The 144,179-nt window shown below is 43.1% G+C and overlaps 1 protein-coding gene across 1 annotated transcript; it reads left to right on the top strand.

Annotated features, from left to right (window-relative positions):
• The first annotated feature begins 29,307 nt into the window (after window positions 1-29,307).
• Window positions 29,308-128,892, top strand: pcp4b (Purkinje cell protein 4b). Its single transcript, XM_048540196.2, has 3 exons — window positions 29,308-29,456; window positions 120,966-121,017; window positions 128,555-128,892. The coding sequence occupies exons 1-3, from the start codon at window positions 29,448-29,450 to the stop codon at window positions 128,686-128,688; spliced, it is 195 nt and encodes a 64-aa protein (XP_048396153.1). The 5' UTR covers window positions 29,308-29,447; the 3' UTR covers window positions 128,689-128,892.
• The last annotated feature ends 15,287 nt before the right edge of the window (window positions 128,893-144,179 follow it).

Genomic DNA, 144,179 nt, shown 5'->3' with positions numbered 1-144,179 from the left:
CTTGTGTAAAGAACTTACCTCCGACATCTCCCCTTTACTTTCCTCCAATCACTTTAAAATTATGGCCCCTCGTAATAGTCATTTCCACCCTGGGAAAATGTCTCTAGCTATCCACTCTATCTATTGCCTCTCACCGTCTCATACACCTCTATCAAGTCACTTCTCATCCTTCTTCGCTCCAAAGAGAAAAACCCTCACTCCCTCAAATTTTCCTCATCCCAAATTTCCTGCACTCCAGTCCAGGCAGCATCCTGGTAAATCTCCTCTGCAGCCTCTCTTAAAGCTTCCACATCGTTCCAATAATGAGGCGACCAGAACTGAGCAGAACTGAATTTTAAATGTAGCCTCGATAATATTCAGCTTACCGTCTTACCAAACCTATCAAAGAAGCTCAATGTCAAGAAAACAGGGCAAAGAAATGACAACCTGCATGTTGGACACTGGGCACCAACATTTCCATGGGCACTGATTTCCCCAAGCTCATTTCCATAGACAATGGCATGCAACTTGCACCAACCTTTAACAACCTCATGGCACCTCCCTAGTCCACATGATGGACACTACAGCACTGTATCTCAGCCTGTGCTGGCAGCTATCATTGTAAATGTGCAGCAAAGAGTCTGTGCACTCAGGGACATGTACCCAGCTCATAGACTGGATAAGACTGCATCTGCAGGTTCTTTGCTTGCTGTCAAAGCACTTACTTACTTAGACTTACTTACTTAGTGCCTTGGCCACTCTACAAAAGATACCAACTGTCTTACATGAACATCTTTTCTGAGAAACTTGTCAGAGCTTTCAGTGGACCTCAGGCAAGGGAGAGAACCTTCTCTTGGGTGGTCTCCAGCCAGTATATGAAGGATAGCCACTGGTACCAGATCAGGGGCTTAGAAATAGTCCGTCAGCCACTTGGGGGGGCCCTTTGCATATTAGGGGTGAGGGGCAGAATGCTTGGCTGCACACCACCCATCCTAACTCTTTCTGCCCGGTAATGGGCTGTTTCCCTCCTGGGGAATGATAGAGATACCACGGATGGACGGGGATGTAAGTCAGTGGCACAGCTATTGGTGCAGGTGTGGAAATACCACAAGTGAGTGAGTAGGCTGCACAGAAGGCATACAGGGTTAGTGGTGGTGTCTGGCTTGAGGTTAGTGACAGTGTTTGAGGGAAGCTGTTACAGGCAATAGCGAGAGTGATAGAGCATAAACCTTGGTGAGAAGGGAATGCAATAGCAGAGATATAGTGTTTGTGAGGCAGGTAGATGATTGTGGCCAAGTCACTGAGTGCCTTCAGAACAGAGAAAGATAGATTCTTGATTGGTAAGGAGATAAAGGGTTATGGGGTGAAAGCAGGAGAATAGGGCTGAGAAACATATTGGCCATGGTTAAATGGTGGAACAAACTTGATGGGCCAAATGGCCTAATTCTGTTCCTATATCTTATGGTCTTATAAGATATTATAAGACAATTAAGCCCAATGCCCACTTTTGCCTTTCCTTTGCCCTTTATATATCTAAAGAAACTCTTGCAATCTTTCATATTACCAGCTATCTTAACCTCATATTTAATCTTCTCCCTCCTTATTTTGTTTTTCATTATCCTCTGACGATCTTTGTAGGCTTCCCAAACCCCTGGCTTTACATGGCCTTTCGCTGCATTAAATGCTTTCTCTTTTGCTTTTATGATATTCCTGGACTTTCTTTGTAAGCCATGGTTGTCTCATCCCCCCTTTAGTATGCTTCTTTCCCCTAGGGATGAATTTTTGTTGTTTCTCCTGAATAACTCTCAGAAACTCCTGCCATTGCTGTTCCACTGTCTTTCTTGCTAGGTTCCACTCCCAGTCAATTCTAGCCAGCTCCTCACTCATACTTCTATAGTTGTCTTTATTCAACTGTGACACTGTTACATCTGATTCCAGCTTCTCCCTCTCAAGTTGTGGTTTTATTTCCTTTGCGGTTCCTCAATTCTACCCACACAGATTCTACATTGTCTGATGCCACATCATTTCTTGCTATTGATTTAATTTCATTTCTTATGAATAAGGCAACTCACTGTCCCAGCCCACTTGCCTATTGTTTCAATAGTATCAGAGATAATGGGAACTGCAGATGCTGGAGATTCCAAGATAATAAAATGTGAGGCTGGATGAACACAGCAGGCCAAGCAGCATCTCAGGAGCACAAAAGCTGACGTTTCGGGCCTAGACCCTTCATCAGAGAGGGGGATGGGGGGAGGGAACTGGAATAAATAGGGAGAGAGGGGGAGGCGGACCGAAGATGGAGAGTAAAGAAGATAGGTGGAGAGAGTGTAGGTGGGGAGGTAGGGAGGGGATAGGTCGGTCCAGGGAAGACGGACAGGTCAAGGAGGTGGGATGAGGTTAGTAGGTAGCTGGGGGTGCGGCTTGGTGTGGGAGGAAGGGATGGGTGAGAGGAAGAACCGGTTAGGGAGGCAGAGACAGGTTGGACTGGTTTTGGGATGCAGTGGGTGGGGGTGAAGAGCTGGGCTGGTTGTGTGGTGCAGTGGGGGGAGGGGATGAACTGGGCTGGTTTAGGGATGCAGTAGGGGAAGGGGAGATTTTGAAACTGGTGAAGTCCACATTGATACCATATGGCTGCAGGGTTCCCAGGCGGAATATGAGTTGCTGTTCCTGCAACCTTCGGGTGGCATCATTGTGGCAGTGCAGGAGGCCCATGATGGACATGTCATCAAGAGAATGGGAGGGGGAGTGGAAATGGTTTGCGACTGGGAGGTGCAGTTGTTTGTTGCGAACTGAGCGGAGGTGTTCTGCAAAGCGGTCCCCAAGCCTCCGCTTCCTCCGGTACATTGATGACTGTATCGGCGCCGCCTCTTGCTCCCCTTAGGAGCTCGAACAGTTCATCCACTTCACCAACACCTTCCACCCCAACCTTCAGTTCACCTGGGCCATCTCCAGCACATCCCTCACCTTCCTGGACCTCTCAGTCTCCATCTCAGGCAACCAGCTTGTAACTGATGTCCATTTCAAGCCCACCGACTCCCACAGCTACCTAGAATACACCTCCTCCCATCCACCCTCCTGCAAAAATTCCATCCCCTATTCCCAATTCCTCCGCCTCCGCCGCATCTGCTCCCACGATAAGACATTCCACTCCCGCACATCCCAGATGTCCAAGTTCTTTAAGGACCGCAACTTTCCCCCCACGGTGATCGAGAACGCCCTTGACTGCGTCTCCCGCATTTCCCGCGACACATCCCTCACACCCCGCCCCCGCCACAACCGCCCCAAGAGGATCCCCCTCGTTCTCACACACCACCCTATCAACCTCCGGATACAATGCATTATCCTCCGACACTTCCGCCATTTACAATCCGACCCCACCAGCCAAGACATTTTTCCATCCCCTCCCCTGTCTGCTTTCCGGAGAGACCACTCCCTCCGTGACTCCCTTGTTCGCTCCACACTGCCCTCCAACCCCACCACACCCGGCACCTTCCCCTGCAACCGCAGGAAATGCTACACTTGCCCCCACACCTCCTCCCTCACCCCCATCCCAGGCCCCAAGATGACATTCCACATTAAGCAGAGGTTCACCTGCACATCTGCCAATGTGGTATACTGCATCCACTGTACCCGGTGCGGCTTCCTCTACATTGGGGAAACCAAGCGGAGGCTTGGGGACCGCTTTGCAGAACACCTCCGCTCAGTTCGCAACAAACAACTGCACCTCCCAGTCGCAAACCATTTCCACTCCCCCTCCCATTCTCTTGATGACATGTCCATCATGGGCCTCCTGCACTGCCACAATAATGCCACCCGAAGGTTGCAGGAACAGCAACTCATATTCCGCCTGGGAACCCTGCAGCCATATGGTATCAATGTGGACTTCACCAGTTTCAAAATCTCCCCTTCCCCTACTGCATCCCTAAACCAGCCCAGTTCATCCCCTCCCCCCACTGCACCACACAACCAGCCCAGCTCTTCCCCCCCACCCACTGCATCCCAAAACCAGTCCAACCTGTCTCTGCCTCCCTAACCGGTTCTTCCTCTCACCCATCCCTTCCTCCCACCCCAAGCCGCACCCCCAGCTACCTACTAACCTCATCCCACCTCCTTGACCTGTCCGTCTTCCCTGGACTGACCTATCCCCTCCCTACCTCCCCACCTACACTCTCTCCACCTATCTTCTTTACTCTCCATCTTCGGTCCGCCTCCCCCTCTCTCCCTATTTATTCCAGTTCCCTACCCCCATCCCCCTCTCTGATGAAGGGTCTAGGCCCGAAACGTCAGCTTTTGTGCTCCTGAAATGCTGCTTGGCCTGCTGTGTTCATCCAGCCTCACATTTTATTATATTGTTTCAATAGGATGTGTATATACCTTTGGGTATTTAACTCCCAGTCCTAATCCCATTGCAGCCACGTCACCGTCATGCCCACCATCACTTCACAACGTCACAAACTCATTTACCTTATGGTCTCATGGTTGAACGCTTTTAAGAAAGAGACAGGGAAGGTGTTCCATAACACTATCTACAGATGACATTAGCACTAGATGATAATTCTCAGCCATTGCATCAGCAATCTTGTTGAACCACTTCAGCCTCAATTAGTTCAGTAAATTAATTGAGATTGTTCTGCTCACATTCTGCTTAACATACCTGCGTGGCCTAATTAAACGGAAATTATCGAGTCTGAGTGAATCAAAACCTTGAAATAAACGAAAGATGTAAGTCTAATAAAGTTTTATGTTTACAAGAAAGTAGTCCCTTTCCAATAGTCAGCTATCTCCACCTTCTAACTTGCATTGTTTTGCCATAAGGTTTGTTTCAGGTTTTTCTCATTGGTCTCGTGGAAAAAGGATTAAATTAATTTCTAACTTGATTTAACAGTTCTTTTCTGATTGTATGATTTCAGAGATGAAAGTTCCACCCATACTTTAGCTCTACAGTACAACACATGGCAGTCTTTAATTACAAAGCCAATCAATATTATACTGCTGGGCTGTGCTGGGGTAAATATTTAAAAACAGAGAAATGCAAGGGGAATTCTAGCTCAGTTGAACTTATATAGCGCACTATTTAGACTTCAGCTGCAGAAGTGGTTTACAAGAATGGTTCCAGACATCGGGTTCCATTATGAGGATGGACTGGAGAAGTTGGGACTGTTCTTCTGAGAGAGGAAAAGGCTGACAGGAGATTTGCTTAAAGTTTTCAAAAGACGGTAACACGGTGGCTCAGTGGTTAGCATGGCTACCTCACAGCGCCAAGGACCCTGGTTCGATTCTAGCCCTGGGTGACTGTGTGTGAAGTTTGCATAGTCTCCCTGTGTCAGTATGGGTTTCCTCTGGGTGCTCCAGTTTCCTCCCATCATCCAAAGATGTGCAGGTTAGGTAGATTGGCAATGCTAAAGTGCCCATAGTGAGCAGGGATGTGCGGATGGGTGGATGAGCCATGGGAAAAGCACAGTTACCAAAAGGAGGTTGACCTGAATGGAATGCTGTAGGGGCACCTTGGCGGCTCAGCGGTGGTTAGCACTGCAGCCTCACAGTGCCAGGGACCTGGGTTCAATTCCATGCTCGGGCGACAGTCTGTGCATACTTTGCACACTCCCTGTGTCTCTGTGGGTTTCCTCACAAAGATGTGCAGGCTCAGTGGATTGGCCATGCTAAATTGCCCATAGTGTTCAAGGGTATGTGTTTTATAGGGGGATGGGTCTGGATGGGATGCTCCAAGGGTCAGTGTGGACTTGTTGGGCCGAAGGGCCTGTTTTCACACTGTAGGGATTCTATGATTCTATTGAGTCGTCTGGATAGACAGGGTATTAGGAAACTTGCAGCAGAAGTAAATGCACAGTGGGACCTCATTGTGTGTAAATTAGCTGCTGTATTTCACATTAGATGACCACACTTCAATAATATGAAGTGCTGAGGATGTTACTGAAATAATGAAAGGTGAATCTTTCAGGTCTGTCTTTTGAGAGGTAAATTTAAGGAGAGCTGCTGACGCTCAGACACATTGGAAGTCTGTTATCTTGTGAAATTTCTGCACCCCATCAGCTGATCCTAATCCCCGATATGCTGATGTTGTTATACCTTTTCTCCAAAGGACTCCTCCAATAGAAGTTGAGTTAAACTGTGTTCCCGTTCTCTCAGCAGTGTCCTGGTACAAGTCCCAGCCAGAAGACTATACCTGATGTCTGGTCAAGCCAAACAGGTGCCTTAGGGAAAGAGAAAAGATTACAAAACAAAAACAGGGATATTGCTGGAGAAACAGAGCAAGTTTGGCAACATGCGTGTAGTCATCACAGAGTTACCATTTTGAGACAGTGACCTTTCATCAGAAAAGGCAGCTACTTTTTCTCAGGAGCCCATGGAGAAAACCTACCCTGAGCTATCATCACAGAACATTAACTCCAATTCTCTCTCTAATACAAATCCATCATTGATTCAAGGCAATGAACTCAGGTTTGGGTGTCTCCTTCCCTTTATATAAGTAACTGTTATACAGACTGCAGCACAGATTAGGGCTACAGAGCACTGAAACAGGTTGTTCTGCCCAATTAGTCTGTGCCGTTCATGCTCTGCACAGGCCTCCTCCAATCCAATCTAATCCTATCAATGTGTCTTCAATTCCTTGATCTCTCATGTGACTATTTAGTTTTCCTTGAGTGCACCGAAGCTATTCACTTCACAACAGCTCCATGTGCCGGCAAATTCCACAATTACATTTTTCCTGTGACAGTAAATGGTGGTGACTGGGATATCCTGAGGTTTTGATAGATAATATATGGACACAAAACATTTTCTTTATTATTTAATTTTGAGAGTGATACTATTTGTAAACAATGAACCATGTGTCCCGACAATAAATGCACAACACTGTTTAAATTACCACATTGGAATATTAGAAGCACGAAGGTATCATGAAATTTGAGTTTGCATGAAAGTTCTTTGACTACCAATTTAATCAAAGCACCAACCTGTTAAAATTGTAACAGCTTTTTGCCTCAATGAAATGGTGCAGACAGAAATTTCTTCCAATTTGTGATGGGCTTACATCAGCTTATGACTGACAGAAATGTGCAGAGTAGATATGAATATATTTTGAAATATTCTCATGAAGGGAGATGAGGATAAGGTTTATGGCACTGGTAATGATGCTAAAGGAAGTAGGTTGATAAATGGAATTACATGTTATCGGTGACAGGACAATTGTAATAAGATTTAGGGATGGAATTAGGCTATTCAGCCTCTCAAGCCTGCACTGCTATTCAATTAGATCATGGCTAATCTGTACTTCAAATCCATTTATCTGCCCCAGCTTCATATCTCCTTGAAATCAAAACCAGACAGAAATCTATCAATCTCATGCTTTCAAAGTTCCAAATGACTCCAACATCCATAGTCTTTGTAGGGAATATTTGACAAAGTTTGCTAATTTTGGTTTTGAATGAGCAATGGGAGCATGAGAATTGTACACTGTGCAGGGGGAAGAGTAAGAAGGTGGAACAAAGTGAAACCAGGTTGATGCAAGTGGTTCAATTAGTCTCGGTTGTAATTTTCTCTGATGTAAATTTACTTGCAGAAAAGCATTTGGATTTTCCAGCATATAATACTTGTATGAACCAGAAATGTGCAGCAGTCATCTAACAAAGACCAGATTTCCAGCCATGTGTATCTTTGCTGTCAAAAGACATGCTCCATTTCTGTACTGTAACGTTCAGTCAGCTTCACCTCCAGCTACAAAGATCTCAGTGAAAGTTTCATGAATGTATTGTCGTACTAGCTGCTTTCTGTGCAGTCTGAGTGTGTTAGCAAATGGACTGGTGCACAAAGGCACAGCCTAAACAGCTTGAATGGATAGTGAGGTGCTGATGCAATGTTGGGACCAAAATTGGTTAACATATGCATAGGCAGCATGTCTACTGATCACTTATCCTGAAGCAAGGATCATTTATGAAGCAAAATGTTCCTTGCCCTGGGACTATTTAAGGGGTCCCTCAATGTGTTGCATCTGAGGTGCTAATAATCTTCTCAGGTAAAGTGAATTGTGAGTTGTTGGAAGTATTTGGAAGTTTTTTTGAGCGCATGAAAGCAGAGAATAACATTGACTCATTGTGGGGTGGGCAGAGGTTACAATGGTATTGAGCAACACATGGAGAGGCAGTGGGTAGTAACTCTACAAAGAGGGAGGGGAAGTGAGCTCACTTTTAAAAGCCCTATTCACAAAGGGGCTTCCAGGGCCACCACTTGGATCCTTCAAAGCTGGAGTCAGCAACCTGTTGTAATTCATCCTTCACCGAAGCATGTAGGGAAGTCATGAATGTGATCTACAGAAACACAGGGAATTTTTAAGTCTTTTCTATTTTTCCTTAATTCATTCAAGGGATGTGGGCATTACCAGCTAAACCAGAGATAGTAAGAACTGCCAGTGCTGGAGTCAGAGATAACACAGTGTGGAGCTGGAGGAGCACAGCAGGCCCCGCAGCACCAGAGGACAAAGCTGATCTTTTGGGTAGGGACCCTTCTTCCCCATTTCTGACGAAGGGTCCGACCTGAAACGTCAGCTTTCCGGCTCCTCTGCTGCTGCCTGGCCTGCTGTGTTCCTCCAGCTCTACACTGTATTGGCTAAACTAGCATTCATTGTCAATCCCTAATTAACAGAGAGCAGGTAAGAGCCAACCACTTTGCTGTGAGTCTGGAGTCACATGTAGGCCAGATCATGTAAGGATGGCAGTTTCCTTTCCTAACATACATTAGTGAACCAGATGGGTTCTTTTCCCCTTGATACTTAACAATGATTTCATGGTCATCATTAGACCTTTAATTTCAGACATTTATTATATACAAATTCCATCCTCTGTCGTGGTGGGATTTGAACCCAGGACCCCAGAATATTACCTGAGTCTGTAGCTTGCTAGTTCACCAACAACAACACTGCATTATCTTTGGCCATATGTTTTAGTTACTGGGGTCAACATCCTACTAGAGGTGCAACTGTCTAAAATTATAACATACTTGTGATGTATATATTTTTAGCATTATTTCAGCTAAATAAATGTCTACTAACTGCTTTCCAGAAAGACATGAATTCTGTGGGTGTTTTGGCATTTGAATGAGTTTTCTCTGGAGTATGAAATGTTATGATAACAGAGGTAATATTCAGGCTTTGCCAAATCTTGTCAGAGCCAATGACTTCTGATCTAATAAATGATAAAGTTCGGGATTTTTTGAGGACAATGGTTGTTTGATTTTTGCTAAGTTGCAAAAAGGCAGATGTCAGTGAAAGCAAAGTATGCAGATAAAACATTTTTCATGCCTTGGCTGTCAGACAGAATGAAACTTTGTGGAATCCGGGTCAGTGTCTTCCATTGGCAAATCAGCCAGGCACGAAGCACCCTTTTCCAGGATTAATCCAATTATGCCATGTCAGGGCATTGATTGGTCTTGTAAGCCTGGATGAAGTGCAAAACATGAATCAATCACGGAATAAACAAAATGCAGGAGATACTTGGCTGGCCAAGCAGCTGAGGAGGGAAAAATATTGGTTCATATTTTAGCTGCTGATTTTTCCTCACAAACTGGACCCAAAACTGTAGAAGTAGGAATTCTAGAGGGCAGAGATACATAGCAATGTACAAAAAAAAATTGTTTTGTCTAGCTGCGGCAGGTTATTTGCATCAATCACCTCCCATATAATTCTATCACTATATCCCAACAATGCATCTCTCCCCACTGAGCTGAATGCACTCCATGCTCATTTTGAACAGAAGGTCAGTGAAATGATCTCACCTATCCCAACAGCCTTGGGTATACCTGTACTCATGGTCACCACCAAAGATGTCAGGTTGGCCTTCTTGATGGGGGAATTCATGGAAAGCGACTGACCTGGATGGAGTCACCAGCTTGCTCTCAGACCCTACATGGACCAGCTGACAGCTGTATTTGCAGACATCTTCAACCTCTCCTCACTACAGTTTAGGTTCCCTCTCTGATGAAGGGCCTAGGCCCGAAACGTCAGCTTTTGTGCTCCTGAGATGCTGCTTGGCCTGCTGTGTTCATCCAGCTCCACAGTTTGTTATCTTAGTTTAGGTTCCCACCTACTTCAAGACGATGAATGTCTTCCTGATGCTAAAGAAAAATCAGGCAACCTGCCTTTATTGACTACCGCCCAATGGCTCCACATCCAGGATTCGGAATTGGCACTATGACTCAGTGGTTAGCACTGCTGCGTCATAGCACCAGGAACCTGGGTTTGGCTCCAGCCTCAGGCAATTGTGTGGAGTTTGCACGTTCTCCTTGTGTCTGCGTGGGTTTCCTCTGGGCACTCTGGTTTTCAAACAAGGTCCAAAGATGTGCAGGTTCAGTGGATTGGCCATGGGAAGTTGCCCCATAATGTGCAGGGATGTGCAGGGTAAGCAGATTAGCCATGGGAGATGTTGGGTTAGAGTGTATGGGTGGGCTGCTCTTTGAATGGTCAGTGTGATTCGATGGGCTGAATGGCCTTCTTCTGCACGGTAGGGATTCTATGATTCCAAGTGTTTCTAGAGGTTAGTAGTGGCACACATCAACTCCAGGCTTCCTTGATCTACTATAATTCGCTCACTCAACTATAGAATTCAATCATAGATTCCCAACAGTGTGGAAACAGGCCCTTCGGCCCAACAAGTCCGCAACAACCCTCAGAAATCCCAACCAGACCCATCCCCCGAAAACCCATGTAATCTATTCATCCCTGAATACTATGGGCAATTTAATATTGTTCCAATATTACCCTGATCTACTTAACATCGTAAAACAATATTTTTCATTGTATCTTCGTGCGTGCGACAACATTAAATCAAATTAAATCAAACATCCTTCTCCCTAACATATCTTTCTCACTTCCCCTCAATTCAACAGTTACTCTGTCAAGAACTCCCAAACTCCCATTCCAACCATTCATTGAATCACAGAGTTTTTACAGTGTGATAAAAAACCTATATCATGCCTACAGCGCTGATCCATCATCAATGTATCTAAACCCATTTCCAGCACTGAGCTCATAGTATTGGCTACTTTCAAATGTTTATTTAAGTTCTATTTCATTAAAGTATCGTATCATCTGGAAGGGTCTAGCGGGGATGTCTGAGACCAAATGCAACTAAGAACGGAGATTATTAAAATTTAATTAAGGGCTAATTAGGTGAGCACTAAAGGCTTTTTTGGCTCAGTGTCCATATCTCTGGGCCAGAAGATGTCAGTTCATGCCCCACCTGGCGCAGAGGTGTGTCATGTGCATCCGAATAGGTTGATGAAAAATATCTATAGACACTGAATAGGCAATCAGTATTGGAGAAAATTACTGCAGATGCTGGAATCTGTACTGAAAACAACAAATGCTGGAGATGACAGCAGGGCAAACAGCATCCATGGAGAGACAGCAAGTTAACGTATCAAGTCTAGATTGCTCTTTATCAGAGATGAAATGAAGTGAGAAAAAAGAGGGGGCAGCATTTATGCTATAGCTGGTGAGGTATAGGGGTGGTGGGTTGTAGAGTGCTGGTGGAAAAGGATGTTAATAGTTCAGATTAACTGATCGGAATGTGAGAATGGCAGTACAATGATGTGTCTAACTGCAAGGCTTGAAAGAGCAGCCAATCAATAATGTTGGAGTTTGTGGACAGTGAGTAGAAATAAAACGATGATTCAGAAAACTGTGTCCCAACCAGAATTTAACGCTTGGTATTTAACAAAGAATTCACTGTTGGATTTAGTAATGACTTATTGATTCTCAAAACATCTATGAGTCTTCTCCATGTTTGAAACATCTCTAGTGTGGGTGACTGCTTTGCAGAACATCTATGTGCTGCTTGCAAAAAAGACCCTGAACTACCTGTTGTATCAGTGATAACGGGAACTGCAGATGCTGGAGAATCCAAGATAACAAAGTGTGGAGCTGGATGAACACTGCAGGCCAAGCAGCATCTTAGGAGCACAAAAGCTGACGTTTCAGGCCTAGACCCTTCGTCAGAAAGGGGGATGGGGTGAGGGAACTGGAATAAATAGGGAGAGAGGGGGAGGTGGACTGAAGATGGAGAGAAAAGAAGATAGGTAGAGAGGAGAGTATGGGTGAGGAGGTAAGGAGGGGATAGGTCAGCCCAGGGAAGACGGACAGGTTAAGGAGGCGGGATGAGGTGGTAGGTAGGAAATGGAGGTGTGGCTTGAGATGGGAGGAAGGGATGGGTGAGAGAAAAAACAGGTTAGGGAAGGGGATACAAGCTGGGCTGCTCCTCCAACACTTCCGCCATCTACAATCCGACCCCACTGGCCAAGCTATTTTCCCATCCCCACCCTTGTCTGCCTTTTGGAGAGACCACTCTCTCCGTGACTCCCTTGTCTGCTCCACACTCCCCTCTAACCCCACCACACCCAGCACCTTCCCCTGCAACCGCAGGGAGTGCTACACTTGCCCCCACACCTCCTCCCTCACCCCTATCCCAGGCCCCAAGATGACCTTCCATATCAAGCAGATGTTCACCTGCACATCTGCCAATGTGGTATACTGCATCCATTGTACCCGGTGTGGCTACCTCTACATTGGTGAAACCAAGCGGAGGCTTGGGGACCGCTTTGCAGAACACCTCCACTCAGTTTGCACAAACAACTGCACCCCCCAGTCGCGAATCATTTTAACTCCCCCTCCCATTCCTCAGACAACATGTCCATCATGGGCCTCCTGCAGTGCCACAATGATGCCACCCGAAGGTTGCAGGAACAGCAACTCATATTCCGCTTGGGAACTCTGCAACCCAATGGTATCAATGTGAAGTTCACAAGCTTCAAAATCTACCCTTTCCCCACTGCATCCCAAAACCAGCCCAGTTCTTCCCCTCCCCTCACTGCATCCCAAAACCAGCCCAGCCTGTCTCCGCTTCCCTAACCTGTTCTTCCTCTCACCCATCCCTTCCTCCCAACTCAAGCCGCACCTCCATTTCCTACCTACCACCTCAACCTGCCTCCTTGACCTGTCCGTCTTCCCTGGACTGGCCTATCCCCTCCCTACCTCCCCACATATACTCTCTCCACCTATCTTCTTTTCTCTCCATCTTCGGTCCGCCTCCCCCTCTCTCCCTATTTATTCCAGTTCCCTCTCCCCATCCCCCTCTCTGGTGAAGGGTCTAGGCCCGAAATGTCAGCTTTTGAGCTCCTGAGATGCTGCTTGGCCTGCTGTGTTCATCCAGCTCCACACTTTATTATCCTGAACTACCTGTTGTCTGCCACTTTATCGCACCATCATGTTCCCTTGCCAATATCTCTGTCTCTGGCTTGCTGCAATGTTCCAGCAAAGCTCAGTGCAAGCTGGAAGAACAATACCTCACTTTCTGCTTGGGGGCCCTGCAGCCCTCCGGACTCAATACTGAGTTCAATAATTTGAGGACCTAAGCTCTCCCATGTCCCAGCCCCTTACCTCACACGCCAGGCCTTGTTATCATTTAGTCTACCATTACACACTACCTGTTGTTCATCACTAATAGTCCCCATTAACAACTAGCCTGTTCGTTATCAAGCCTTTGTCTGTCCAAAGGTTTTCTGATGAATGGTCTAGGCCAGAAATGTCAGCATCTGTGCTCCTAAGATGCTGCTGTGTTCATCCAGCCCCACACTGTTATCTTAGATTCTCCAGCATCTGCAGTTCCCATTATCTCTGATCACAATTTTAACCTCACTGCGAAGCCTCTTCCAGGGATGCCTAACCTGAAGAAGTTACCCTCCACCGTCTGGACCAACCTCAGGGAATCTCTCTTCCACTGCTCCTCTATCCATCTTCGGTCCGCCTCCCCCTCACTCCCTATTTATTTGAGAACCGGCTCTCCATCCCCCTCTCTGATGAAGGGTCTAGGCCAGAAAAGTCAGCTTTTGTGCTCCTAAAATGCTCCTTGGCTTGCTGTCTTCATCCAGCTCCACACGTTGTTATCTATTACGCAGAATATAGTGTTACAGCTACAGAGAAGATGCAGAAAAAAATCAACTTTAATATATGAGAGGTCCTTTCTAAAGTCTAATAACGGTGGGGAAGAATCTGCCTTGAGTCTGTCGGTATGTGTTTTCAAAATTTTGCATATCCTGTCTGATGGAAGAGAATATAACCGGGTTGGGAGGAGTCTTTGACAATGTTGGCTGCTTTCCGAAGGCAGCACGAAGTGTCGATGGAGGTAATGGATGGAAGGCTGGTTGTCATGATGGACTGGGTTGCATTCACAACTCTCTGTCATTTCTTGTGGTCTTGAGCAGAGAAGTTGCCATAGCCCTCTGTTCTGCATCCAGATAGGATGTTTTCCACTGAGCATATATAAAAATTGGTAAGACTCATTGTGGAAATGCCAAATTTCCTTAGCCATTTGAAGAAGTAGATGCTGGTGTACTTTCTTGAGTGTAGTTTTGTTGCGGATGGGCCAGGGTAGATTATTGGTGATATTTACTCCTAAGAACTTGAAGCTTTTGGCCACTTCCACCTCAGCACCATTGACATCAATGACCAGCTCCTTCATTTACTGACATTGAAGGAGAGATTAGTGTCTTTATATCATGCCACTAAGCTCTCTATCTCTTTCCAATACTCTGTCTCACTGTTGTTTGAGATCTGACCCATACAATGGTGTCATCAGCAAACTTGCAAATGGCATTAGAGCAGAATTTTCCCACACTATTGTAAGTGTGTAAGGACTATATTGTGGGGCTGAGTACACAGCTTGGCGGGGCATCACTGTTGAGGATTATTATGGAGGAGGTGTTGCAGTCTATCCTTACTGATTGTGATCTGTGGATTGGGAAGCCAAGGATCCAGTCGCAAAAGGGAGAACAGAGTCCGAGGTCTTGGAGTTTGTAGATGGGTTTAGCTGGAATTACTGTTGAGGGCAGAACTAGAGTCAATAAATAGGAGTCTGACGTAGGTGTCCTCATTATCCAGATGTTCCAGGGATGAGTGTAAGGCCAAGGAGATGGAGTCAGCTGTGGCCCTGTTGTGAAGCCAAATGTACAGTCATGGATCAAGACAATCTAGGAAGGTGGCACTCTTTTGGTAAGTTGTTTTTGATGCTGCTGTAATGGCTGCAAGGACATAGAGCACTCTTGGAATCAATGCCCACTACTGGCACCTTGTGCTCTGCAATACACACCATGAATAGGATGCGCCTCAGCACCTCACTGTAGTTGCTGTAGCAGAATTGCCTCCTTCACAAGCTGCACTACAGAGACAGATAAGAGTTGCAACTATGGGGAAAAGAATTTCCATTTATTTAGTTGTATCGCCTATGGCTCAATCTGTTGTACTCTTGCCGCTGAGACACAAATTCCTGATTTCAAGTCACACTGCAGTGCTGTGCTACCGGAGCTTTGAGTGAAATGCTACACTGAGAGCCCACGTACACTGGATGTAAAGAATGCCATTGCTCTATTCTAAAGAGAAATAGGGGAGGTATTTCTGGTGTTCTGCCCAGTATTTATCCCTCAATCAATGAAACAGATAGCTTATTATCATATTGCTGTTTCAAGGGGCTTGGTATGTTCCCTACATTACAACAGTACATCGAACCATTGTGACATGTCTATTATTACAGGGGTCTCAGACGAGCAATAAGAAGGTCAAAGCAATTGAGAATGCGCAATGATTGTAGCCTTGCCAGTGCCAAGCACAATCCTGAGAATAGATGTTTAGAAAACATTCTAGGGGTGTCAGCGGCTCCCTGACATTGGATGTTCGATGCTTGTTGATCATCGCTCTAATGATGATACAATCAAATGGCTGGGGGTGATTTTTGTGCTGACTTTTTGATGCATCAACACCTGTTACTTTTCAGCTGTGATTGTTAATCCTGCTGTGCTCTGGATGAGCCTATTCAAGCCTGTCAGTCTTTACCTTTCTATATTGGAGGAACTCGCTCACTTCAGCTTCCAGTGCTTTTGGAGGCTTATCAGTAGGAGCCTGATCTTGGGACGGCAAGGTTAGCGCAAGACAATAATCTCTGACAAAATGATTCACGTGCCAGCCTGAGAAGCAAACTGATCTTATGCTGGGATTTGCAGAAGAACTTAATTTGCCTTGTTATCAAGTTAATCAAATCCTCATCCTTTTTTGCATCAAATCAGGCTGGAGAACTAGTTCAAATATCCCAAAGACCACACACAGTTGCATCTGTTTGAAGCCCTAATGGGATTTTTTTTGGGGACGTGAGTATATTAAAAGGAAACAAGGATGCATTAATTAATGCTTCATTGCTTTAATGAGTGATTTCTCAACAGTTTATATTACTTTCCTCCGATTAGCACTGCAGCAAGTAATTTGTAGAATGACAACAGTGAAGAGATGCACATCAATAGTAATTCAACAATCTGAGTCCAAGCTCACAAAAAAATCATGTTAACACTTTGAATGTAGAACCTTCTTTACACTATAATCAAGGCTTTTCATTCTCTCCTCTTGATTTAAGATGTTAAGCCAAGCCTGATGAAATAAACTGAGCAAATTTGTGCTATTTGATGCAATCAGTCAAGTCGAACTAAAGTTAGCACTTGAAATAAACAGTAAACACTCAAACCTGTCTCTAGAAAGTGCTTGACATGGCATTATTATTTTGGTGCACTTAGCTGAGGAGGGACGCAGTTGCATTGGAAGCTGTTGAGAGAATGTTCAATGGATTGATTCCAGAGATGAAAGAGAGACTGAACAGTTTAGGCCCATACCCTCTGGAGCTTCAAGGTATACAAGAAGCTTAAGGGCATTAGCGATGTAGACGTAGAAAGGATGTTTCCTCATGCAGGGCAAGTTAGAATAAGAGGTCACGGTTTTAGGATGAAGGGGAGTAGATTTAAAACAGAGATGAGGGGCAATTATTTCTCTCAAAGTGTCATGAACCTGTGGAATCCATTACCCCAGACTATAGTGGACGCTGGGATACTGAGTAAATTTAACGAGGCAATAGAGTTTTAATTAGAAATGGGTTGAAGTGTAATGGGGAAGGTATATAAGACAATATTTCCCCGCTGATTCACATTTATAAGTGCTGCACTCGGTGAAGATCAGAATTCGTTTCTAGACTTTTATGCCGGAGCAAGATTGTCGTTTTTCACTAAATTCAAAACCTGATAATGGATGGAATGTAGACTCATCAGTTACAGTCATGTTATGATGATTTCAAGCCCCTACACTGAAAGCCTATAGTTATGCAATGAAATCAATTGCCTGAACTTTACTGATATGCACTGACAGTGGATCAGTTACTTCATCAGAATAGAAACAGAACTGAATAGAAACCTACTGAAGTGAATTCAATCAAAGCTCTCAATAAGTAATGCCTCCCCATGCTGACACCTTGGATCAATAATTACCGGGATTTGTAAACAAGCCTTTTGGTATCTTCTTTTTAAATTTGGGGAATTTCCAAATGGTTTACCGAAAATTAGAAACTTAGGAATTTACACCATTCAGTCATTGACATCTGCCAACTTGAAAATCCCCCGTGTGGGATTAGACATTAGGCCCATCACTCTATTTCATGCCAAATGCAGCACGACTTACGTGAGGAATAAGAGAATGATCAAAGAAAGAGTAGGGCCGATCAGGGATAGCATAGGGAACTTGTGTGTGGAGCCTGAGGAGGTAGGGGAAGCCCTAAATGAGTTTTTTGCTTCTGTCTTTACGAAAGAAACGAACTTTGTAGTGAATGAAACCTTTGAAGAGCAGGTGTGCATGCTGGAATGGATAGAGATAGAGGAAGCTGATGTGCTGAAAATTTTGTCAAACATTAAGATTGACAAGTCGCCAGGCCCCGACCAGATTTGTCCTCGGCTGCTTTGGGAAGCGAGAAATGCAATTGCTTCGCCACTTGCGAAGATCTTTGCATCCTCGCTCTCCACTGGAGTCGTACCTGAGGACTGGAGAGAGGCAAATGTAATTCCTCTCTTCAAGAAAGGAGATAGGGAAATCCCCGGCAATTATAGACCAGTAAGTCTCACGTCTGTCGTCTGCAAGGTGTTAGAAAGGATTCTGAGGGATAAGATTTATGACCATCTGGAAGAGCATGGCTTGATCAAATACAGCCAACACGGCTTTGTGAGGGGTAGGTCATGCCTTACAAACCTTATCGAGTTTTTTGAGGATGTGACTAGAAAAGTTGATGAGGGTCGAGCTGTGGATGTGGTGTATATGGACTTCAGTAAGGCATTTGATAAGGTTCCCCATGGTAGGCTCATTCAGAAGGTCAGGAGGAATGGGATACAGGGGAACTTAGCTGCTTGGATACAGAATTGGCTGGCCAACAGAAGACAGCGAGTGGTAGTAGAAGGAAAATATTCTGCCTGGAAGTCAGTGGTGAGTGGGGTTCCACAGGGCTCTGTCCTTGGGCCTCTACTGTTTGTAATTTTTATTAATGACTTGGACGAGGGGATTGAAGGATGGGTCAGCAAGTTTTCAGACGACACAAAGGTCGGAGGTGTCGTTGACAGTGTAGAGGGCTGTTGTAGGCTGCAGCGGGACATTGACAGGATGCAGAGATGGGCTGAGAGGTGGCAGATGGAGTTCAACCTGGATAAATGCGAGGTGATGCATTTTGGAAGGTCGAATTTGAAAGCTGAGTACAGGATTAAGGATAGGATTCTTGGCAGCGTGGAGGAACAGAGGGATCTTGGTGTGCAGATACATAGATCCCTTAAAATGGCCACCCAAGTGGACAGGGTTGTTAAGAAAGCATATGGTGTTTTGGCTTTCATTAACAGCGGGATTGAGTTTAAGAGTCGTGAGATCTTGTTGCAGCTCTATAAAACTTTGGTTAGACCGCACTTGGAATACTGTGTCCAGTTCTGGGCGCCCTATTATAGGAAAGATGTGGATGCTTTGGAGAGGGTTCAGAGGAGGTTTACCAGGATGCTGCCTAGATTGGAGGGCTTATCTTATGAAGTGAGGTTGACTGAGCTCGGTCTCTTTTCATTGGAGAAAAGGAGGAGGAGAGGGGACCTAATTGAGGTATACAAGATAATGAGAGGCATAGATAGAGTTGATAGCCAGAGACTATTTCCCAGGGCAGAAATGGCTAGCACGAGGGGTCATAGTTTTAAGCTGGTTGGTGGAAAGTATAGAGGGGATGTCAGAGGCAGGTTCTTTACGCAGAGAGTTGTGAGAGCATGGAATGCGTTGCCAGCAGCAGTTGTGGAAGCAAGGTCATTGGGGTCATTTAAGAGACTGCTGGACATGTATATGGTCACAGAAATTTGAGGGTGCATACATGAGGATCAATGGTCGGCACAACATTGTGGGCTGAAGGGCCTGTTCTGTGCTGTACTGTTCTATGACTCTGCAGAGAGCCCCAGAGTGCTCAGTGATAGAACAATATGACCTAGAAAAGTAAATTGGCACGTCCGTACAGAACTATATCATGCATTGCCAGAGGTGTTACCCTTCAGATCAGAAATTAAATAGAGGCCCCAACTGTCCAACACTTATTCTTCAGCCCACATCACATTTGTGCCGTGAAATGGAGTTTCCGTTGGTGGAAAAGGCGAGCCCTGAAGGAGATCCCCACTATTTGTAACAGAGTAGATGGCAGGATTTGTCTAATCTAATTTGATTTGTGTCACAAAGGCTCTTTCTTCCACACAGTAAAGATATGGTCATTACCTTCCCTCTACATCCTGAAGGCATTTGACTAACACAAGCCACTAGCTGGGGATTCCTTTTCATTAAGACTGAACACTCCTGCAGGTTTAAGATAACAAAGTGTGGAGCTGGATGAACACAGCAGGCCAAGCAGCATCTCAGGAGCACAAAAGCTGACGTTTTGGGCCTAGACCCTTCATCAGAGAAGGGGATGGGGAGAGGGTTCTGGAATAAATAGGGAGAGAGGGGGAGGCGCACCGAAGATGGATAGAAAAAAGATAGGTGGAGAGGAGAGTATAGATGGGGAGGTAGGGAGGGGATAGGTCAGTCCAGGGAAGACGGACAGGTCAAGGAGGTGGGATGAGGTTAGTAGGTAGGAAATGGGGTTGCGGCTTGAGATAGGAGGAAGGGATGGGTGAGAGGAAGAACAGGTTAGGGAGGCAGAGACAGGCTGGGCTGGTTGTGTGATGCCGTGGGGGGAACGGGATGAACTGGGCTGGTTGTGGGATGCGGGAGATTTTGAAGCTGGTGTAGTCCACATTGATACCATTGGGCTGCAGGGTTCCCAAGCGGAATATGAGTTGCTGTTCCTGCAACCTTCAGGTGGCATCCTTGTGACACTGCAGGAGGCCTATGATGGACATGTCATCTGAAGAATGGGAGGGGGAGTTAAAATGGTTCGTAACTGGGAGGTGCAGTTGTTTATTGCGAACCGAGTGGAGGTGTTCTGCAAAGCGGTCCCCAAGTCTCCGCTTGGTTTCCCTAATGTAGAGGAAGCAACTCATATTCCGCTTGGGAACCCTGCAGCCCAATGGTATTAATGTGGACTTCGCCAGCTTCAAAATCTCCCCTTCCCCCAGCGCATCCCACAACCAGCCCAGTTCGTCCCCTTCCCCCCATGGCATCACACAACCAGCCCAGCTCATCACCTCCCCCCACTGCATCCCAAAACCAGCCCAGCCTGTCTCTGCCTCCCTAACCTGTTCTTCCTCTCACCCATCCCTTCCTCCCATCTCAAGCCGCACCTCCATCTCCTACCTACTAGCCTTATCCCACCTCCTTGACCTGTCCGTCTTCCCTGGACTGACCTATCCCCTCCCTACCTCCCCACCTATACTCTCCTCTCCACCTATCTTCTTTTCTCTCCATCTTCGGTCCACCTTGCCCTCTCTCCCTATTTATTCCAGAGCCCTCTCCCCATCCCCCTCTCTGATGAAGGGTCTAGGCCCGAAACGTCAGCTTTTGTGCTCCTGAGATGCTGCTTCACCTGCTGTGTTCATCCAGCTCCACACTTTGTTATCTTGGATTCTCCAGCATCTGCAGTTCCCATTACTCCTGCAGGTTTCTCAGCTTTCAGCTCAGCACTATGCATCAGCACTCAGAGACGCTGCATCAATGTAACACACATGAATGACTGTACAGGGCCTAGGTAAGCAGAAGTAGTGCAGTAAATTACATTTTTTAACAGAGGCTGGTAGATTTTGGCCATTGCTGCATATTTTTCAGTGCTGTTCAGAGAGAGTGGCAAGATGTACGGTTGTATTGTAGAAAGGTTCCTGCTTCATCCATTATCGACTACTTTTATGTACAGTGCCATTTATTATTCTGGAATTCCTCTGGGCCATATTTTAAATGGAAAGTTTAATCACCCTGATGAAATTCTTCATTTGTTATTCAGCAAAGTCACTGACCTATTATTGGATGTCAGGTCGGGCAGCAACATTTACAACTGGAGGACCATATACTCCTCACTCTATTTCATGAAACACAGTTGGAAGTTCTAAAGGAGACAATGCAGTGCTCTCTGTCACTTCCAGAATGTTCTGTAAATTTCTGGCAGCTCTGAAGAAGGGTCACTGAAGAAGGGCTGCCCAGTAGCTCAGCAGTGACTACTGCTGCCTCACAACACCAGAAAGCCCAGTTTGATTTTACTTTTGGGTGACTGTCTGTGTGGAGTTTGCACATTCTCCCCATGTCTGCAGAACAGGGCTTCCCTCTGGGTGAAATAGTAGGAACTGCCGATGCTGGAGAATCTGAGATAACAAGGTGGAGAGCTACATGAACACAGCAGGACAAGCAGCATCAGAGGAGAAGGAAAGCTGACGCTTTGGGTTGAGACCCTTCTTCAGAAAAAATCTGAAAATTTTTCTGAAGAAGGGTCTCGACCCAAAACTTCAGCTTTCCTGCCCCTCTGATGCTGCTTGGCCTGCTGTGTTCATCCAGCTCTATGCCTTGTTATCTCTTACCTCTGGGTGCTCCAGTTTCCTCCAACAAACCGAAGATGTGCAGGTTAGATGGATTGGCCATGGGAAATGCAGGGTTACAGGAATAGGGTATTGGGGTAGAATGCCGCATGGTGTGGATTTGATAGGCCAAATGGCCTGCTTCAGGTCTGTAGGGATTCAATAGTATTGACCTGAAAAGTTAACTTTGCTTTTTCTACTCAGATGCTGCCAGACCCACTAGTTTCTCTGAACAAGGGCCCAGGCCCAAAACGTCAGCTTTCCTGCTCCTCTGATTTTGCTTGGCCTGCTGTGTTCATCTAGCTCTACACCTTGTTATCTCAATTTCTCCAGCAATTTCTGTTTTTGTTTCAGATTTCAGGCATCCCCAGCTCTTTGCTTTTTGCGAAGTATTAACTGGAATCAGTTGTTCTCACCTACAAATAACCAGATTGTAGGCTCATGCTCCACTCCAGAGATTGAACTTACAAAGAAAATGTCAGTGCTGACATTTCACTGCAGTACTGCGGGGCTGCTGCTGCTGCTTCATTTTCATTCACACTGTCCTTAATTTGAGGTATTGATCTGAAGCCCACTTCCTGCTTTGTGAACACAAAGTTTCATGATTTTTGCAAGGAAAGCAGGGGTTTTATTTATATTTATCTCTCAATCAGCATCACTATCTTGCCATTATGATGTTGCTGTTCCCAAACGTTTGCTTGGTCGACAAGAGCCTGACTATTGTTGCAAAAAGAACGTGATGTTAAAATTAGCACTCATCAGACAGATTTGAAAATGACACATTTGAAAGGGAACAACAATTTGAACTATACGAGAAAAGATTTGTTGATAAAGAGAATCTGATTGGTCAAGGCTTTGTCATAAACAATGGACTAGAGGACAGGTTTCCCCCTCGCCTTTGTTCGTATTCAATAAAAAGCAACACAGGAAGGAATAGTTGTCCTGCAAAACCATTGTTTAATTTGAAAAGGAGCAATTTCTGGATATGTTCTGGCTGTTTGCAGAGGATTTAGCCTTACATATTGTGTTTGTGTGTGTGTGTGTGTGTGTGTGTGTGTGTGTGTGTGTGTGTGTGTGTGTGTGTGTGTGTGTGTGTGTGTGTGTGTGTGTGTGTGTGTGTGTGTGTGTGTGTGTTTGTGTGTGCACGTGTGTATGTGTGTAGCTTGCAGTAAATGTATGGGAACCATATTAATAGTTGGTGTAATTCTTGGTGAGGTCAAGATTGTTCAGTACGTACTGTCTGATCATGAAATTGTACTCAACGTTGGACACTGTGTTCTAAGTCTCGAAAGCGCAGGTTGGTTGAATAAGGCCAGTAATCTGCCAATGAACAACCAAATCGATGTGATTATCGATATGACCAACCTGTTATGGGCTGCGTTATTAGACTTACTGACACCACTCTAGCATTAAAATTCATAGACTGTCGTATTCGTTTATGTGATGGCACAATTGACACAATGAACACCATTTATGTTGTTGCTGCATAGCAGCACAGTTAGCTTTTCCTGTTCTGCAAATTACCAGGGTAAACTGAGGTAGACTGGGCATGGTTTAGAACCAAAAATGACAGTCTTAGCTCATTATGCACTTGAGCAGTATATAATGAGGAATGACATGATCCGGATAGCAATTATTCTGCAGAATAGTTTTGGTGTGCTCTATTCCAGATCAAGCTTGCATAGTGAGCAAATTGCTTGCACTCTATTTATGACGTTGCCAATAAGGCCAATATTATAGCTCATGGAACTGTAGGAATCCCGCTGTATTTAATGACTGGTAAAGGTAGGCTTGCAGTATCACAAATTGGCTGCTAATGTTTCCACTTACAACAGTGATCAAACTGTGAAAAGTATTTTGGGACATTTTAAAATGTTGCTACATAAATACGTAATTTTCTATTTTATCATGACGAAGCTGAACAAGGCAGGACCCTGAGGAGCATTGTTATATAGAGAGAGCTTGGGGGGCATTCCATAGTTCCCTGAAAAGGGTAACATAAGTGGATAAGGTGGTAAAGAAAGAGTTCTGCATGTTTGCCTTCATCAGTTGGGGCACTGAATATAAAAGTTGGCATGTAATGTTGCAGCTGCAGAAAACTTTAGTAATGTCACATTTGGACTATTGTAAGCAGTTCTGATCCCCACACATTAGGAAGGATGAGGAAGCTTTCGAAAGAGTGCAAAGGATGTTGCTTGGATTGGAGTAAATTAGCTATAATGAGAAGTTGGAGAAACTTGAATTGTTTTCGCTAGAGCATCAGAGGCTGAGGGACAAGGTGATAGAAGTATATAGAATTAGGACAGGCCTGCAGAGGGTGGATAGTTGGAGTCTTTTTCCCAAGGTGGAAGTGTCAAAATTTGGTGGCGTAGGTTTAAAGTGAGTGTAAAGGAGATGTGACAGGCAGGTATTTGACACAGAGGTTGATAGGTACCTGGTCCAAGCTGCCTGGGGAGGTGGTAGACACATATGCAGTAGCAACATTTAAGAGGCATTTAGACAGACACTTGAACTGAAGAGAAATACAAGGAGAGAATCATGCGCAAGCTTGTGGGATTCGTTTAGAATGGCATCATGGTTAGCACAGACGTAGTGGGCAGAAGGGCCTTTTCCTATGCTGTCCTGTCTATATTCTAGGTCATCTCCTTGAATGAAAAGAGCCATGCATGAGATATTTTCCGAGGCAAAATTCTATTTATACATGTTCTAGTTTTATACTCTGTTCTGTTAAAAGTTTAAAGCCAACTTGCCTTTTAGCATAGAGACACTTTGCCTGTCATTTCGATCAATACTTTGGTTTGTTCACAGCCTTTCTGAGTCAGTGTAAAAATTCTCTAGCAATTATGTTGCATTCAGCATGTTGTAGCATACATTCAATTTTGATGACACCGAAGTCTCAATAGAAGAGGAACATATCTTTTAAAAATTAAACTGTGGGAAGTGGGCACCACTAGTGAGACCAAACTGAATGATCACCTTCAGTTCCCTTTGAGAAGGTTGTGGTTAGCCGCTCTTCAACCATTGCAGTTTGGGTGACACTTCCTCCTCTACCTGCCTATCCTGCAAAGTGAGGAGTTTCAGGACTTTAACCCAGAGACAATGAAGGAACAGCAAAATGTCCTGCAGTCTCAGGGATTCTGGAAGTGCTTGTACACCTGCTTCCCTTGCCCTTCAGGCTAGTGAAGGTCATGGCTTTGGAAGATGCTATTGAAGAAGATTATAATTGCTGATGCTAGAGCTGGCTCTTATTATTTCCGAGAACAAGGATGCCAGGGTTCCTTTCTGCCAATTTATTTTTTTCAACATGCTGCTCATTTTTGAACTTAATTGAGGCAGCAAAGGATTGATTTCCTGGGGAGTGCGCCTGATTTCATCTGACAGGTCGCTCTCTCTTTCTCTGTCTCTCTCTCTCTTTCCTGATCAAGTGAGGCACACAGTAAAATCAAAAAGTAGGAATGGTCAAGTTCATCACGCGCTTGTGAAATCCCGGGCCCCTTGATATGAAGTTCAACTCTCCCAGCTGTTCCCTGCTATAAATATGCAAACAAAGAATGAGAGAGAGAGAGAGAGAGAGAGAAGACAGTGAGCTAAGTAAATGACTTACATTGGGAATCAGGGGAGTGTCTGAAAAATGCATAAAAACTAACAAAGGAATTCAACAACAGAGAACAACAGTTGTTACCAAATATAATATAGATTAGTAAGCAATGACAAAGAGCCAGAGTCATTATATTTACCTCTGTTGCATCTAAGCACATTTACAGAGATCAGGAAGCCATATTGAATGCAATAAATACAGCCACTATAACAGTTAACAGGAAGCAAAGTCATTTCTTTTGCTATATGCCCTGAGCACATTCCTTTGCCTTGTTTTGAAGCTTGGCAGACAATGAAAACTCATAATCATCTGATTTTTGTCTTCTGCTGCTGTGGCTCATGAGAATGTGACTCCAGGTTAGGTTATTTGTTAAGTTGGGAGCAAGCTAGTAACAAAGTGGTAATGTTACTGGATTACTAATTTATAAACCCAGTCTGAGGACCAGGGTCCAAATCCCACCATGAGAGATGGTAAAACTTAAATTAAATAACAAGAAAAGCATAACCTGGAATAAAGCTGATCTTAATCTTCTTTACCATTGAGTACTGTCGAGATTGGGTTATTTAGTACATTAAAGGCACATTGTGGAGGAACTTGTGATGTATTAACCTGCTGAGGTTTTGTTTTGAATACATAGCAGAAAGGTTCAATTAGACTGTTGAATAGAACTGTCTAATTTCAGGTTGAATATTAATTTTGCTTTTGTTCATCTCCTGCGCAGCCATAACCTTGTATGTCTCACTCTGTCTAAATAGTCGATAATCTGTATGACTTTGTATGCTATGATCTGCCTGTACTGCTCGCAAAACAAAATTTTTCACTGTACTTAGGTATGTGACAACAATAAATTAAACCAAAGATTAGTGTAATACTGTCAACGTGTTGCACATAACTTCCAGAAGGTGTTTGATATAGTGCCAGATAAAAGACTTGTGAGATAAGTTGTGTATCATGGAATGAAAGGGTCAGTAGCAATGTGGGTAAAAAGTTGGCTGAGTAATAGGAAACAGAAAGTAATGGCTGATGGATGTTCTTTGGGCTGAAGATTGATTTGCAGTGGAATTCCCCAGGGGTTGATCTTGGGACCCTTGCTTTTCCTGATATATATTAATGATCTGGATCTTGGTGTGCAGTGGACAATTTCAAAGTTTGCAGATGGCATAAAACTTGGAAGAATTGTTAACTGTGAAGGGGACAGTGAAGAACTCAAAAGGACACAAACAAGTTGGTGGAGAGAGATAATGGGAACTGTAGATGCTGGAGAATCCAAGATAATAAAGTGTGAAGCTGGATGAACACAGCAAGCCAAGCAGCATCTCAGGAGCACAAAAGCTGACGTTTCGGGCCTAGACCCTTCATCAGAGAGGGGGTTGGGGTGAGGGTTCTGGAATAAATAGGGAGGGGGGGAGGCGGACCGAAGATGGAGAGAAAAGAAGATAGGTGGCGAGGACAGTATGGGTGGGGAGGTAGGGAGGGGATAGGTCAGTCCAGGGAAGACGGACGTTGGTGGGGAGGGTGGATTGGTGGCAGATGAGTTTCTGAACAGAGAAGTGTGAGGCATTTTGGTAGAAAGAACTTTGAAAGACAACACAGAAGAGGAAATAAAATACAGAATATGATTCTAAAAGTGGGTAGTGGACCAGAGGGAGGTGTATGTGCTCAGATCATTGAAAGTGGCAGTATACGTGGAGTGAGCAGCGCATAAAGCGCACAATGTCCTCAGCATAGAGTTTTTGAGCAGGAGGAGTGGTGCTGAACTTGCATAATTCACTTGTTAGATCTCAGCCTGGCTATTGCATATAATTCAGGGCACCACTCTATAAGAAAGATGTGAATGCGTTAGAGAAGGTGCAGAGGCGATTTACAGGAATGGTACCAGTAATGAGACACTTCAGTTACGAGGACAGATTGAAGAAAAGTGAGAGTTATTCCTCAGAAGGAAGATTAAAAAGAGATCTAACAGAGGCTTTCAAAATCATGAGCAGGCTAGATTGAGTAGATAGGGAGAAACTGCTCCCACTTGTAATAGGAACAAGAACAAGATAGCACAGATTTAAAGTGTTTTACAAAAGTAGCATGGGTGATATGAGAAAGATTGCTTTCACTCAGTGAGTTGTCACTTTATGGAATGTAGCCACTGGAAGTGTGTTGGAGGTTGGCTCAATAGGAATAGGTTTAAGAGGGAACTGGATGGTTGCTTTGATTGAAATAGTTTGCAAGATATGGAATAAAGCAGAATATTAGCACCAGGTAATGACATTCTTTTGAAGAGCTGGTGCATGCATGATGGGCTGAATGGGCTCTATCTGCACTGTAAAACCTTTGTGATTCTGCACGATGAATTGATCTTGTTCGTCTGTGTAGTACACCACATTACTGGTCACACATTGTCCAGGTTGGATCAGTTGTGCAGAGAGTATGTCAGCCTTGGAGACAGTCATGGGGAGGGGAAAGACACAGTTAGGTTATGGTAAAAATCTTTTTCTGTTCAGCTCTGATGTAAAAGTGTTGCTGCCAAAGTCATCATTTACTGCCTAATCTGCAAATGCCCTTGAAGGAGGCTGGTGAATCATACTCACTAAACAAGGTAGTGTAGTGTTGGTACGGTTACCATGGTGGTGGTATTAGGGAGGGAGTGGCAGGATTTTAACTCAGTGGCACTGAAGAAACATCTAGTTCACTAATATCCTTTTAGGGAAGGACATCACTCTCCTTACCTGGTCTGCCTGACATGTGACTCCAGACCTACTACAACAACAACGTGATTGACTCTCAACTGCTCTTTTGGATCAGGGGTGCGTAATAAATGCTGACCCAGCCAGCAAAGCCCTCATCAAGTAGCCTTTGCTTGGGGCATATGCAGTGTGATATTAACAAAGGAGCAAGAGAAGGGAACCTACGCTATTTTTACCTCAAGGCGTCAAGAAAGGTTAAGTGATTTTCACTTCATGGAGAAATGGTCCTATTAAACAATGCTTTCCAGTCCTGCGTGACAGTGTTTTTCTCCCCATTTCCTTGGAACACTGTGCCAGATTACAATTGCAAAGATGCCACCAGCCCACTAGCCAATGGTTCATTTGCTGTCTGGGGGAAGGGTACATGAGTGTTGGTGGGCTGTGCATAGGCTGACTAATTTTTACCCTTGCCTGATGCTCTCTAATATGCTTTACTGCCTGGGTCAATAACTAATAATGGAAGGGCAGGCAACTGCTGCCAGTGAGGACACTGCTTTGGCCAAGGAGTAGTACAACAATAACAATTTACATTTGTACTGTGCCTTTAACATGGTACAACATGCCAAGTTGCTTTATGGGATTAAATCAAATGAATAATTGCAGAAGTACCTTTTTGGATGGAATGTCCTGTGGAGGTGATAGTACGCTATATCAATAGTCAATTGTGAAATATTGGATGAATCTTCTTAGTCCGTCACCACCAGGAACACACTAAGTGGAGCACATAAGTGGCTAAACCACCTTAAACTGCTCTCTTCCCTGTTTGATAACAAATATGGTTTGTATATATGGAAACAGTGAGGGCACTGTTCATGCTGACAGTGTACGAAGATCAAAGCTCTCCCCATCCTGAACGTCATTCTGTTTACTGTGCTCAAGAGGTTAGAGAACAGCCTTCAGGGAAAGCAAAACTCTTTTAAAAAAATGTTTCAACTGGGCTAACCTTCTTTTAACACAATGTGTGTGGGAGAGCGAGAAGCTTAAGCTCGTACCTTGAAGTGTTCTATTAATATTTGAAACACTGGGTGGCATGAGAGTGTGTCAGACTCGGGTTGCTGAAGTTTAAAGCGTCGATTTCCATTGGCTCCCCCGAAGGTGTGATGACATTAGGTTCTGTCTGAGTTTAAAAGGATCTGCTTTCAGAGCTTGGCATCACAGAGGGCTGGTTGCTGAGCTCCTGACACTAGCAGAGTGTGAACCTGAACTACCTTGGAGGGAGAGAAAAACCACAAACAAAAACCCCACAGAGAGACGTTTGCAGCCTAACCATGAGCGAGGTGAGGCTTATAAGTAAAAGGAATCGTATTCTGTTGTGCATGTTTAATTATTCTGCCTTCAGACCAGAATGGTTTACAAAGCCTTTTCCTTCAGGTTCCAAGTTCGGCTTGTTTAATTATGTTTAAACTCAGTGGTGTTCCATTCTGATGTATTCTGCACTGAATGCAGTTTCTTTTTCAACAAAATTATGATCATTTAAGTTCTTTTTAAAGGAAAGTAAAGGATTTTATATGTACCCGGTCAGTCATTTACAACTTTAAGAAGAATTTAAGAAGGATACTGTTCCAGATGGACACCTCAATGGTCTGAGATAAAAACAAATCTGATTTAGTCTCTTGTCAGATGATCAATGCTGTTGTGTATTTCTGGCACTTTCTGGTTTGCTTTAATTTTTTAAAAAAATCCATTTTTTTCCAATGTGCTCAATATGCTATGTTATTTTTTATTGTGAATTTCACTTTACTAAGATGTTCCATATTAATAATTGTGTGCACTCATATGTAGCTTTGTTCAGCTATGTTGCATTTTCTTCAAGTGGGAAATTTAAGTGCATATGGCAGAAGTAAATGATGAGATGAATTTAAAAGTAACTAATTTATAACTGTATGGGTACTTGGGTCCGGTAATAAACAGAAGTGAGAGACAAGAGGGATTTGACAGATTAAGAAAGCCTTAGTTGATGAAGCAAATGACTACAGCAGATGGACAGAAGGATAAAAGGAACTCAGAGTGAATGAAAGCCAGAGCGTACAAGAGAGTGCAGTAAAGACAAAGCAGGACGAACCTGCAGCAGAGACGAAAGAGAAAGACGCAGAAAGTGCAAGGAAAATCTCTGATAAAGATGATACAGTGAAGCCAAGGGAAAACAGTGAATATAGACAAATGCAAATTAACAGTTCAAAAGAAGGGAGGAAACAAACATGGGTACAATAAACAACATAAATTTATAGTAGCATCAGTGCAAAAATACTGACAGCAAAGCACAAGCAATAAAAACATAAAACTAATCAAGAGCTGCAAAGCATAACAAATTTTTCTTACTAATTCATGGGATGTAGGCTGTCGTTGGCTGGGCCAACATTTCTTGCCCATCCCGAGTTACCATTGAGAAGGTGATAGTAAGTTGCCTTCTTGAACTGTTGCAGCCCATGTCCACCTAACACCGACAATGATATAAGGGACAGAATTCCAGGATTTTGACCCAGTGATGACTCTATGACACTGAAGGACAGCGATATATTTCCAAGTCACAATCGTGAGTGGCTTGGAGGTGAACCTGCAGGTGCTGGTGTTCCCATTCATCTGCTGTACTTGTCGTTCCAGATGGAAGTAGTTTTGGGTTTGGGAAGTGTTGTCAATTGCATGTATCATTCTTTATGAAAGATCTAGTGAGCCATCAGATGTTGGAAGTTTGCCAGAAGTTTAAGGTCTTACAATTATTTTCCAATTTTAAGCAATATTATCCTAACAATCAAATCTCCCTCTCCCATTCCATTTATGTCTGAAAGAGTCTGCTGAACTCAATGTAAGAGCTCAAGTTTCTGTAAAGTGCTGCAGGTGAAAGAAAGGCTGTTTGCTATTTGACTGTTTTTCTGAAAGAAAGAAGTTACTTCAATTTTGAACATCCGTGGCTGGTGTATAGTTTGTTCTCTCTACCTAATGACAAGTTATGTTTAAGGTGGAACAATACAGTTAATGTTTTACTGGGTTATCTGTAATGAATAATAGATTGTTACAGCCTATGTTGTCAGAAGCTTCCTTTTCTTTTTAATACCATCCATCTGATTCAAGTCTATCTACATGAACGGTAATGTTCACAAGATGTTCATGGTAATCTCACCTTGTTACCAGCTGCTGTCAACTCATGATGTAAGCTAGAGAAAAGGCATTCCTTTTCCATAAAAACTCACACTTAACGCATATCTTTCCTCATTATTGACATGAAGGTTCCCAAATTATCCTGAACTTCTTATTCTGCCTATCTGAGGAGATTGAAACTGGGTAGCTGAGGCAGTGGAGGTTGTAGTGTTGTTGGCGAGGGGGAGGGTGTTATATGGTTGTGTGATACAGATGGGAGAATATGCAGTGTGGATGGGAGCAGATAGATCGTAACAACATGCATTTATATAGCGCTTTTTACACTGTGGAAAAGGTTGCAAAGCATTTCACTGGAGCATTATCAGACAAGACTTTACACACGAGGAGATATTCGGACAGTTGACTAAAGGATCAGGCAAACAGGTAGATTTTAAAGGGCAACAGAGAGGGAGTTGGAGATGGGAGAATGGCATTTCCAGGGATTAGAACCTACTCAGCCTAAGGCTTGGTCATTAATTGTGGGAGCGATGGGAATCATAAGTATGCAACAATTCAGAGTTAATTTGATTTATTATTGTCACATGTACCAAGATACAGTGAAAAGTACTGTTTTGTGTGCTAACCAAAGAAATCATATCTTACATAACTACATCAGGGTAAATGCGGAATACAGTGTTACATCCACAGAAATGAGAGGCCCATTCATAAGTCCAGTACAGCAAGGAAAATGCTGTTCTTAAGAGTGAAGGTTACTAGCATCATGACATGTTGCCCTTCTCGTTTGCTTGTATATCGACAGCTACAGGTTTGGTTTGAAGCTGAAGGCAAGCCTTTGCCTGGTTTCTTCCAGATAACCTCTCCGGAAGAGCCATGTAAATTCCGGAAAACAATTCTCTCAGAAATTTTTGTTCTTCTCCAATTTCTCCACTGGATGTCAGAAAGAGAGATAAAGAAAGCACAATCAGTTAGAGGGTTTGTCCTGCTTCAGTAAATTAATGACCGACAAACAAATAAGTGGAAAGTCCAAACTGCTGTGTTGCCATGATCAAATCCTCAGGCAGCTCACTCTGACAAAATGATTAGCTGTTTGAATGGGAATGAGCATAAGTCAGCAATTTTGATTGCAAGGAAGAAAGGCGAAAGTACAGAACAAAGGTAACGGGAGTAGAGCACAAGGAGAAGTGGGGAAAGGGAATAAGTTAATATGACGGATGAGAGGAGTGAGACAAATGGAATAGAGAGGGAAATGAGGAGAGGAAAGAAGAGAAAGCGAGATGAAAGGATATAAGGGTGTTGCAGTAGCCTTTAGCGTGACAGAAAACAAGTGCGTACACAATGCAGTGAGAGAAACAGCAACCATTCAGAGCCAGTCCAACAGATGGCCATAGAAATTAAACATTTATAGTCTGTAAATATTTCAGTGGTCGTGGAACACCGCAGGACATCAGAGAAATCATTGTTTAATTATTGTTGAGTGGGAAAGAACAGAGAAGAAAGAAAGGCAAAAAAAGATAGATTCAGGGAATAATAGGAGGGAGCTGAAAATCAAGTGAAGGATTCAGAGGGATGACATTAATATCAAAAATGGATCTATACACCCTGAGGCTGACCTCAAACTTTAGCGCTTTAAAGAATAAATTAGTCGAGGGCTTTAATCTTGGGTGTTTTTTCAGTGGCCGAGATAATCAGAAAGTCTTGTGCCCTCCCCCACATGTTCAGCAGACAGGCTGAAATATGCGTGGGATAGAGTCATCTTCACTGATCTCAGGTGGAAACCCATCTCAATTGCCTTGTCCCACTTCTATATGATCATCCCTGGAAAGTACACATGCACGAAAGGCCAGTAATAAGATTGAACTCAGCTGTGATGCCTCCTACAGTTGAACTGACTTCTGGCACTTAATCATAGAATCCCCACAGTGTAGAAGCAGGCCATTTGGTCACACCAACCCTCTGAAGAGCAGCCCACCCCTTACCCTATCCCCATAACCCTGCATTTCCCGTGGCTAATCCACATAGCCTGCACACCATGGGGCAATTTAGCATGACCAATTCACCCAGCCTGCTTGTCTTTGGACTGTGGGAGGAAACCGGAGCACCCAAAGGAAACCCACATGGGCACAGGCAGAACATGCAAACTCCATACAGACAGCTGCCTAAGGTTGGATTCGAACCCAAGTCCCCAGTGCTGTGGGGCAGCATTGCTAACCAATGAGCTGCTGTGCCACCATGGTCGTCCCAAAACCTGCAATACCACCCAGCCACCACAAGGCAGGGTGGGGGGGGGGTGCAAGAGCAGTGCAAGGCTTTTTTATTGTACACTAACCCCACTGGAATTTCTGATACTTGAACCAATATTGGCACATTGGTGTTATCCCAAGGTTCAGAATATGCAGTAGTGAGGAGTTTATACCCAGGAGGAATCCACGTTTGTTTGGTGGTGGTGCTGGGACTTCTGCCACAGTTCAGCCCAAGCCCTTTCCTTTATCCAAAGATGTGTTGGGCATGAGTAGAGCCTGCGCTGCTGGAGCTGATATCCTGCCAATCCCATCTCTGCTCCCGCTGCAAAGGGATGTCTTTGGAGCATGTCCCAAAACGCATTCACAAGGGCCATCGATTCTTCAAGCTCCCATTTTCTGGACTCAGCTATGAAAAGTTAGCACTTGGCGCAGATACTAGACACTGGGCATCCCCCAGGAAGCTGTGGCACTCATTGCTATTCATGGTGTTGGACAGATTAGACCACGGTGGAAGTGAGTACGATATCAGCATAGAGAGGTTACCCACATTGGCCAGGAGCATGCTGTGGTGAAAACTGGAGGAAGTGTAAATCGTTATTATATTATATAACAATATTGCAATACCACTATTGATTGCAAACCTGAGGGGATAAGGTGATGGACACTGCTTTTATTACCAGTTTTTCGCCCAAAGGGGCCAGTCACCGTATAAAATGTGCAGAAAATGTGTGACACGCTTTGATAAGACACCATCAAATAATTCAGGCAATATACAGCTACGTTATTTGTGTTGATTCTACATAGTTTGACTGATTGCAGTTTTGCTCTGGCAGCCCATGCCATTCTGAGCTCTGCCTCAGCGTTTGGTGTATTTGTTCATTCATTTATTGGCAGTTCCTTGCAGGATGAGGATGACTCTATTCCACCCTCAGGCTGAGCCCAAAGGTGGCTGTACAGACCGATAACAGCTACTGCAGGCTCTCTTATGCTTGGGGCAGGAGGTAGCCACGGGAACAGATGGTTGGAGCATTGATGTGCCAACACACTCCTTTCAGTGTTTTCGCATGGCTCCCATTTTTTTCCCAACGGCAAATCTTGAGGTGCTCAACGCCGCTCAACGCCTTCCTGGATGCACCTCCGCCACTTTAGATGGCCTTGGGCTAGTGATTCCCGGGTGTTTGCGAGAATGCCGTACTTCACCAGTGAGGCCTTGACGGTATCGCTGAAGTGTTTCCTCTGTTCACCTGGGGTTCACTTGCCATTTCGGAACTGGAAGTAGAGCACCTGCTTGGGGAGTCTCGCATTGGTCACATGAATGAAGTGCCCAGCCCATTGTAGCTAATCAGGGGGTGGTCAGTGCCTCAATGCTGGGGATATTGGATTGATCGAGGGAGCTAGTGTTGGTGTGCCTTCCCAGCAGATTCGTAGGTGTTTTTATAACATCCAATAATTTTATAACAACACTCCCTCCACAACACACTCAGCATCTTTATAACACCCAATCATTTTTTTACAGCACCACCAGCCCAGTGATTTTTATAACTCCGCCCCTCCCAACACCCAGTGCTTATATAACCCCCAGCCAGGTGCTTAAGTAACCCCCAATAATTTTTGTTGTTTAAGATGTTGTTTAAGGCAGTAGTATATTGCAGGGGTCAAAGCTTAATTAAGACCCCTCTTAAACGGTATTTAGTGACTCTCCTGTGTGGTTTCACCACACCATCTGTGATGCTGTGCATCTGACTATGGAAAGCATCAGACTCTGGATATTCTCTGGGGGAAGGTGAGCTCACTGCAGGTGTGAGGTGAGGTGGCAGACTCAGCCATGGAATTGGTGTTGAAATTGCCTGCATCCTGGAAGGCTGGTATGAAATGTTCCTTGCCCCAGTTCAATCCGGCCCCTTTGAAAGTCTGCTGGAAGGGAATCTGGGTGGGCGTTCAGCCCCCTCATCAGGGGGACGTCTGGATAAGTTCTCTCCATCTCACCCTCATGAATTCTCAGCAGAAGTCAACACAGTGTCAATGTCACTTCCCATGAGGCCCTTCAGATGAGAATTGATTCACTGAACATAGAACTGTACAGCACAGGTAAGGCCCTTTGGTGCACAATGTTGTGCTGAACATGATGCCAAGTTGAATTAATTCCTTCTACCTGCTCATGGTCCATATCCTTCCATTCCTTGCTGATTCATGTGTTTATCTAAAGGCTCTATTGTAGCTGCCTCCACTATTACCCCTGGCAGTGCGTTCCAGCCACCTATAACTCTCTGTGTGAAAAACATGCCCCTCACATCTCCTTTGAGCCTCCCCCCCTCACCTTAATTGAGAGCATGTATTAGACATTTCAACTCTGGGAAAGAGAGTCTGACTGTCAACCCTATCTATGCCTCTCATAATTTTATAAACATGTTCCATTTGAAACGAAGACTGATTTAATAGTAAGGTAGTGAGGGCATTCTGCTCTTCTGGAGAATCTAATTCTCTGATGATGATTATACTACCTACTGTCCCAGGCAGATGGCAGTGATCACAGATTTCGACAAAGAGAAGGGGCATTCTGGCCAATACTTATCACTCAACCAACATCAACTACAATGGATTATATGTTGCTTATTTCTTTTGTGGCATCTTATTGTGCGTGAATGCTCTTATTTTTCCCAGCATGGTAGCATAGACTTCATTTCAGAAGCTGGTTACAGAGCACTTTACAGCATCATTGAAATCATTGAATGCCCACAATGGGAAAAGGGACCATTCGGTCCATTGAGTCCACACTGACCCTCCAAAGAGCAACCCATCCAGACTCACCCCTTATCCTGTAACTTTGCATTACCACATGGCTAATCCACTTAACCTACAATCCCTGGACACGAAGGGCATTTTAGCATGGCCTAACCTGCACACCTTTGGACTGTGGGAGGAAAGCAAAGCACTTAGAAGGGTCCCATGCGCGCATGGGGAGAACGCGCAAACTCCATACAGAGAGTCGCCCTAGGCTGGTATTAAACATGGGGCTTTGACACTGTGGGGCAGCATCGTTAACCACTGAGCCACCCTGCTGCCCCTAAGTAAAGAATGGAATCTTATAGGAGTCTAAGCGGTGTGGATTTTGGTGAGATGCACTCATATTCTGACATACAGTGTGGTGAGGCCCATCTTGGTGTCAAGATCACCTTGTTCCTACTTTATCCTTTTCCCCAAGCAGCATTGTGAGTTTCTGGAGATGCCAATTGACATCAGTTATCGCTCACTGTAGTCAATGCCATAAGCTGCCTCATTAATATTCAGCCTCTCTAACAAAACTCATCGATTAACTAGTTGGCAATAAAACTTGGCAAGGAAACCAGAGAATGTATCTGGTGGATTCAACTCAAAGCTGGCTCCATGAACCCATTCCCAAACTGCAGCCCTGGGCATGATAAATACATAGCCCTCCTCCTCCAAAGACATTGGGGCGCACTGGGAGAAGGACAGGCAGTCGGTGGGCAGATTGGAGCATGGGCCTGCATCTCCAGGAATCTCACATTCTTTTTTGGCGCCCACTCACTTAGCACCTGCCTGCATGGTCATTGTGCCTTGTCCACCTTACCGTGCCAATGAGCCCACAAACAGGCACCTCACCTTGCAGCTATGGAGTCCTTCATCTAGGAGGGGCACACATCTTGTCAACTGGCAGGGCGCTACATCATTCACACACCTGGTCCATGTGAACACCTTAGTAATCTTGTCCCCCTCAGCATCTGGAGGAGACTGACATTTCTCTACAGAGGTCATGGGGAAGCTGACAAAGCTTTAAGAAGAGAGAGAGAGAGAGAGAGAGAGAGAGATGGCGTCGCAGCAAGTGGTGTTGGAATGATTGGTGACAGCAGGGTTACTGAGATCGTTGCTGTGGAATGAAGAGTGATGCTTACTCCTTTGGCCGGGCATTGATGGTTAAGTACCGCAACAGGAACGGTGTCTCCCCTCATAGTGGGTGAGGATACAGATTTCAGGTCTTCACTGCTCTGTTATGGATTGACTTCTCCTGTAATGTAAAGAAGAGTGACAATAAATGAGGTTGGAATGAGTGGCCCAGCTATTAGTGCTGCGTCATGTTGCGGAACAGGTGATAAGATGAACCGAAGGGGTGAGGAGACATTGTTCAGTGTTAGCGGCTGTGGGGAGAATGAGTATGGGAAGATATTGTAGGCTGTGGTGAGAGTGACTGAATATGAGCCCTGGCGTGAGGTGGATTCAGTAGCAGAGATAGCCCCTTGTCCTCACATATCACCCCACTAACCTCCGTACCCAGCGTATCATTCTCCGTCACTTCCGCCACCTGCAATCTGACCCCACAACCAAAGATATACCTCCATCCCCACCCCTCTCTGCCTTCTTTAGGGACCGCGCTCTCTGCGACTCCCTTGTCCGCTGCACACTTCCCACTAGCCCCACCACCCCGGCACCTTTCTCTGCAATCACAGGGCATGTTACACCTGTCCCTACAGCTTCCCCCTCACCTCCATTCAAGCCACCAAAAATACCTTCTGCATCTGACAGATTTTCACCTGCATATCTGTCAATGTGGTTTATTGCAACCGCTGTTCCCAATATGGCCTCCTCTACATCGGTGAGACCGAGCCGAGGCACGGAGGCCACTTTGTAGAGTACTTGCACTCTATTCGCGACAAATGACGACACGTCCCAGTCGTGAACCACTCCCGCTCCTGGACCTCCTCCACTGTCACAATGACACCACCCGGAACTGGAAGAGCAGCACCTCATTTTCCACCTCAGAAGCCTATAGCCCAATGACCTAAATGTGGAATTTATCAGTTTCAAAATCTCCCGACCCCCAGCCTCATCCCATGACCAACCCTCCATCTCATCCCCACATCCTTGATCTGACACAACTTGTCCATCTTCTTCCCCACCTATCAGCTCCTCCCACCTCACTGACCAATCCCCGCCACTGCCTACCTGCACTTACCTATCACCATCCCACATGCCTTCCCCAGCCCCACCCCTCTGTTTATTCCTGAGCTCTCTTCCCCGTCCCCCATTCTGAAGAAGGGTCTCAACCTCAAACGTCAACTCCAAGTGATGACTCAGCATGGGTGCAGCTGAGTTCTGCAGGCATGATGTTCCCTTTGAAGCTATGCAAATGAGCACATCTGGGCAATTTGCCAAGTTTCCTTTTTATATACACTCACACCATCCTATAACCTAGTATTGGCTTTTTCATTAGCGTCCATGGTTTCAATTGCCAAGGCCTTACTCTGGGAATTCCTGCTCAGACCTCTCCCAACTCTCTATTGGTCTCCATTTCTTTAAGCCACTCCTTAAAATTTACCTCTCTTCTTCAGGTGACCTTTATCACTTTGCCTGATAATGCTTTCGTGAAGCATCTTATTGGCATGTTTCCATGAAGCGAATGGTGCTATATAAATGTAGAACAAGTCGTTTCAAATTAGGAATGGACTTGAGCTGTGTTTCCCATGTAGGCTAAAACTTGATCTGAACCAGGCCCATTCCTGGAAGGTGAATGAAGCAATGGCAGCTTTAATTTATATACGTAGCTCCTTTAAAGAATAAGGCCCTAAGGCAATTCACATAATTTATTATCAACGTCGACACAGAACTACATGAGGAAGCTTGGGGACCGCTTTGCAGAACACCTCCGCTCAGTCCGCAACAAACAACTGCACCTCCCAGTCGCAAACCATTTCCACTCCCCCTCCCATTCTCTAGATGACATGTCCATCATGGGCCTCCTGCAGTGCCACAATGATGCCACCCGAAGGTTGCAGGAACAGCAACTCATATTCCGCCTGGGAACCCTGCAGCCATATGGTATCAATGTGGACTTCACCAGTTTCAAAATCTCCCCTTCTCCTACTGCATCCCTAAACCAGCCCAGTTCGTCCCCTCCCCCCACTGCACCACACAACCAGCCCAGCTCTTCCCCCCCACCCACTGCATCCCAAAACCAGTCCAACCTGTCTCTGCCTCCCTAACCGGTTCTTCCTCTCACCCATCCCTCCCTCCCACCCCAAGCCGCACCCCCAGCTACCTACTAACCTCATCCCACCTCCTTGACCTGTCCGTCTTCCCTGGACTGACCTATCCCCTCCCTACCTCCCCACCTACACTCTCTCCACCTATCTTCTTTACTCTCCATCTTCGGTCCGCCTCCCCCTCTCTCCCTATTTATTCCAGTTCCCTCTCCCCATCCCCCTCTCTGATGAAGGGTCTAGGCCCGAAACGTCAGCTTTTGTGCTCCTGAGATGCTGCTTGGCTTGCTGTGTTCATCCAGCCTCACATTTTATTATCTTACATGAGGAATAGTGGGACAGTTGTTGAAGGAGTTGCTTTAATGTGCATCTGAAAGGAGGGGAGACTGAGGTAAAGAGAAGCAAGTCCTTAATTTTGATTTTAGGCAGTGAGATTAGAGAAGATAAAGGTTAACAATTTTCAGCGTTAGAGGAACAAATTGAAGAGTATAAGCCTTGCTGATAAATTTGTGCTGAATTAGGTGGTCTCCCCACATGCAAACAGTGAAGCCAAACAAGATATGAATCTGAACTAGACGGTTAGGATGGACGGAGGACGTGAGTGGGGGTGTGAAGGTAATTAAAGGAAAAGAACCTGTTATTGTGCTGTAATTCTCTGACAGCTAAACCTTACATCATGTGCAGTTGCACACAATTCCAGGATCCTTTATTTAACTGGCAGGTTCATTCAGACCAAATCTTTCAAAGAGAAAAAAAGTTGCTTTCTTAATTTACTGGGCACTGGTATTAAATTGGGGAGTGAAGGGCAAGTCAGGTTTGATTTAAAGCGCCCTAATGGGTCTGACTTTGTGAGTGGTTCATCAGCTTTCTGTTTACCTCTGAAAGTGCTTATTTGTTAAATTGGAGTTAATGGAATGAAAAAGGAAATAATATTGCCTGCCTTATTTTTACACAAATGACCATTGATCTATGTATCTGCCAGAAATGCATTAGCATCAGCTCTGCATACTTTGGCATTTGTGCAGGAAAAAACAGAACACTGTAGGAATCATTTAGTAATAGAAATATAACAATAAGGTGAGTAAAAGCTCAAGAACAACTACTTTTATTTCTTAAGCACCTGTACTGTAGGAATATATTGCACATGCTTCACAGGAGTGTATTTAAGACAACAATGAACACAACACTGAAGAAGGAGAGGAAGAAGTGGCCAAATGCTTAATTACATTTGAAAGAAGGCCATAAAATATGAGAATGTGGCCAAGTGAGAATTAGAAAGAAATTCCATACCATACATTCTAGTTGATTGAAGAGTTGGCTGCAATGATAGGGCAATGATATGCACAAGCCTAGGATTGGAAGAAAGTTACGTTTTCAGAAAAATTTTACCGCTGGGATTTGTTACAGAATAGGGAGGAGTGATGGGTATATAGGAGGATAAGAACATCAACATTGAGATATTGGTGGATCAAGCATCACTTCACATCAATGAACACATGGGGTGTTAGGTGTAAGGGTTTTGACATGGGTTTCATTTTGAGTGGACTCATTTTGATGGAGCTCAGTTTCTTGGAGTGTGAAAGATGAAAGGCCAGTCAAGAGCACATGGAACAGTGGGTTAAGAAGGAAGTGATGGAGGCTGGTGATGTTATTGATGTGCACTTTGTGGTCTCGGTGATAGGGGGGAACATGAGGATTAGAGTTCAGTTCAATGTCAAATGGGACCTCAAAGATGTGCTAACATAGCCTGACACATTGGCTATTCCGATGATGAGTGTTAACATAGAAATATTAACAAAGAAGATAGGAGCAACAGTAGGCCATTTGGCCCCTCAACTTTGTTCTGCCATATATTATGATCAGGGCAGATCATAAGACCATCAGACCATATGATATAGGAGCAGAATTAGGCCATCTGGCCCATCGAGTCTACTCCACCATTTGATCATGGCTGATATTTTCTCTACCCTATTATCCTGCCTTCTCAGAATAACCCTTGATTCATTTACCAATTAAGAACCTATTAATCTCTATCGTAAATCACTCAACAACTTGGTTTTCTCTCCCTTCTCCCGCCTTGAGTTCCATAGATTCAACACCCTCTGGCTGAAGGAATTCATTCTCATCTCAGTTCTAAAGTGTTGTCCCTTCATTCTGAGGCTACTCCTGGAGGTCCTTAGTCATGTTGTTAATACAGAGGGACCTAGGGGTGCAGGTACGTAATTCTTTAAATTTTGCGTCGCATATTGATAGGATGATTAAAAAGGCGTTTGGCATGCTTGCCTTCATTGCTTAGTCCTTTGAATACAGGAGTTGGGCTGTTATGTTGAGGTTGTACGGGACATTGTTGAGATCTCTTCTGGAATGCTGTGTCCAGTTCTGGCTTCCCAGTTATAGTAAGGATATTATCAAGCTGGAGAGGGTTCACACGAGAATTACCAGGATGTTGCCACGTTTGGAAGGTTTGAGTTATGAAAAAAGATTGCATAGGCTGGAACTTTTATCGCTGGAGTATAGGAGCTTGAATGGTGACCTGATAGAAGCTAATAAAATAATGAGATAGAGTTGATGGAAGTTAGCTTTACCCTAAGATGGGGAATTTCAAGACTGGCAGGAACATTTCTAAGGTGAGAGGAGAGAGATTTAAAAAAGACATAAGAGGCAATTTGTTTCACATGTGGAATGAACTTCCTGATGAGGTGATGGCTGTGGGTGCAATTACAATGTTAAAATGACATTTGGATGAGTATATGAATGGAAAATGTTTGGAAGTATAAGTGCCAGGAGCAGGCAGGTGGGACTAGTTTAGTTTGGGATTATGTACAGCATGGACTGGTTAGACCAAAGGGTCTGTTTCCATGCTGTATGACTCTATGACTCTAGTCTCTACTATCAGAGAAACATTTTCTCCATGTCTAGTCTATTCAGACCTATCAGTATTCTATAAGTTTCAAACAGATTGTCTCGCATCCTTCTAAATAATGAGTCATAGAGCCATAGAGATGTATAGCTTGGAAACAGATTCTTCAGTCTAACTCGTCCATGCCAACCAGACATCCGAAGTAAATCTAGTCCCATTTTCCAGTATTTGGCCCATATCCCTTTAAACCATTCCTATTCACGTACCCATCCAGATGCCTTTTAAATGTGTATCGTGTAATGTTATTTAGGCCTTGCCGTAGATGGTGGGAGTCTGATTGGTAGGTCTGGGCCTCTAACTTTGTCTGGTTCTGCCTCTTGGCTTTGTAGAATTCATATCTGGATTTTATATATTGGCCCTGGTCACCCGACTTGAATGCTGCATGTCTGATCTTCAGTAGGGAGTGAGTTTCCTGGCTCATTCAAGGTTTATGGTTGGGGAACATCCAGATTGACTCCTTTGGTGCACAATCTTCCATACGTCTGCTAACAAAGCCCATGAATGTGGTGGCATACTCGTCTAAGTTTTCCACTGAACGGTAGAACACGGTCTAGTCCACCGATTACAAGTAGTCTCTGAGACAGGTCTTCCATTGCCTCGGACCAGCACTGTACTTCTTTTCGTGAAGGATTCTCCCCTTTCAGCTTCTGCTTGTAAGCAGCGAGGAGGGACAGAATGCTGTAATCTGATTTTCCGAAGTGTGGGTGGGGGATGGATCCGTCACATCTTTGATGGTTGTGTAGCAGTGGACCAGAATGTTCGGTCCCCTGGTGGGGCAGGAGATGTATTGGTGGTACTTTGGCAAAACTCGCTTGAGGTTGGTTTGGTTAAAGTTGCTGGCCACAACGAATAGGGTCTAGGGGAATTTTGTCTCTCAAGTTTATGTGGCAGTGAATATAAGGAATTCTTCATGTCCGCATGGGGTGTGTATGTAGACTGCAGTCTGGATGTTGGAGGTGAGCTGTCAGGTTATGTAGTAGGGATGGTATTTTACTGTAAGGTATTCTAGGTCCAGGGAGTAGTGGCTTGCCAGGGTGGCTACATCCGACCACCAGGTGGTATTGATCAGGAAGCATACCCCACTGCCCTTTACCTTACCCGAGGACACTGTGCACTACTTGCAGTGTATGGAGAACCCGTCAACTTGTAAGGCACAGTTGGGAATGGCAGGAATGAGCTAAGTCTCCACAAATTAGAGCACACAACAGTGTCGCAGTTCCCTCTGGCAGGTAAATCTAGATCTGGATCTAGACGAGATACTCCTTACTCTTTGAAACTTCAGTGAATACAATCCTAACTGACTCAATATCTTTTCGTACATCAATCCTGCCATCCCAGGAATCAATTTGGTGAACCGTTCCTGCACTCCCTTTGCAAGAAAAGCTTCCTTCTTCAGATAAGGAGACCAAAAATCTACACAGTATTCCAGCCGTGGTGCAAGTCAATGATCTGATGAGAAGACTTTGAACTCTAATGGCAGCACTGTTTCTCTTTACAGATATGACTGATCTCACTACATTTTCATTATTTCCTACTTCTGTATCTAATTGGAGGAAAGGCCACTCAGGAATGACTGAATGATGAGCCCCAGACTGAATTGGTTTAACCTAGGGGCTACAGGATAATCAAATAGTTAAATGAGAGAGTGGTAATGGGAACTGCAGATGCTGGAGAATCCAAGATAATGAAATGTGAGGCTGGATGAACACAGCAGGCCCAGCAGTAACTCAGGAGCACAAAAGCTGACGTTTCGGGCCTGGACCCTTCATCAGAGAGGGGGCTGGGGTGAGGGTTCTGGAATAAATAGGGAGAGAGGGGGAGGCGGACCTAAGATGGAGAGAAATGAAGATAGGTGGAGAGGAGAGTATAGGTGGGTAGGTAGGGAGGGGATAGGTCAGTCCAGGGAAGACGGACAGGTCAAGGAGGTGGGATGAGGTTAGTAGGTAGGAGATGGAGGTGCGGCTTGGGGTGGGAGGAAGGGATGGGTGAGAGGAAGAACAGGTTAGGGAGGCAGAGACAGGTTGGACTGGTTTTGGGATGCAGTGGGTGGAGGGGAAGAGCTGGGCTGGTTGTGTGGTGCAGTGGGGGGGAGGGGACGAACTGGGCTGGTTTTGGCCTGTTCTTCCTCTCACCCATCCCTTCCTCCCACCCCAAGCCGCACCTCCATCTCCTACCTACTAACCTCATCCCACCTCCTTGACCTGTCCGTCTTCCCTGGACTGACCTATCCCCTCCCTACGTCCCCACCTATACTCTCTCCACCTATCTTCTTTTCTCTCCATCTTCGGTCCGCCTCCCCCTCTCTCCCTATTTATTCCAGAACCCTCACCCCATCCCCCTCTCTGATGAAGGGTCTAGGCCTGAAACGTCAGCTTTTGTGCTCCTGAGATGCTGCTGGGCCTGCTGTGTTCATCCAGCCTCACATTTTATTGTCTTGGATTCTCCAGCATCTGCAGTTCCCATTATCACTAATGTTCTGCGGACCTGGGTTCAAATTTCACCATGGAATTTGAATTCAATAAACAATCTGGAATTAAAATGACCATCAAATCATTGCTGATTGTCAGGAAAAACCCATCTGGTTCACTAATGCCCTTATGGGAAGAAAACTGCCATCCTTACCTGGTCTGGTATACATGTGACTCCAGACCAACAGCAATGTGGTTGGCTTTCAACTGGGCAAGTAGGGATGGGCAATAATTGCTGCCCTGACCAGAGATGCCCACATCCTGTGAATGAATTAAAGAAGTCTGATTCAAAGCCTGCATTGTTCTGAATAAAATGAGGAATCCTGAGGGATATGCTCACCTTGTAAATCTCAGACATGTTTATTATATGTGCATGGTTATTAGAAATTTGCTTTGAATACATATCTCTGTCCATCACAGTCTTTTATGATAACTTTACAACGAATGAAGCTCCAATGTAGTCTGGTATAATAATTGCAGTCAATGTGACACCTCAAAGGTTAATGCACTTTGTAAGTAGTTCTTACTCATTGTTGAATTAATTATGAGTAATTGTAACAAGGGAATAACTGATCTATAAGACAGAAAGCAACATATATATTAGTTTAAGGTTCACTTAGCTTGCAGCACTTAAGAATGAATTCTGGTATTCAATTGATATGTCATAGCAGTGATTTGACGAAGTCTGTATTTTGGCTTCTGATCCGTCTGCAATTTCCCTTCATTCTGCACAAATCGCAATAAATCCAAACTGAATAACCAGCTGAAAGTATAATATCACTTCTTCTGCCTATGGAATTATCAACTAACATGACCAAAACAATTCGCCTCACTGTTTATTTCCCTGGTTGTCAGCAGCACCGTGCTCTGGATAAATTGTCTGCACCGTGTGCCTGCTAAGCAACTACACTTCATTAGCCTGGAGGCACTTTGGAACATCCTGTGGAGCATCTGCATAAAATACAAGCGCTTTCTTTCGAACAGATGCTGCAAATTAAGTTGGTGAGGGTCACAGAGCCTTCATGTCAATGTGACCAGTTTATGTTGCATTCACTTCTGAGAAAGGGCCCTGACCTGAAACGTCAGCTTTCCTGCTCCTGTGATGCTGCCTGACCTGCTGTGTTCCTCCAGCTCCGCACTGTGTTATCTCTGACTCCAACATCTGCAGTTCTTGCTGTCTCTTTACGTTCCATTCAATTTTTTCATCTCCTCAGCCCAGCTATCCCCAGCTGCTTCATCAATGATTTTCCCTACATCATAAGGTTTAAGGTGAGAATGTGTTCTAATGATTGCACAATGTTCAGCACAATTTATGGCTCCTCAGATATTGAAACAGTCTGTGTACATTTGCAGCAGGGCCCTGACAATATCCAGTCTTGTGCTGACCATAGAATCCCTACAGCATGGAAGCAGGCCATTTGGCCCATCGAGTCCACAATGACCCTCCGAAGAGTATCCCACCCAGATCCAGACATACACCTCCACGCTATCCTTGTTAGCCTGTAATTTCCAAGGCTAATCCACCCAGCCTGCACATCCCTGAACACTGCAGAGAGCTTAGCATGCCCAATCTACCTAAACATCTTTGGACTGTGGGAGGAAACTGAAGCACTTGGCAGAAACTCACGTAGACACAGGGAGAGTATGAAACCTCCACACAGACAGGTTCCTAAGAGTGGAATTGACCCCGAGTCCTGGGCTCTGTGAGTCAGCAGTGCAAATAACTGAGCCACTGTGTCACACCAATTGGAAAAAAAAAGATGAGCGGCGTATAATGTCTATCTCTAGACAGAAAAAACCTAACCATCTCTCCTCGACATTCAGTTACCATTGCTGAATTCTTCACTATCAACAACCTGAGGGTTACCATTGTCTAGAAGCTAAACTGAATTAGCCATGTAATTACTGTAACTACAAGAGTAGCCCCTTGACTCCCCAAAACCTGTCCACAGCTATAAGATGCATATCAGATGTGTAATGGAGTAGTCTCCACTCGCCTGGATGAGTGCAGTTCCAACAATACTCAACCAGCTCAATATCATCCAGGAAAAAGTAGCTCACCTAATTAACAACTTCAACATTTACTCCCTAATGCACAGCCGCGACAGTAGATAGTTGATATTGATGCCACTTGCAAGATGCTCTGCAGAAGCTCAGCATCAACATCATTGGCAGTCCCTCAAAGATGACTCTCTTTCACTCTCAGGGTGAGTTCATAGGTGGCTGATCAGACTGATGGGGCTACCACAGGCTCTGTTATACTTGTGGCAAAATGTGGTCATGGGAAGGGGTGAGTGTGTCATGCTGTCACATGTGATATTCTCCCAGATGATAACTCCAATACCTTCAGGCATATGCTACTGATTAATGGTATAGATACTCCTTCACAGAATCTACAGAACAAAAGCAGGCAGTGTAACATGAGCATGATCCTTTCAGAACCATTGTGGTATACAACATCTCCTCTGAAGTCTAATGGCCGTTATACAATCACTTACTTAGAAACGTTACATTTACTATCATCTTATCTCCCCACAAATCTCTAGCATCATAAATACAACTGATCTGACTGCTGATTAGTTTTCAAAGACTGAGCCCACTTTGATCTAGGAAGGGTAGTAGATCTCTTTCTTGAGGACTGTTGCCCCTGGTAGTGATCTGTGGAATATTTCTCTGAAAGGATGTTTTGTCTCTGAAAGAAACACGGAAGCAGGAGTAGGCCATTCAGCCTGTTGAAGTCATGACTAGTCAAACACCTAGTATCTTTTATCCACACTATACCAATAATGCTTTATAATCAAAAATTTAACAACCTTTACTTTAAATATTATCCACAATCCTTTGGTGTGGATAATTCCAAAGATTCACTACCGTCTGAGTAAATGGAATTCTCCTCATCTCTGTTCCAGGTGGCAACCTGTTTACTTTTAATTGTGCCCACTGGTTCTAGACTCTCCAACCAGGAGTAACATTTTACCTGCATCTGCACTATTTACTCCTTTGAGTATTTTGTATGTTTTAATTAAATTCCCTCTCATTCTTTTTAGAGTACAGGCATGATTTGCCTAATCTCTCTTCAAAGCACAGTCCTACCATTCAGGATACACATCTGGTGAACCTCCATTGTATTCCTTCTATTGCAGTAATATCTTTCCTGACTGTTGCCCTCTTGAGGTAGTGATGTCTTCTCTTCTCCTGATCTGTCTTTGAATCTTATTGATTTCTGTCTCCAGTTCAATAATGTGTTCAAAATTTAAATCTTCCTTCAACTATGCAAAACCTGACAAAGTTTCATGATGTACTCTAATAACAATTCTGTCTCTTATGAATCCTGATTTCTAAGCTCCATATTTACAGTTTCCAATTAATCTGTAGAGCCGGCATGGACCTGCTGGACTCTTTCAATGCTATAAAAATGCTGAGACTCACAATCATTAACGAATTTGTCCAAGAGTTCTCCTGATAGCTAAATTCTTCTTATAAATCTGCTCATTATTTCTTTCTTAAATTCAAAAAGTTATCAAAAGCTTTTAGCACATTTTCAAAAATGTCTGTATTCTTTGATGTTTTGTCTGTTAAAAACATCATCCACAATCAGACCTATTAGATATAAGAGTGTTTTCACTTACTCAGCTTTAGTCTGAGGGTTAATTTTGAGGCAATGTTGTACTATCACCTTCATGGCATAAAATCATGTGTTCTGTCTCGTCATTTAGTGACCTTGAATCTCTGAAGAAGTATTCTATTCTGGTCTATTTCTTCTTATTATTCAGATTAGTCTTATTTGTGTAAAGACATTTTTTAATATGTTGCATTTAAATCTGCCATTCTTTATGTTTGTGCTCTTGAACTCACCAACACTGTTTTAAAGTGAATATTTGTAGAGCTTGCTTAATTTTGTGCTGCACAAATTTTTCGCTATTTTTGTTATTTGTCAGTCTTTTAAACTCTGTAATGTTTTTTATTCATTTGTGGGATATGGGTGTCACTAGCTGGCCAACATTGATTGCCCATCCCTTGTTGCCATTGAGAAAGTAGTGGTAAATTGCCTACTTGAACCATTGCAGTCCACCTTCTGTGGGTTGACCACTGATGGCCTTAGGGAGGGAATTCTGGGATTTTGACTCAGTGACAGTGAAGGAACAGTGACAAATTTCCAGGTCAGGATGTGAGTGGCTCGGAGGGGAACTTGAAGGTGATGGTGTTGTCATGTATCTGCTGCCCTTGTCCTTCCAGATGCCATGTTTATGGAAGGTGCTATCCGAGGATCTTTGATAAATTTCTGCAGAATACCTTCTAGGTAGTACGCATTGCTGGTACTGAGCATTGGAGGGAGTGGATGTTTGTCGATGCAATGGCTGTAGTGAATGAAACAGGGTCATCCAGGTGGACTTCATAGAATATTGGGCTGTTAATTTTGTTCAGTCAGGGAGCCCTGACTGACAGATATAATCAGGAATGTCAGAGGTTCTGTTCACTCTGAGAGCTGGCTCTGAGGAAGATGGATCAATGTCAAGGGCTCACTGTGTGTAAATGAAGGGTAGGTTGGTGGTGGGATACTGGCCTCTGTGGAGTTATTTCGGGGGTGACCAGAAAAAAGTAATTCTCTCACAATAGTCTTTGAGTTGGGGTAAGTATTTCCTGAATCGCACCATTATTTGGAAAGCTTGACTCGTTCAATCCTATTGTCAAAGACTGGGCCCACAGTTTGTGGAAATAATATGTTATTTTTTCAGGTAAATGATATTGGAGCAGATGAAAAGCAACAAGTAACTCTAGGCCCGAAACGTCAGCTTTTGTGCTCCTGAGATGCTGCTTGGCCTGCTGTGTTCATCCAGCCTCACATTTTATTATCTTGGATTCTCCAGCACCTGCAGTTCCCATTATCTCTGAAGTAATTCTCCTGACAGCTTGAGGGCACACAGCTTTTTCAGTTATTAGGAGCCTAACATTCCCTAAGGCACCAGATACTAAAAGCTTTCAAGAGTTGATGGATTTAGTTAAGGACTTTTATGACCCCAAACCCCCTCTAATTCTGAGATGCTGTCGGTTTTACTCAGCAATTCAAGAACTAGGGGAATCCATATCAGGATTTTTGATTTGGTTAAGGCAACTGGCAGAGGTATGTGACTTAAGATGCTGATAGATTTTTTGTTATGTGGAATTAATGATGTAACTGTGCAAAAGTGCCTGCTAGCTGAAGCCCAACTGGACTTCAAACAGGCACGACAACTGGCTTTTTTTTTGGAAAACACAGCAAAGAGAGCATGAGAGTTGCAGTGCATGCCAATAGAAGTGGACAATCTGATGGAGCTTAGGGAACGCCGCTCAATTGATAGTATTTACACAGCTTCACTCAGCACACATCCAGAACACAGGGACTCTAGATCAGTCCAAGGCAAAAACACCAAAGCAAAGTCAAGCCTTGGCCAAACGGTTAAAATTTTCTTCAGGATCCAGTACAGCAAGCCATTGTCATTGCAGCCAGCATGTGTGGTCAAGGCTACAAAAGAGTCCCACTTGATTAAATTGAGTGAGAGAACTCATAGGCCGGTATTCAGGCGAGAGCACACCCTGGAAAGTCCACATATATCTGGTCTGGAATGATTTAATTGCTTAGCAACATCCAAGTCAGAACAAATCAAGCTAAACGTCTGGCTAAATGGTCACCCAGTTCTAATGAAGGTCAATACCAGCAGAGCCGATTCAGTGATTGCAGAATCAGCCTTTAACAGAATTCGCTCCGCACTCCAGCCATTAAGTTTATGCAAGACCAGGCCAGTCTGAGAACCTACACTGGGGAGTCTTTATAGGCCAAGGGTACAACTTTCGTTCTGGTCTCTTAAGAGAAGCAGCTTGTTCAGTTACCACTGATTGTAGTAAAAGGCTTGGGGCCAAGCTTGATGGAGTGAAACTGGTTGAGAAAGGCTCACCTTGATTGGCTCAACATCTTTGTATTGGAGAATGGCCACCTGAGTGAACTCCTAATTAAATGCCTGGAGATTTTCAGGAAGACCTAGGAACTACCAAAGAAACCAAGGCCACCTTGCAGGCTTAGCAGGAAGCAGTTCCATGAATCTGCGAGGCCCACCCAGTGCCATTTGCCTTATGGGCAAAAGTAGAGACAGAAATCAGGAGGCTGAGAAATGAAGGAATCATTAAACCTGTACATTTTACAGAAGGGGCAGCACTAGTTGTACCAAATATGAAGCCCAATGGGTTCAGATTTATAGGGTTCTTAAACAAATAATAAACCAGTTTTCACAGATGGATAAATACCCAACCTCACATAGGGGATTTAGACACAAAGCTCACAGGATGAGGGGCTGTCCTTCACGAAGGATTTAAGCCATGAGTACCTAAAATTGCAGTTAGATGAGGATCCCTGGAAGAGTGCCACAATTAATACCAATAAGGGCTTATACCAATATATAAGACTGCCATTTGGGGTATCATTAGCCTGTGAAATCTTTCAGCAGACGATGGAGAACATTTTACAATGACTACCCCAAGTCACCATTGTCTATAAGATGTTCTAGTAACAGGGAAGACCAATAAAGAGTTTTAGAAAACTTGGATATCATCATTAGACATTTCTTCCAGGCGGGTGTAAGCCTTAGAAGGGAAAATTGTGTGTTCTGGACACGCCCCGACACCGACAGAGCCAACAAGACAGGGCTTATACTTGTAGGAAGATAGGGTGGGGCTGATCAAAGGAGCACACGTTTATATCTTTAGTCTTTCCTTGGGCTGGTGAACTATTATTGAAAGTTCATACATAACCAGGCCTCCATCATGGCACCTCTGTATCAACTCTTAAAACTGAGTTAGACTTGGAAATAGTTGTGTAGCCAAGCCGTAGCCTTCCGGGAAGTGAACAAACAGTTATCATCCTCTAAGGTATTGACACACTATGAACCCAAGCAAATATTGACATGCAATGCCTCCCCATATGGCTTCAGGGTAGTACAAATCATAAGTGGTCCAATGGTAAGGAGTGCCCTATAGCATGTACATCCAGGACTTTGGCTAATGCACAGTGTAAATACTCCTAGATTGAGAAAGAAAGTTCGGCAATCATATTTGGAGTCAGGAAGTTCCACCAATACCTTTACAGATATAATAATAACAGAACAAAAACCGTGATATACTTAAAAAGATCAAGGCAATGCCACCCATCACTTCAGGGTGAATTCAGCAGTGAGATCTAATACTAAGTGCATATAATCACAAGTTGGAATACTGTCGGTGAGGCCACGTAGCAAACGCGGATGCCCTGAGTGTTCCCCCCCCCCCTCCCACTGGCAGATACACCCTCAGGAGTACCACTACTGGAAGGGTCTGTATTGGTTTTAAATTTTCTGGACACACTTCCAGTCACAGCTGACAGTATCAGACTTTGGATGCAGAAAGATCCGGTCCTAGCAAAACTGAAATGGCTGGTATATGATGGGGGAAACCAAAGGGCTGTCACAGCTAAAACTGAAACCTTTTTTGACCCAGAGAGTCCAGATCACAGTAGAGGATGGCACATTATTGTGGGGAGCAAGAGTGATTGTCCTGAGCAAAGATCACTGTCATACACCGAATGAACTTCGCCAGGGTCATCCAGGGGTTTCCAAAATGAAGAAGTTGGCACAAAGTTATGCCTCGTGGCCAGTATTGGATACCAATATAATTATGTCGGTGGGGCAGTGCACATTGTGCCAACATGGTCAGGAATTACCGCCAGCATGCCCCCTACATTTGTGGGAGTGGTTGGGTAAATCATGGACTTGGTTACATATGGACTTTGCAGGTCCCTTTATGGTCAGTATGTTCTTAATCATTGTGGGACCCCACTCCAAATGGCTGGACGTGCATAGAGTCTATTTGTCAAACATGGGTCGATGATTGAAAAAGAACATGCATTTTTGCAGTGCAAGGTCTTCAGGGAAGTGTTGCTCACAGATAACAGGCCATTGTTTACCAGCAAGAAATTTGAGTTTTTCCTAAAGTCGAATGGTATTTGACATAGAAAGAGAATTCCATTCCATCAATCATCCAATGGTTTTGTAGAAAGACCAGTCCAGACTTTAGGAAACAGTCTATAGCTTCATGAGATGCCAAACTGTCCTAGTTTCTATTCGATTATCAGATCCCCCCTCATGCATCTACATGCTGCTCTTGACTTTCTGTAATGGGAATGTCTGAATGAAGGCTATCCCTCTCGGCTTGACTGAGGCCCGCTGACAACTGTGACAAGCTTCCTTCATTTGTGATTGCGTCAAATGCAAGGAAAGACAACTGTAACATGAGCCTGGTATCTCCAGCAGGGGTGACCAAGTACAAATAAACAAAGCAATGATGTTGTGAGGCCCAGGTAGGCTCAGGGAGAGGGTTCGTAGAGATTGGCATATGTTGGATACGAATGTTCATGGACATAATATGTGTGTGTGTCCATTACCCATGGAACATGGCCTGAGATGTTGGTGATTGGTTTCCAACATAGACATCACTCAGAGCATGTGGTGTGCTGAATCTGCCAGGTAACTGCTCTGGTTTCCTTGTCGAGTTTTCCCTGAAGGCAAGCTTGTTGATTTGGTAAAATAGGAGGCTGAGTAGTACTGAGGCAAAAGGTGGCATTAACAAGGTGCTTCACAAGTGTTAATCTCGGTTAATTAGTATTTCACTACTGCTTTGCTCCATGCCACTTGTGAAAATCATAAAGATGGATCTTGACATCAAGGTCAGGATGTCAACCTTCCACAAATGTCACAATGTCCACGTCATTCACCTATAGGATTCTGCCTTGTATTTCTATAAAACTTTGATGTCCTCAGTAAAGCCTTAATGTATCGTATATTCCCTTATAATTTACTGCTTTCAGGCTGCTTAAATCTGTATCTATGTAATACTGTATTTCTATACTGCTTTTTCAATCAAGATGGGGCTTGCACACCGCATCCTATGTAAAATGGATATTTCCCCATCTTTCATCATTTAAAAAACCAACCAATTACTTCCACACCAATTTTTTAGAATAATGTGCTCTGACGGTTGACTTTAAGAGTTCTTCCGCCAAAATTGCAGCTTAATCACTGAGTCCGATCCTTTTAAGAGAGGCACATAAGAACAGAGCCTTTCAGCCCATTTCCAACATTCTAAATCACGGCTGATCATTCTACTTCTTGTCATTTTCTCACATTATTTCCATTTGCTTCCACGTCATTATTCTCCAGAATCCAATCAATTTCTGGATCTTTAAATTTTGCTGACATTTCCTTCTTCTGCTCGATTTTTAAATTACGGTTCTTTAAATGTACTCATTTTCAGTCTAAGTAAATTGTCGGCCCATCTTAACTCTGTAGCCCCAGTCTAAATTCCTTTTCTGGCTCTATCAATGCTGCTTGCAGTTGTGCTTTTTGGAGCCTAATGTTAATGGTAGCAATGCTTGTTAAGAGCAGTTCAAGCTCCTACATTTAGAGTCAGGGAATCAAAGAACTGTTCTGTCCAGTTTGTCCATGCTGACCAGAAATCCTAAATTAATTTAATCCCATTTGCCATTTCAAAAATGCCCTTTGAAATCCGTGCTGTGGCGAACCCCACACATTTCTTTAGAATAAAATGGTAGAGTGTTCTATGTTGTATGAGACAGCAGACAGGGTCTCAGTTTAGCACAACATGCAAAAGACTAGACAGCAGCAGTTCAATATTCCTTTATGGCTGCCCTGGACTGTCAGGCTGGATTTTGCACTCAGATTGTGACCTAATCAAGAGGTTCTGATAACAATTTACATTGTGAATTCATCGCCTGAATCTCAGATTGGGTTAAAGTTTAGGCTCTATTCCCTGATATGTTATTTTAATTTAAATTAATTTTTTTTTACTCATTTGGGTCAGAATCCCAGTGCTAAAATGGAATATTTTTACGCTTAGTAACCTAATAATGGCTTGGAAATATTATCAAATGACTGTGTAACCTACTTGCATCTAATAAAATAGCATGTGAAGAACATCATACAAAAAACATGAAGTGTTCATCCTGCTATTATCATCATCATTTGCAGCCAGCATCAGTATCAAACACTTCAAAGTCACTCCTAGTTCAGGCAATTGCAGTTTACTCCCTTTTGTCCCAGTAATGGGGGTGGATTTTCTCTGTAGGTTGTCTGCAGTGAAATTGTATAAAGGTTGAGAAAGACAAAATGATTTCAGTACAGCCAGGGTAGCATTATCCACTGTGATTTAAACTTCTGACGTCAGAAGATATCTCATGCCATATCAAGAATGCCGTTTCCCCTCATTTGTGTTGGGATGGACTGCTGGATGGGTTCATGCTGTACACTCATAATGCCTCTATTTTAAATAGTACCCTGAGATATTTTGCTGCAGAGTGAGAGAGTAAACCTCAGGGAGGTCATGTTACTGTTGTACAGGACATTGGTGAGGCCCCTTTTGGAGTACTGCGGTCAGTTTTGGTCTCTCTGCTATAGTAAAGGTGTTGTTAAACTTGAAATGGTTCAGAAACCATTTACAAGGATGTTGGAGGGTTTGAGCTGTAGAGAGAGGTAGGCTGGGGCTATTTTCCTTGGAGCATCAGAAGCTGAGTGGTGACCTTACAGAAGTATGTAAAATCATGAGGGGGCATGGATAGGGTAAGTAGGCAACGTCTTTTCCCCATGGGACGGCAGTCCAAAACTAAAAGGCCTAGGTTTAAGGTGAAACAGGAAAGATTTAAAAGGGACCTAAGGGACAACGTTTTCACACAGAAGGTGGTGCATGTATGGAATGAGCTGCCAGAGAGAGTGGTGGAGGCTGGTACAATTACAACATTTAAAAGGCATCTGGATGGGTACACGAATAGGAAGGGTTTGGAGGGATGTGGGCCCAATGCTGGCAAATGGGACTAGATTAATTTAGGATAAAAGGATAAGTTGGACCACAGTGTATGTTTCCATGCTGTATGCCTGTATGATTCAATCTGTTCAGTCAGTATTGGATTTAAAAGAGCTGTGAATGTTGGTGACCATAGAATGGTCACAGCGCAGAAAGATGCTATTTGGCACACTATGTCTGTGCTAGCTCTTAGTAAGAGTTGTCCAGTTTGTGCCACATCTTGTTTTCACCATTGGTCTGCAATTTTCTTCCTCTTTTGAGATAATTACCTAATTCCTTTATGGAAGCCACAGGTTGAATTTCCTCCTGTTGCACTCTTAGACAGTGCCGTCCACAAGCTCCGAAAACTTGTGATTTCAAATCAAGCTGTTGCACCATAACCTGGTGTCGTGTGGCTTCTGATTTTATCCACTCCAGTTCTACACTGGCATCTTCACATTATTTCAGGTTGAGTTGGGTCATAGCCAACAAGAACCCCTCCAACAAAACCAAGAACAGCAGATGCTGAAGATCTGTAATAAACAAAACCAGAAGTTGTCACATTCCAACCCAAAGAAGAGTCAAATACAGCTCAAAACATTAAATCTGCTTCTCTCTCCACAGAAGCTGCCAGATCTGCTGAGTTTCTCCAGCATTCTCTTTGACTGATTCAGATTTCCATCATTTGCATTTTTTGTCTTTATTCCTGACGTTACAAAGTTGGCTAACCAGGGAAGTGAAAATCTTCAACTAAATTAATAGAGAGGAGAATGTCCAATCTTTTGTCCTCATTGGTCAGTGGAAGAAGCATAGGAAATTTACTTTCAAGTACATGCAATTCTGGTCATGATAGAGCAACATGACTGAAGGGGCAAGAACAAGATGACACTGCATTAAAAATAATTCCCCAATTGTAAAAAGATTTAGAGTGACATGAGGAAAAGATGCGTATGAGCTCAAAAATCTGGGATGACAATCTGATGGAGTACTAAGGAGATGCTGCCCTGCTGGAAGTGCTGTCGTCCAAATAGATCATTGAACTGAGGCCATGTCTCTTTCAGGAGAGGTAAAAAAGGCCCACAACACCTTTTGAAGGAAACAAGGAGCTCTCCTGGACAATATTGATCTGATTACCATAAGACCAAAAGAAATAGGAACAAGGTTTGGCCATTTGGTCCCCTGAGCCTGCTCCACCATTTACTAGGATCATGGCTAATCCAACATTCCTCACGTCCATTTTCTTGCATGTTTCCCATAACCTTGATTCTCCTATGGATCAAGAATCTATTCATTTCAGCCTTAAATGTACTCAAGAACTCTGCCCGCATATGTCTATGTGAAAAGGCAACAATTAATAATAATTCCTCACAGCGCCATGGTCCTAGGTTCGATTCCAGCCTTGGGTGACTGCCTGCGTGGACTTTGCATGTTCTCCCCATGTCTGTACAGATTTCTTCCGGGGGCTCCGGTTCTGTCCTGCAGTCCAAAGGTGTGCAGGTTAGGTGGATTGGCCATGCTAAATTGTCCATTGTGTCAGTGGATGTGCAGGCTCAATGGAATAGCTGTGGGAAAATCAGGGGTGCAGAGATGGGTAGGGGACCATGGGTCTGGGTAGGATGCTCTTTGGAGGGTTGGTGTGGACTCAATGGGCCAAAAGGCCTGCTACCACTCTGTAAGGATTCTATTACTCTTCACCAGGGATTATCATGAGTGAATCTTCTCTGAACTGCCTCCAGTGAAGTAATATTTTTCCTTAAATAGGTGATTAAAACTCCTTACAGTGCGCCAGATATGGCCTCACAAGCACCTTATACAGTTGCACTAAGACTTCCCTAGTCCCTTGAAATAAGGTACAGCATTCCATGGGACTACGTGATTGTTTGCTTCACCTGCATGCTAGCTTTCTGTGTGTAACCTTGCACAGAATATCTGTTGTTTATTCAACTGATGTCTGTGCTAACTGATCGGGTATACATTGGCTGCAAGGTTTTGTACATTCCAACAGTGACTACACTCCTGAAGGCTGTTTCGCGGTGTCTTGGAGTCCTCTGAAAGACAGAATTCCTTCTCCTTTAATGTGCTGAATAAATATAACAGCTTGACTGAGCCGTCTGCCAAACGAACATCAGGAGAAGCAAGTCCACGGAAGCCGGTAACACTGTGAGAAAGTATCCAGGAAGAATTCTGTGGAAGCTAGTATAATTCCACAAATATCAAGCTGGGAAGTTTCTCACCATTTAAAAAAAACTATCTGGAGAGGTGAATGTGATTATAAAAAAGAATGTAATAAAAACAGACTGGGGGAAGTGAAAGAACTAACTACATTACCAGCAGCTTTGAGAATACTGGTGACATTGAGAAAAGGCCTGAAGGACATTTGTAATCATGTGACAAGCACTGCAGTATAGTACATCCAGGCTAGAGCAAATCACTATTAAAATGTAATCCGGTGCAACTCCAGGTGATACATTAAATCTAATTCACTTTTTGATGTAACATCGCAAAATCCAATATGCTTCGCAGAATCTACACCGCAGAACTGTAATATTGTTACAGGGGTGGCACGGTGGCTCAGTGGTTAGCACTGCAGTCTCACAGTGCCAGGGACACGGGCTCAATTCCAGCCTCGGGTGACTGTCTGTGTGGAGTTTGCACATTCTCCCCGTGTCTGTGCGGGTTTCCTCCGGGTGCTTTGGTTTCCTCCCACAGTCCAAAGATGTGCAGCCTAGGTGGATTGGCTATGCTAAATTGCTCATAGTGTTCAGGGGTGTGTGGGTTATAGGGGGATGGGTCTGGGAGGGATGCTTCAAGGGGCGGTGTGAACTTGTTGGGCCAAAGGGCCTGTTTCCACACTGTAGGGAATCTAATCTGATCTAATTTGCAGTTCATGCAGTATTGCCAACAAATTCAAACAACAAGACAGAATGCTCACTGAGTTTAAATGCTGCCCTTTCACCTTTGTGCCATGTCTTCGCACCCCTCTGATACTGGAGGAGAGATTTGCACCCCACTCTGCTCCATCTTCCACCTGACAGTGAGCCGGGTTTAACAGGTCATCCGAAAGGACAGTGTGTCGAACAGTGCAGCACTGGAGTACGCTGTCAACTCTCTGAGCCAACAGCCTATCTGACTCTGAGGTGGGGGCATCAAAGACTGATTCAGGGCAGACACTTACAGATGCTGCTGAATTCCCCAATGTAGAGGAAGCTGCCAATGTGGTATACTGCATCCACTGTACCCGGTGTGGCTTCCTCTACATTGGGGAAACCAAGCGGAGGCTTGGAGACCGCTTTGCAGAACACCTCCGCTCAGTTCGCAACAAACAACTGCACCTCCCAGTCGCAAACCATTTCCACTCCCCCTCCCATTCTTTAGATGACATGTCCATCATGGGCCTCCTGCAGTGCCACAATGATGCCACCCGAAGGTTGCAGGAACAGCAACTCATATTCCGCCTGGGATCCCTGCAGCCCAATGGAATCAATGTGGACTTCACCAGTTTCAAAATCTCCCCTTCCCCAACTGCATCCCTAAACCAGCCCAGTTCGTCCCCTCCCCCCACTGCACCACACAACCAGCCCAGCTCTTCCCCCCCACCCACTGCATCCCAAAACCAGTCCAACCTGTCTCTGCCTCCCTAACCGGTTCTTCCTCTCACCCATCCCTTCCTCCCACCCCAAGCTGCACCCCCATCTACCTACTAACCTCATCCCACCTCCTTGACCTGTCCGTCTTCCCTGGACTGACCTATCCCCTTCCTACCTCCCCACCTATACTCTCTCCACCTATCTTCTTTACTCTCCATCTTTGGTCCGCCTCCCCCTCTCTCCCTATTTATTCCAGCTCCCTCTCCCCATCCCCCTCTCTGATGAAGGGTCTAGGCCCGAAACGTCAGCTTTTGTGCTCCTGAAATGCTGCTTGGCCTGCTGTGTTCATAAAAGAATTAATATGCTTTGCGCACAAAAAGCAAATGTAGGGTTGCGAAGCAATTATAAGAGAATGGAAATTAAATTTTATAAATGTTAATGTGGAAATAAAATGTAATTTACGGTAAAGGGAGATTTTTCCCATATTTTTGAAAGAAACTCTTTTTGATTCAGTCATGGGATGTGTGTATTACTGGATGGACCAGCATTTATTGTCCTCCCCAGCTGCCCTGGAACAGGTCGTGGGAATCCCCTTTTTAAATGCTGCAGTTGTTGGGATGTGGGTGCACTCATTGTGCTGTTGGGGAGGGAGTTCCAGGATTTTAACCTTACTTCTGTCTTCAAGGTGACTATTTTACTTTTAAAGTGAAACCTCAGTTATACTGAATGAGACTGGAATATTGGAACAAAAGTGGGCCATTCAGTTCCTTGTATCAGTTCCTTGAGCCTGTTACTCTGTTCAGTTTGATTACATTTGGTTTGTGTTTGGGTGAAGCTTTAAATCGGGCAGCCTGGGTCTAAGTGATTCTAGCCTTGAATAAAGCTGAACCCCTCAGTGGGGGCATGTGGCAATGAGCTGCATGCTATAATCAAGGAAATGAGCTTTGAATGCACAGAAAAACCAATTCTGTTGACCAGAATCTCAGCTTCGTTTCTTTCAGCTCTGCTGCCGTTGATAACATTGAGAAGAGGGAACGTGTGTGAGAGAAATGCTGTTAGATGAAGGGAAGGAGGAGGAGGGAGACAGTAAATAGGACAGGATGGCAGAATCTAACAGAAATCCAGCTGGCAGAGCAGATTGAGAGAAAGACATGTTCTGTGGTTGGTGGGTAGTGGGAAATGAACAATAGACACCCCTAGAGGGTGGTGAGATGGAAAGAGAGAGAGAGAGGTAATGTGTAGTGGTGAAGAGAGGTTCTATTGAAAATGGAATGTTACATGTGAGGAGAAAATGAAACAAGAGAAGGAGAGTAGCCCCATTGTGGAAGATTTTTCCACTTCTTTGGCAGCAACATTATCATTTGTAGTTGACATTACAATGAGACTGTGCACACCCTACTAATTAGACCTTTTTGTCCATGTTTTGACTTTAAAGACATTTACCCACAGATCTGCTGCAACTGCAAGCAGCGTGGACAACAAGATCTCTGGGTCAACAATGTATGTCCTTAATCAACAAAATATAATGATTGAGAAAGAAAGCAACACCAGGAATGAGGGTAAATGAAAAGGAGTGAATACAAGAAGAGAAATGAAGTGGGGTAGACAGATTGGATCCATGAAGAAGTATAAATTCAATAAATGTGAGATGCTGCATTTTGGAAGGGTAAATCATGGCAGGAATTGGACACTTAATGGTAGGGTCCCAAGGAGTGTTGCCAAACAAAGAGACCTTGGAGTGCAGACTGATAGTTTCCTTTAAGTGAGGTTGCAGGTAGACAGGATAGTAAAGAAGATGTTTGGTACGTTTGTCTTTATTGATGAGTGCATTGAATGTAGGAGTTGGGAGGTCATGATGTGGCCGTACAGGACATTGGTTAGGTTACTTTTGGAATACAGCATTCAACTGTGGTCTCCCTGCATTAGGAAAAATGTTGTGAAAAGATTTACAAGGGTGTTGCTGGGGCTGGAGAGTTTGAGATATAAGGAAATGTTGAATAGGATGGGGCTATTTTCCCTGAAGCATCAGAGGCTGAGGGGTTAACCTTACAGAGGTTTCCAAAATCACGAGGGGCATGGATAGGGTAAATAGCCAAGGGATTTTTTAACAGAGTAAGGGGGTCCAAAAGCAGAGAAAGCAGGTTTAAGGTGAGAGGGGAAAGATTTAAAAGGAACTTGAGGGGCAACTTTTTCATGCAGAGGGTGGTGTACATATGGAATGAGCCACCAGAGTAAGTGGTGGAAGCTGGTGCAATTGCAACATTTAAAAGGCATCTGGATTGGTGCGTGAATAGGAAAGGTTTAGAGGGATATGGATCAAATGTTGGCAAATGAGACTGGATTAATTTTGGATGTCTGGTTGGCATGGATAAGTTGGACCAAAGGGTCTGTTTCTGTGCTGTGCAGTTCTATGACTCTATGACTGTAAATAAAAGCAACAGAAAGGAAACATAAGGAAAAGAAAGGTAAAAATTAAAATTTGACAATTTTAACTTCTGTTGTAACAATTCACAACTTTAAGGAATGAGACTCCACACTTACAATTATTAACTTTCTAAGGAGAAGTTGCTTGTAGTCATTAACAATCAGCATGTTGTCGAAATGATGCTAACATTGTTAATTACAAAACCTAATTTCTATACTGTGTTTATTGAGTAATTAATACACAAAATATAACAACATGAAGAAACTCACAGGGAGGTTTAAGGGTGAAATGCAATATATACAACCTAATGGAGGAATAGTGCAAATAGACCAGAAGCCCCCAGCAATAACAATTTCTCTTTTTGCTGTATGTTCTTAACCAATGTGCACATTAATAAGGGAATGCAGTATTCATGCACTGCTACTTTTTCAGTTTGGCTTCTTGTCATCTGGCCAATCACACACATCCTAGCCTCAATAGTAATGTGATAGGAGACTACAGATGAGGCCAAATGCAGCCAAAGAACTTGGTAAGTAAAGTGGGTGACCTGATGAGGTTAATTGCAAGACATCATTAAGGTATTGCAGTACAGCATACTATTTGGCATTTGGTCAAATATATGGTCTGGCAATGCATAGGAGGGAAGTCCTTATATTTTTAATGCCTGCTCAAGTCCCTCCTAGCATTAGGGAATTTCACATTGGGCCTCTATTTTACATTGGAAAATGGAAGTTATATGGAGAACCTACTTTGAAATCTCAAGTGCATAGTTAATGATGTTTCTCCTGTTAATGAACAGAAAATTGCAGGTTATGTGCTCTCTCAATCCCACAATAAACTTCTCAAAAGTGTTGCTTTCCAGTAGTATTTGCAAAATCAATCATGCGCTTACAAAATGTTATTACACCTTAGAGCAGAACATTAATAGAACATGCATTAATACTAACCAGCTGGGACTTCAAGTTTAAGAATACCAAATGGAAAAAGGCTGAATCACTAAAAAACAATGTGCCACGTTATTATTCTGAACATACAAAAGCTCGATTAGGAACTGAATATTTTCTGGTTGGCTGTTTATGAGAGTATAAAGATGATATACGGCATTATTGCATAGCCTCAAATCATATCCTTCTATAAGTTTATTTTTGTTTCTCTAAGTAATCGTGATAAATAAATTTAATTGGGAATGCTGTCTAGAATCTATTATTAAATACATTGCATGATGTAGCACTGTGAACACACTCAATGTTGATTTTTGCTTCACATTGGATTTTAGCCAAGACAGTAAAGTATTGATACAACAAGATTTTGTACATCAAAGCAGAGTGAAAATGGAGTTTGCGCATTCCGGCCAGTCCAGAGGTCTGCCGGTTAAATTGCCCATAGTAGCCAGGGATGGGAAGAAAATGCAGAATTACAGGGATAGGGAAGGGTATTGGGTCTGAATGTGATGATCTTTGGAGGGTCGGTGTGGATTAGATGAGCCGAATGGCCTGCTTCCACACTGTAGGGATTTTATGAGAACTGTTATGTTGATGCTCCTCATCTTCTTCTCCGTGGCGTAACAAGACTCACACATGCCTCTGATGTTGTGATTTTATATCTCAATGCAGAAACCTAGGCACAGAGGTCCAGGATGACACTCCAGTGCTAAATATGGAGGCAGTGCTACATAGTTGGAGATGCCAGCATTTCAGATGAGTATTTACCAAAACCCATTCTGCCCCAACTGGGAACCTGCTCCTGACAGCCATATGAAGAATATTGTTGCATCTTGCGGTCAATCTGCAGACACTCAGTTGAGATTTTAACTCATCAGGTTGACAAGAGTATACAAGGTTGTGAGGGGTGCGTGGGTAGGATAGATAGAAATATTTACACTTAGTAGAGGGGTCAATCACCAGGAGTCAGAGTTTTGAGGTAAGGAGCAGAAAGGCTCAATAGGACCTGAAGGACAATGTTTTCACCCAAAGGGTTCTGAATGTCTGGAACTTACTGCTTAAAAGGGTCATTTAGGTGGGAATGGTCAAGACATTTAAGCACTATTTCTATGAGAATTTGAAACACTATAGCATACAAATTGGGCGAAATGGTGGCTCAGTGGTTAGCACTGCAGCCTCACAGTACCAGGGACCCAGGTTCAATTCCATACTCAGTCAATTGTATGTGCAGAGTTTGCACATTCTCTCCGTGTCTGTGTGGGTTTCCTCCGGGTGCTCCGGTTTCCTCCCACAGACCAAAGATGTGCAGGCTTGGTGGATTGGCCATGCTAAACTGACCACAGTGTTCAGGGGTGTGTAGGTTATAGGGGAATGGGTCTGGGTGGGATGCTCCAAGGGGCAGTGTGGACTTGTTGGGCCAAAGGGCCTGTTTCCACCCTGTAGGGAATCTAATCTATCAAAGAAAAAGACAATGGACCAAGTGCTGGAGTATGGGATTCAAATAAATAAATGCTTAGTAACTGAAATGGAGATGATAGGCCTTTTTGTATGTTGTAGAACTGTATGACTCAAAGAAGGGAATGGGGGAGGCTATTAAAATTGATGCCCTCCTGCTGACTCATTATTCTAATGCACGGGATTTGGCAGTGAATGAGTTGTGTGATGGATTCAAGTGGTTTCCTCATTAATATGCTGCAAATTGGAGTCCTATATGTAAATAGGGCTTGATGGTGTTTTAATCAGCTCCTGATATAACTACCAGCAAGAAGGAAATTGCTTTAGCATAACCATAACATCATATAGGAATGGTAGCAGCCAAATGATGCTCATCGAGCTCCTGTTGTGATTCAAACTAGATAACCTGGAATACTAATGTTTAATGATGAAAAGAAATTAGCCAAGTCACCAGGGAATACTTACGAGCTCCCCTACAGAAAATTTCTATGGGGTCAGTCACCTGACAGGACAGAACAGTCTTGGTTTAAATAGCCAATCGATGGATGGCACCTCAGATAGTTCAGCTCTCCTTCAATACTCAGTGATAGAGTATCACCCTCCATGCTCATGTTTCTGCACTGAGTTTGAACTGACAATGTCAGGGTGAGTGTGCAGCCTGTGACACCACAGAGAAGAAGACAAGGAGCATAGACTTAACAGCTTTGTTCATTCTTATATATACACGACGAATCTGAATCAGGGAAATCAAAGAGCTTGTGTTCTTTCACTCTACTTTGATGTACAAGTGAAATATATAACACCATATAACGTGACAAATTGTAAAATGGAAAACATGTTTTTTCCACCTCCACCCACGGGCTTGTGCCAAAACTAAAAATAGGAGTGTAGAAATAACATTGTCCACTTAGAGCTAGCATGTTTACATAAAGACGTGTCCTGACTTAATGCAGCCGAATTCATTTTTGAGCCTTTGTCCTTCTTACAGAGTATGGCAAGATAGGAACTAGACCTCCATCCTTTTATTTCACTGATCAGGACTAGATGTATATTTGGTGCTAATGGTGATTACTGGGGTCTCAATAGATGATATTTTAAATATAGTCCAACTGTTTTCAACTCGACTTTAATTAATTAATTCATAATTTTTCTTTAATTAAGAAATATTATTGAAAATACATGTGCACTGAGTTTTCCTCAAACCTGCCTGTATCAATATTTGTGATGAACAATTTACAGAAACTTAAAACAGACTGAAATAATGCACAGAGAAAAAAATGTAGAGATTCTTCATAATGCTTCCTAATATATACACCCTTTATAGCTCTCACAAACGATTACTCATACAAATCATCTTTATAAGGCACTTCCCACTCTCTCTACTACATTGTCTGATTCTCAGAGACAGCATTGTAAAAAGAAGGAGGGATATGTTCCGAATAAATTCCTGGCACTGTTCTGATGTATGAAGGCTGTTACCAAGTCTTGACTTTACTCCTTATATAGATAATTATAACCTTGCAGGTTTCTTTCAACTTAGGCAATTGTCAGCAGTGAAACACTCCTTCTAATCTACCTGCCAATTTCTAGATCTCAGAAGAAAAAGACACTGGCTGTGCAACAGTGAATCTTCCTGCTATCTTCTCTGACATGCACCTAATTATTGGGGGGGTGATGGCCTGTTAATCCAGAGATCCAGATTCTGGGGACCTGGGCTTGAATCCTGCCATGGCAGATGGTAGAATTTAAATTCAACAAGTATCTGGAATTAAGAGTCTAACAATGACCATAAATCTATTGTCAATTGTTGGAAAAGCCCATCCGGTTCACCAATGTCCTTTAGGGAAGGAAACTGCCATCCTTACCTGGTCTGGTCTACGTGTAACTTCAGACCTACAGCAATGTGGTTAACTCTTAACTGCCCTCTGGACAATTAGGCATAGGCAATAAATGCTGGTTAGCCAGCAATGCCCTAGTTCTATGAATGAATAATGAAAAAATAAATCTTATCTTGTTTATGGTGAGAAATGTGAAATCTGAACAGGTTTCTTTGAAGCACCTCACTATCTATTGCCAGTAGAAAATTGCCTAGCTTGAACACAGGCTTCAAAACATTTTGCTTTTTCAAATGAGAAATCATGCGCCAAAACTCAGAAATCATAAAACAAGGCATCACAATGAAAGTACAGTGAGATGGGAGTTTGCTTGTTTGTTTGTTATTAATGGAGTAACACATCAAAGTGGATCATTGCTGTGAGGTATGCTGGTAAGTCTGTAGGTTGTTGGAACACTGTACAGATGCATTTAATTTAGTCTGTAAAGACAAAACACCGCAGTGTAGGAAATCCAAAAGAAAATGCTGAAAACATTCACACAGGTCAGCATCTTGTGGAAATAACATTTCTTTAAACATTTCCTAAAAGTTAAAAATAAAAGGAAGAAAGTCTATGGATGTGTGTCAAAAAGTGAGAACTTGATCTAGTGCTTAAGTTCTGGAATTCCTCACATATTTTCTTCCCCCCAACCCTGTGTCCAATACTTACGAGCTCCATCTTGCTTTTCCTTTAAGAAATCCTTTAAAGCATACCTCTTTGGCCAAGACTTTGGCCATCAACATGGAATTTTCCCAGAAGACCATACTGGTGATATTTACCATATCTACTAGCATGTGGCACTGCAAAAGAGTGGCTTGAGAAAGTTCACTGCCTACAATCCTTTAACTTTGCTTTTTTGAATGATTAATGGTAGAGGATACACCATCACAGGGTATCTACAGAAGAGACACTGTTCTGAGACAACAAAGGCTTATTGAAAAACAGCAATAAGTACAACTTCATTTGCTCAGACCTGGTGACCAGGACCTTGGGGAGATGGTACAGATACACTGCTGCTTCTGAAAGCTGGAGTACAGCACCTTGTCTCCACTTACATCAGTAAAGTGGATGGACATGATCGTGAACACTTTCATTACTATTGCAGAATTATACTTTATGCAACAATCTGTCCTAATATGCCTTGATATGATTAAATCCTTGCTAGTCATTCCTGTGAAGCACATTTCAACATATTAAAGGTAAATATAAATACGAGTTAGTACTTTCTAAGTTTGAAGAAGTCAGATAAGATTGTCTCTGTTACCTCAGTCTTGGACAGATATATTATAAGCCTTCCCACTTATTGTAGTACCTTAAACTGCGTAAAGTGCACAAGTCCAATTGATTGATTGGAGATAAATTGTCTTCCACATCGGAAAGATTCTTTAAGTTGACTTCTCTTTCAATCTTTGCAAGAACCTATAAGCCGATGATTCAATCCCTTCAGGCCTGTTATACTTTATAGATGACTTACAAAAAATTTACAAGACAAACAATAATCTGAGCATGTGACTGAAGTTTATAGAGTAGGCAAGTTATGATGTCAATCTGCTCTAACGGTAACATGACCTGCCTTCACTGACCCTTTTTGTTTCAATTATGATCCCACTAACCCCATCATGCCTCCCCCCCACCCCACACCCCTTCCCTCATCAGCACCATTTAAGGGCATTGCCATCTAACTTATATCTTAGAGATAGTAGGAACTGCAGATGCTGGAGAATCTGAGATAACAGGGTGTAGAGCTGGATGAACACAACAGGCCAAGCAGCATCAGTGGAGCAGGAAGGCTGACAATTCGGGCCTAGACCCTTCTTCAGAAACTTCATCCAGCTCTACATGTTGTTAACTTGTACTTTAGTTGGTCTTGACCATCCACAGGCTGTTTGAGGGTGAGATCTTCTCAGTCCTACAGATTGAGGTGTGGCTCAGAGACAGGGTGGAGAGGACTACAGGGCACCAGATTGGTGGACCAACTCGTTCCTGCCCTTAGTTCATCTTCCCATGGTTGGGTAAAGCTGGAGGAAGGGGTTGTCCCTCTCCCCAACCTGGGCAATTAAAATCATTAATTGCCAGGTTGGGGCGAGGGGCCACCAGTGGGATCTTCTAAGGATTGAGCAGATCTCTTGCTAGTGGAATGGGCTTCTGTAACATTCAGGCCATCATGTGCATGCACATGCCTCTACGTTACTCTCTAAATTACATTCAATCCTCAGGGCTTGAGCTGGTGGTTGCAAGTGTCAAGTTGATCAATGGTGTTTTTTTTATTGCCAACTTATGGCCCATGCCACTGCCTGCAGTGAAACTAGAAGTGTTAGCCTTGACTGTGATTGGTAGAGATTGTTAGGAGTGAGCAATGGTGTTTGTTTATATTCACCTGTGGGACACTGACATTGCTGGCAGGGCAAGAATTTATTGCCTGTCCCTAGCTGCCCTTGAGAAGGTGGTGATGAGCTACCTTCTTGAGCCGCTAGATTCCACCTGCTATGGGTTGACCCACAATGCCCTGAGGGAGGGAATTCCAGGATTTTGACCCAGTGACACTGAAGAGACAGCAATATATTTCTGATGAAGGGTCTAGACCTGAAACATCAGCTTTTGTGCTCCTACGATGCTGCTTGGCCTGCTGTGTTCATCCAGCTTCACACTTTGTTATCTCGGATTCTCCAGCATCTGCAGTTCCCATTATCTCTAATCACAATATATTCCCAAGTCAGGATGGTGAGTGGCTTGGAGGGGAACTTGCAGGTAGTGCATTCATCATATATCTGTTTCCCTTATCCTTCCAGATGGAAGTGGTTAACGAGTTTTGAAGGTTTTGTCTGAGGATCTTTGGTGAATTTCTGCATTGGTTTCTGTAGATAGTACATACTGTTGCTATTTAGCGTCGGTGGTGGAACGAATGGATCTTTGTTGATGTGGAGCCAATGAAGTGGGCTGCTTTGTTCTGGACAGTGTCAAGCTTCCTGAGGGTTGCTGGAGCTGCACCCATCCAGGCAAGTGAGGGGTATCCCGTCAGACTCCTGACTTGTGCCATATAGAAGTTGGACATGCTTTAGGGAGTCAGGAGGTAAGTTACTTGCCACAGTGTTCCTAGCCTCTGACTTGCTCTTGTAGCCACTGTGCTTACGTGGCGAGTCCAGTTAAGTTTCTGGTCAATGATAACCCCCAGGATGTTGATAGTGGGGGACTCAGTGATGACTACTCTAGTGAATGTCAAGGAGCGGTGGTTAGATTATTTCTTATTGGGGATGGTCATCACCTTGCACTTGTGTGAAACAAATGTTACTTGAAACTTGTCAGCCTAAGCCTGGATATTGTCCAGACCTTGTTGCATTTGGACATGGACTGCTTCAGTATCTTCAAATGGTGCTGAACCTCATGCAATCATTGGTGAACATCTCCACTTCTGACCTTATGATTGAGGGAAGGCATTGATGAAGCAGCTGAAGATGGTTGGGCCTAGGGCACTACCGTAAGGAATTCCTGCAAAGGTGTCCGGAGCTGAGATGACTGACCTCCAAATATCACAACCATTTATTTATGTGACAGGTATATCTCCAATCAGTGGAGAGTTTGAGATTTGATACCTACTGATTCCAGTTTTGGTTGGATTCCTTGATGCCACACTCAGTTGAATGTACCCTTGATATCAAGGGCTACCATGCTCGTCTCACCTCTTTTGTCCATGTCTGAACAAAGGCTGTAATGAGGCGAGGAACTGAGTGGCCCTGGCAGAGCTCAAACTGGGCATCACTGAGCAGGTTATTGCTGAGTAGAGGGGGAATAGTATCAGAGATAATGGGAACGGAGATGCTGGAGAATCCAAGATAATAAAATGTGAGGCTGGATGAACACAGCAGGCCAAGCAGCATCTCAGGAGCACAAAAGCTGATGTTTCGGGCCTAGACCCTTCATCAGAGAGGGGGATGGGGTGAGGGTTCTGGAATAAATAGGCAGAGAGGGGGAGGCGGACTGAAGATGGAGAGAAAAGAAGATAGGTGGAGAGGAGACTATAGGTGGGGAGGAAGGGAGGGGATAGGTCAGTCCAGGGAAGACGGACAGGTCAGGGAGGTGGGATGAGGTTAGTAGGTAGATGGGGGTGCGGCTTGGGGTGGGAGGAAGGGATGGGTGAGAGGAAGAACAGGTTAGGGAGGCGGAGACAGGTTGGACTGGTTTTGGGATGCAGTGGGTGGAGGGGAAGAGCTGGGCTGGTTGTGTGGTGCAGTGGGGGGAGGGGACGAACTGGGCTGGTTTAGGGATGCAGTGGGGGAAGGGGAGATTTTGAAACTGGTGAAGTCCACATTGATACCATTAGGCTGCAGGAGAGACCACTCTCTCCGTGACTCCCTTGTTCGCTCCACACTGCCCTCCAACCCCACCACACCCGGCACCTTCCCCTGCAACCGCAGGAAATGCTACACTTGCCCCCACACCTCCTCCCTCACCCCTATCCCAAGATGACATTCCACATTCAGCAGAGGTTCACCTGCACATCTGCCAATGTGGTATACTGCATTCACTGTACCCGGTGTGGCTTCCTCTACATTGGGGAAACCAAGCGGAGGCTTGGGGACCACTTTGCAGAACACCTCCGCTCAGTTCGCAACAAACAACTGCACCTCCCAGTCGCAAACCATTTCCACTCCCCCTCCCATTCTTTAGATGACATGTCCATCATGGGCCTCCTGCACTGCCACAATGATGCCACCCAAAGGTTGCAGGAACAGCAACTCATATTCCGCCTGGGAACCCTGCAGCCATTTGGTATCAATGTGGACTTCACCAGTTTCAAAATCTCCCCTTCCCCTACTGCATCCCTAAACCAGCCCAGTTCGTCTCCTCCCCCCACTGCACCACACAACCAGCCCAGCTCTTCCCCCCCACCCACTGCATCCCAAAACCAGTCCAACCTGTCTCTGCCTCCCTAACCTGTTCTTCCTCTCACCCATCCCTTCCTCCCACCCCAAGCCGCACCCCCATCTACCTACTAACCTCATCCCACCTCCTTGACCTGTCCGTCTTCCCTGGACTGACCTATCCCCTCTCTACCTCCCCACCTATACTCTCTCCACCTATCTTCTTTACTCTCCATCTTCGGTCCGCCTCCCCCCCTCTCCCTGTTTATTCCAGTTCCCTCTCCCCATCCCCCTCTCTGATGAAGGGTCTAGGCCCAAAACGTCAGCTTTTGTGCTCCTGAGAAGCTGCTTGGCCTGCTGTGTTCATCCAGCCTCACATTTTATTATATTGCTGAGTAGATACTGCTTGATAGCACTGTTGATGACACCTTCCAATACTTATCTGATGATTGAGAGTAGACGGATGGAGTGGCAATTGGCTGGGTTGGATTTGTTCTGTTTTTTATGTACAGGACACACCTAGACAACTTTTCATATTATTGGGTAGATACCAGTGTTTTAGCTGCTTTGGAACAGCTTGGCTAGAGGAGCAGGAAGTTCTGGAGCACAAATCTTCAACACTATTACTGGAATGTTGTCAGGGACCATAGACGTTGCATTATCCAGTGCCCCCAACTGTTTCTTGGTATCATGTGGAGTAAATTGAATTGGCTGAAGGCCTGTATGTGTGATACTGGGGATCACTGGAAGAGACTGAGATGGATCATCCACTTGGCACTTCCGGCTGAAGATCGCTGTGAATGCATGCAGCCTTATCTTTTGTACTGATGTGCTGGACTCTTCCATCATTGAAGACGGGCAATGTTTGTGGAATATCCTTATCCAGTGAGTTGTTTAATTGTATAGGGCATTGAGCAGAGACTATGGTGCAGTTGCTGGAATATGGCAGATGGAAATGCATTCACTGATGTTGAGTACTTATACAAAATCACAGATCTTTTTTATCAATGATGCACCCAGGCCCTCAGGGTTATATCACCTGCAATGTCCCGCATGGCTGCCTGAATTAAAGAATCTCACAATTGGTGCAGAAGGAGGCCATTCAGCCCATCATGCCTGCACTGTCTCTTCAAATCAGCATCATTACCTTAATCTCCTGTTTTTTCCCCCACTCTTACACACTATTTTTATCCAAATAATCATCTATTACCCTCTTGAATGCCTCAATTGAACCTGTCTCCACCAAACTTCCAGGCAGTGTATTCCATGACCGAACATTTTGCTGTTTTTTTTTATACATTCACAGTATGACGGTATCACTGGCTAGTTTGTTGTCCATCCCTAATTGCCCAGAGGGCCGATAAGAGTCAACCACATTGCTGTGGGTCTGGAGTCACATGTAAGCCAGACCAGGTAAGGATAGCAGTTTCCTTCCCTCAAGGACATGAGTGAACTAGACGAGTTTTTCCAACAATCAGCAATGGATTCATGGTCATCATTAGATTCTTAATTTCAGATTTTTATTGAATTCAAATTCCGTCATCTCCTTTGGCAGGATTCAAGCCAAGGTCTTGATCATTAACTGTGCAATGGAAAATCTTTTTCTCATATCCCTTGCTTTTTTTACACACATCACTTTAAAACAATGCCCATCTCATTCTGCTCCCATATGTCTTTTGACATAAGGATTAAGCAAAGAACTGTAGATGCTGGAAAATCTGAAACAAACAATAACAAAAATTCCTGGAGAAACTCAGCAGGTCTGCTAGCATCGGCGAAAACAAAACAGAATTAAAGTTTCAAACCTGCAACTCTTCTTCAGATTAGAGATTCTTTGGAGGGCTTCTGGTGCCCAATGATTTCTCTCCTCTATTTTTCTTTTGCCCTCCTATGCATTGGCTTCTAATGTGTCAGAGAACTCTAAAGGCAAATCTCTGCCTTGCCAGAGAGAATGGGAACTGCAGATGCTGGAGAATCCAAGATAACAAAGTGTGGAGCTGGATGAACACAGCAGGCCAAGCAGCATCTCAGGAGCACAAAAGCTGACGTTTCGGGCCTAGACCCTTCATCAGAGAGGGGGATGGGGAGAGGGTTCTGGAATAAATAGGGAGAGAGGGGGAGGCGCACCGAAGATGGAGAGAAAAAAGATAGGTGGAGAGGAGAGTATAGATGGGGAGCTAGCTGTTCACAGTTTTGAACTCACGTCTCATCTATACAGGCTCTCAACAGTGGGCTTCATGCTCTCTTCATGCTGAAATCATATAATTGAGCAGGTAACATGCAGTATGTGTGTTGCCTGCTTCAGAACAAACAAACATGAATTAATCAAGGCACATTGTCTGTTTTCCTGCTTCATCTGATGCTTTCCCTTGTGCATTGGTTTCACTTCGTAGTGAGTCTGTGGAATTGTTTAACTGCAGAAGGCTGAGGTTGTTAAATATATTCAATGCTAAAATCGACATATGTTTAATCAGTATGGGAATCAAATGTTTCAGGGTAAAGACAGGAAAGTGGAGTGATGACTATCAGATCAGCCACGGTCTCACTGATTGGTGAAGCAGATGTGTTGGGCTGAATGGCCTTGTTCCACATCCATGTCTCATGGACTCATTTACTTTGAGTACTTAATAACAGAACTATGGAAAAATGGGAGAAGATTCTCTTGGATGAAGCAGCTTGTGGAGGGTGGATGTCTTTATGGTCATACCTCTAGGAACACATCTACCCAGAATGATCACCCCTAAGCTAATAAGTGAGAGGTCACTATGTCTAATTAACTGATCATGTTGGAGTGCGCTAACTTCAGATCCTACACGATTGCCTATGCCAGTTTTAAATGGCATATTAGTGGAATGGCTATAAACTATCATTTGACTTAATGACTAACCCTACCACGCTAAGGAGAAAAAGATTCATGATCTTAACTACAGCACATGATACTGTCTCTTGCTTGCCACCACGATATGGTTTGTGATCACAAGTCAGAAAAGATATGGGAAAACCTCATTCAAATTAGCTCATCATTATTCAGTTAGTGGTTCAAAATAGCACTTTATGTTCCTGCATGAAAAATCCATTTTATGCTTTATGAATTTATAATACCAATAAAATTGGCAGTGAGTCAGAAATGATGGTGATGACAAAAAAAAGTAATTATGCGAGGGTCAATTCCACTTGCAGCCAACAGCAGAGTCAGGTGTATAGATCTCTGGGACCCTGAAATTCATCTCCCAAAATGTAGAGGATATAAATCTTGAGCCAAGGTGACATGCAGATCTCTATCTGTGGGTATGCTTCCTGGTTTCAATGGCCAAAAAGGGTTATTGGGTTGATTTTAACTCACAGTAATAGTTAGAACAGTCTTTGTGGACCAGCATTCATTACATACCCCTCCTAGTTCTTCCCTTCACTGCGGACAGGAAAATCACACTTGGAATGTCAACGTAGCTGGCAAGGCTACATGGGACAGATATACCGATAGTGCTGTGGGGAAGGAAGTTCCATCATTTTCACCCATCAATGGTGAACGAACAGGAGTGTTCTTAGAGAGAAAGTTGTAACGTTCCCATGGGCTTACTGCCGCTGTCCTGCTAGATGACTTGTTTGGGGTTTGGAAAATGCTGATGAAAGAGCCTTGGTGAGTTACTGCAATATTACTATAGATGGCACACACTGGTGTGGATAGTGGAGGGAGTGAAAGTTTAGGGTGGTCAGTGAGGTGCCAACCAAACAAGTTGTTAAGTCTTGGATGTTGTTGAGTGTTGTTGGAGAGTATTTTGTCATAATGGTTACTGGCCATATGCTGCCACCACACAAGCTGCTATCAGTTTATATGCTGCTTGTGGCAAAGTGACCTAATCAGGAATTATATGTGCAATTTACATCATTGAAACAAGCCATTCGGCCCAACTAATCTGTGGTGGTGCTTACAGTTCTTATTAGCCTTCTAGTATAACCTCATCAGCATTGCTTTCTATTGCTTTCTCCCCCTTGTGTTTATCTAGTTTCCATTTAACTGTTCTAAAGCCGTTCACTTCATGATGCCATATGGTAGTGAGGTCCACATTCTAACCATTCAACATTTCTTTTGAATTCCCTATTGGATTTATAAATCGCTATCATATCTTTATCACCCCTAGTTTTGCTTTCTCCCATAAGTAGAAATATTTTACATACATCTATCTGCGTCAGCAAATGATCTCAGCCTTCACATAAACATTGATGTATATTGGTGCTGCTCACCAGTTGTCAGACATTGGAAGGACTCAACCACAATTGTTTAAGTTTGCACCTCTTTAAAGGGAACAAGTGAATCCTTCTTCACTATTCATTGCCTACATGCAATTAAATAAAATTAATATGGAAATAACATTGATTGACTTGATATCTAGTTCAAATAACACTGGAATCTTACACTTTCCCAAAGCTGCTCTATACTTCACACATGACTTGAACACACTAACGGTTAGAAACATAGAAACTTTGCAGTGTGGAAGCAGGCCATCTGGCTCATTGAATCCACACAACCCTCTGATGAGCATTCCACCTCCATATCCTATCCTATCCTCATAACCCTGCATTCCCATGGCTAACCCACTTAGCCTGCACATCCCTAGACACCAGGGCAATTTAGCATGGCCAGTCCACCTGACCTTAACATCTTTGGACTGTGGGAGGAAACTGGAGTACCCAGAGGAAACCCATGAAGAGACAGAGAGAACATGTAAATTTCACACAGATAGTCACCTGAGGGTGGAATCGGACCCGGGTCCCTGATTCTGTGAATCACTGAGCCACCTTGCCACTCCTATATGATCCTTTTGGAAATAAACTTAAATAGTAAATATTTCAAAGACGGCATGGGCAGTTCACATCACCTTCATATTGGTACAAAATATTTTCTAGCTCCATACTTGTCCCTATCGAAGGTGTAGACGATATGCTTCAGGAGCTATTTTGTTTGGAAGACCAGGTGTGGTGTCTAGCTGTTAGTCCTCAAAAATGACCTTGTGCTGCTTGCCTCAAATATGTCTTTCCTGGACCATAGGCTATTTCTGCCACTATAGGCAATATCTCGTACCTCTGCTGGTTGATTGATGTTCCCTTTACTACATGCTGCTTCTGTAATGCACCCAAATAGTTGGTTGAGAGAACAAGTTAGATTCTCAATCATTCACTGTCCCCCTTGGAAACTCATGTGGTTACATGCTTATTTATTATCCAGGAGCGTGATGCTTGCCAGCAAACTGAGACAGCAATCTCCTTAGACTAAAAGTGATAACTTTTGTAAGTGGGAACCAAAGTTTTAAACATTTCAATAATATTGCAAGAGGAATTGAACATTAAAGTTAAGGATACCCCAGTGAAACCACATTTCAAATACTTATTTTGTATTTGATGCGATATGGGCATCACAGGCTAGACCAACATTTATTGCTCATCCTTAATTGCCCAGAGGGCAGTAAGAGACAACCACATTGCTGTGCGCTGTTTTGGTCTCTTTATTTGAGGTTTGCTATAAGTGCATTGCATGCAGTTCAAATGAGGTTGACTAGATTGATACCTCATTGAGCAGGTTGTTTTATGAGAGCAGGTCAGACAGGCTTGGTTCTAAAACTCAAAAGAGTGAGGAGTGACTTTGCTTGAAGACCTGGAATAATCTTCACAAGATTGACATGGTATTTTTTCTTGTGGATGAATACAAATCCAGTGGGCACTGGTTAAAAATCAGGAGACTGCCCTTTCAGGAGAGAGATGAGAATTCTTTTCTCTCAGATGGTTGTGCAACTTTTGAACTGTCTGCTTTAGAATGAGGTGGAGGCAGGGTGCTTGAATATTTGTAAGGCAGGAGTGTATAGATTCACGTTGAGCAACAAGGTTGATAGAAATGTGGTATTAAAAACATGAAAAGAACAACCAAGATTTTATTGAAGGTCAGAGCATGTTGGGTGGGGCCTAGTTCTGTTCTTAAACCATAGTCCTTAGATTTATAGTGACACAATTGATGTGAGTGAACAAAACTATATCAATGCTAGTGTCTCAGTCTTTGGAGTGACCTTTCACAGAATGTTTTCTCATTTATTCTATGATGATCTGTAAATTCTTGAATTCCTTTTGTGTTCTTACGCTGAAATTGGAGCAATAGTTCTCCATGTTCTCCCATGGGTCATGGAAATTCTCAAAGAGCTGCATGAGGAGCAGCTGCTAATTTCCAGCATGGAAATGAGAAATTGGAAAAGTTAGATAGCATTAAGAAGTTACTGTACAAGGTCTGCTGATGAATTTAAATCATATATTTGTTTGATCTATTGATCTGACCATCAGTTGAATTTATCAGAGGAGCATAGGACCTGGGACGAGGATAAGGTTATTCGTTCCTTCAAGACATCTCCACAGTCCCACGGGACATACCTGATCGTGTCATGGTTTCAACCACACTTGATCCCAGGCAATGTTAGTGAGCAAGGAGCCACATCTGAATTCATTGAGCACACTTGTTAATCATAGGTGCACTATCGTTAAAAAAAAAGTGAAACCAAACTACATCAAGGGGATATTAGGACAGGTGACTGAAAAATTGATCAAACATGGATATTTACAATGGATGGACAGATGAAGTGTCGATTGAACCAATCTATAAAGACAGCAGCTCTAACAGTGCTGCACTCCCTCGGTACTGCTCTGGACCATCAATGGGCATTAAATATTGCAGTCTCCAGAGTGAGACTCGAGCCAACAACCACCTGACTCAGAGGTGAGAACACTACTAGGGGTTTAAGCATTGGAAATGGGGGGAAAACATAATATGGCAGAACAGAAGTGAAACAAACTTCATAAGCTTACACCGCAGTGCCACTTAGTGGTCATGGTCAGCAACTGGACTGCGACAGATGCAAAATGAAAAATGTGGGAAATGTGGGCACAAATGCATGGCCAAATATGTGACATCAGGAAGTTACATTTATGGACAGGATCTATGGATCACTTTACAAATACCAATGACATATAGCCAATGTCATATTCTCAACATTGTAGCTATTATTGTATCCTTGAGTATGTGCAAGGGATGCAGAAATTAGGAAAACATTAAATTTTTAAGAGTCATCCTACTATGGATTCATCTTGTTACAAAACTGCAGAGAGAGAAACGTTACGGAACGTGATATCACTCCCTGTGTGATGTTATATTATGTTTCATTTGCATAGCACATAGTCAGACACAACCTCTTATCCTACAGCCATCATAGAAATTAATTGTATCATGCAGTTAGATTGAAATATTAAGTCCGAAAACTAAAATCACAGATATAGTTTGACTTCATATAATGAAAGAAATGATCAATACATGTTGTATTCTTTACAAATGTATGAACAAGGAGTCAGGATAGAGCATTTGGTCTCAAGCGCCTGCTCAACTATACAGTAAGGTCATGGCTGACTTGATTGAAACGTCATACTGACATTCCCAACCATTGGTGATAACCTTTCACCCCCTTGTTTAGCGAGAATACATCCAGCCTTAAAAATATTCAAAGGTCTGCTTCCACTGTCTTGCCAGGAAGAGAGATCCAAAGACATGTGGACTTCTGAGAAAATACTTTTTTTGCCTAGTCTCTGTTTATCATGGCTGATGCTTCTCAACCCATTCTCCTGGCTTCTCACCACAACCCTTGATCCCCTTGACAATCAAGAACCTATCTATCTCTGTCTTAAATATACTCAATGTCCTGGCCTCCACAGCCTTCTGTGGCAATGGCTTCCATAGATTCATCACTCTCTAGGTGCGGATGTTTCTCCTCATTTCTGTTCTAAAGGGTCTTCCCTTTACTCTAAAGTTGTGCCCTTGGGTTCTAGTTGCTCCTGCTAATGGAAACATCTTCCCAACATCCACTCTGTCCAGGTCATTCAGTATTCTATAAGTTTCAATTAGATCCCCCAACATCTTTCTAAACTCCAATGAGTATAGACCCAGGGTCCTCAAACATTCTTCATAGGTTGAAACACATTCTTTTCACATCAACCCTGCAGAAGTCTTCAGGATCTTATATGTTTCAATCAAATCTCCTCTTAATTTTGTAACTTCCAATGGATACAAGCTTAGCCTATCCAACTTATCCTCATAAGTCAAATTGCCTATTCCAAGTTTAAGTTGAGCAAATCTTCTGCTTCCAAGACATTTATGTTCATCCTCAAATGAGGAACAGTATTCCAAATGTGATTTCAGCAATACTCTGTACAACTGAAACATAAACTCACTGCATTTGTATTCAATATCCATTGTAACATTCCACTGGCTTTCCTGCATCTGTCCTTTTGAGATTCATATACTCGGTCACTCAGATCCCTCTGTATCTTAGAATTCTGCACTTTGCCATTTAATGAGCCCGTGGATAATTTGATAATGTTCAACTCCACTTTCCCTTCTTTATCCTATAACCCTTCCTACCATTACTGATTAACTATCTCTCTACCTCTAACTTGAACATGCTTAATGACTAAGCCTCTAGAGCTCTGAGATAGATTCCACATATTCTCTATACACTGGCAGAAAACATTCTTCTTCATCTCTGTTCTAATTAGGCAATGCCTTACTGTGGGAATATGCCTTCCAGTCCTAAACTCTTCCACCAGGGGAAATAACATTTCCACATTTACGTAGGAGCAAATTACTGCAGATGCTGGAATTTGTATTGAAAACAAAAAGTACTGGACATCACAAAGGGTCAGGCAGCATCCACGGAGAGAGAGTAAGCTAACAGCTCTGATGTCGTGTCATCTAGACTCAAAGTGTTAGCTTACTCTCTCTCCATGGATGCTGCCTGACCCATTGGGATTTCCAATCTTTTTTTTTGTTTCCAGCTCTACATCTATCTTGTCAAGCCCCCCAAGAATCTTTTATGTTTCAAGAAGGTCACCTCTGATTCTTGTAAACTCCAATGAGTACAGGGCAATTTACATAACCTCTCTTCATAATACTACCCCTTTATACCTGGGATCAGCTTAGCAAATCTCGTGACTATCTTTAATGCCAGCGTAGCTCTCCTTAGGTAAGTGTTTACAGTATGTCAGCTGTGGTTCAACTCACACATTGTGTAGCTTTAGCAAAACTTCCCAATTTTTGTACTTCACTCTCTTTGACATAAAAAAGAGCATTAATTTGTATTTTTTATTACCTGCTGAATTTGCAAGCTCGATTTTTGTGGTGAAGCTGTGATCTCATTTCACCTGACAAAGGTGCAACACTCCAACAGCTTGTGATTTCAAATAAATCTGTTGGACTATAACGTGGGATAACAATGTGTGGAGCTGGATGAACACAGCAGGCCAAGCAGCATCAGAGGAGCAGGAAGGCTGACATTTCAGGCCTAGACCCTTCTTCAGAAGAGGACTGTAACTTGGTGTTGTCTGATTTCTGACCAAGATTTTTGAGAGTTATGAATGAGGATTCCTAAATCCCTCTGTGTTGTAAGCTGTCTGTTGTCTTGCTCTATTTAAATAACTCTCAGTTCCTTTATTCCATCTATCAAAGTGCATAATCTGACATTTACTCACATTCTATTCTACCTGCCACATTTCTGCCCACTAGCTTGAACTGTCCATTTTGTAGTTTGAGGCCACTTGCCATCTCGTGGATGCCCACTACTTCGATTTGCTCTGCTGGGGCTGAAAATCCGTCAGTTCTCTGATTGGCTGAGATTGATTGACTGTTGAGCTGAACTGTCATACCATGATGGGACTGGAGCCCTGATGATTGGCAATTAATTGCCTGATGGATGTAGAATCTGGTACAGCATCTCAGAAATAGCTGAGGCTGGACTGCTACGCTTTATAAAATCCCAGACTATATGTTTGCAAAGTTGGATGCAAATTTGCTTATACAATCATGAGATATGAACAAGATTGGACTCAGATATGGTGCTTGGTCCCAGTAATGTGGAGTATTGAAGAATTTTACAGAGGGTCCTGCTAAGGTGACATCTAACACTGGTCATGGCCTTCGGTTTGAGAGGGACGAAAATGGAAGGAAGTGCAAAAACAGAATGTAGATGTGAAGATCACCACGATAATACAGGCAAAAACTGATGAGTGTTCCCTTTCCAAAATACAAGTCATGTAGCAACTGATGGGTGTTATACATTTACGCAAACAGGTCATGAAAGGGCAACGCTTTACTGTAAAAATGCACATACGAATGGAGGGAGATAATTGATTTGAAAGCTAAGAGGTTTTCCATTAGTTACAGTGACTAAACAAAGAGCTTATCTTTATTATATAACACAGACCTTAGAGGACAGAAGGCAAGGGCTTCCTTTTAAAGCAATGGACATGGTGCCATAAATTTAACTTTGTAAAAACTACCACATAAAACAAAGGAATTCAATCCATCCAACAAAAATTGAATTTTTTTTTATTGTCTGAGATTACTTCACAGTCGTCTTTTCCGTCCTTAATTCAAATACTCGATACTGCTCAACTGCTGTCAAAGCTTAAAAAATTATAGTTTCAAGACTTTGGAAAATAAAACAAAATGTGTTTCACCAATTTAATAATGTACGATCAATACTGTCAGCACTAAAGTAATATCTTGCTTCCTTGCTGCTTTCTCATTAAAATGCAGTCCATGCAGAATGGAATAGGGTTTTTAAGCCATTGTGGACTTCCAGGTTTCATGATAACACTCGGGCTATGCACCACATCTTGCATTTATGCAGTGCCTTTAAACTAGTGAAACATCTCAAGGTGTTCCAGAGGAGGATCTGCAAATGGAATGGTCAAACAAAGAATCTTTTAGTCACTCAAATCTTGAGTATTGTTGAAAAGCAGGACACGTTTTGTCAAAACTTGCACACATCAGGACAATTCACAAGATTACCTATTAAATGGAAAAACCAACACTTGAAAACCAAAATGGAACAATGAACTGCATAGACCGTATATCTGAAACAAAAACAGAAATTGTTGGAAAAACTCAGCAGGTATTGGTTTTCCTCTTGAATTGAGGAAGCGTTATGAGCTGTTTTGATGAATGCAAGCTTTGACATAAGTAAGTACGAGATAACGCCAAAGAGTTCCAATTTTAAGTAACATCTCAATGATACAGAGAACTGGAAGAGCAAAGAGGTTCTGTAGTGGAATTCTAGACCTTCAAGACCTTGTGGCTGAAAACATGATTGCTAATGGTGCAAAAAGGAAACTAAAGTGTAAGAAATTGGATTGAAAGCCAATGATATTTCACCAGGAATGTCTGTTAATGGCTAATTGGTCATTTCTCTCATAGGCATAGATTAATGGACTGAACAGCCTCCATCTGTCTGATTCTATGTTGAATTGAATAATGGTAGAAAATTTTCTACCTTTACCAAAGAGGGAATAGGGGTCATGGTCTCCAACTACATCTATAAGGCAATATTTCTGACAATGAAGCACTCTCTCTGTATAGCACGATAGTGTTAGCATAAATCACATCTTAAGATAGGGGAGTGAAACAATGATCTTCCACTGAGCAAAAATAATGTCACAACTGAAGAAAGCCCTTAAAGCTGGAGGGAGGGAGATTTTCACATGAAAACGTTCAATAAAATAGTGTGAATCATACCAGACCCTGACTGACACGTGCTATGGTAAGAAACTTGGGAAAACCTCAGGACAGCTCAGCGAGGCCTTTCATGATGATGAAGACAACCATTCCCGTGGTCCAATAGAATGCCTGGTGATGAGACAAGTTTAGGGAGTCCTCTGAAAGGGATTATTATACAGTGTCACTCACATTAAAATGGAACATTACCTCATTAATATGTACTTTTCTACCACACTGTGCGACAAATAGAAACTAAATGCCAACAATTCCCTACACGAAAGTACGAATGGTTACCTGCTGACTCTGGCTCCCAGCTTGCTCCTCTGGTCCATCATCTTGGACACGTGGCACCAACATCTCAGGGCAGTTTTCAGGGCAGCTGTCACATGTACCCCGTAGAAATATGCCAGCCTCTCTGCATCATCATGACACAGCGGGGATGCAAATGTAGGACACCTGTGCACTTTAACATTGCACTTTGGAGCACGCCACATCCATTCATTACAATACAGCTGCACTGGGAATGGGCCACATTTTAGACCTGCTATCTTGCTCTCATTGTGCTCTCTCTGTTTGCGCTGGCTCGGATGCACTGCATCCTTGCTTTGTCTTTTGGCGCCCCAAAAGCAAAGCCTAAAGGCTCATTGTCCTCCCGTATTGCCTTCCAGTTTGGTGTTGACATGAATCCAAGCAATGTGGTGTGTTTGATAGCAGTCAGCAGTGCTTTAAAAAGTGCTTTACACTCTTTAAAAAGTACTTGGATAAGTATTTGGCACATCGAAACACTCAAAGCTGTGGGTAAGTGAAGGTAAATGGGAATAGATTGAAGGTCAGGTGTTTCTCACATGTTGGTGCAGTCGTGATGGGCCAAGTGGCCTCTTCAATTTTTTTTCTTCATTCATTCACGGGATGAGGTTGTGGTTGGACAGACAGCATTTATTACCCATCCCTAATTGCCCAGAGGGCAGTTGAGAGTCAACCACGTTGTTGTGTGACTGAGGTCATGTAGGCAGAACTGGGTAAGGATGACAGTTTCCTTCCTGAAAGGACGTTAGTGAACCTGATGAGTTTTTCCAATAATCGGCAAAGAATTCAAAGTTATCACCAGATTGCCAATTCCAGATTTTTTTAAAGAGATAACACAGTGTGGAGCTGGAGGAACACAGCAGGCCAGGGTGCATCAGAGGGGCAGAAAATTTGACTTTTCTGGTCTGGATACTTCTTCAGAAAATGTTCTCCAGAATGTTTTTTCTTTTTTTAACCGATATACTATTCAACCATCTGCTGTGGTGGGATTTCAACCCAGAACTTTATCTGGATCTCTGGATTAACAGTCCAACGATACTATCACTAGGCCATTGCCTCCCCACTGCACTGGATGATTCAATGATTTTATGTTGCACAGTGTTTTGGAACGTCACCTCTGTACCATGTGCCAGCGTACACAGCAAACACACTGCACGTACTTCAGGTCATGTCTCAAATTGTTAGGGAAGCAGCCCTCACTGATGTCCCGGGAAGTATCATCACTCAGGGGCCCAAGGTCTTGCGCATGGCTGAGTGGCTATTAAGGGATCCCAAACACTGAGGATCTGTATCAATGGTGTGCAGTTCCCTAGTCTCCATGAGGGGAAAGCTAGCTACAAGACCTCGCACATTCACCTGTTAATCTTGGGGCAGGGCTGGGAGGGGAAGAGACGTGTTGATGCAGACTCAAATGGTTGGGGTGGGTGGAGCACTTCATGGGGCTGATGGTGAGGCCTACTCAGAAGGAGAAGCTGATGCTTGGCATATTGAAAATAGTGAGGCAGCGCTTAGACTCAATGGTTAGATGAATGGTGACCCAACTCCTGCCTTCTGTCATCCTATAAATGATGCTTGCGCGATAGAAATGAAATTGGCTCTGGCTGGGCAAGTTATGTGCTGCCATCTGCAAGAGAAGGAGCTTTACGCTATAGCTGTGTGGGACAGGATTATCAAAGGATAATCCCAGAAGGTATACACCCAGACACTGAAGCTGAAACATCCTTTTGTGTTCAGCATTCCTTGAGAGCCATTAAGCATTAACTTATTGTGTGCAGTCCAACTCGTTGACCCAACTACTTCTGATGATATCATGCAGGCTAATGGCATAACTGCTCTGTATTGCCTCAGCAATGTCTGTGCATCTGAAGAGATGGAGCCTGTTTCCAAAGTCACAGACACCTGCAGGTCACCCAGTGCAGCAGCTGTTCATGTCACACCTTAGTCTACGGAACATATGGTGTGGGGATAAGGAGAGGTGGCATCAGCACATTTAAGCTTACCTTTCTGAGTACACAGGCTCTCGCACGTTACAGTGCAATGTTCACATTTACTCACAGAAGCGATAACAACTTTTCTGCAAGCGGCTGCCTCCAGAAAGGCTTTCCTCTTTCTTTCCCCGCAGTCTCAGTAGAATCTCGGGGTCCACAGCTGAGGTGGAGGGGGCCTGCCAGAGGGTGGAGCCCACTCGCCTTCACAGTTTGTCTCTCGAAAGGTCAGATGTGCTGAATGTGACCCACCCAGAGGCTGATGCATCCTCCTTGGCCTTACTGCGGCCTATTGCGGCCAATGCCCCAATAAACCTGTCTGTTGTTGCTATGTTTACTTGTGTATTTGTGTGAATTCTTGAACTGCTGAGCAGCATAGAATCCTGTCGTGCCAATAGCTGAGTAAGTGCCTGGTCTCTGGCTGTCCTTTGAGTGTCAGAGCCCTTCCTCGCCTAGCTGTGGAGTTATAGCAGTGATGAGCTCTCCAGATTGTGCACCTGACTGTAATCTGGAAGAAATATCCACCAAAGTGGCAGAGTCTGAACTGGTAGGTATGCCAGAGCTTGCTCTAAAGGATTATGTCGTTTTCCTCAGAGGTGGAGGAAGGAATGTTTTATGGGCTGGCCCACTTGATGGCAGCCACTGTGAGTATCCTACTCACACTTACAGGAAACGAAGACAGAATGCTGCAGCAAAGGGTGCATTAAAGTTAAGTGTACAATGGGCGTCATGAGAAAGTAACACGAGAGCAAACAATATGTCTCACTTGGTTGCCAAGACATGGAGGTCTTTACAGAAACCATCCTGGTCTTTGCCAGCTAATGCCAAGACCCTCTCTCCATAGGGGGAGAGCAGCCAAATGTTGAATACCCAACCTTTGACCTTGTTGTGGGATATTTGCCCCTGCAATAAGAGAAAGGGAGGGATTGAATGATAACACAGCTGCTAATGTTGCCTCAAGTGAGAGACAATGTTGTATGATGCTCGAAGTGAGTGAGTAGGCAGTGCCAAGGATAGATAGGGTTGGATATTGTTTGGAGGATTGTGGCGGTTGTGAACAAGTGAGGGATGATGTTACAGACAATAGTGAGAGTGGCAGAGCACGAGCCTTGTTGGGAGATGAGTGCAGTAAGTAGAGACAGACTGAGTGTGAAATGTCAGAGAAAAAGTGATGGCCCACATCCTAGCAGACGAGAGACTGTCATTGATTTTCTTCCTGCGCAGCTGGACATCTTCCAAGACTAGGGAGACTGCAGTGACCTGGGCAGTGCCCAGGTCGGATCAGGCTGGCATGGCCTGGCGTTGTTGCTTCCTCTGGCAGTATACAAGAAAGATGTGGGCCCTTTTCCATACCACACCCATCCACATAAACCTCCATGTACTTGTTGGACAGCTTATGTTCCAACTTGTACTCATCTGCCAAGCTCTGGAAGAATGTGTGGAAATGTACAGTGCAGCTTTGGAATGCCAGTGCTTGACCAGGAGTACAATGGTTGTTTATATGGGGTACCATTGTCACAGGTAATGATATGCATTACGATAGCCCAGTAGTGGGGAGTGCTTCAGCTGTAGTGAGCGGGCTAGCATTGGATGAGAGGGAGTCCTCAGAGGCAGAGGAGGTAGTTAATGAGGGTGGTTTAGGATGAAAGCACAAGAAATTTCACTCAGCCTCCTAGAGAGAAACCCTCCACTGATCCATTGAAATCCAATGAAAATGACTCTAGCCTGAATACAGTGCTGCCAAATGCTCAGTCCATCATGATCTACTTGTATTTAGTGCCATTCAGTTGGGTAGTCATTGAGCAGTTACTAACAGAGAGGACTAGAAAGACAGAACTAGGTGTCCCTGTTTAAAAAAAAAAGGTCGTCCATTTAAGACAGGGATGAGAATTTGTTTCCTCACAGAGGTTGGTGAATCTTTGCAACTCTTTTTCAAAACCCCATAGAGGAGGAGCCTTTTAATATTTTTAAGGCAGAGGTCAGCAGATTTTTGATAATCAATGGAATGAAAGATTACTGGGAATTGGCAGGATTGTAGAGTAATCAATCAGATCGGCTATGATCAAATTGAATGGTGGAGTAGGCTCGAGCGGTCAATTACCGACTCCTGCTCTTAATTTGCTTGTTTGTACATGATGGACTTCTGCAAGTTTGAACGAGAAAGAAAACTGCTACAGAGTGGCATGTAATTTTGGTCATTGCAAAATGCAAAGAAAAGCCACAAAATGTCAATACCCACCATCTTATATCCATATACTTGATGCTGCGCACGCTGGATATTAATACTTGCATGATGAGCTGCACTCAGCAACAGTAGCATCTGGAGTTCAATAAAACAGCACAATGGCTCAGTGGTTGGCAATACTGCCACACAGCACCAAGGACCCAGGTTCAATTCCACTCTTGCTGGATATTCTCCCCGTATCTGTGCAGGTTTCCTTGGGGAGCTCCAGTTTTCTCCCACAGTCCAAAGATATGTGGATAGGATATGGGAAATGCGGTGTTAAAGGGATAGGGTAAGGGATTTGGATCTAGGTGTGATACTGTTTGGAGGGTCAGGGTGGCCTTGATGGGCTGAATGGCCTGCTTCTGCACCGTAGGGATTCTATGTTAAACCATCATCGTACACAATTAGCCTAAATGACAGTTCCTGGCATGAACTAGATCTATAAGCATCATGCTGATAAATGCTGTGGGGCATTTGTTTCAGTGACTTTCAAATAGTGATAATATCAGGCGCAAATGGGATTCAGGATAAATCCCACTCAAATCTGTTAAGTCTTCTTAAGGTGGTGGCTTCTTAAATAATAGCCTTCAGCTTCTCTAATCTGCTCAATAAAATTAGATATTAGTCCAAAGATACCTTTATGTAGACACACTTTAAATCTCCCTCTACTCTGCTTCAACAACGTTACTCGTCTGTAACCTTAAAAAGTGGACACCTCCCACAGAGCCATGGCGTTTCGTTCTGAGTCTCCACACCAGCCATCCTAAGATTTTGCTGAGCAAAGATTTCTGGTATAATGCTGAAATGGAAAGATTTTTGTGCATGGATTCATGCCCACTGGATTGCAATTATTTACGCTGACTCCACATTAGATTTTGTTTGAATAGATTTCTATTCTACCTGACCGTGCCAGAATTGAAATCAACTTTACAGCTTTCTCTGAAAAGAAGAAGTTGATTTGTTTATCATTCTAAGTACAATCTCATAGCATGTCTCGAAGTTTCCAACTCATTTCTATCTTCTCCTCAACAGGTATACATAACGGAGTCTTTTGGGTTACATGAAATTGTTAGGTCTTCTTGCAAGTTGTGTCAATATCTACTACAGCACTTGGTTGACAAGTTGTATGATGATAAAATGTGAGGCTGGATGAACACAGCAGGCCAAGCAGCATCTCAGGAGCACAAAAGCTGACGTTTCGGGCCTAGACCCTTCATCAGAGAGGGGGATGGGGGGAGGGAACTGGAATAAATAGGGAGAGAGGGGGAGGCGGACCGAAGATGGAGAGCAAAGAAGATAGGTGGAGAGGGTGTAGGTGGGGAGGTAGGGAGGGGATAGGTCAGTCCAGGGAAGACGGACAGGTCAAGGAGGTGGGATGAGGTTAGTAGGTAGCTGGGGGTGCGGCTGGGGGTGGGAGGAAGGGATGGGTGAGAGGAAGAACCGGTTAGGGAGGCAGAGACAGGTTGGACTGGTTTTGGGATGCAGTGGGTGGGGGGGAAGAGCTGGGCTGGTTGTGTGGTGCAGTGGGGGGAGGGGATGAACTGGGCTGGTTTAGGGATGCAGTGGGGGAAGGGGAGATTTTGAAACTGGTGAAGTCCACATTGATACCATATGGCTGCAGGGTTCCCAGGCGGAATATGAGTTGCTGTTCCTGCAACCTTCGGGTGGCATCATTGTGGCAGTGCAGGAGGCCCATGATGGACATGTCATCAAGAGAATGGGAGGGGGAGTGGAAATGGTTTGCGACTGGGAGGTGCAGTTGTTTGTTGCGAACTGAGCGGAGGTGTTCTGCAAAGCGGTCCCCAAGCCTCCGCTTGGTTTCCCCAATGTAGAGAAACGTCAGCTTTTGTGCTCCTGAGATGCTGCTTGGCCTGCTGTGTTCATCCAGCCTCACATTTTATCATCTTGGAATCTCCAGCATCTGCAGTTCCCATTATCTCTGACAAGTTGTATGTTGCTTATTGCAGAATTAAATAGAAAATAGAATACAAAAGTAATTGTAAGATCTTAATCTGAGCAACTTGACTGAATTAGCTTCTAAATTTCCAATGCTTCCAGTTTAAAATCCTTATTCTTGTTTTTAAATTCTTCAATAGTCTCATCCTTTTCCAGTCACATTTACTCCCAATACTCCCTTCTCTGATTCTGGAGTTGCATGCATTCACCTCTTCGATCTTGCCTGAATAAGGGATATGGTCTTCATCTATCTGGGTCCCAATCCACAAGTCACATCAAATTCTTTATCGCTCTTTGATGAAATGTTCTCTCCTAATCTTACGTTTTCTGATTTGATCTGTTTTCTTAGAGCCATTTAGTGAATTACTTTGGACTGCTTAAATAAGTAAGTCAAAAGTGCTGTGTAATCAGTTGTTGGCTTGTATGTTTATAAAATAATGGGCACTCATAAAGAGCTAAGGCTGGTTGTTTTTTTTATGCATTCATTCACAGGATGTGGGGATCTCTGGTTAAGCCAGTATTTATTGCCCTTAGGACTGTTAAGGGTCAATTGCTGTGGGTCTGGAGTCATGTGTAGACCAGATCAGGTAAGGATGACAGTTTCCTTCCCTAAAGGGCATTAGTAAGCCAGATGGGCTTTTCCCCAACATTCAACTCATGGTCAACGTTAGACTCTTTAATTCCAGGTTTTGATTGAATTCAAGTTCCAGCATCTGCTGTGGCAGGATTTGAAACTGTGTTCCCAGAGTATTACCCGAGCCTCTGGATTGACAGCCCAGCAACAATAATACCAGACCATTGCCTCCCTGCTATTTAAGTAGTATGAGTCAGTTTTGGATTGAACAGAGATGATGGGTTGACATGTACAGACTGCATATAAAGAAATTAATACCCGTGATGAAGGTAAAGACCAGTAAAAAATAAGGGTTTGAATAGTTGTTGAGTTTCAGCAATAGTGATTCTTTGTGACTGTAATCCTTGACACATTGTTGAAGAATTCACAAGCATAATAAAAGTGAAATACAAACTTACCTGTTAGAATACAGCTCTGCATTCAACGTGACTATCATTAAGTTTTAGGAAATATATTGCAAACAACATAGGGTGGTTTTATTGAACTCCAGATGCTACTTTTGCTGAGTGTGGCTTGTCATAGAGATATTAATGACTACCATTTGCAACAGCAAGTATATGAATATAAGATAGTGGGTATATATCACTGACATTTAGTGATTCTCTTTTTTTGCACTTTTAAATTAAACTATGATATAGCATCTGTCAACGCAATATAGAGCAATGATTTATTGTGCTATTTGCACTGCCCGGCTTAGTAAAGCCCCTGAGCATATCAAAATCTATATGGACAACTGTGATAGTCGAACAAAATAAGATTTGTAATTTTGCATGTTGTGAAATCATATCAGTTCAGAGACAGTGTCAATCTTCCCCTCACTGTCACATCACGGGTATGTTCAATCACACCTTTGGCTGTTTCATCATCAGAAAGAACAAACATTTTCATGTGCCCTAATCAGCAGCCAACACAGTCAAACTTTAAATGGTGGGAGAAGGTGGATTCAAGTCATGAACACACCGAGACAGCTTGACGAATTGCTACAATGGTCTCACGTTTATCTGGTATGAACATTCTGATTAGATTACTTCACAATTACAAGGATAAATACAAATGAGGGAGGAACGTTTAGTATATCCTACAGTATAATATCCAACTGGCTGTTGAATAAAATCAAGAATTTTATCCTTCCTCACTCAGAAGACTACAATAGATGTCCACTTTTTTTTGCTTGGAGAGATAATTCTGACATTATGTCCTCGTTTCTTTCCTCTGTAGCGGTGATTAACCTGGAGTAATGTTCTGGACCTTCTGTTACCCTAATGGCAAACGAATAGAGACTTAATAAAACTATTTCACAGTGTTTCTCTGAATTCTTTTGCTCAATAATTGAAACATGGATAACATGAGGGGTGGAGAAAGCTGTTAGACTGACAGCCAAGCAAAGAAAAACAGTCTATTTGTTTACCAATTGATGTTGGTAAGTAGAGTACAGTGGGGATGGATGGTTAGACAGTAAATGGCAGAGCATGGCAATGGGGAGTTATCAGAGACGTATCCAGGAACAGGCTCTGAAATGGCTACCCTCAACAAAGTGAGATTCCATCCTCTGTAAGTGAGATGTACATCGACTTGCATGTGACAGGCAATGATGCTGGTTTAATATTATTAGTAGAGATAACTGCAAGGATTGTATTGACTGAATCCCATTCCCAATCGCAGCACTCGAAGTGTGCATTTCTTCTGCACTCTCTTTTTGCCATTTTCTACATGATTATAATTACTGTATAAAGTAGCAGTGATGTGCATGGAATGTTTCAATGGTGGGGGCAAGGTTTTCAGTGGTGAAACCTGGAGCTGATAAAGCTGTCATTATGGTGGGCTAAAGATGACCCCCTGGTCAAGCAGGGAATCTCTGCAATACAGCTAAAATCTTCCTGCCCAACACCATTTCCACTAGCAAAATCATCGCACTGGTGTTTCTTAAAATAACATTTTGCTACTATATTTTTCTCATTACATTGAGTTCATTTGGTTCATATCTGTTTGCTGAAAGTAGCTTATGGGTCAAATACATTGCTCATGGTTAGCATATTTTGATGATTATGGGGGAATTAGAGATTTCTGTTATGGTGATACATAAGACACAATTTTATTTTTGAATGTTCATGTTCGTGTCCAGTGTTGTACTCACCATCCTGTCAGGAAATCAACATTTTGCATCCTGCTTGATTGAATTACCCGATACGCCACATTGCCTGTTCCTGTGGGCTTCATAAAATCTTCCCCACTGCCTGTATGTGCCTAATTGTTTAGAGTCACGAGTTATTATGCCACGTGAAGTGGCCATTTAACCCATTAAATTGATGCCTACTCTCTGCTGAACAAACCCCAGTCCAAATCACAGATGTATTCCCATAACCCTTTGGTTAATCTTCTCACTCAAGTGTCAATTCAATTTTCTTTTCAAACCGTTGCTGCGCTGAGACCTCCTCATTCCTGATCGATTGGGTCACAAACTTCCCACGGATAACAAAAAATGAGGATACCACTCCTGTATACCTCTCCTGCGTACCTCAAAGGAGTGTGTGATGTTTGCCAAGACAGGTCAGATAAGTCAGCGGGGAAGAAAATTCAGTCTGGGGCCAACCTTGTGAACATGTGGATGGAATCACATCAATGGATAATGAGGACTGAATGGATTCTCCACTTCTGTCACCCTTACAGGTCATAAATTCCAGGTCAGCACCACTTGCTTCATAAAAATGTTCTTTGACACATGCCCCCAGATGTTTTGCCCAGACCCGTTTGTTAATTTTTGTACCATTGAAAAGATTGTGATCCAACTGGCAAAAGTACAGTAAACTGTTTTACTACAAAATTGGTCATTTTTAATCAATGTGTTCGGTAACGTATAATCCCAATTCATGATCTACCAGAGTTTTTAAAACTCTAACCATTGGGGAGGCTATGGCCTAGTGGTATTATCATTAGACAATTAATCCAGAAACTCAGCTATTGTTCTGGAGACCGGGGTTGCTGCAGATGGTGGATTGTGAGTTCAATAAAAATCAGGAATTAAGAGTCTGACAGTGACCATGAATCAATTGTCGGAAAATTCCCATCTGGTCCACTAATGTCCTTAAGGGAAGGAAACTGGTCTGGCTTACATGCGACACCAAACCCACAGCAATGTGGTTGACCCACAACTGTCCTCTGACCAATTAGGGATGGGCAAGAAATGCTGGGGGGAGGGGGGGTTGCGGGGTGGGTCAACGATATTCACAACCTGTGAGTGATCAAAAAAAACTCTCAAAATCCATATCAACACAAAAAGGCATGTGTCACGTCAAGCCAGTTAAATCCAGTAAACCATGAGCAATGTTGCATTACCGGATATTGGCATAGATGTCAGCTTGCTGGGATAACTTGGATAGTACCTTGCACTGGGCTAGATGGACCCAAAGCACCATGAGTATTGAGACTGAAGCTTCAGTTAAATGAAACCAGTGATCTGTGGAGCCCACAAGTCAGATGCTGTCACTCAGCTCGCTAGTGAATCAGCTTCGGAGCCTGGACTGCTATGTTACGACCAACAACGCTCAGGACCCTGAGAGAGGAGCCAGCAGTAGCCTTCAGCATTGCAGTGAAGCCTTGAAGAGCAGGATGACTGCTGTTGGCTCCACCCATTGGGTAAATATAAATTTAATCTATCGGCTCATGGCCCCCAGCCATTCGGGCGGCAATGTGGCTGAGTGGCTAGCAATGCTTCCTCACAGCACCAGGGCTCCAGGTTCAATTCCAGCCTCAGGCAGCTGTCTGTGTGGAGTTTGCACATCCTCTCCGTGTCTGTGTGTATTTCTGCCAGCTGCCCTGGTTTCCTCCCACAGTCCAAAGATATGCAGGTTGGGTGGATTGGCCAGACAAAATTGCCTTGTAGTGCGCAGGTTGGTGGGCTAACTATAGTAAATGTGGAGCTACAGGGGTAGGGCCCTTGGAGAGTTGGTGCAGACTCAACAGGCCAAATATCCTCTTTCTGCAGTGTGGGGATTCTATGATTCCTTGAAGAGCTGTAGATTCGTCCACAAGCAGACCATGTTTTCCTGATCAGTCCCGGGAAGACCAATATTGCTGAAAGAGAAATGTGAGAAGTTTTTGGAGAAGTGAGAAGAAATTTCTTTTGGAAGAAGAGATTATAAAGAAGAAGAACAATATGAATGAAAGAACGCGTGGGAGCAGAGGAACCTGAGTGTATATGTGTGCAAATCATTGAAGCTGGCAAGATCAGATCTGAGATCGCGAGGGGCCCTGACTGGGTGAATGCTGACAAAATATTTCTTTTTGTAGCAGAGTCCAGAACAAGTGGACACAGTTTAAAAACGTGGGCTTTCCCTTTTCAGATGGAGATGACATTCTCTTTTTACACAAAGGGGCATTTTTTTCTGGAATCCTATTCTTCTAGACTGCAATATATGCAGGGCCCCTGCTCCCACCTCCTTTTCCATTCTTACCAATCTGGTAAATGGTGCACCACTAGTATGAATTGTTTCCATTCAGGCTTGAATGTGATGCTAATTACTCCAGATTGTAGGATTTAATTGTGGAAGACAAATTTTTTGACTCAACGCACAGGAAAAGGGTAAATCCTAAAATGGAACATGCCACCTCCTTTCAACGCTGAAAGCCTTTAATTTTCTAATTATTCGGCTGTAGTCAGTAGCCTGATATTGAGAGTCAGATTTTGCGACCTGCTTCTGGTGTTCTGGAACAAAAATATGCTGAGTAATTTTGGTGGTGACTGTAGGATTGTGATTGAATGTAAAGAAACCAGCTTCTGTTGGTCAAATCCTTTCCAGTTCAGGTGAATTAGAAGCTTACAGTTTCTGTAAAATGCATTTTTCTCTGAGGTTTTAGCACAGGACTACTGCAAGGATGGTGTGAACACCTCTGATAAAGCTGCGTAATAAATATGTGCAACACTGCAGCCAAGGGTTTTAGACTGATAAATTGCAAAGTAAATTTCATCACTTAAACATAGATTAAACATTATTTTTCATGGATTGGCTAGGAACAGTTTTAATAAGAAGCCTATGATTTTTCTTCAATGTGAATGCAAAATTTTAATGTCACTGAATATTGTTGTGCTTCTTGTGAAAGATGTGAATGCAACTCATTTATGCATAAGGTTTAATGACTGGTGCTGTTCAGTTGGATTAAGTATCTCCTGGGTAGCCGTGATGGTGGAGGGAGTTTCATGGTGAAGAACTAACAGCCAGGCACAACACATCCCTCACACCCCGCCCCCGCCACAACCGCCCAAAGAGGATCCCCCTCGTTCTCACACACCACCCCACCAACCTCCGGATACAACGCATCATCCTCCGACACTTCCGCCATCTACAATCCGACCCCACCACCCAAGACATTTTTCCATCCCCACCCCTGTCTGCTTTCCGGAGAGACCACTTTCTCCGTGACTCCCTTGTTCGCTCCACACTGCCCTCTAACCCCACCACACCCGGCACCTTCCCCTGCAACCGCAGGAAATGCTACAATTGCCCCCACACCTCCTCCCTCACCCCTATCCCAGGCCCCAAGATGACATTCCACATTAAGCAGAGGTTCACCTGCACATCTGCCAATGTGGTATACTGCATCCACTGTACCCGGTGTGGCTTCCTCTACATTGGGGAAACCAAGCGGAGGCTTGGAGACCGCTTTGCAGAACACCTCCGCTCAGTTCGCAACAAACAACTGCACCTCCCAGTCGCAAACCATTTCCACTCCCCCTCCCATTCTTTAGATGGCATGTCCATCATGGGCCTCCTGCAGTGCCACAATGATGCCACCCGAAGGTTCCCCGCCTGGGAACTCTGCAGCCTAATGGTATCAATGTGGACTTCACCAGTTTCAAAATCTCCCCTTCCCCAACTGCATCCCTAAACCAGCCCAGTTCGTCCCCTCCACCCACTGCATCCCAAAACCAGTCCAACCTGCCTCTGCCTCTCTAACCTCTTCTTCCTCTCACCCATCCCTTCCTCCAACCCCAAGCCGCACCCCCATCTACCTACTAACCTCATCCCACCTCCTTGACCTGTCCGTCTTCCCTGGACTGACCTATCCCCTCCCTACCTCCCCACCTATACTTTCTCCACCTATCTTCTTTACTCTCCATCTTCGGTCCGCCTCCCCCTCTTTCCCTATTTATTCCAGAACCCTCACCCCACCCCCCTCTCTGATGAAGGGTCTAGGCCCGAAACGTCAGCTTTTGTGCTCCTGAGAAGCTGCTTGGCCTGCTGTGTTCATCCAGCCTCACATTTTATTATCTTGGATTCTCCAGCATCTGCAGTTCCTATTATCTCTGATACTAAATTCATGTGATGCCTATTGTGGCATCTGGGCATCTCTCTGACGGCCAGTGAAGTGCATTTTGGAGTGCAGTCATCTTTGTAATGTGGGAACTGTAACTTTCATTTTGTGCATAGGAAGATTCCAAGAAAACAATGACCAGGCAATGGATTGAAAGATCACCTTGGAGACATAACAATGCTATGTGTGGTGCGGGCTACTGCTGGTTACATTTGTGTAAAGTGTGTGGAATTCCTTCAGGAGAAATGCACCCATCAGGTTGGGATGGCTATGAGTCAGAGCTATCACAGACCCCTTCAGATCCTTTATGTGTGTGTGCCATCACATGCTACTCTTGAAGTAGCTGCGGCTGTGAGCGCTTAAGAGATAGAGACCATCACACATCTCCAGCCGGCATATGCCTTCTCAAGGGAAGTCTGGAGGACATTTTTGTCAAGGTTCGTCCCAGGCAGCTCCATGATGCGGGACTCTGTGCATGACGGTCTGTTTACCAGGACGCACAATGAGACAAATATTGAATGTACCTGGAGGACCATCAGCTCGGTGAAAAATGCTCTTTGGTCTGACTGTAACTTGTCGGTCTTCTAGACCAAGGAGTGGACCTCGACCGAGTGCTGCAGGCTGGCACATTCCATGGTCTGGGATTGTATGCCGATGGACGCACTAAAGCTTGGCGCATCCGCCACCAAGGCACAGTAGGGAAAAACCACCGTCTAGGGTCTTTTGGCCAAAGTACAATTGGGGTCCACTCAATTATCAAACACTGGCCCCTCCGTGCCTCAAATTAATGTAAATAGTAACTTGCATAAGTAAGAAATGCTTTGGGTTTCTCTGCTGGAGCTTTGTCGGGAGAGTCAAACTCAAATGCTTGTTTGTTCTCAGCATACCAAGATTGTATAATACCAAAATATCTTAGTGATGATGTATGTATGTAAAAGCTTTTAATGAATCGAGTATATTTTTGAAATTAGAAAAATCAAAGCCCGAGAAGCTGGCACAACTCCAGGAGGCCATCTGTGGACCACACACATGTTCAAGCAACAAATTCAACAAATTCCCAGCAAATAGGAAGCATGAGGCTGCAAATGGAGCCTGCGTGAGTGAAATTTAAAGGGTCATCCAGCCAGATTGCAGCTAAAGTTGACTTATCAGCACATCTGCCGTTGAAAACTGTGTGGAGGTGAAGTGGTGTGTTCCTAGATTTATAAAGGTACATTCTCATCAGAATGGCAGAGTAGCAGGTGACCCGCTCATGCATGGGGACAGCTGAGGTAGTATCTTGGGGAGGGCCTACAGAGAAACAAAGTGATGAAGCAGAGATTCCACAAAGGGAACACTCTGTCTGATGTGCTGTGCATGATTGGAGTTGGGCTTTTTCCTTGTATAGTGACAGCGACGAGAGGCGAGCTGGTCCCAGCACTTAGGTGCATAGGGCCCTCACACACTGCTCAATGCTGGCCCATTGCATTGTCTTTGGAATGGTCAACATCAGAGCTTATTTGTGGACATCGGTCTCCAATGAGTAGGCATTAAAAACTCCTGGCCTGGATGAAGCCAAACTTCCCAGACAAGAAAACATACACTGTTTCACTTTAATAAGTGGTACATAAGATATTTTCAAGACTAGTGTTTAATCTGACAGCATTGAAAGTCAGATCAAGTCTCATTAGACCTCCTAATTATTCTTGTGCTGCCACTCTCTCTCCTTTTCTATCCATCTTTAGGCTGCTGTGTGGGTGGCAGTTCCTCAGAGTCTGAAAGCAAAATCGGAGAATGGAGTAGCTGGTGTGAGAGCAGGAGCTAGGGGTCTGGGAATCAGGACATCATATCAGCAGTAGGTTCTCATCAGACCCCTGTGACAGTGGGAACAGGGCAAGAATATACCATCATCCTCCGTGGTCTCAAGACAGGCTCAGTCTGTGGCAGCAGCATGGTGGTGAGAACCATCTCCTCATGAAGGTTCAGAGATTGAGGTCACAGTCGTGGAAGACAGAGGGCTGTAAACCAGTGATCATCTAGCACCACATTAGAGCAATGTTCCTGCCATTAGTAATTAGAGGCATGTGGAGGCAGCGTTCAATGCATGTGATGTGGTAGTTGTGACAGGGTGAGGTGGCACATCTGAATGATGGGCACAAGTCCTATTTGCCAGACACTGTTGATAGGTGAGTAATGGATTGTGGTGCATTGGACAGTGAAAGACATTGGTGATGCGGTGGGTAGCTGATGCAATACAAAGAATCAGTCAGTGATATTGACCACCCGACTGAGGTCATCAAACTACTTACAGCAGTGCTGTCAGGTGTCAAGCCTTCAGAAGGTGACTTCATGACAATCCTACTCCTACTTCCTTCAGAGCATCATCCTGATTGAGTGCCTCTTCTACCCTTGTGAAGCCACAGGCTCTCTTTTGCTGTGTGGTTCCATCAGTCTTGCTTTTAGGGCCAGATCCATCTCCCCGCAAACTTCACTCTGCTCTGCTCTGGAGTTCAATTTTCTTCATTGAAATTTGGCTAACATTATTCAATGCATTTTCCCACTAAGAGGGACGGCTCTCCTTTGAGAAGAAAAGGTTGGTTGACAGTATCACAGGTGCGTCTGCACATTGCTTTTCAGCTACCTGTTCCATGGAGTCCACTGAGCCACATGGCATTACTGTGCAAATGAGGGGCATTGCACTAGAAAGGATGTAGCACAGATTCACCAGGATGTTGTATCAGTGATAATGGGAACTGCAGATGCTAGAGAATCCAAGATAACAAAGTGTTGAGCTGGATGAACACAGCAGGCCAAGCAGCTTCTCAGGAGCACAAAAGCTGACGTTTCGGGCCTAGACCCTTCATCAGAGAGGGGGAATGGGGTGAGGGTTCTGGAATAAATAGGGAGAGAGGGGGAGGCGGACCAAAGATGGAGAGAAAAGAAGATAGGTGGAGAGGAGAGTATAGGTGGGGAGGTAGGGAGGGGATAGGTCAGTCCAGGGAAAACGGACAGGTCAAGGTGGTGGGATGAGGTTACTAGGTAGGAAATGGAGGTGTGGCTTGAGGTGCGAGGAAGGGATGGGTGAGAGGAAGAACAGGTTAGGGAGGCAGAGACAGGCTGGGCTGGTTTTGGGATGTAGTGGGGGAGGGGAAGAGCTGGGCTGGTTGTGTGGTGCAAACCAGCCCAGCTCGTCCCCTCCCCCCACTGCACCACACAACCAGCCCAGCTCATCCCCTCCCGCCACTACATCCCAAAACCAGCCCAGCCTGTCTCTGCCTCCCTAACCTGTTCTTCCTCTCACCCATCCCTTCCTCCCACCCCAAGCTGCACCTCCATTTCCTACCTACCACCTCATCCTGCCTCCTTGACCTGTCCGTCTTCCCTGGACTGACCTATCCCCTCCCTACCTTCCCACCTATTCTCTCCTCTCCACCTATCTTCTTTTCTCTCCATCATCGGTCCGCCTCCCCCTCTCTCCCTATTTATTCCAGAACCCTCACCCCATCCCCCTCTCTGATGAAGGGTCTAGGCCCGAAATGTCAGCTTTTGTGCTCCTGAGATGCTGCTTGGTCTGCTGTGTTCATCCAGCCTCACATTTTATTATCTTGGATTCACCATGATGTTGCCTGGTCTGGGGTGATTCCCCCATGAAGAGAGGCTGCTGAGAGGCTGAGTTGTTTTCCTTAGAGCAGAGAAAGCCGAGGGGAGACCTGACTGAGGTGCACTACAAAGTCCTGATGGCCACTGACAAGGTAGATCAAGAGAAAATTTTCCCCTTATTAGTAGAGTCAATAAGCAGGAGGCCATGGGTTTAAATGTCAAAACCCCAGGAGTTTTAGAAAGGATTTGGGAAGAATGTTTTTCATCCAGAGAATTGTGGGTTTCTGGAACTCACTGTCAAAATAGAAGCAGGATTCCCAAAGACATTTAAGAAATATTTAAATGAACATTTGAAACATTATCACATGCAAAGTTACAGGCCAAGTCATGGAAAATGGGGTTAGAGCAGAGAGATTTTTGATGACCAGGGTAGAAACAGACATGATGGGTCAAAGGGTCTCTTTCCAATTTGTAAAACCTCTATGACTCTATCTAGTCGGTGTTCATATTTTATCTGATGGCCACATCGATGGAAACCAGCAGCGGGGTGTCGTCAATTGTGACCCTTGCATCCAAAACCAGGACACACAATGTCTAGTCTAGGAATGTTTTAACAGCCATGAAATCATATCGGGGCATGCAAGGAAAGGAAGGGTCAAATTAAAAGGAGAAAGAAACGAGAAAAGGATATTGAATGTTGAATGGCTTTAAGACTCAGCAATGCCAACCAATACAGTAACAAGCTGATGAGAGGGGCAACAAACCAAAAGCTGATTGCTTGACAGTGAATGGGCCACCATATCAGGTTGTGGTCACAAGAAATACAGAAATTGTTGGAGAAACTCAGTGGGTCTGGCAGCATTTGTGTCTTGTAAATAGAGTTAATATTTCGAGTCCAAGGACCCTTCTTGAGACCTGCTGAGATTTCCCAGCAATTTCTGTTTCTGGTTGTGATTTGCAGCATCCGCAATTCTTTGTTTTATTAATGTAACTAAAGTCTTGTGTCCCTATCTCCAGGGCCGAATGTCATGGTTCAGGCCTCATCTCAAATTATACTACATCTGATTAAAAAATCATTATCAGAAAATGTCACCAATCGTAAAACCCTTACCAATTAAGCACGCTTAAATGTCTACAATGCAGCATATAAGCTATTGGTCAGCAAGTTGATAATGCAGAGGCAATTGAATTTTCACCACATATTAATACTAAACAAAAATTCAAAATGACCTTCCAAGATTACGACCATTCCTACACTGATTTAAACAATATTCCTGGAGGAGGTCAATATTGATCACTTCCATGACCCTTGTTCCAAAGTAGCGTTAACCCCAGTGCACATCAGCACGCTAGAATAGCACAGCCCTTACTTGATACATTACATGTCAGCAGACTGAAGGCTCTAAATCTGCTGATTGCAACACTCCTGGTCTCTTCAATAACACAGATTAATCCTTAGCTATTAGAACATTGCCCTGTTAACTTAATGAAGTCCATTCCTTTCTTTAAAAAGGCACAAATCCCTGGGAGTGTGCTCTCTTTAAACAGTTAATCTTGTTAATTGATTGGTAGCATTGGTGTCACTATGATCAAAGTATAACAGGCCTGAAATATTCCTAATTTAGGATGGAGTGTGATGAGCATTCTCCTAATGGGGAATGTTTAAAACCCAGTACGCATTATAACAGTGCAAAATGATGCCAGCTTTAAAGGAAGGGTTAAGATTGAAGCTGTTCCTTAGGTACCGATTTTAATTGAAACTGGTTGAACTAATATCGCCCGTTAAAAATACCTGTGCATATGTCCCATATTCTCTGAATACCTTTCTGCTTTGTTTGTCTGATGACAGTCTTTTTCAGGTTTAAATCATTTTATAAGTGCTTCTGAGAGTGGCTATAAATAGAACACTTACTGATTGTTGTCACCTCAACGTGATGCCATTTTAACAAATATGCTGCCTCAAACTCACAAACATTTTGAAGTCTGTTGCCCTCCTAAGGGGAATATTTGTTTGCAGCAAAGGGCCCTAGTGGATGTTGTAGAGAACTAAGCAACCTGAACTCTATCATTGTAGCTCATTTCCCAATTATAACCAGTGATAGAGGTCATAGGCTCTCTGATGTTAGCAGACCTGTCAAGATTTAATTTTAAAAATACATACATGCATTGATTCTATTATATTCTCATTATCCTCACTGCCTACAGAGTTAGAAAACCTTAGAGGGGAAGCTTTAGTTTGCCTCTAAGCCAGGAGGCCCCTACTTGATCGTGATTATGGAATTATATGATGGAAAGCACTGAGTTCACTGTGTCTATGTCCATCCTTCAAAAGAGCTATTATTTCCCCTAGCATTTCTCTTGTGCTGTGCCATTGAATCACTACAGTGTGGAAACAGGCCCTTCAGCCCAACAAGCCCACTCTAACGCTCAGATATCCCACCCAGAGCCATCCCCCAAATCTGTACAGCTCTGAACACTAAGGGCAATTTAGCTTGGTGAATCTGCCTAGTTTGCACATCTTTGGTCTGTGGGAGGAAACCCACACAGACATGGGGAGAATGTGCAAACTGGACACAGACAGTCGCCTGAGGGTAGAATTGAGCCTGGGTTCCTGGCGCTGTGAGGTAGCAGTGCTAACTACAGAGCCAGCGTGCCACCATGCCCTTGTGGAGTTTCAATTCTGTTCAACTACATCTCTAATTCTCTTTTGGTAATTGCTATTCAACCTGCTTCCTTCATCTAGCTGGGCAGTGCAGTTCAGTTCAAAATGATATGCAGCATAAAAAAAATTTCTTCTCACCTGCTTCTCTGTTTTTTTTCCTCCCCAGTTTTCTTTACCTGTGTCTTCTATAAACTGTGGCCATGATTCCTCCCTGTTTACTTTTTAAAGTCTTCATAATTTTGAATACCTCTCTCGTATCTCTCTTTAATCCCCTCTGCTACAAGGAGAACAATCTCAGGTTCTCTCGTCTTCCCACATACGGATATCCTCCATCGCTTTCTTGTGAGCCTCTGCTCTGGCCTGTTCAACGATTGAACATGTCCAAAATTGGAAGCACATGCACAGGGATATACTTTCTGCATCAAGATTGAGGTTCCTGGAGTCTGAATAACTTAAGTAGATGTAAATTTTCATCAAACATACAACCTAGAACTCTCAGGAAATGATGAAAGACTCAAAAATGTACTCACTCATCTGCCAGAGAACTTGAGCTCACACAGAACTAATTGGTGGGGAGTTTGCAAGAGAGCTCCAGTATACTCCAGGTTTATGTATTCAAGCTGTTCCACTACATGTCTGGGGCAGATGGGACTTGAAGTTGGATCTTCTGGCCCAGAGGTAGAAATACCACCACCGTGCCACAAGAGCCCCACCCTCGTTGTTGTATATGGTTAACAATCAATTTGGAATGCTAAAAGAGTACTGTCATTTAGATGGGAAATTACATCAAAACCCAAGCTGTGAAGGTAAGAGAGTCCATGGTACAGCTTTAAATGATGACAGGATCCAAATGGAATCCTGACCAATTGTGTCCCACAAGCAACATATACTTGGACAGTATCATATGACTGTGCAGAAACTGACTGCCGCATTTCCTGCAGTACTGCAGCAGCTCCCCTTTAAAAAAATGTATTCCATTGTGTGTAAAGCACTGAGGGACATTCGAAGGTCTTGAAAGGTTTTGCATAAATGCAATGTCTCTCCTCTATCTTTCAAATGTTCAAATAAGTACATCCATCAACTAACCATGGGAAATATCACCAGCAATTTATGAATAGTTAATGGCTCCATTTTACAGTTGACCTGCGCAGAGTACGCAGGAAGAGTACATTACTATGTCTCTGCACCCTCGTGTGATTGCACTGGGAACGATTAAACCTTGCATATACCACACCTCAAATAAGTTCCACAAACAAGTCCATTTCAAATAAAAGTCCAAACCATAAATGGTGCATGAAATGAACTAGGTGCTGATGTAGCATGTAATGGGTTTTCATTAAGTCCAACGCCCTGATTTACACCTTTCAATAAAAAAGTGTACATTTTTGTAGCTGTTCTGTTTGTACAATGTTTGTAGCTTCATGACCCGTCAGATGAAATGATACAGTATCCACACATACAGTGTATGCAATAAATTAAAACATTGTATTATTGATCAGCCCAGAACCACTTTCATTTCTTATCATGTTACATTGCAAAAGTCAAAAACGCCGATCATTTTCAGAGATATCACCGATACTCGCTGCCTTTGTGAAAGGAGAGGCACAGTCTTAGGCATGTGGTGGCATTTAGCTGACATATTAATATGGTTGTCAAGCCTTGTATCCTGGAGTAGTTCCAGTCTTACCTGTAACGTCAGCTGAGTTTGGAAGCACTCCGGAGCAATTTGATGGTAGGTTGCACTTGTTATGTATGCTTTTATTACAGTGGTATCTCTCACTTCTCAGCCAGATGGTAGTGGACTCAAATTCCACTCTGGAGACTTGAGCACAAAATCCAGGCTGACACTTCAGTGCAGGCTGAAGGAGTGCTCACTGTTACAGATGCTGCCTTTTAGATGAGACATTAAACCAAGAGACTCTCTGCTCTTTCATGTTAATGTAAAGATTCAATTGCATCATTCAAAGAAGTTCTTCTCAGTGGTCCTTGCAAATATCAATACCATTAAAATTGATTTACCTGGTTATTATTTCGTGACTGCCTGTGAAACATTTCTGCGTGAGAGTAGGCTTCTGTCTTTAGGACAGCACAACAGCACTGCAACATGTATTCCATTAGCACTTTGAGACATTCTGAGACCATGAGATATTTGCACATAGTTTTGCTTTTTGGCATCAATAATAAGATAGTGTGAGTGTCTGGATATGAGCGCTAATCAGAATGGAATTAAAAGCAACAGAAGGGAACCAAAGATCATGTGAAAGGTAGCAAGGTGGATTTAATGGAGAAATTGAGGCAAAGATTGGAGGGGGGGAAGGTGATACACCAGCAGCAGGGGGGAGTGTCTAGAATTCTTAACCTTTGGAAAGTGTGCAGGCGATTGAATACTCGTCAATAATACCAGTACTGCTACTGATACATCAATTTGATAATCATATAGAGTATTTAACATCAATGATAACAAAGCGTGGAGCTGGATGAACTCAGCAAGCCAAGCGGCACCCCGAAACATCAAGCTTTTGTGCTCCTAAGATGCTGCTTGGCCTGCTGCTTTCATCCAGCTCCATAATTTGTTATCTTGGATTCTCCAGCATCTGCAGTTCCCATTATCTCTCTTTAACATCAATGTTGACTGTGAACCCAGAAATAAGTAAGAAAAGTACACAGAAAATGAATGTGTCAGTTTAAGGGAAGTCCAGTGATGAACAGTGGGGCTCAACTCAGTTTTAGCTGAATATTGAAGTGCTTGGGAGCATCCTGTGGTCGTAAAAGATATTACATAAATTAAAGCTGTTTCCTTTCTGTCAGTGGCACTCGGCAATACTTAGTCTCCATGGCAAAGAGCTGACAGGATTGTCAGTATGTCAATCCCTACACAGGCTTTGTTTTTCAGACACGAGAGAAAAGAATATTATTTCAATGGTTATCTATATTCTCTTCATTGGCAATGAGATGAGCTGTGAGACTTCTGCACTTTGAAAAGGAGGGGCGACACCACTTCCTGTAAAAATTCCACCAGATGCAGTCAGTCTCATAACCTCCTCAAAGCTCACACCTGAGTGATATGGTTTTCACTTGTCTGTGTTATTGAAGCAATTAAAATTAAGACAGAGATCTAATTGAAAGAGGCTCGAGGAACAGAATGGCCTACTCTTGTTACTACGTTCCAGTGAAGTATAATTGGCTTCAAGAGATAACAAGGTGTGGAGCTGGAGGAACACAGCAGGCCAAGCAGCATCTTAGGAGCAGGAAAGCTGACGTTTCGGGCCTAGACTCTTCATTTTTCTGATTGAGGGTCCAGGCCCGAAACGTTAGCCTTCCTGCTCCTAAGATGCTGCTTGGCCTGTTGTGTTCCTCCAGCTCCACACCTTGTTATCTTGGATTCTCCAGCATTTGCATTTCCTATTATCTCTTATTTATAATTGAATTCAGTTCTTCTGAGCAAACAAACAGAGCCAACTTAATCATTGATTGCTCTTTAATGATTTTCCTTATTAAAAAAGCATGTGAATTTTCAAATATATATGCAAGGCAAGTTATAACATACAAATATGCCATTTGGCCCAAATACCCTTTGATACAGTTTACCTTCGACATAAGCAATTGGTGCTAATCACAATGAACTACATCTTTCTAATATTTTTAACCATCTTTTCCTTCATTTCCCTACTTGATTTAATCTTGAATGTTGGCCGTCTTTCTGCCTCAATAATCGATGTGTAATGTGAAGATCAATGATGTTGCCAAGACATGGAGTTTATAGCTTTACTCCTCACTGTGTGTCTCTTGGCCTCCATTCTGAGCCACCTCTGTTTCATTTCATATTTGTGGCCGCACATTCTAACCTCTTCAACTAATAGAAACAAAATGCTTCTGTTAATTTATTTATTTCATAAGCATTTATATTGCTCTGTCAAGTACTATTGCTCCAACTTTTCTTGCCAGTGTGTTGATTATTTCAGTTTTCTGTATTCTAATCTGACTGGATGGTGCAATGGGCTAATAGATTTAATTTCCTCACCTCAGATCTATGTGTGAATTTAGCATAGACTGATTCACTTAAGGTATCTTTGCTGCTGCCATAGGAACCACGTTCTGAAGAAGGGTCACTAGACCTGAAATATCAATTCTGCTTTTTCTCCACCGATGTCCCAGGTTCTGCTGTTTTTCCAGCAATTTCTGTTTTTGTTTCTGATTTCCAGCATCCACAGTTCTTTCAGTTTTTGATACCAACAAGAACCACATCTGGTTAGTGATACTTTGCCAGTTCCTAAAGCATATGGCGTAGAATTATATAGAGCATAGAACAGTACAGCACAGTACAGGCCCTTCAGCCCACAATGTTGTGCCGACCTATTATCCTACTCTAAGATCAAGCTGCCCACATATCCTACATTTTACTATCATCCATGTGCCTATCCAAGAGTCACTTAGATGTCCCTAATGTATCTGACTCTACTACAATTGCCCAGCAGCACATTCCACATGCCCACCACTCTACCTATGACATCTCCCCTATACCGTCCTCCAATCACCTTAAATTTATGTCCCCTCATAATAGTCATTTCCACCCTGGGGAAAACTATAGCAAACCTATAGCATAAAACTGCTTGCAGATTAGTACTAAATGTTGCTTTAAGTACAGTAAAGCAAACAAGGATGTAAGACACTGGTATATTTGGTGACACAGTTCCAGGGTTGAAATTGATGCTAGTTGTTAAAACAGAAGAGATGGAATTCTGCACCTAGCTACATTCCACTTGATTCAGAAATGCTTGGTGTTAACAGTTAAAATGCTTCATTCCGGCACATCCTCTTATTTGATATATTGAAAAGTATTTCCGTGCCAAGTATCTCCTTACCCATCAGGAAGGCCCAGACGTTACACACTCAGCAACATTACAAATAAAAACTGGGCTCACCAGATCTGTTTTTTAATAAGGCCCTTTAGGAAACTATTGGTTTTATAAAAGAAATAACAAGGCTTGGAGCTGGACGAACACTGCAGGCCAAGCATATCAGAAGAGCAGGGAAGTTGACATTTTGGGTCTGGGCCCTTCTTCAGAAAAGATCAGAAAAGACCTGCTCCTCTAGTACTGCCTGGCCTGCTGTGTTCCTTCAGCTCTACACCTTGTTATCTCAGGCTCCAGCGTTTGGCATTTCCTACTATTCATAACTCACTATTTGCACTCCCAATTTGTATTATGTCAGTCCCCAAGTCTAATAGTCCACTATTTAGGAGTTTTGGAATATCATCAGTTCCTAGTGGTAGTCATGTGTGATTGTTCATTTTCCTGTGGACATTTTCATCTAATCAGAGGATGAACAATAAAAAAGATACAAGCAGTTTTTTTTTCTTCTGATGTGGCTGCAGTGTCTCTCCTAATACTACATTTCAAATCTAGACAAAGGAGGCCATGCATTTAAGGTAAGAGGGGGAAAGTCAAAGGAGATGTGAGGGTCAGATTTTTTACACAGAGATTGGTGTGAGTTTGGGACGTGTTGGCAGGAGTGGTGGTGGAGGCAGATACAATGGGGGCATTTAAGGGACTTTTAGATAAGCACATGTATATGGATCAAGTGTAGGTAGAAGGGATTAGTTTAATTTAGTGTCACATTCTGTACAATATTGTGGGCCAAAGGGCTCGTTCCTGTGCTGTACAGGTCTATGTTTAATGTACATTAGAAATGTATTGATCATGGACCCCCTTACTGAATTCAGTGCTTAAATACAGTGCAATGCAGAATCTATTCTTTGTTCACTTGTCACTGCGTAGCTTTCAGGTGCATGAACCCTCACATGCCTTAATTACCATTCAATTCATTTCAGAGCTGAGTGGCTGAAGTGGCTGAGATTCACTAACCAACCTGCATACCATCCTTCATAATTTTCCAGCCATTGGAAGCATGAATTTGTATCATTATCTTTCAAGATTTCAAAACTGAATGGCAGCTTATGTCATTGGTGTCTCAGTTATAGTGCCCTTGCCCTTGAGGTTAAAGGTTTAGGCAAGGTGTTCAAGTCCCTTTTCGGAGATTTGTATATGTCTAAGTCGACATGCTGGAGGGAGGTATGTGCTGAAGGACAGCTGTGCATTTGGACAAACCTTTAAAATGAGGCGCTTTCTGCCCCCTCAGGTGAACACAAATATATTGAAGGGAAGTAGCAGTTTTTTCCTGGAAAATATCTATCCCCCAACCAACAGCACTAAAGCAGAGTATTCACTCATTTTCTCAATGCTATTTGTGGGAACTGGCACCGCACAAAATAGTATTCATATTAGAACAGTGACTACGTACCAGAAATGTTCCATTGGCTGTGAAGTGCTCTGTGTCATCCTGATATTTTGTAAAGGTAAATGTAAGTTATTTTTTCCCTTTCTATTTACCAATTGTGGGATAACACATCTGGCAAATCTTTAGCAATGCCTTTCTCACCAATTTAAATTATGGGTCTTGGGAATATGAATTTCAGTGAGGCGACAAGGTCACATCAGTTAGGCTTGGGAAAATCAGGTACTGCTCCATTGAAGCAAGGCGGTAGCAACAATATTGTAGAAATATACAAAAGTATTACAAAAATAGTCCTTAAAAAACTGTTATTTTATTTGGTACAAATTCATGGCATTAGTGCTTACACGTGACAGACGTTCAGTTTTGAGATAAATGCTGATCAGATTACAATATATTAGCAGTATTTAGAGTTAATTATATCAATGGAATTTCTGAATCAATTAAAAGTGACTTAGCACCAGTCTCTGATGTCAGTTTTTGCCTCTAGCAGTGCATTTTACCTGATGCAGCAATGTTTATGTTATCCCGGGTAATTAATGTGGTAGTGAAAATTCCAATGGACATTTATTACATCTCACTACTATATATAATTGTTACAATCAAAGGCACATCAGCTTCTGAGCTCACAGTTAGCTATTACTACTGAAAGAGCTGCATACGTCTATTACCGTGTCCTAGTTAGGGTGGGGTGCAAGATGTTCATACCCTTATGTTACAAGCTACTCTACAGCGACTGTTGCCATGAGCCTGTCCTTTAAATGTTTGCTCACTCTGATACATTACACAACAATTCTTACGTTAATGTCAAAACTCATATGCACTTTTTAGGTGGCAGGAGGCAAATACCTGAACGTGCTGTAATTGTGTTCTGTTTAATATAAACTTGTTTGTATCGATCTGTGGGATTTCTTCAGCATATTAAACCTGCTTTGCTGAATATGCTACCATGCACTTTTCTTGACAGCACAGTCAGATGCCGATGAACATGTAATTGGATTTCCCAGAAAATGCTGTGCCTAAATCCAAACTCAGGTCTATTATATCAGTTGTAGTTATTAGTAGCCACTTTGCAAACCTTCACATCACTGAATGGGTAAATAAATAATGTTTGAAAAAAAGTGATGGTGGTTTCGGTCTGCATTTCACAGTGGGTAACTGGAGCATGAGTGCTTCATCTGAAGTTAAATTAGACAGCTTTTAATCCTGATTTTTATCACTCCTGAACTATTCCTCTTTATTTTACTCAGCACAGTTCCTTAAAGGTTGGTGAAAATCACGCCAGTCATCAGGTTTTAGCTGATCTATGTAATGAGGTGTAGGAGACAATGGGAAAAGAGGGGCGGAGGGACATGAGGAACTTTATCATCATCCAATGTTCACACTTGTGGCCTTTTCAGCAGGGGCCACTGACAAGTGATTAATCCCAGCAATTCTGGCAGATTTGTGTTTTCTTTCCTGAAATGCAGAGTAGCTGTAACATTTCTACTGACGAGAAATAGATCAGGAATTTACACTGAGCAGATAGATGTTGTTCCATTAAGGTATAGATTCCAGGCTAGGTAGCCTGTCACCTTAAGAAAGTCACACAATATCATATGTGACGTTCCAACATAAAGGTACCTGTCTCGCTTTCAATTGCATTCTTATTGCAGTGTGATGTGTTTAGTCACTCATTTATGTGTGTTTAATGTAAAATAACATCAGTTAGCACAGAATCTGGGCCACATGGCCACATTTGATATTCTGGCCATGTCAGTAGTGCTGATAATAAACTGCAAGACATCTGTCTCAACGAGAACCTAACACTCAGCATATGTTTTATTTTTTTCAGGCTAAAATATATAAAACCACAAAATATATCAGATGTTACCTTTGATAGTTAGAGTGTGGTGCAGAATGATACCAGTGGCACGGGGTCAATCCATCTGTCAGCTGTGATGACATATGGAGCCTGTCTCGTTATCTTACATCACACTTGATGTGGAGGAATAGCTCTTAAAGTGGGCCTGGGATAGGGTGATGTACACAATGCTAATCACCAGATCCAGGACTTGTCGGTGGGCCAGGCTCATTGGTCAAATACCCAGTCAAAATAAGCCAATCAGATTTGTAGATAGTCCAATTGAAAGGTTAACTGGCTTTTGATGGTTATTGCTCTGAAAAATTGGCTAAGTAGGATGTAACTGATTTTCCGGTCTCTCCTTTCGAACAGCTCACATGTTGGGATTCAGGATAATTCTGTCACATCTTGCTAGAAAGTGCAGGAGTGCAATGTGAGATAAACTAAATTGTTTCGTGTCTCACTTCTATCCTAGAAGCCTTTCTTGTCTTTAGTGGTGTCCAAGGTGCTACCCTGGTCAATTCTCACTAAACATCTTGACTTCCCCCTTCCTAATGGTGAGCCATGATGGCTGATGGTTAATGTAAGTCAAACAAACTCAATCACTTGGCCCCAGTACCGTCTCCTTCCTTGGTGACCAAGATTGAGGGAAAGCCTTCCATTTTTGAGCTCTGATTTTTAAATGAAAACCAATAATGGTTTTATTAGTTCAATCTGCTGCTGAGCATCTTTTAATGGCTATTTTCATTATTTAGTCCGTTAAAGGTGAGCAATTTGTTTTGCATTGTGTGATTTTTTTTTTGAAGTTTGAATTTAATGTTGTACCAAGCTCCATCCCAGGCAGTTGCTTCTGGGTTTCTTGTTGAAGAGGAATGAGAGACCGAAATGAACCTGAATGCTTTTTTAATGGTTGTTAAGGGGCTATTATTGTTCCAAGAAAATTGTGAAGTATTGATTTTTTTTCTTTAAATTCAATTGTGGGACGTGGATGTCAGTGGGTGGGCCAGTGATTATTGCTCTTCCCTAACTGTCCTCAAAAAAATGATGGTTAACTGTCTTCTTGAACCATTGCAGTCCATGCGCTGTAGGATGGCCCACAATGTCGTTAGGGGGGCAGTTCCTGGATTTTGAACCAGCCCGAGTGAAGCAATAATCCCAAGCCAAGGTGGTGTGTGGCCAAGAAGGAACTTGCTGTTGGTGGTGTTCCCATGTATTTGCTGCTCTTGTCATTCTGGATGGAAATGGTTGTGGGTTTGGAAGGTGCTTTTGAAGGAGCCTTGGTGAATTTCTGAAGTGTATCTTGTAGATAGGACACACTGTTGTTCCTGAGTGTCGCTAGTGAAGGCTGGTAGAAATTTTGGATGTAGCTTCGCAGGTTGCTTTATCCTGGATGGTGTCAAACTTGCATTTTTTGGAGCTTCATCCATCCAGGCAAGTGGGGAATATTCTGTCACATTTCTGACTTGTGCCTTGTAGATGGTGGACAGGCTTTGGGGAGTTGCGAGATGACTTACTTGCCATAGTATTACCAGCCTCTGACCTGTTCTTATGGCCACTAAGTTTATACAGTGAGTCAAATTCAGTATCTGGTCAATATTAACCCCTTGGCTTCAGTGATGGTAGTGCTACTTAATGTCAACAATTCAGTGTTCTGTTGTCTCTTATTGGAGATGGAATTTGCCTGACATCTGTGAGGCACAAATGTCACTTTCAATTTGTTAGGCCAATCCTGGATATTTTCCAGGTCCTGCTGCATTTGAACATGGACTGCTTCAGTATCTGAAGAGATGCAAATGGTGCTGAACATTGTGCAATTATCACCGAGCATTCCCACTTCTGATGTTATGATGGAGGGAAGGTCATTGATGAAGCAGCTGAAGGTGGTTAGGCCAAGGATATAACTCTTGCAGAGATGTTGTGGAGCTGAGACGACTGACATTCAAAACCACAATTGTCTTCCTATAGATTAGGTATGGTTCCAATCAATGGAGAGTTTTGCCCCCGATACCCACTGACTCCAGTTTTTCCTGGCTTCCTTAGTGCCACACTCAGCCTTCATGCCAAGGACTATCTCTCACCTCACCTCAGGAAATCATCTCTTCTGTTCATGTCTGAGTCAAATCTGTACGGTCAGGAACTGAGTCGCCTTGACAGAGCCCAAACTGGGCATCGCTGAGCATATTATTACTGAACAGATGTTGCTTGATAGCACTTTTGATGACAACTTCCAACACTCGCTCAGCAAGTGTGGCCTCCCTGTAATGTCAGAAACAGAGATCAGTGGCTCTACATTGGAGCTAGAGAAAATTGTGGACCTGAAAAATTTAATCTATTTTTCTCTCCAAGATACTATCAGACCTGTTGAATATTTCGTTCTCCAGTACTTTGCTGTTTTATTCCATGCTTCATGCTGGGCATTTGTAAGTGTGGTTAATGGCAACTTGCAATGAGAATGTATTTATCACTCACTACAAAGTGTAATGCTCCTGTTAATGAAACAAAGTCATTTGGGGATATTGGTGTCTGAATCGTGTTGCACTATATTGAAAGAAACAGAGATGTTACTTGATGTGGACAACCAGGTTGTATGTAATTGTCTGACAAAGAAATGGCTGTAAAGTGTTTCATACTGAAACTTGATTTCTTTCTGGGATTTGTAACAAGAGGCATACAGCACAGAAGCAGTAAGTGCTTGCAAAACTTATTTTAACATTTTGATCCATGTGACTTTGGTTTCCAATCTGGGCACCCATATAAGGGGGTGCATTAAAGTGGGTTGAGAGAGTACTAAGGGGGCCAGAAACAGGCAAAGCACTCAGGTTCCATGATTTCTCTCCTTGAATTTGACCTCAAGCTTTATAGCAAATACTTCCACTTTACTTTTACCCTTTGTGACCTATTCCAGATAGTCTGCACTTGCTGTGTTGTGCTTCCTATATTTAGACTTACTCACAATCTGTTTTTGAGTTGATGGATGGAACTTTGATTAATGATTTCTGCTTCACCTTTCCTCCATCTGACGCACCCTGACTGAAAAGATTATGGGATCAATTAGCATTAAACAATATAGTTGGCACATAACTTGCTGAATTTTCCTTTACAGTAACTGTGAGGTGGAATTCCTGCACACATTCCCCCACTCACCTCCTGATGCCGTCACATCTCTGACCCATTTCCCAGAGTTGGGGTTACTCTTTATGGAGAGTGCCTGTGAGGATTCCCATTGCCAAATGAGAGCCCACCAACTATTCCAAAGGAAATGAAGCTGTAGCAAGGTTCCCACTACTGTGACACAAATGAGGAAGACTGGACAGGAGTCTTCCCACCCTGTTACTTGCTGGCCTCGCCATAGACTAAGATAGTCAATGGAGAAATTAGATTGAAGAGCAGAGGAGTCAGCTGTAAGATGATTCTCCTCCATAGGGCAAGTAGAGCGATGTTACTACACTTTCTGAGGACTACAGCCACTGTTTCCACAGTAACTCTGGGACATGGAAAACAAAAAAAAATGTAGGGTGACAGTGTGTGAGTGCAAGGTCATGTGATAACAGGGTGGTAAGCTTCACCTCCTGAATATTCTGTTACTGTTCTATTGCATTTTGGGTGGGATTGCATAGAACGCTTTGCAGAACACCTCTGCTCGGTTCGAAATAAAAAACTGCACCTCCCAGTCGTGAACCATTTCAACTCCCCCTCCCATCGTTTAGATGACATGTCCATCATGGGCCTCCTGCAGTGCCACAATGATGCCACCCGAAGGTTGCAGGAACAGCAACTCATATTCCGCTTGGGAACCCTGCAGCCCAATGGTATCAATGTGGACTTCACCAGCATCCCAAAACCAGCCCAGTTCGTCCCCTCCCCCCCACTGCATCACACAACCAGCTCAGCTCATCCCCTCCCCCCACTGCATCCCCAAACCAGCCCAGCCTGTCTCTGCCTCCCTAACCTGTTCTTCCTCTCACCCGTCCCTTCCTCCCACCCCAAGCCGCACCTCCATTTCCTACCTACTAACCTCATCCCACCTCCTTGCCCTGTCCGCCTTCCCTGGACTGACCTATCCCCTCCCTACTTCCCCACCTATACTCTCCTCTCCACCTAACTTCTTTTATCTCCATCTTCGGTCCACCTCCCCCTCTCTCCCTATTTATTCCAGAACCCTCACCGCATCCCCCTCTCTGATGAAGGGTCTAGGCCCGAAACGGCAACTTTTGTGCTCCTGAGATGCTGCTTGGCCTGCTGTGTTCATCCAGCTCCACACTTTGTTATCTTGGATTCTCCAGCATCTGCAGTTCCCATTATCTCTGAGGCTATTTTCGAATGCGTTTTATCTCCTCACAATACACCATTTCACTTAGACGCTGTTGAAATCATAGCGGCTAGTAAATAATATTGGAGTTAAACATTTTCGTCAGCGTTAAAAATGCAGTGTATTGGATAGAAACCCCTATCACTATAGAAACACATGGCAGTGTATCATCATTTGCTTCCAATAATAAACGGTTTGAACAAATGAATATTTCTATACTTAGATCCACTTTTAACTGCAGGGGGGAAAGCGTTCAGATTCTATGCAAGTTAATGGAAAAAAGACTTTAAAGTGACTGTTTGCACCAATCTCCCATTACTACAACCATAACTCATTAAACTCTTATCAATTGTGAATTACAGAAGCAGCAGCTCTGCTTTCCCATGAGACGAACTAAAAGTAGTGAAGTTAAACATAAACAGGGATAGCAGAAATTGCTGATTGGAGCCCCGTGGCTCAACATTTTATGCTGAATTATTCTTTCAGAGTTGAAAATCTTCTTTAATTCGTGAAGCCGAGGTACTTAGTGTGTTATCTTTTAGGAACCATAAAGGAGCGGCTTGCATCTAAGTAGCACTTTACACAATTATAGGATGTCTTAAACAGCGTTATAGGTGATGAAGAATTATTGTAATTTGGAGAAACATAATAATCAGCAAGGTCATGGAAACAACAATGAGGTTATTTATTTTAGCCACATTTGTTGAGAGTTGAGTATTGGCTTAGAGCAATAGATTTAGTTCCCGTTGTAAACTATTGTGAATCTGCCTGAGGTGTTTGCAAAATTTCCCTGGTGTTCCTTCCAACTTTCTCTTGAACAAGTTTTAGCTGTTTCTTTATCCCAAGTGGAATTTCCTTTTAAAAGTCCAAACACTGCATGGTTGTACAACAACAAGGCACCCTCAGGTGACTCTTTGGTGTTTAAGAGCTTACAAGGACGCCTCTCCAAACAGGGAATCAATTCTCACTAGCATTCTGCAGTAACTGCTTCTTCAGTCCTCCCCTCTTTTCTGATTGGGACTACGTGTCTGTGTTCAACTAAACCACCTCGCCCTCTTTCATATCAGGAGGTAAAAAAGTTTGAATTGAGTTTCCAAGAGTTTCAACTGAGACCTCTGTTCTCATGGAAACCAAATCACCTGGGCAGAATTCAGTATTATTGCTGATCCTAATTTCTGAATATTATGTCCTAATTCAAATTAAAAGAGACAATGTAAAATATGATCATCTTAAAACGTCTCGCACCCGTAACACCATCAACATTGCTCCATCCAAAATTTATGATCTGTCCATGGCTACTTTGAACACAAACACTTTTTCACCTTTTGCATCCAAGATTTGTGGGTCTCCATGAGGAGAAGATGAAGAAAGGAGGCAGCCACCACAGTGATTAATGCGATAATAGAGATTACAACCCCAGTGGCTGCAGCATGGCTGATAGAAGGCTGGTAGTTCTCAGTATCAAGGACTATGGATGACGTCATCGGATGATCTTGAGTGGCTCTAGCTCGAAAAGACCCTGCATCTAACTGCAGTGCATTGACATGAGTGGAAGCAGTCATTGCGGCTGGCTGACTGCTAACACTGGAAGCCCCAACTTCTGAAGAGTTATAGCTGAGGCGAAATGTTAATTCTGCTTCTCTCTCCATAGATGCTGCCAGAACGGCTGAGTTTCTCCAGCATTCTCTTTGTTTGCTTCAGATTTTCAGCAACCGTTGCGCTTTATTCAAAAGTAACACAAAGACACTGTATCCATGGAGAACAGACTGCTGGAAGCTACTTTGAATTCCAGTGTAAGCAACCATGATAGCAGAAGCCTGATCTTGCACAACTAAAAGTTAACTTCAGTTTAAGCCTCTGAAGTATTGCAATGAGAGTGGAGCCATCTTCCATGAGACCCCTCAGTGCAGTTACTGGAAGTGAGTATAATGGTTAGCTCAGTTAGCCTTACTGCTAGTTTGTGACGCAGATTGACATCAACAGCATGGGTTTAATCCTGCACCGGCTGATGTTACCATGATGGATTCTTCTTAACTTCTCCCCTCAGCTGAGGTGTGGTGACCCTCAGTTTAAACCACCACCAGTCGCATCTTTCTCTCTCTAATGGGAGAGCAGCTCTATGGTCTGGTAGGACTCTGGCAACTTTACTTTTACTGTTAGGTGCATGAGTATGCCAATAGAATTGGCTCCCACTTCCATACTGCATCCGGGTCTGAAAGGGTAAATATACTGAAGGGTGCCATTTGTATCACCTGATATGCCAACATAATATAGAATTTTATGCTGAACAGTTTTGGATCTCAAAGAGTAAGGTCCAGCATTCGGGTCATCATCATAGTCATTGTGCCAATATTTCTCAGGTCATTTTAGCCTGTGGCTAGTTACTCATGTGCAATAATCTGCCTCTTGTTCAGTCATGGTGAGCAGCAGGGCAAAATTCAATCAGCTGTCTCATATAATCCACTGGCAGCGATGGAGACCTGAAGATCTTCACAGCATTTTCAGACTTTAAATTGTCTGCTCATGCATAGTCAGCACCTGGAAGAACTGAAGGCTGAAGAACGCCTCAGAAGAAATGCTTGTGGTGAGATTTCCCATGAAAAATCTATAGCCGATGCTATAAGCGACCCAGACCCAGCAAGGAAAATGGGCTGCAGCAGGAGAGTTAAGAACTTAAACTGAAGTTGCTAGAAAAACTCAGCAGGGTCTGGCAGCATCTGTGAAAAAAAATTCAGTGTTAATGTTTTGGGTCCAGTAACACTTCCTCAGAACAAGACCCGAAACGTTAACTCTAACTTTTCCTTCACAGACGCAGCCAGACCTGCTGAACTTTTCCAGCAACTTCTGTTTTTGTTTCTGATTTGCAACATCTGCAGTTCTTTCAGTTTTTATAGAGTTAGGAACTTGCTGGATAAGGACAATTAATAACTCTAAAGCAGAGAGAGGGCATCATGTGGTAGCCATCTTTAGCAGCAATCGCAGCTAGAGCTCAGTCAGCTGGGGAATAAGTATCAGAGGCTTCTGAATAAAGTGAGTCCCTGCTGGACAAGAATGCAAGTTAAGAAATGCTGCAATTTACAGGCTGGGACAAATGGTCATGAGTGCAGAATTTCCAGCTTAGATCAAGCATTGGCACCATTGCAAGCCGGCACTGACAAGGCATGGCTGGAGTATGGGATTCCAAGGAGCAAGTTAAAAAGTGATTGCAGACCAGGGAAAGCACCAAAGACGGAAAAAAAGAGAGAAAGGGCCAACTGAGAAGCCGACAAATTCTCACAGAAGGAGAACCCTAGGAGACTGTAGAAACGCGGAAACAATCGGCACTGTGTTTACAGGCTGGAAGAGCAGAAAGCAAAAGAATGATTTTACAGTCAGTAAGTCACTGCCGTAGCATGTGGCCATCAGGAGGTAAGGCTGCAGCATGGGAAATCAAATGCCACAAAAGCAATTTACCACAAATCACAGGCCCAGGGACGTTTCAGAGCCTGAACTGAAGAAACAAAGGGGCCTTGGAAGTAGAGAAGCCTAAGCAACCTTGGTCGAATAGACAGCGGACACTTTGGGAATTCACTAAGGCTGCAGAAAAGGTGGAAGACCCTTTATTAAAGCTACATTAAAAATAGGAGGCATTTATTTAAACTGTAGGGAATGGGAATTATCCAGGAAAAAGCCACTCATGAAAAAATTCCAGGGATCATTCATAGAGTCAGAAAGTATGGAATCTTCCAGAAAAATATAGTTAACAGAAGCGGGATTGAACCGATAAAGCTGCAAACAGTGAGAGCTGCTTATTAAAATCATGATTAGGGCAGGCCATTGTGTACTTAAGCTGCAGGCAGTGGGATTTTTTTTCAGTGGTTGTGAATTGTAGTATTCATCCAATGAATCTATGGAAAAGATGGGAACCCTTCATTTTACTTGAAAGGTAGAAATCCTCCAATTAGCTACAAAACGCGGGAAAACACTACACAACTGTTGGGCAGAGAAACAGCGTTCTGGTTACTGTAAAACTAAGGTCATTTATCAAACAAAAATAAACACTCATATTGAGAAGATTTGGCATCAGAAATAATATTGCCAGGAAGATTCATTTTCAGATATTGGTCAATTGAACAGAGAATGAGACTTCTTGGAGAAAATATTTCTTAAGATACAGAATGGATTCCAAGTTAGCTACTAAATCAAAGTTGAAAGAGTTATACACTTGTACAAACAATTAGGCGAGTAGATGACAACATTTTAATGTACCAAAGTATGAAAAAGGCATCAATACTTTCGAAGCAGTACTAAAAGTCTCTGACTGTTACTTTAATCTCAGAACAAATCAAGTTCTTGGAAGAGCAAGATATAATGATAGAGTTCAGCATCCAAGCAGATCCATAGATGATTGCATTGATGATCTCTGCTGCTGAATGGAAAATGCAGCTTTGGCAACTTAAAATCAGCATTCATAAGTTATTGTTGTCTGAATTCCTGATGAATCTTTGTCAGATTTATCACAGAAGCTATGACTCCAGAAAAAAAATGCATTCAGACGGTGACTGAAACAAAAGCAAATACTATCACATTCAATCATTTTGGTAATACCACTGGCCCCAACCCTCAGGCAGGACTACTGTGATGAAGATGAAAGCTGATTCCTCTATGGGGATAGCATTTGCAACCATGCTGGATCCTGGCAGATAGATGCTGTTGCCTGCAGTTACTTTCTTCTGTAAGTGAGATAGAAGAGTATCAATGAGTGTGACTCAATTGTTCAAGTGGTGGAGAGTCGTATGATTGGTTCTATGTAAGCTCCTGGATGTGCATGTGAGGCTTCAGCAGCGCTGAGTGTGTGAGGCATTTGAATAATGAGTCTTGGTTTAACAACAATGTGAGTAGGTCAGTGAAAGCAAGTTGCAGACTGGGGTCTGAGGATATTGCTATGGCTGGTTGGAAATGGAATTTGTTGATGTCAGCGCTGAATTTGGCAGCTTGTATGAGGCCATTTTACTTCTTGTGGCACTGCATCCAGGTCCTGAAGGTTACATGGCTGGAACCAAAATGCAACTGCCTGTTTAATGTCTGCCTGAAGAGTCTCTTTAGGAAACCGGACCTGTCTCTCTACCTATCCACCTCCTGTATCAGGTGTTCAGCACTGTGCACGCTCCAAGCCCTGTTGCGCCACTATTTTGAGTTTGTTCTGCTTGGCTTTCCCCCAGAAGAAGGCTCACTGCAGCTAGCAGTGAATTTGGAAGGTACTGTACTCATTAATAGATAAACTATTGAGTAATCATCCAAAGTGTACTTTGGAAGGCTTCATCCTGTGCATTCAACCCATTTTCCAGATAAAAGATGACAGGTAGGCAAGTTGTGCATAGCTTCAACAAATAATAGTCTTTGACTAATCATTGAGAGTTTCAGGTGGACCTGAAACATCTCTTCCCTTCTTCCTCCTCTTCTCTTGTATGGAGATATTTACCCACTTCCCAGGGTAGTTGCTTGAGTTTTATTGCCCTCTAATTCTTGCTCTTCACAGACTTTGTGAATAACTCATGGTCATTCGGATACTGTCAAACACCAATTTGTGAAAATACCTTGGAAATTTAGTTGACAGCCACAGCATGCGCTTTTTAAGAACTGAATGCCAAATAGTGCCCTGATGTTAGCAAGAACATTACTGAAATTATTCTCTGAGATCTCCTGTAGTGTATTAGCCGCTCGTTGTCAGAATGTCCCAGAGGGACTGGAAATGAGCAAGAATAGATTTTGCTGCCGCAGTTTGAATGGTTATTTGTCCAAAAGCATGGGATACTCAGTTGCATCATGAGTCGGCAAAGTTGGCAGGATGTTTTGCAGGGTACAGTGCTGGCAGAATCACATTCAACATCTAGCTTGCAGATACAAACACGCTCCAGTAGATTACAGTACAATCCATCAGGAACTGAACAGAGTCTGTTTGTGAAAACCTGTCATACTATAATTACATGTTGGCTCTGATGATGAGAGGGCACATTGCAATGTGACAGGTTTGTATAGAGAGTTTCTGCTAAACCATTAAGATTTATGGCTTCAAAACAGATGAAAAATAAGGACTGCCTGTATGACTGTGAACCCTGATCTAATTATTTCCCTCTAAACCCACTTTCATTCCTGGTTTTAAGAAAATAACTTTCTCTAAGGTTTTGAACTAATTTATTTAACCTTCCGTTGCATCATTGGTAATGAGATAACCAAGCAATGGAAGTGACTACACCTGCAGAAGTGTCCAACTGTTTAACTGTTCTCAAAGGGGACAATACAATAGATTCCGGAGGACAATGACACTTAACAGGCTGATCCAATGATTTTAACAGATCTGTGACTAATGAAAGGAAACTGCCCATGCTTTTAATATTTCCCTTACTTTTCAGAGAAAAAACACTGGAGCAAAATATGGGAAAGAAAAGACATCTGACGGAAAAGGTAAATATTTTTTATTTCTATATTGATGTCTACACTCAGATAATAGGAAATAACGATGTGTAAAAACTCAGAACTCTTCATCACTAGGTTTTTCCTCATATTATTTTGGAAAGCAATCATTTTTAGAAGAGTAAATGAAGACTGAAGACACTAGTATTATCTGAGATGTTGCTAAAGCGAATTCTCATGGCTTACAGGAAGGTACTATGCTGGTTACATTATCTGAATGCAAACGAAATGGAGTATGGTAGAGTGGTGGTAATGTCACTGGGCTAGTAGGATAGCAAGGGCACTGAAACTGCTATCTGCTGCCGATTGAACTGATTGAATTCTGAAGGACATATTTTCCAGACTGGGCCTGGTGAGTGAATCAATATGAGGGAAAACACAATTAGATCTTCCCTTCACCGATTTACAGTCATGGGGTATCTGTTCGTTTCAGTACTGTATTGATAGGAATGACCAGAATGTCTAGCAGAGTCCAGATAAAGTCCAAACTTTGCGGTGAATGCTAACCTGTGTTTGATATTAGCACCGTTCTAAATGGGATGGATTCAGAGCAGATTTAGTCACTCAAAACTGCATAATTGTGAGGCACTGTAGACTATTAACAGCAATAGAATTGTACACTCAACCACAAACTGTAACTTGAAAGCCCAGTACATCCCTTAGGGTTTGCTTAGCATTTGTCATAGAAGTGTGAGAATCTATTATTACAGAGTAATAGCAGAACATCAGGAAAAATCAGCATGGGTTTGTGAAAGGAAAATCATGTTTGGCTAACTTTTAATTTTCTTTATTCATTCATGGGATGAGGGCATCGCTGTTAGGCAACATTTATTGCTCATCCCTAATTGCCCAGAGGGCAGTTAGTCAACCACATTGCTGTGGGTCTGCAGTCACATGTAGGCCAGACTAGGTAAGGATGGCTGTTTCCTTCCCGAAAGGACATTAGTGAACCAGATGGGTTTTCCCCCAACAATCGGCATTGGATTCATTGTCATCATTAGATTCTTAATTTCAGGTATTTTATTGAATTCAATTTCCACCATCTGCTATGGTGGGATTCGAACCTGTGTCCCTAGAACAATATCCAGGTCTCTGAATTAACAGTTCAGCAATAATACCACTATGCCATCACCTCCCCTAGGAGGAGGCGTACTAATTGGAGCCATTTAAGGAATTAGCAAGCAAGGTGGATAAATGTGAAAAAAATGATACTGCGTATCTCGATTTCCAGAAGACATTTGACCAGATGCCTCATCAAATCTCATGATATGTGGGGTGTGGTGAGTAACATATTAATATGGTAAAAGGGCTGGTTAGCTAACAAAGGCAGGGACTTGGGAGAATTGACTAATTTTCACATTGGTAGGCACTAACCAATAGAATGTCACAGAGATCAGTGTCAGGTCCTCAATTATTTACAATGTATACCAATGGTTGGATGAAGCTGCTTAATAAATGTTAGTTCAATTTGATGATGACACAAAGGTAGGCAGGTAAGTTTTATTTTATTCATTCATGGAAGGAGGACATGACTGGCTAAGCTAACATTTGTTGTTAACCCCTAATTGCCGAGAGGGCAGTTAAGTGTCAACAACATTGCTGTAGGTCTGGAGTCATATGTAGGCCAGACCAGGCAAGGATGGCCATTTCCTTCCCTAAAGGACATAAGTGAACCCAGAGGGTTCATTTTTTCAACAACTGATAATGAATTCATGGTCATCTTAATTTAAGATTTTAGTTTAATTGAAATTTGCATTCCACCATTTGGCATGATGGGATTGGAACTCAGGTCTCTGAATCTCTGGAACATTACGTAGGTTTCTGGATTAATAGTCCAGCAATAATACCACTAGGTCATCGCCTTCTCTGTAATTTATTGAAAGGACATAAAAAAGAGATTTGAATGATTTAAGTGAGTGAGAAGAAATTTTGAAAATGAAGTATAATGTGGAAAAATGTAAACTTGCTCACTTTGCTGGGAAGAATAGAAATTATTGTATGAATGGTGGGTGGGGGGAATGCACGTGGTTCCAGAATTCTACAGTTCAGAGGGAACTGGTTATCTTAATACATGAAATGCTGGCCTATGGGTATAGCAAGTGATAAGGAAAGGAAATTGGGTGGATAGTTTAATGTTTACTGCAAGGGGAATTTAAAATAAAAGTACAGAAGTGTTGCTATTGCCTTGATTAGACCATATCTGGAGTACTGTGTACAGTTTTAGTCTCCTTAGTTGAACAAACTACATATAATTGAATTAGAAAAGGTTCAGAGAAGGTTCACATGATTGATTCTGGAATGAAGGCTCATCTTATCAAGCAAAAGTTGAACAGATTGAGCCAATACCTGTTGGTTTGGAAGAATGAGAAGTGATCCAATTGAAATCTATAGTTTCAACATAAACAGGGTGGATGCTGAGAGGATTTCTCCTTGTGGGAGGTTCTCGATCTTGGAGATACAGTTTGAAAAGTTGTTGCCTTCCATTTAAGTCTAAGTTGAGGAGAAATGTTTTATCTCACACATCGTTAGCCCTTCCCCAGAGAACAGCGATGACTATAGGCAGTCTTGAACAATCCCGCAAGAAACTGATCAGGTCTAAGCTCTGTTATATCTAGCTGTGGGTGATGGGGATAATTGAGAAAAAAGGAGAAAATGAAATGTCAGAGTGGGCCAGTTGGCCCTTTGAGCCTGCTCTACTATTCTCTACTATTCAATACTACAGATCTTCTACTCAACCTCATGTTCCTACACTAAATCCAATAATCCCTACAGAGGAGGACAAGGGGGAGGTAATGGCCTAGTGGTATTTTCACTGGACTGTTAATTCAGAGACCCGGATAATGTTCTGGGGACCCAGGTTTGAATCCTGCCACATCAGATGGTTGAATTTGAATTCAATAGAAAAAAAAATGGAATTAAGAATCTAATAATGACCATGAATCCATTGTCAGGAAAAAAAAACACTCTGGTTCATTAATGTCCTTTAGGGAAGGAAGCTATCATCCTTACCTAGTCTGGTCTATATGTGATTCTAGATCCATGGCAATATTGTTGACTCTTACCTGTCCCCTGGGTAACTAGGGATGGGCAATAAATGCTGGCCTCACCAGCCATGCGCAAATCTGGTGAATAGATAAGGCAAATTAATGGTCAATCTTTTACTCAAAGTCATGTTCCTACACTAAGCCCGATAATACCCAATGGAGGAGGACACTTCACAAACATTGCCAACCTTAGCGATCGTTGACTCCATCATATGAATGGAAAGGATAAGGCTGAAGCTTCTACAGCCACCTTTAAGAAAAAACTTTGAGGGGATCATCTGTCCTCTTAGGTTGCACGCCATATCGGATGCTGTTCTTGATCCTGCCTAACTGTGGGTATAAACAGCCACAGGAAAGGGGCGCACCAGCATCTTCTCAAAGGCAATTGGAAATGGACATTAAGTGTCAACCTTACCAATACTGTCCACATTTTAGAATTAATTTCTAAAAGAAAATTATTTTGGAAAGCGTTGCTAGTCGATGAAAAACCAAGCTTCGTCTCATCCATCCTTGAACACCTTACTAATGATAATGGAATTGTTGAATGATCATAGCAGTCAATGTCTATCAATTAATTTTCAACAAAGCCAGACCCACAAACAGTCAGAACTGCCAATGGAAACTGGACAGAATTTGTATGCCCAACACTGTTTCATCAAGAAGGTGATGAAATTCAGGCAGATTCAGGAGTAGCAGCACCCTGCTTGTGCTGGCCAGGCAGCTTAAAAACCTATCAACATTCTACATGGGTCTTCAGCAGTTTGGAAGATTAATTTACAACTTCAATGTGATGTCCCAAAGATGATCCCCACTGCATCCATGGTCTTTGTTGTTAAAAGTTTTGGCCCTGACTCTTTGATTTCCACCTTTACTTTCCGCCTACATTTGCCTGTTCTAATGTGAAAAAAACCTTATATTTATCCACGCTGAAGCCCTGGTTATTACCTTCATTAAAAAGAAACAAACTGGGCAGAGTATATAATCAGCTACTCAACCTAAAAGATTGTTTTTTTTTGTTTTTCTGCTTTTTTTCTCCCCCTCAGCTTCTCCTCCCTCAATGATATTGACACTATGATGCTGCCTGACCTGCTGTGTTCCTCCAGCTCCACACTGTGTTATCTTTGACTCCAGCATTGGCAGTTCTTACTATCTCTGATGTTGACACTTTGCTGTGATTTGATATTCTGCTCTATGTGACATATTGCACTGGATCTAAAATCAACTCATGCTTTGGCCTAAACACAAAGTGCCAATAGAATAAATAGGGAGGTAACAGAGGGGAGCTCCACTACTACATTTCCTCAGCACCCCCAATGTCTCCATGTATGCACTTCCAGCCAGGATCAAAGAATAGTGTTCCTAATTTCTTCTGGTGAGAAGATTTCCCAAAGGCAAGACCAGAGATTGTGAACAGTGCCTTCTCAAATTACAGTATTCATTTGGAATAGATGCTAAAGAGAAAACAGGTGGCTCAATAGAACAAGATTAAAGAATAAAATCCAACATCTTTTCTCTTGCCCCAATCCTCACACGCTCACCTTAATCAGTACCTGATGAAGTCAACTTCTAAGCAGGAACTTCTTCACTCAAAAGGTTGTTATCTTGTGGAATTTCCTGCCCACTAAAGCAATTCAGCTGCCTTGTTGAATTTTAAAGGCAAAGATCTTTGAACAGTAAAGGAATGAAGGGTTATGGTGCATGGGTAGGCATGTGGATCTGAGTCCACAAAGAGATCAGCCAGGGTCTTGTTGAACCAGGAGCAGGCTTGATATGTCAGCTGGCCAACTCCTGCTCCTGGTTCTTATGTTCTTATGTTCTAAATAAATGCATTCACAAAATAATATTGGCAATGACATATCAAGATGAGAATTTAATATGAAATTTAATAATGCTTTTTTCAGATCAGTAGATGACTAAGGATCTTAGGTCATAGGAACAGTTGTGATTTGGATAATTTTGTAATTCTGGGTTAGACTGATGTAGCACAGGAGACAAACCACATTTAATACATTGAAGTTGCAGGATTGGTCCAGGTCAGATAACTAAGGTTATTTCTGCATAAGATAGAGATCTGTTCTCCAGTGATTGGAAGATGATTATGATGACGATAAAGCTATTAGAGGAATCCAGTCCTGCGACCTGATGGCTCCTATATTCTGAATGCAGAAGGGGAATGGTAAAGAAAAACAATGGAAGAAAACATTGCAACTGTGAATAGAAACATCATAGATTGAAGCTGCAAGATGTATATCACAGGGATGTCACATTTCATTTATCCCAGAGCAGTAAATTCAAGACCTGCCAATGCAACACATGGAAACTAATTCACTGAATCAGCATTTTCAGTGCCTGCAACTGACAGGCAGACTCTGCCTGTCAAAAATCACACGTTGGAGATTGATTATATATCTGTACCTTGCTTATAAACAATTCGAGATTGGGTTTTCTGCATTCTGTTGCCTAGCAATGTTCATTTGCAACTATAGTGACAAAGCATAATGGTGGGGCTTCCAGCTTATCATGCTCTTTACACCATATTGCTGAAGCCAACCCATATCCTGGTCAGGAGTCGTTCCTGGATTAGGGGCACACAAATAAGAAGCCTGATGGTATTTTCATGTTCCATTGACAGCATCAGGTTGCAGTGAATGAAGCTGCATGGCCTTAGGTGAACTTAGCTGAAAATGTGCTCTGTTTGAGGCCTGTCAGCTCTTCTAAAAAATGGAACATAGAACAGTACAGGCCCTTTGGCCCATGATGTTGTGCTGACCTGTTATCCTACTCAGATCAATCTACCCTACATACCCTACATTTTACTATCCTCAATGTGCCTATCCAAGAGTCGCTTAAAAGTCTCTAAAGTGTCTGACTCCACTAACACTGCCAGCAACTCATTCCACACGCCCACTATTCTCTGTGTAAAGAACCTACCTCTGACATCTCCCTCATACCTTCCTCCAGTCACCTAAAAATTATGCCCCCTCATAATAGTCATTTCTGCCCTGAGAAAAAATCTCTGTCCACTCTATCTATGCCTCTCATCATCTTGCACACCTCTATCAAGTCACCTCTCATCCTTCTTCACTCCAATGAAGAAAGCCCTAGCTCCCTCAACCTTTCCTCGCAAGGCCTGCCCAGTCAGGCAACATCCTGGTAAATCTTCTCTGTGCCCTCTCTAGAACATTCACACTTTTCTTATAATGAGGTGACTAGAACTAAACACAATATTCCAAGTGTGGTCTAACCAGAGTTTTATAGAGCTGCAGCATAACCTCACAGCTCTTAAACTCAATTCCCCTGCTAATGAAAGGCAACACACCATATGCCTTCTTTACAACCCTATCAACTTGGGTAGCAACTTTGAGGGATCTATGGACGTGGACCCCAAGATGCCTCTGTTCCTCCGCACTACCAAGAATTCTGCCATTAACCCTGTATTCTGCATTCAAATTCAATCTTCTAAAATGAGTCAATTCACACTTTTCCGGGTTGAATTCCATCTGCCACTTATTTTCCCAAAATTTCTGAAAGGTAATGACTGAAATCTTTTATGTTTTCCCTCAGCACTTCCACTCCTTCTGTAATTCACCACCCCACTGCTTCTACTAATCATTTTCTCATCCCTCTTCCCAAAGTTCTCCTGTTTTTATTAATATCTCTCCACTCTCCACACCACTGGCTCCCTCCAAATCACTGATCCCTCCCCATCACTGTCTCGCTGCCCATCATTGTCCCCTGTTCCCCATTACTGTACCCCTCCACATCGCTGTACCCCTAGAAGGAGTGGGGTGGTGAATTATAGAAGGAATGAAAGTAATGAGGAAAAACAGAAAAGATTTCAGTCATTACCTTTCCAAAATTTTAGGCAAAGAAGTGGCAGATGGAATTCAACCGGTAAAAGTGTGAATTGATTCATTTTGGAAGGTTGAATTTTAATGCCGAATACTGGGTTAATGGCAGGATTCTTGGCAGTGTGGAGGAACAGAGGCATCTTGGGGTCAACGCCCATAGATCCCTCGCTGTACCCCTACCCATCACTGTCTCCCTGCCTATCATTGTCCCCATACTCATCACCGCCTACCTTTCCATCAATGTTCCCCTCTTCATTGCTGTTCCCCTCTCCATAATTGTCTGCTTCTCCATCACTGTCTGCCTCTCCATCACTTCTCCCCTTCCCATCACTGTTCCCTTTCCATCACTGTTCCTCTCTCCAAGCAGCCAATGCTGATTGCACACTTTTCTTAAGCAAAACAGAAATTGCTGGAGAAACTCAGCAGGTTTTTCAACATCTGTGGAGAGAAAGTAGAGTTAACAGTCATGGTCTAGTGACCCTTCTTCATAACTGGACCCAAAGCATCAACTCTGCTTTCTCTCCACAGGTGCTGCTGGACCTTCTGAGTTTCTCCAGCCATTCCTGTTTTGGCTTTAGACTTCCAGCATCTGCAATTCTTTTGCTTCATTTCACACACTTTCTTGTTTTATAGATGCGGCCAGAGCTTCAAAGGAAGATGCTGAAGAATTTGACATCGACCTGGATGCCCCTGAGACAGAGAAGGCTGCTGTCGCCATACAAAGTCAATTCAGAAAATTCCAGAAGAAAAAGCAGGATCCTTCTTAGACTTTCTGTTGGGTGCTGAGGAAACAGCACAACCAGTCAACTCACTCATAGCTCTCTTCTATTGGTGCATGCAGAAAAGAAAACTCTGTTGGTGTGTGTGTTTTGAATAAACTTCTGAAAATTCCTCTGTAATACTGCCCTTAGCTTGTAAGCTGTTCCTATTGTTATTCGTACATTAATAAAGACAGTATTGTACCTGACAAATATCCAGTGAATTTCCTTCCCAAGCAGAAGCTGAAAGTAGTAGCATAACAAATTTACTATCACAACAATTTTCTCCATCTTCTGAAGGTGCTGACCATTGCTAAAATGTAGCTGCAAGGGGGAGGGGGCTTATAACCTCATGACAGTAGATCAGACCTGACTTGCGAATTAGTGCAGGTTGTCAGAAATCTGAAATAGAAACAGGAAATGCTGCAAACACTCATCAGAAGAGTCACACAGGAGATGTTAGAGGAGGTGGAATCACTGAAAGTGAATAAGTCACCAGGGTCAGATGGATTGTTCTTTAGGTTGCTGAAGGAGGGCAGGGACAAAATAATAGATGCTCTGGGGATTATTTTCCAATCTTCACCAGACACAGGTAAGGTGCTTGAAGACTAGGGGAATGAAAATACGTTTCCATTGTTTGAAAAGGATGCAAAGAAAATGCCACACAACTTTTAGGCCAGTTAGTCTTATTTTGGTGGTGGTCAAATTGTTAGATTTGATCCTGAGAGACTGGATAAATTGCCATTTAGAAAGGTGCGGGCTTATCAGGGATAGTCAACATGATTTTGTTAAGGGAAGATCATGCGTCACAAATTTGATTGAAATCTTTGAGGAGGTGGCAGGGAGGATCGATGAGGTTAGTTAGAACAAGATGTTTTCTACACAGATTTTAGTAAGGTATTTGATTGGTCAAAAATGTAAAAGAATATGGGATATAGGTTAACGTGTTGAATAGGATGCAAAGTTGACTTAGAAACAGGAAATAAAGGGTGATGTTCGATGGCTGAACTTGTGAATGGAAATTTGTTTCAAGTGGTGCTGCACGGGGTTTAGTATTAGGACCCCTGCTGTTTGTTTAAACATCAAGAATTCAGAATTGTACTTAGTGGGGACAGTTGGGAAATTAGCAGATGATTCAAAATTGGCTGTGTAGTGGATTTGTAGAGAGTAGCTATAAGTTCCAAAATGGGTTGGTGGAGTGGGCAGGAAAGTTGCAAATGGATTTCAAGATGTGCATAGCTGATATGTGTGAGGTAATGTATTTAGGGAGGTCAAACAGCAATACACAGTAAATGGGAATATGCTGAGAGGGGAGTTGAAGCAAGCGATCTGCGTGCAAGTGCACTAGTCACTGAAGGTAACTACAGGTAGATATGGCTGTAAAGAAGATATATAGAATGCTGTCCCTCATGGGCAGAGATATAGAATGCACAGGTAGGGATATAATGGTAAGACAATCGTGAGGCCACAGCTGGAGTATTGTATGCAGTTCTGGTCACCACATTACATGTGGCTGTATTGCTCTGGAGAGAGTGCAGAGAAGATTATCCAGAATGCCACCAGGACTGGACAATTGTAGCTATGAGGAGAGATTGGAGGGGTTTGGGTTGTATTCTTCGGAACAGAGAAGGCTGAGGTATGACATGATTGAGGTATACAAAATTGTGAGGGGTAGAGATAGAGTAGACAGGAGGAACATATTTCCCTTGACAGAGAGTTCGAAAATCAGGGGTTATGGAGTCAAGGTAAGGGGCAGGAGGATTAGAGGGCATTGAGGAAAAACATTTTTTATGCAGAGAATGGTTGGTGTCAAGAATTTGCTGCCTGAATTGGTAGTGGAGGCAGAGACCTTAAGCTGTTTTAAAAAAATACCTGAATCTGCATCTTAAGTACTGTAAGCTGCAGGACTACGGGTTGTGTGCAGGAAGATGGGATTAGAAAGGAATTTCTTTGAGTTGGCAAGGACAGTGGGCCAAATGGCCCCCCTTTTGTGCTGTATCATTTCTGTAGTTCTTTGGTTCTAAACCCAAGCATAGTTATGACGAGAAAAAAAGAGCTCAGGATTCAGGTTTGTGGCTGTCCCTGACTGCAGCGTATGATCCTCATAAGCAGCATTGGAACGGGCTGCATCCGAACAGTCAATGGTTTGCTGAGGGGAAAGCTGAGCAAGTTGGCTAGAGCATTGAAAATCTGAGGTCTTGGAATACTGTGCATAGTTCAGATTTCCATATTATAAAAAGGTGATGTAGGTCCTGAAGAAAGCGCAAAAGTAGATTCTCAATGGTGACACCTGAACTAAGAAGATATTAGGTGAGATTCCTTTCTGTGGAAAAGGGAAGTCTGAGAGAGGACATGTTATTTTCTCACCTTTGCAGCTTCAGCTTTCTGTGGTTTTTCTTCAGCTGTCTCCAGACCCCTCGTCAACTTCTCAAAATCCACAACTTGCCATATATTCTGATCTCTGCTGCCTTCTGACCTCATCCAGTTTCTAGCTTTCTATAAAACATAAAACACTTTTGGATTTTGCATATGTTCCAATTTCACTTCATGTATTTAGCCAATGTTTACAGCACATTGAATTCCCCCCAAAAAATGCCTTGACCCGTCTTCCAGTAAATGCTATACTTTTCCTCAGTTTGAAATGTTTTTTTTCTGCAGTAATGTGCTTATGGAAGTTAATTACCAGTTAATTTCACACTATGTCAAGCTGTTCCTGAAAGGGTACAATTATATTTTTTAAAAAATGCTGCTTATGTTAACAATAGTTGGGGTGAGGGAATAAGAGGTGTCATCTGTGTAATTGTGGATTAAACCAGCAATAACTGACTTATAGGCGTTAGAGGGAGGTTCAATTTTAAATTTCTGATAACCATGTTAAACTGTGATGAGGGGGCTCACAGTTCACCCTGAACTGCCTGGATAGCCTCCATGCAGTGCAACTGAGTCTAAAGTTACTGGTATAAACCAGTAAAAATTGCAATGAGGACACTGATTTAAAGGGACTGAATATGCCAAGACATATTTAACAGATGGCATTTTGCGACCTATACTGAAGCTTTCTGCATTCACTTGCTTTCGCTCACAAAGTTAGGTTGCCTTAGAATGCCCGGCAATGAAATATTCATCTCCAGAATATTGGAGAGACAGGATAAAAATCATTGCAAATTTGAATGCATAATTTTTCTACTTTTCTCTGAACTTTACCTGTCAGTTATAAAAGCGTTGGTGATAGGGAAAATAAAGATTGTTTGATTGGAAAAGACAGTTGGATGCAGGAGTTCAAATGATAGAATGTCTGATGAGCATCTACTCTGAGTTGCAAGCTCCACCATTGGCATTTGATGAAAGAAAACAAATATTTAAACTGTTTATTTCACGTCTTTCATGATTGCTGGTTTACATGAAGCACTTTACAGCCAATGAAGCTTTTTATTTGGCAGAGCCAGTGTTGTAGTATAGAACATGTATTAACCAATTTGCACACAGACAATGTGATTTTTCTCTTGCCTGTGATGGATAAAAAAACTTCCTGCTCTCTTATAAATTAGGGCCATAGGACTTTTTTGTGTCCTTCTGGGAGGGCAGATCACACCTGAGCTTAAATTCATCTGAAACTCAGCAGCTCCCTCGATTTGAATTGGAGAGTCAGCTTAAATTTTTCTGCTTAACGCCAGGCGTGGGGTTTGAAACTTCTGATTCAGAGGCTACAGACTGAGCCTTAGCTGATGTACAAAGCCACAAACAAATTGCAACAAAATGCAAACATAATGGGGGAAAACTTCTAGAAGACCCTCATAGACTCAGTGTCGATATCCCTGAGGCAGGCTGTATGCCACAAACTTCACAAAGATAATAGACTTCAGGACATTGATAATTTTCCATAGTCACATCAATGGCATTCTCTCTTAGTGTTCACACAAAATAATACCATCAGTAAACAGGATGCATCTCATTCTTAGGCTACTTTAATATCTTCTATGCAAGACAAAAATTTCATGTTGGCAGAGGGGTAGTTCCCCTAACTAATCCACACCACTTGATGCTTAAGCCCAATGGGCATCACCTTAAAATGTTGTCAGCAAGTTACTGGTGCCATCCAGGTAGAAAGTCAGCTGGCTCCTGTCCACAAACCAACAACGCAAATGGGTTCTGGGGGTGCAGGAGAGGTGGCGAGTGGTCCTGCCATTGGCGTAAAAAGCAGGATTGCTGAAAAGTAACAACTGATGATTTTCTGGGCTTTTTTGTTAGTCCTTCATTGGCGGATCATAGATTGGGATGCTTAGTTTCTGGTAGAGTTAGACAGAGCACGTGTCATAGTGCTGTACAGCATGGAAATAGATCCTTTGGTCCAACTTGACAATGCCGACCAGATATCGTAAGTTAATGGTGTAAATTTTGGCCCATCTGCAACTGAATTTCATATTCAGAGGCCTACCATCAATATAAGGCCCTCATTTGAACATATAAGGAACCATACGCTAGTTTTAGATGGCCACCTTAGATGCCAAAACCTGTGTGGTGAATGTGGTGCCATCAGAGAAAAGCAACATACAATTCAAAATATTTTGTACTGGAGAGCTGTGATCCCTCCCAACCTCCAACAACTTCACCCCCCCACCCCCCACCCTGACCAAAACCATAGAGACATGCAGAGCTTAAACAGGGTTGCAACCGAATGCTGCGTTTTTATTATGGGGACTCAGTGCAATTCTTTCAATTCAGATTCAGCATTATTAGGCTGAAAGTTATGGAGGAGAGGGAGGGGAGCAAACAGACCACTGCACCATTGCCATAACAGGCTGTTCAGACTTCAGATGTCTCAACACTCAGTGAGAGGAAGTTCCTCCCTCTACAGCTGCCAGCTAACCTGATTGATCTAGACTCTTGCAGCCCAGAAGTTCCAATCCCTCACCAGAACTTCCTGACCATGGAAGGCACATTCAAAGCCTGGCCAAACAGGTTGAGCATCAACTAAAACAGGTGATTAGTGGGCACTGCTGGAACTGCAAACAATCTGTGGGTCAAAGAGGAGCTAGGCACTAGGCACTGGAGGTCATGGAGGCTGAGCATGGAGGGCTCATGGAGACAAGAGAAGGCAGTGAGTGTGGGGCTTTGGAAAACCAGATAGGGGAGTCATAAAGGCATCTATTTGTATGGCCGTGTGTGTGTGTTTGGGGGGAAAGGTGTTGGGGGGGGTGTTTGGAGGTGGGCTGAGTGGGGATTGTAGAATCATATGGCAGGGAACAACCACTAAGGCACACCCTTAAAAGGAGGTAACCTCTTCCCTTATTGCATTTACAACAAAGCTCCTCTGCAGTCTGTCTTCTGCCAACCTGGGTACAACAGTGACAGAGGCAGACTTAAGTGTCCGATAATTAAGGACCTAGGAATGGGCAGTCTAATAGGTGCCCTATCTACTCCCTAAATTATGGGGCTGGGTTGCTGGTGATCAGGAAGGTGGTAGGCTGGCCATCTGACATCTTGTTTGCGTCCCTCATAGAAGCCTAGAATCTCTTCAGTGTGGAAACAGGTCATTTGGCCCAACAAGTCCTCATTGGCTCTCTGATAAGATTCCCATCAGCCCACCCTATCCCTGTAACCCTGCATTTCCCATGGCTAATCCGCCTAACCCACACATCCCTGAAGAGTGTGGGCAGTTTAGCAGAGCCAATCCACCTCACATGTGGGAGGAAACCAGAATACCCAGAGGAAACCCAAGCAAACACAGGGGGAATGATGCCTCCTCCACTGAAAATGTTTGATGAGGTGAGGGAACATAAAGTCCACTATTATGTGCTTTGATGGCATTTACACTGAAGGAAAATGAATCCTGCAGGGAATCATTGTTTTGATCGTTAAGGCAGAATGGCCGCAATATTCAAACCCCTGGAAAAGCACCAACTAAAGTGAGAAGAATAGTTTATTTCTGGCTCTCCATAACATTTGTCCACCTCATCCCACCCCTAAAATAAGCATCACAGTTTGTTTTAGTCCCCTGTGGAACCTGGGCATCACTGGATAACCAACATTTATTTATTTTTATATAAATTCATTCACAGAATGAGGGGGATAGTGTCGCTGGCTGAGCCAACATTTATTGCCTGTCCCGAGTTGTGCTTGGCATTTTAAATCTATTACTGCTGCAACATTTTCCTGCAAGGAAGAACACTAGGAGTAAGTTGTTGTTACAAGCAATGCTCTTATGTACTTCATTTTCCCCTTGACAATACAAGTCTAGAAATGCTGAGTGTAAAGTTTAACAAAAGAAAATCGCACAAGATAAATCTGTCTTCACATATCTTAGGCTTGAGCTAAAGGGTTTTTTTGAGCTCAATGTTTTGAGTTTGTATGTTTTCTTTTTGTTTTAATGATAATGTTACGCATTTGAATTAGATGTCATCTCTCCAGTCTCACTTCATGGGACTTAAATCTTTAACTTGTTTAACTCAAAGAAAACATGTATTAGAGATTCAAATTGGAACAAGAATAACTTTGGGATTGCAAGCCAGATGAAAACTGTAATTCATTATCTATAAATCTCAGGTCTGGTGGTGTAGTGGGTAGCGCCCCTACCTCTGGTACAGAGGTTCCAATCCCTCACCAGAACTTCCTGGCCATGGCAGGCTTGTTCAAAGCCTGGCCAAACAGATTGAGCATCAACTAAAAGAACTGCAGATGCTGTAAATCAGGAACAAAAACAGAAATTGCTGGAAAAGTTCAGCAGGTCTGTCAGCATTTGTGGAGAGAAATGAGAGTGAACATTTTGGGTTGAGTGTTCCTTCCTCAGGTTGAATGTCATTTTACTTGCCAGTGGTCAGCAGGAAAATTGGGAAAGTTGCCTTATCGGCAATCCCACAGAAAACAGCAGCAGATACTCTTGGCCGTAAGCATGGTCCAATCCAATGGAAGACCAATGTCCAAACCTTGACAAAATAAATACGATGGCAATGAAGCATGCTGTCCAAGACTTTGCAGACAGCCAAAGCTACAATACTATATTTCACAAACTCCTATAAATCAAAGAGTGTAGGTGCTTCTAATGGGAAGCTCAATTATCTTAGGAGGGACGAAAGAATCAACTGCTAACTCTGCAGAAGGAAAGATGACATGAATGATTGCATGGAATGGTTCAGCTGATTGGTCTGTTTCTGTCTTATGTGTTCAGCACATCAAAGAAGTGAGTAGTCAATAAAATGTACAGCCGTCTAAGTATGGAGATAGTAGGAACTGCTGATGCTGGAGAATCTGAGACAACACGGTATACAGCTGGATGAACACAGCAGGCCAAACAGCATCAGAGGAGCAGGAAAGCTGATGTTTCGAATCAAGGAAGGATCTCGACTGGAAACATCAGTTTTCCTGCTCCTCTGATGCTGCTTGGTCTGCTGTGTTCATCCAGCTCTATACAGTGTTATCTCAACCATCTATGTATGTCTCTTCTAACAACTTGTGATTGTCAGTTTGAATCGGTGATGTCCTCTGGGTTGAAAGTCAATCAGATGATACATGTGTTTTTAATCAAAACAGACTGAAAGTGATTTAGATGGGATGTAAGTATAGTAATGCATTTCTGTATTTATAATTCTACAATCAAACAGCTTATTTCTCTCCTACCTATTAATTCCCACCCCCGCCTCAGCTTTGTATAGTGGGCAGTGAAATGATAGCTTGGTGCAGCATTCTGCTGTTCAGCTAATAACAGATTAGTTAACTGACTGATAACTCTTTAGTTCCTGGGAGAGACATCAAATTGAAGACTTTAGACTGAATTTTCAACTCATAATGCTGAACAAACAAGTGATGGGAGGATGAAATGAGAGGGATGCGTGACCACATTTTCATACTTCTCTTCCGATTTCCGGTTGCCTGTTGGGAATTGGGCAGGGTCATAAAACAAATGATCATTTAAAATAATGTTAGAATTGCTATTTAAATGTCAGCCAAGAATTCTCATTTCTCTGCCAATGATATTTTTGTTGAGGCAAGTGTGTTCCTGACCAATCTGAGGATACTAGTGCAGATTTGAACTTTTTGTCCAGTAAATTTAAAAGCTCTTAATAACTTCTTATAGTGCATTTGATGCTGTTAGTATTTACTCAATGCAGTGATTTATTGTATCTGTAAAGGTACCAGAGAGCATTAATTTTTCTCAGAGACAACACAGATTTTCTGAAAAAGGGTCCTGACCAGAAATGTCAGCTTTCCTGATTCTCTGATAGTGCCTGGGCTGCTGTGTTCCTCCAGCTCCATACTGTGTTGTCTCTGACTTCAGTATTTGCAGTTATTGCTGTCACTGATTAATTTTTAAAGTATTCTTTAGGGTTAAAATAAAATAGAATCTTACTCCAAGTCCTTGATTGCATTCTACAGCAAGTGGCATTGACATGAATAGATGTAGGTAAACCTTGTTTCCTTTCCATATTGATTGAATATCCTGACCATTTATTTTTCATCTGTTCTTTCATGGGATGAGAGGATAACTTACTGGACCAGCACTTAGTCACTATCCCTAATTGCACTTGTATTTAGATGGTGAGCTGCCTTCTTGAGCTGCCATCCGCTACAGTCTTAAGGCAGGAGTTTCAAGATTTTTACCCGGCAACACTGAAAGAACAAGTATCCAATTCCAAGTCAGGATGGTGTGTGTCTTAGAAGGGAACCTGTAATTAGTGATTCAACAGTTAGAAACCTAGTGTTTTTGTATATTTTTTGAATTAGGGACTGAAAATGAGCAAAATGGATTTCGCTTTGAAAAGGGGATGAGGTACAAGGAATTGTTTGCAACTTGGTGTTTATAAAATCATGAGGGCCATAGGTAAGGTGAATAGCCAAGGTATTTTCCCCAGGGTAAGGGAGCCAAATATTGGGTTTAAGGTGAAAGAAAGAAGATTTAAAAAGACCCTGAAGGGCAACTTTTTCACACAGAGGGTAGTGCGTGTAAGCGTGTATGGACCTGCCAGAGGATGTCGTAGAGGCCAGTACAATTATAACATTTAAAGACATTTGGACAAGTGCATGGATCAGAAAGGTTTAGAGGAAAATGGATCAAATGCAGGCAAATGGGGCAAGTTCAATTTAGGAAACCTGCTTGGCATGGACAAGTTGGACTGAAGGGTTTGTTCCTGCATTATATGACCCTATGACTGTAAGTGAAGTTGGCTTATGCTTATGAAACAATGTTAATTTTGGGTTACGTTGAGCCCAGACAACTATCATAGCAAATCCACTCTGACTGGTCAAAGTTGCAATCTCACACAGACTTTGTTAGCGGAGTGAGACAGACAGAAGCAGGGGCCATTCTCTCATCACAGGTGCTGCCAGGACTGCCGAGCTTCTCCAGTCCAACTTTAATTTCAGATTACCAGCAGCAGTGGAATTTTGCTGTTGTTTCATTAAGAGTACGAAAGGATTTACTTAGTTTGAAAGCTTTACAGGATTTGTTGCATGATCAGTGCATACAAACCAAACAGAAGCTGTTTCTACCTTCTGTGTGTAGGCAGTGCATCCAACCCACTGAAACACTGCTGAATTCAGGTCATAGAATCCCTATGGCGTTGAAGCAGGCTATTTGGGCTATCAGATCCACACTGACCATCTAAACAGCATGCTACCTAGAACCAGCCCATTTTATCCTATCGCTGAAACCCTGCATTGCCTATACCTAATCCACATAGCCTGAGCATCTTTGGAGTATGGGAAGAAGCTAGAGCACCCAAAGGAAACCTGCGAAGACTTGGGAGAATGTGCAAAGTCTCGCTCAATGCTCGAATCGAACCCAAGTCCCTGGTGCTGTGAGGCAGCAGTGTTAACCACTGAGCCACCGAGCTGCCCCAGAAAGCTTGCAGGGCCTGAATTTTACTGTCATTGCTGATGTTTGGAGAGAATACTGCTCCTTCACCCAATCTCATGCTCATTTTTGCTGGTAAATAATGAAGAGTTCATGCAGTTGGATTTCTGTATCAATTGTTTCCTTTATTATCAGAATCTCTATCCACAGTATGCAGCCCCTAACAGAAAAAAAATCATGATTTTTAAAAAAGTCAATAGTGGTGCCTTTACCCATAATTCTCTGCAGTGGTGAATGTCCCTTTTTCACATCCAAACTGACACAAAGATAGATGGAGGAGCAGGTAGTGTTGAGGAAGTAGGAAGGCTGCAGAAAGACTTAGATAGGCTAGGAGAGTAGGCAAAAATGTGACAGATGGAAAACAATAGGGGAAAGTATGAGGTTATGCGCTTTGGTAGAAAGGAAAAAGGCATAGTCTATTCTGTAAATGGGAAAATACTTTAAAATATGAAGCACAAAGAGACTTGACAGTCCTCGGTCTGGATTGTCTTAAGGTTAACATTCAGGTTTAGCTGGGAGTTAGGAAGCTAGATTTAGTGTTAACATTATTTTTGAGAGGGCTAGAATACAAGAGCGGGATGTACTACTGAAGCTGTGTAGGGCCCTGGTCAGACTGCATTTGGAATACTGTGAGCAATTTTGAGTCCTATATCTAAGGAAGGATGTGCTGGCATTGGAGGGGGTCCAGTTTATAAGAATGATCCCGGGGTTGAAAGACTTGTCATATGAGGAGCAGTTGTGGACTCTGGATCTGTACTCGGTGGAGTTCAGAACTATGAGCAGGGATCTGAATGAAACTACATAACCCTGCCACAGAAGGATACACAGTAAATGTCTAATGAGTTAGAAGAATATGAAACAACTGTTTGGTGTCCTATAACAGATGCATCAATACCATCAGGTTCAAACCTTGATTACTATACTCAGAAAATAATAATTTTGCCCACTGTGTGGAAGAATAAGGAAATGCAGGCCAGAACATGTGCCATTGAATGTACATAATAATTGAACTTTCTTTTAACAGTTTCCACAGTAGCATCATGTTCAGGTCTTTCATACTGTGTTCTGAAATTGGTAATGCTTCTCGTGAGGATAAGATTAATGATACAGAGGCAGTCTATTCACATAACAAAACAAAACAAATACAAAACAATTGTTGAGCTCCTCCTAAAATTCTCCTTTAAAATCCAATGTGTGTCTGTTAAACTATAATCAGGAATGATCAGTACTTTCAAAAATGTTTTATGCAGGTTTAAAGGGGGAGAAAACCATGGATGACTATGATGAAGCAGACCCACTGTGATATTGAAAGAGTTGGATGAAATAAAATGGTCTGAAAGTTAAAATGCTTTTGCCTTTCAGACGCAGTGGACACTTAGAAAGTGAGTTTCTGAAAATAGGTTTTAGATCTGATGTGATTTTTCAGAACAATAGGTGTTCAAGTGAAGTATTGTATTCTAACACAAACATTGAACAGCTACTTGAATCGAACAGGCTTCTATTCCAATCTGAGGCAGTCGATATTAGTGAAGCAACGGTATAACACAGCAAGTACAGTTGAAAATTAGAAAATTGACCTGAAAGCAGATGTGTGGGAAAATGCTTCTAATACATACCTTGACGATGACTATGTTGAACCAGGAGTATTAATTTGTTCGAGATGGAATCACAAGAAGAATCCAGTGGCTCTAATCCAACAACATCGACGTGTGAGTCACAAAAACTCGAAACAATTTTAGACACTGATGCAGCAAATTCACTTGTGGTACAAAGTGTAATTGATTTTGTAGTTTAAAGCAAAGATTTGAGCATGGATATTGAGTGCTTTCATTTTAGGTTAGCATTAGGTTTTCTGGGGGAAGATAATCTTGCGCAGATTGGTACCACTCCTTTTATATAAACCCTTCATTTCTGACAGGAGATTCCAATCAAGGTTCCCTCAGAAACGTGGAACCTTTCTCCAATTATGATAGTTTTTCTTAACAGTGCAGAGCTTTCAGCGGAAGTCAAACTATGCTTCCTGTACAAAGCAGTTAGCTGCCGCATTCTGGAATTTAAACCTCCAGAGTCACAGACTGTCACTTTAACAGCTGCTGCCAAATGGGAAGCACACAATAATAGGAGATAGGGTGCCAGGTAAGTAGAGTATTACCTGGGTAGGTTACCAGCAGGCTGGGTGGTACGTTGCTAGGATGTTGGGGGCAAAATGGGTCCAATGCCAAGTGTGTAGGGTGTAAAATGCCAGGTGAGTAGGGTAACAGGACGTAAGTTGCAAGAGAGCCAGCAAAATGATGCAGTGGCTAGGTTAGATTGGCATGGGAGGAATTGGGTCCGATGGATTATGCTGCCAGAGGAAGTGGTGGAGTCTGGTACAATTACAACATGTAAAATGCATCTGGATGGGTATATGAATAGGGAGGGTTTAGAGGGATATGGGCCAAATGCTGGCAAATGGGACTAGATTTATCTAGGATATTTTGTCAGCATGGACAAGTCAGACTGAAAGTCTATTTCAATGCTGTACAGCTCTATGTCTATATGACTCTATTTCTGAACAGGCTGATTAGAAAATTAGGTTAAATAAAAATTTGCAATGTAAGACTGGGCACACTTGAAGTGCAGTGGTTGTGGCCCTATCTCTGAGCTAGGAGGCCTGGTTTCAAGTCCAACCAGTTCCAGTGGTCTACAGTAACATGTCTGAACAGGTTTGTTAAAAAACGTGTTCGAAAAAGTACAAAGTAAGCCAATCTGTACAGATGTCACTCAGTTAGCCCAAGGAAAGAACTGCATGTATTGGTTCAGGACGTGGTAAGAATTCTCTCGTGAAAGTTAATGCTCCTATCAGTTAAGCATAGCAACCAATTACAAATTCTGCCTGTCAACAAATAGCAACAAAAGCAATCATCTCATTTTGAGAGACTTGAATTGAACACAATCTATTGGGAAAGGTCATCTGATACTACAGACAGTCTCGATTAATGAACAGATTGTTACACACTCTGCATGAGGCTGAGCAACGCAGTCTGCACAAAAATATAGGAACACACATTTGAAACTCTTTATAGCCAATTAAATGCTTTTAAAATGTAATCCCCAGTCTGATGCACAGCAACTAATGTGCTCACATAATCGCATAAGCAGCAATTTGATAATGACAAGATATATGGATGATGATGGGATAGTGTAGGGCGATGGGCTTAGATTAGTTCAGTGCGCAACATCGAAGGCCGAAGGGCCTGTTCTGCACTGTAACGTTCTATGTTCTATGTTCTAAGATAAGCTTTTATTTTGTGATATTGATTGAAAGGTAACAATTGCTCTCAATACCTCATTGTGTTGTTTTTCAATGTTGCGCCATGATATCTGTTACATTGGCCTGAGAGGGCTGCCTTCGCAGCTTCTCCTTCTTTTCGGGTTGTCCCTCCTGGTGATGATTTGCTCCCATATTGAAAATAAGTTCTCAGGTGACTGAAAAGTGTAGCACATTAGCTACAGCCTCTGTCACATGTAGGACTGAGAGCGGCAGGGGCACTGGAAGAGTGGTATGCATGGGTTGCCCGCCTTTCACTGTTGACATTGACTTCAGCATGCCATTGATGATGAGGTTCAAGGTACGCAGGTCCTTTCCAAATCGTTTCTTCCATTTTGGGCTGCTTTGAGCTGGGATCTTTCCCAGGTGTCATTGGGAACACTGACATTGCTGCATACACTCTGCCATTAGATTTACAGGAAATTGTAGAAGCTGGTATTTCTCTTTGAGGTACCTGCTGAATGTCTCTGAGCCATTTAGGAAGGCAGGTATCATTACTGCTCTGTAGACCATGAGCTTGATGCTGGAATTGAGGTCCTGGTCTTTGAGCACTCTCTTCTTAAGGTAACTGAAGGTTGCACATTGAAAGAGATCTTGACCCATGTCATCAATGTCTGTCATGTTGACTGTAGGCTCTCAAATCATAGAAACTGATCCATATTGTCCAAGACAATGTTGCAAAATTTGATCTGTAGCATTGGGGAGATGAGGGTGCAGTGATGTGTGATGGGGATTACGTTAGTTGAGGGCCATTTCACTTATGAATGTTTTGTGTTAGGTTCGTGCTCTCTTACACCTCAGAGAAGGTGTTGGTAATAGCTCGGAGGTCAGTCTCGGAGTGAGTACTGACATAAACCTTATCTAGATACTGTAATTCAATGAGACAACCTTGAAACTGGCCTGCAAATGACAGAAGTTGGAAACATTCCTAGCTGTTCTGCAGATTTGCTCCACTCCACTGCTGAGCTTGCTGACTGTAAAGTGGAGCATTACAGCAGGGCAGATCAAGAAGAGTGTTAGTGCACTGACCTGTGTTTGACCTTGGCCTGGACAGGAGTAGAGCCTGTGGTGGAGCTGTTACTTAGGACCACAGCTTGCACATTGTTGTGGAGCAGGCAGAGGATGGTGCTAATATTTTGGAGGGGCAGCCAAAATGGAGGAGGATGCTCTATAATCCACCCCAGTAGACAGTGCGCATTGGTGCTGTTTCCTGCATTTATCTTGTAGTTGCAGTGCAGTGATGATCATGTCTGATTTGCCCCTTAGAAGGCAGATTCTGCACTGCACCCCTGCAAAGTGTTTTCCAGCCACAGGGAGAAACCAATTGAAGAGCATTTTTGTATTAGCTTTCCAAGTAGACAACTGCAGGGACATTCCTCTTAAGTTACTGCAGTTGGACCAGTCTCCTTTCTTGAAGGTGGTTACGATTGTGGCATGTCTAAGATCTTCTGCCATACTATCCTCATTTCAGATGAAGGGAATGTAATCACATTTTCTCACTAACAATGCATCTCTGCCATATTTTAGTGCTTCAGCTGAGATACCATCTGCTCCTGATGCCTGGTAGTATTTTAGTTTTGCAGATCGAATGGACTTTTCTACCTCCAGTGGGTTGGCTGTTGTGCTGAAATGGTGGGGAGTAGCATGCTTTGGGATTGGATTGAGAATGCTCATGTTGAAGACAGAGTCGCTCAGAATCATAGACCACAAGGACACGTGTATCACTTACAACTCAACAAGAACAGATGACTGCTGGACAGCCCACTACCTAATGATCTCGGTCAATAATATTAATGTTGCCCCACGCCGACAGAAATAATACCAAACAAGGTGCTCAAAGACCTTGATAAGACAGCCACACCCTGTCAGTGTTTGACTATCAACCTGATGTTGCCCAGTGACCCAGACTTCCCACCGAGCCTGCTCTGTCCTTAAGACCTCCATAATCAACACCTGCAAAGTGATAAACAAAAACAGAAGTTGCTGGGAAATCTCAGCAGGTCTGGCAGGGTCTGTGGTGAGAAATCAGAGTTAATGTTTCGTGTCTAGTGACCCTTCTTTAGTTCCGAGGAAGGGTCACTGGACCCAAAATGTCAACCCTGATTTCTTTTCACAGCAACTGTGAGTCCTATGATTTTTATCTTTGTTTCTGATTTCCAGCATCTTTCGGTGCTGTGCAAAGTAATGCTCGATGACCCAACCAGGAAGCACCAACTTTGGTTCATTAGAATAACTGGAGATCCTGAAGCTGATAAGTTGCAAGCACAAGACATTTCTGAACATGAAACTTGAGAACTAGAAAGCATTTATACTACCTTCTAAAGGTAGATGTCCAGCAAAAGC

Source organism: Stegostoma tigrinum, chromosome 12 (genome assembly GCF_030684315.1).
Source record: "Stegostoma tigrinum isolate sSteTig4 chromosome 12, sSteTig4.hap1, whole genome shotgun sequence".
Lineage (NCBI taxonomy): Eukaryota > Metazoa > Chordata > Chondrichthyes > Orectolobiformes > Stegostomatidae > Stegostoma > Stegostoma tigrinum.
Note: the sequence above shows the minus strand (reverse complement) of the source record. Positions and strands in the feature narration are given on the sequence as shown.

Excerpts from the sequence above, each read along its gene's own strand:
- pcp4b (XM_048540196.2), top strand. Across the intron at positions 121,018-128,554 it reads AAAGACATCTGACGGAAAAG|ATGCGGCCAGAGCTTCAAAG; the intron begins GTAAATATTTTT and ends CTTGTTTTATAG.